Source organism: Ambystoma mexicanum, chromosome 6p (genome assembly GCF_040938575.1).
Source record: "Ambystoma mexicanum isolate Mex_15411 chromosome 6p, UKY_AmexF1_1, whole genome shotgun sequence".
Lineage (NCBI taxonomy): Eukaryota > Metazoa > Chordata > Amphibia > Caudata > Ambystomatidae > Ambystoma > Ambystoma mexicanum.
This window is the reverse complement of record NC_090935.1, coordinates 1,246,037,159-1,246,181,337: the sequence shown is the minus strand read 5'-3', so window position 1 is coordinate 1,246,181,337 and position 144,179 is coordinate 1,246,037,159. Positions and strand designations below refer to the sequence as shown.

At 46.2% G+C, this 144,179-nt stretch overlaps 1 protein-coding gene across 1 annotated transcript; it reads left to right on the top strand.

Annotated features, from left to right (window-relative positions):
* The first annotated feature begins 32,925 nt into the window (after positions 1–32,925).
* On the top strand, positions 32,926–102,985 carry PSAT1 (phosphoserine aminotransferase 1). The gene is made up of 9 exons (XM_069625900.1): positions 32,926–33,132; positions 37,600–37,660; positions 42,122–42,191; positions 42,989–43,194; positions 57,336–57,508; positions 70,275–70,444; positions 82,540–82,668; positions 95,446–95,583; positions 102,277–102,985. The coding sequence occupies exons 1-9, from the start codon at positions 33,073–33,075 to the stop codon at positions 102,374–102,376; spliced, it is 1,107 nt and encodes a 368-aa protein (XP_069482001.1). The 5' UTR covers positions 32,926–33,072; the 3' UTR covers positions 102,377–102,985.
* Positions 102,986–144,179: the final 41,194 nt, after the last annotated feature.

The following is a 144,179-nucleotide window of genomic DNA, read 5'->3' as shown; positions in this document are numbered from 1 at the left end:
AGGAACAGACAGAGACAAAGCTCACAAAACCCCAAATAAAACGCTGGTGCCTGAAAAACTCAATCAACCAGGGCTCTCCAAAGCCCAAAGAGAGAGCACGACAATAGAAAGGCCATCCACAGCAGGCACAGACGATCTAAATCAAGATAATTTTATGAGACCCCAAATCAATCAAAACTTGAATATGGGGGGAAATGACAACCGAAGTTCCCATATCGACAAAAATCGAAAAGGAAGAGCCTCATCAGAAACAACAAGGCCATCTCGAGGCAGCTGGACAAATCAGACAACAATGTTAACTGAATCACCTATAAGAAGAATCTCTCCACATCCACTGACCAGCCCGACGGATTCCTCAAATAAAAAAAAATTGACTTATTGTCAATTATGTCATCAGTGAACATTGCATTGGCACCATTTATGAAGCTTTACGAAACTATTGCTGACTCCTTGAAAGACCATACAAGCATCCAAGCGATGATCCACAGCAAAGTTATCTTCCTAGAAGCATATGTCATGGCTTTGGAAGCCAGAAAATCAAGCACAGTCATAACAAACGACGAGGGCTCGTCTTCCCGACAAAAAGAGCAGTATGGAGAAAAAGAACAAAGACTGGTGAGCAAAACAACGGGGACTCAAACTATAGCTACAATAGACCTCACAACAAATAACTTACCAACAGAGGGTGCAAATAAAGAGGCAAAGTTAATACCGACCGGGAGCCAACCAACAAAGAGACCATCACCTAGACAACCCACTATTGGAAACCAAACTGCAGAAGGTATTTTTCAATTTTTTACACGACCAGTAAATCAAAAGGAAATATCACTAATGAAAGCCAAAGAACCAGAGTCGAGGCAAATAAAAAACCTAGAAGTATCAGAAAAAAGAACCTCCAGCCTATCACCATCAATAATTGAACGTATTGAAAATGAAGAATTGATGAACCTGAGCCAATACCTGCCAGAAAACTCTCCTATGAGCCTAAAGGCACATAGCCCCAGCGAAGCTTTAATTTCACAATCACACAAAGAAAAAGAAAATACAGAAATCGCAGGGAGACATGAAGAAGCGACTGGAGAAAAAGCAGCAAAAAATTCTAGGGAAAACGTGAAAAACACAAAGAACAAGGGCGTTAGATCAATTGAAACAGATAGACAGACAAAGCTAAAAAGGATGATGAAAGAAACAAAAAAAGAAAACGAAAGGACGAAATCGAGACCCAGAGACAATCAGACCCCAAGAAATCGGAAAAAAGAACAAAGACATAACTCCTTCAAACAGAAAGATGGTGAACGTGGTAAATCAAGAAGGAGATCAGAAGATAGATGGGACGAACAAAAACATAAAAGAAAACCGTACAGAAATACATCACCAGGCAGACCTCGTTCTCATTCCAGGAACGCCCACAACAAAACCAATGCTGAAAAGCGACTCAGCCCATCAGAAGATAAAGGAGAAGCGATCTTTCGGTACAGATCCGGAACACAGAAATACAACTTAAAACCGAGAAAAGTGGACAAAGCTAAATGGCGCATAAAGCTGACACAAGTGAAAGAAAACAGAGATGAAATAACCTTGAACCGAAATTCGGTGTTAAAACTTTTTAAACACATTCAAAAGCTGAATCAAATAAAATCAGAAGACCTGCTTGTGGTAGAGCCCAGCCATGTAAACGCAAAAGCAAAAACAGTACTCTACGTAACATCAACAACGTTGAAAAACCTGATTCTCGATTGCAGTGAACAGCTGGACGAAATGGGCTATGATGTCGAAGTGCAATCAGCCACAAGCGAAGAAGATAACAAAAGGGAGGCTGAAAACAAAGGGCGCAATACGCCCAGCAGAAAGCAAGTAGGCAGACACCTAAAAAGCGCCATAGGAACAACCGGTCGTAAGAAATCTCCTGCAAAAAACAAGGAAAGAGCAAGAGCCCTGGAACCTGAAGAGAAACTGAGGGAAAACCAACAAGCCTCCAAAGAAAACAAAAACTATGAAAGTTCCACAAAAACCAAAGATACAAAAAAACTTAACAATGCCAGGACAATCCCAGAAACAGCGGCCAAACTTTCAACAGAAAAAGTCCCACAAAAAAGATGTGAACCCATGAAAGGCATATGGTCCTGGTTGCCTAAAACTCTGAGGGAAAAAAAGCAAATATAGCAACCCGCGAGAGACGAGCACATTCTTCAAGATAGACATTGCTCGACCCCCCAAAAGTGCGAACTAAAAATGTGCTCGTGGAACACGAGAGGACACACCCACCTACTGTCTCCAAGTGACATGGTCCTGGGGTCATATGACCTATTATGCCTCCAAGAGACCTGGCTGACCGAACCCCCTGCAATAAGGGGGTTCGAAGTCATCCTTGCACCAGCCAAACAAGGACGTCGAGGAAGACCTTCATCGGGTTTACTGATTGCGTCTAAAAAAGACTCCGGGATCAAATTAGATGAAACATTGATCAGCAACCAATTGATTCTGATGGTCAAGGCGTCATGGACCCGACGGAATACCGACAAAAATGCCTATGAGAAAGTCACCTTAATCGTAGCAAACACCTACTGGAACCCAGCAAGCATAGATCCTACCACCTACATAGAAAAAATTGAGGACGCGATAGACGAGGCACTATCTGAACATCTGGTAAAATACTTCCTCATTTGTTGAGACTTGAACGCTACGTGCAAGAGCTCAGACGAAAGGGAGGCGGACCAAGGACACAACTCAACAGGCAAACAACGTGGCAATCTATGGGTCAAATTGATGAATTCAAGAAACCTTCACAATTTGCACGAAGCATTCCCAGACTCAGATTGCCCGCCATCATGGGAAAGAAATGAATCGACAGGTACCATAGACTACATCTTCGTCACCGAACCAATACTGGCAATAACGAAAGACTTTGAAATTACACGAGTAACAGTAAGTGACCACAACCCCCTGTCAACAACTTGGATTGAACAACAAGGCCCCGGAATGATTACGCTGAGCACCAAGTCATAGTCAACACGAAGGGAAACCGCTTACATCTTACAACAGATTCCATTGTGGAAATAGAAAAAGTATTCAGCTCAATGTCAAACCATTTGGGCAAAAATAAAACAGACTATACGCCACTTGTGACGAAGTTCAAGAAGAACCGTAAAATAAAAACAAACAGTGGAAATCCCCCAAGACATGCGTACGACCTAACACTGGTGGAGAAACGCCGGGCACTGCGTAAAATACAACGCAAAGCAAAATCTTCCGGATCTCCAGGGGCTGTGAGAGCGGCGGAAGTGGAAACCAAACTCTACAAAGCTTGGGTAAAAGGTCATAGACTGTCCCTCTACCAACAAGACGCTGAAAATATCCTAAAAGCAATAAGCGGCAAAAACACAAAAGAATTTTGGAAAATCTTGAGAGCGGTTAATGAAACGCAAGAAAATACTATCATAACCGAGATTGGAGAAACTACGTGGACAAAATACTATACTACTATTTACCTGGCACCAACTACCAACTTAAAATTACAGGGCGAAATGTCTTCGGAGCCATGGGTAAACATAGATGACCCACAGGAAATCCGATTAAAGATCAGAGGCTTAAAAAACTCTCATGCCCCAGGACCCGATGGGATTACGAACATTGATTTAAAAACAAATCAAAATGAGTGGGCCAGTCTGCTAAGTAAAATCTTTGGCAGATGCTGCAGCTTGAAAACGATACCACCCTCATGGAAACAAGCAACAATGGTACCAATATTCAAGAAAGGAGACAAAATTATAGACCCATTGCGCTCCTGGATGTGATAGGTAAAGTGTTTGGCTCAATGCTTCTTGACCGCTTTAAGATCTGGGCGGAGGAATCACCTTGCAACGACCCACTCCAAACTGGATTTTAAAAAAATCTGGGCATGACAGCTAACATTCTAATGCTAAACGTGCTGAAAAACAGAGTACTGGAAGGGGGAACGAGAATTTTCGTGGCGTTCATCGACCTGACCCAAGCATTCAACCGGATTGACAGGGTCTGCCTATGGTCCAAACTTGAAGCCTGGGACTGTCCACCTTCTATACTAAACCCGATTAAGGCACTGTACACTGTACACTGATACTTCAATACGCATTCGACTCGACCAAAACGGTCTCTTATCACCCATTCCAACAGCGCGGGGAGTGAAGCAGGGGTGCCCTTTGGCCCCGGCCTTATTTCTGGCATTTATCGGCGACATCCAAGATGAGGATCCAGAAATTCGAGCATTTCCTCCAAAAATCTGCAAAACCCCGATAACGCGATTGCTCTACGCAGACGATTTGGTCCTAATGGATCACACACCAATAGGTCTGCAGCGCCAATTGACAAAGCTCCAAGGGTATATGCAAGAAAATAAACTGGAAATAAATGCAAAGAAAACAAAATTCCTAGTACTAGAAAAATCGACCAGGAAAACAGAAAAACTGAAACTAAAACTGGAAGGATCACTGATCGAGCGAGTGTTCGATTTCAAATACCCTGGAGTAATCCTGGACTCCTCTTCACAAGACAAAGCTATGCAATTAGCCCTGATGACCAAAGTCAATAAATTGGCAGCTCAAGCTAGGGCCATAGATAAAAAGTTCGGGAGATTCTCGCTGATCCCAGTGCTAGAACACTACAAGAAAAAGGTGATGCCGACATTAACATATGGGGGAGACGCAATGATGAACCTACCACCATCCATCTGGACAAAAATTGAGGCAAAGTTTTGGCGAAAAGTACTTAGGCTCCCAAACTCGACCCCAATAGCCTCAATTCAACGAGAGCTCAGCTTACCATCTCTTAGAAGTTCAGTCTCACAATCGTCTCTAAGGCTGTTCAGGAAATGCCGGACCGAGCCACCGTCAATATATTTTCTCATCAACCTCTAAATAGAAAGGAACACAAGCAAATCCCTTAATAAATGGAAAGAAGAAAACATCAGTTTGCTAGAACAGGTACAGGCAGATGAAGAACAACTAACAAAGTACCCAAAGAGAACCTTCACCAAAATCAAAGAACTTGACTGGATAAACACCCTGGAGACAGCAGGAAAAAATAAACTAACCTTACACCTGCCTCCAAATACGAAAAAACTCAATGAACTCCAGGAGTATATAAAGAAGTTCCCATCCAGGAAGGGGAGAGATATGCTGATGAGGGCCCGTTTAAACTTACTGCAGACAAACGAGATCTTGTCAATCAGAGGCCAGTCGGAAAATAATTGCTGTCGATTTTGTGCGACACAAGAAAAGGAAACAATCCGCCATTTCCTCCTAAAATGTGCCTCAAACCAACATATAAGAAGCCGATACTTAAAATCAACCTTCACAGACTTCATCATAGAGGACGAAGAAATATGTTGGTCTCGTCTGATTGGAGGCGACAAAACACAATGGCAAATAGCCACTTACAAAATCTTGGAAGCCATAAACTGGCCGACGAAGGCACATTTTTAGAGAGCTGTTCTCTTTTTCTTTTCTTTTTCACGAACGCAGACAAAAGACAGAAACCTCAAATTTTGTAAAAATCTTTTGATTAAACACAAATAAAAAAATAAAATAAAAAAACAAAAAAAAACATACCTATAAATGAAATCTTCCAGATTTCATACATGTGGAAACATACATGCACTCTCTGCAACAATGTGATCCAGGAACAAATCCCCAATGAGCGCTTTGTGTATGTATCCATACCCAATTGTGAATCCGTTCCATTTCAGCAACTTGTACAAAATGCAAACCATGGTAGATTATGTACTACCTGGAATTTGGATAATTGCTCAACTTTACTAATACAAACACATAGTAAATATGTAATACTAATGCTTCTACGCTACAATGCAGATGGTACCAAAAACAACTGCAAGCTGACTGGATTCACACATGGTCAAGTATCACTTGGTAAGAAAACCTTCACAACAATAGGTATAATCTAAAACACAGGAGCCACAACCAATGCAGGTCACTATACTGCATATATAAAAAATAAATGTGGATGGTTCGAATGTAATGATAGTACCATTACTCTAAAGCAGAGATTACCAGCAAATCTTACAAACGCTTATTTAATCTTCTTAAACCCTAAATGTATTAACTAATCTGTACTTAAACATTAACAAAACTTCAATTAAAAAACTATAAACTGTTAGAATATGCCAACAAGTATCTAACTGCCCCAAGATTTTAAATATCCAAACAGATAAATCAATACCACTTTATTATAACAGAAAATAGACAGTTAGAATATGCCAACAGGTATCTAACTGGGCCAAGATTCTACAACAACTAAACAGATAAATGAATACAACTAAATTATATAAAAAAATAAACAATTAGAATATGCCAACTGGTATCTAACTGCCCCAAGATTTTCAATAACCAAACAGATAAATCAATACCACTTTATTATAACAAAGAATAGACAGTTAGAATATGCCAACAGGTATCTAACTGGCCCAAGATTCAACAACAACTAAACAGATAAATGAATACAATTAAATTATATAAAAAAATAAACAATTAGAATACGCCAACTGGTATCTAACTGCCCCAAGATTTTCAATAACCAAACAGATAAATCAATACCACTTTATCATAACAAAGAATAGACAGTTAGAATATGCCAACAGGTATCTAACTGGCCCAAGATTCTACAACAACTAAACAGATAAATGAATACAACTAAATTATATAAAAAAATAAACAGTTAGAATATGCCAACTGGTATCTAACTTCCCCAAGAATTTCAATAACCAAACAGATAAATCAACACCACTACATTATAACAAAAAATAGACAGTTAGAATACGCCAACTGGTATCTAACCGCCCCAAGATTTTCAATAACCAAACAGATAAATCAATACCACTTCATTATAACAAAAAATACACAGTTAAAATATGCCAACAGTAATCTAACTGCTCCAAAAATCTGCAACAGCCAACATATAGAACATTAGCCAGAAACAACAAGTGAACACGGAAAACAAACAAACAAATAGACTGTAGCATAACAAAAAAAGGTTTCTTTTTTAATCCAACATGGATTTTTTTTCCCACAGACCCAATGATTTTAGCAACAAACACAGAAACTGAGCAAATTGCACAGTACACTGGTTTGTAATCTACTAAATATGAGGGTAAAAAAAAGTTGATTATTCAAAGTTATAAGTCGTTACAAACTACCAATACTAACATGATCTTTTCTTTTATCACATAAATTAACAAGGAATATATGTACTCCAGTTACCAAACCAAACAGTAAGTATATTATAATAAGTACAACCACCACAGCAAATCACACCCATAGTGGCTTATAATTTCGGTGCTTATAAATTTGGTCTTGTCCATGCACCCAAGACTATAGGCCCTGCCCAAAACCACCACAGCATATCACACCCATACTATCTTATAACTTTGTTGCTTATAAATTTGTTCTTGGGTGCCAAACGTATAAGCCACTATGGGTGTGATATGCTGCGGTGGTTGTGGACAGGGCCTAGAGTCTTGGGTGCATGGCTATAGGGCCTGGCCACAACCACTGCAGCATATCACACCCATAGACCACACCCATAGAATCAAACATTTTAACTATGCCATATGGGCACTTTTAATGTCTGTGAACAATATGAGTGTTCTTAGAACAATTTCAACTTGCCTACGAACAGTACGGACAGCGTCCTCAGGACACCCCCATTTCGTTTATTTATGAACATTTCAGGACACTGCGTGTGTTCTTAGAACAGTTTCAACTTGCCTACGGACAATACGGACAGGTATAGCGTCCTCAGGACACCCCCATTTTGTTCATTTATGAACATCCCAGGACACCGCGTCTTTCTTAGAACCTCAGGACACCCCCATTTCGTTTATTTACTAACATTTCAGGACACCGCGTGTGTTCTTAGGACAGTTTCAACTTGCTTGCAAACAATACGGACAGGCATAGCGTCCTCAGAACACCCCCATTTTGTTTATTTCCGAACATCCCAGGACACTTGATGTGTTCTTAGAACAGTTTCAACTTGCCCACCAACAATACGGACAGCGTCCTCAGGACACCCCCATTTTGTTTATTTATGAACATTTCAGGACACTGCGTGTTTCTTAGAACCTCAGGACACCCCCATTTTGTTTATTTACTAACATTTCAGGACACCGCGTGTGTTCTTAGGACAGTTTCAACTTGCTTGCAAACAATACGGACAGGCATAGTGTCCTCAGAACACCCCCATTTTGTTTATTCATGAACATCCCAGGACACTTGATGTGTTCTTAGAACAATTTCGACTTGTCTACAGACAATACGGACAGGCATAGTGTCCTCAGGACACCCCCATTTTGTTTATTGACGAACATCCCAGGACACTTGATGTGTTCTTAGAACAGTTTCAACTTGCCTATGAACCATACGGACAGGCGTAGTGTCCTCAGGACACCCCCATTTCGTTTATTTATGAACATTTCAGGACACCCGTATTGTCCGCGGTCAGAACAAACACAACAGGGGTGCCTGCCACCTAAATAAATACAACATTTAACCCATCTCTTACTCCCCCACCCTCCCCAAACAGTCTTACACGTCAACACACTTCACTAAATAGTATTTTTCCACCAAGTTTCACCGCGCTGTCCGCGGATGTCCACAAATACAAGATGGCGGGCGTGCCCAGAAAATCTGACGCACCACATGCTCTAACCACCCAATCAGCAAACACGTCCAACGTCCGCGGACACGCCGCGCATCGCCCAGCAAATCGGGACCCTGTCCGCGGAGCGAACAGGGAAGTGTGTCCGCAGACAGAACATAGATATCACTAATTTTTTGTGACCTACTTTTTGGTCATTTTAAAAAAAACTAATGGACGGATTTTCACCAAATTTGCAAAAGCACGCTTTCGGCACCAAGCCGCTGCTCCTGGTCCAAATTTGGTGAAAATCCGTCCAGCGGTTTGGGCTGTAGGCGTGAGCAAAGGTTATTCCCCATTCAGTCTATGGGAAAAAAAGAAGTTTTGGGACCCCCCCGTATAACTTTGCCCCCCCTGGACCAAACCTCACCAAACGTTGCAAAAAAATTCAGAGTGATCCATATATTTTTTTGCAAAGTCTGGTGAGGATTCATCCAGGGAGAGTGAAGTTATAAGCCACCCAAAAAGGGCTCTTCCTATGGAAACAGCAAATTAACCATAACTACACAGCCACTACTGTATATATATATATATGTTGGTGCATGCCGCAATCTGTTCACTACATAGCTAGCCTTAAGAATACTTTGTCTACTTGCCTTTCTTTGCATCTGTAGACGTGTAAAATGACTTAATGTCTTCATCTTTTCATTAGCATAAGAATCGTCATCTCAAGCCCAATATGTTGCTTATCTTTGATACTTTCTTGATGCCTATAGAATATCTATGTTCTCTTGTCTCTGCATCTCTTCTGAGTGCGTCAGCTCTGTTTCATGAGACGTCACCATTCTTCCCTTTCGCTCACTTTTCCCACTTCTTCTGGGATTTCATTCAAACGGCCATCATATTGTCGAGTATGCAGGTATGGTTTTTGCAATGGGGAACTTGCTTCCAGGATCCTCCTTGGTATTAGTATCTTCACTGGCACTGCATGTATTTCACATTCCGGTTCCCAGCATATAGGCAACATGGGCGCGATGCTTGAGGTGGGGATACTTGGCTCCTTCTCTACAATAGCATATAGGAAATGATAGCGACATTGAAATAAGAATAAGGAAGCAGACTTGTGAGCTGGTTTCAAACCTCTCCACCAGTGCAGTGCTCTCCTACTTTTCAAAATTCTGATGTTAACTGTTGTATCTAAAAATGGCCTACAATTGAAACACAGTAATTAAACAGATAAAACAAAAATATATATCACACGGTTTTATTTTGCATTATGTCAATCTGTTAGCAACGGTCTAAAGTGGTCTAAAGTAAGGGCTGCGTTTCAAAAAGGAAGCAGGTTCCAAACCTATCAAAAAGTGCTGCATTGTGGTTGGTTTTTATTTTCTTGAAAGATAAACGACCACCTAACAAGTGTTGAACACTCACAGCAACACCCCCCCAACTGCTTTGGCTAGTCCACACAAAGCTCTCTCCTAAAGTAATGCCACCAAGTTCTAGTTGCTCGCTTGAACAGGGATGTGAGTAAAATATGTTTCCAGCGGTTGTAGTGAGTGTCAGGATTCAATTCCCTCTAGACAACCAATGGCAGTTTCCTTTTGTGTTACATTGAAAAGAACCAAAAGTTGAAAACAACAGGCAGAGTTTTGATAGTCATGGGAAGCTCCGAACATTGGCACTGTGAAAGATTGTTGGGCTACTTCCAGCACACCCTGCATCAATCCCCCCTCAGATAACAAAGGCATTCAGAATATTTTTTGTATTTTTGCGGAATAACCTTTTATATATGAACAGAATAATGTTTACAATACTTTGGGTCTCAAAAATAATCAAAGGACAAGGGAAACATTATTTTAAAAAAATAATTCACTTTCACAAATCGAATTGGGGATGTGATGGTAACATCTCGTGCTGGCATACTGTGCCCTTTTCCTAGGTTCATATACTACTATACCTACATCAGAGCCAGGACACGAATACCTCAAAAGGCATTTCTTTCGGGTACCAAGGGATATGATGTAAAACCTGGTTAAGCAGGAGTTGACATAAGGGAAATGCTAGTGGTGAGGGCTGGCTAAGCTCTGCCATTTCCTCCTAAAAGCAGCCTATTGGCTGCACACAAAGTTGGACAGTGCCTCCAATGGTGGGGATTTTTAGGACGCAAACAGGCAAAGTTGTCAACAAATGTCTAAGATGCCCATCGGCCTTGAAGATTCTAAGTCATTCCATGTAATCAAAGCACCAGCAGTGAAGGTACTCCTTTCAGACCCTGTGCTGCCAGAGAACTCAGTGTGCATGTACTGTAGCAGGGATTAATGCTGTCGTGGTAATCTAGTGGAATTAGAGGGCAGGTGATGGCGTAAAGAAAATAATTTTCAAAAATGATTGGAGTTACTGTACCGGAGCCAGTAGAAACAACCTCCCATCACAACATGTGACATTTCATTCGGGAGGCTTGTCCAGCAACAAGGCTTAGTCCTGATTTGCCCATTATAAATCCCAGTCGCAAAATATAAAGAAAGCTATTGGGCAATCAGGCTCCCAAAATAATAATTAGGGCATACTGAAGAGGCCAATGGTAGGCACCAAGCCTGAATGTGGATATTGCTCATATAATGCAGTATTGAGTGGGGGGAGAGGAGCCACTACTGTTCATTATGCCCTCTACTCTAAAGAGCTCTTAAGCTGATGGTGAGTCTGAAGCTTCGGGTTTAAATATTTACTGTGGAATATTTCCACTCAAATATGCTTTAAATGTGTGTCACTTCCCTGTAATAATGCACGCTCCATTGAATACCTTACTCTGGAGATCTATTGCATTGCAAAAAAGAATTACTGTATAATAAACAACATTAGTAATGGGTGGAGTATAATTAATTAGATTAGTGGAAAATATTACACCCATGGCTTCTGTGACTGCTCACTTCCAAAGTGAGTAATCCGACCTCTGATCCAGTGATGATCTGGCAATGACACTTTCCTGAGGCTACATTGAGCGCCAAACACCATCACAATGGAACAGAGTATGCATGGGCCCGCATTTGCGAACATTGTTTAACAGCGAGGAGAAACCTAGTGGCAAAACGATCACCATTTCCTTGCAAGGCTGTATCAGCCACATCTCAGAGAGATTTCTCACTAATCTTCTCAGAGGGCGAACCAACGTGTGTCAGCCACATCTCGGAGAGATTTCTCACTAATCTTCTCAGAGGGAGAACCAACGTGTGTCAGCCACATCTCGGAGAGATTTCTCACTAATCTTCTCAGCGGGAGAGCCAACGTGTGTCCGCCACATCTCGGAGAGATTTCACACTAATCTTGTCAGAGGAAGAACCAAGGATCACCAGGTCTTTGCAAGGCTGTGTCAGCCACATCTCAGAGAGATTTCTCACTAATGTTCTCAGAGGGAGAACCAACGGGAGACAGGACTAACGTCAGGATATGAGGTTATTATTTAGAAACCTGAAATTAAAATTGTTTGATGTAGAATAGTGAACCCAGCAACATTCACAGCAGAACCTGTAGGAAAGGATGACTATGTACACGATTGTACAACGTATACTGAGTTTTATGATGACATTCCCTGTGTTAGTGAAATTGCTCTGGAGGGGGGAATCCCTTTATTGACGGTTCTTCAGAAATTGACCAAACAACTGGCGAAATGCATACTGGATCAGCATTAGTGAAGCTGAACAGTGAGGGTGAATTTGAAGTAGTAACAAGTGCGAGATTGCCTTTACATTGTTCAGCACAGGCTGCAGAATTAGTGGTGCTTATTGCCACACTTTAAGATATGTGGATGAGGAAGTGACGGTGTACTCTGACTCTGCCTATGTGACGTCAACTGTACACGCAGGTTTGTCACGCTGGAAAAGGAGGGGCTTTCTCCAAGCAGACGACACACCAGTGCAACATGCGTCCCTATTGGATAAGCTTATTGAGGCACTTACACTCCCATTGGCTTTCAAAGTCGTGAAATGCGCAGCTAAAGAAGCTGCAGATTTAGAAGCCAGAAAGGCAATATATTTCCCAAACATTTCCAATTTTGAAGTAAAAAGTGTTAAACAGATGTCAGGACGGTATATGATGGTAAAGGAGGGTTTTTACATGTTGTTTATTGTTCAGTTAATTGTGTTGCAAGGTCGAGCCCCACAAGAAGAGCAAGATTTATAAAGCAAGCAGGGTGTTCTTTATCCCCCACTGAGGCAATACGGGGGCAGGATAGCACTGGAAAGCCTCTAGCATTAGTCAGGGTAGCGTTGGAGCAGCTTCACTACCCCACACAGATGGCTCAAGAGGGTCTAGCTGCTATAATTCAGAAGATTGGTTTTCACCAAATTTATTAGAACATGTGGTACAGTTTATTCTAAATTTCATCGTGTGCCAGGAATGTACAGCAGGATACACTTTGCGGACAGTGAAAGGAACAATCCCTAGACCCAATGGCCCATTTCAACATTGATATATAGATTATTTATTTATTTTGAAATGTATATAGTGCATCCAACCTGGAGGTATCTAGGGGCTGTTCTTGACAGTAAAACACACAAAAGTTACATAGTTAAGCAACTGTTCCTGACAGTAAAATCATCCGGCTCAGATCACCACCTAACTCCTCATGAGTTGGTGACTGGACGCCATATGAGAATACCTCTTGCTTCTTCTACTAGGTTAGAAATTGATGCCCACATTGTAGCGAAGACATTAGGTGATGTGATGCATTATTATTTGGCAACTATGACTGATAGTGTCTCTTTTATTTCTCAACAGATCAAGAACCAGAGGGAGGGGTCAAAGAGGATTGAAGACAGCCAACCAATTGATCCCGACAATCTATTGAAGCAACCTGGTTTATATACAGGGGACCAGGTGCTGGTATGAAAATGTGTTTGCACTTGGAATAAACCATGTTTCGAAGGAGTGGAAGAAGTTACTCCCGCAGCTGTCAAGCTACAAGGAAGACCAGCCTGACTGCACCCGCACAACATCAAACCGTACAAAGGAGAGACCTTGACTCCTCCTGCATCTGCTGACAGTGAAGCAACAGAAGAAGTTCTGTGCATGCATACCAGATCGGTTACCAAGGACAAGGATAAAGAATCAATGGAGTACAAAAATACTTTGGAAAAAAAGATATTTCTTAAATGTAATAAGGAATGAATGGAGTTGAAGCTATCGTACAACTATTTTATATAGGTGCAAGAGACAATCAATTGACGTACTGGATCCAAAGAAAAAGAGCACACTGAATATTCTATGCTGCCAATCATAATAACATTGCACACATTCTTGTATGCTGTTTTTATCTATGTATTGCAGTCTTACACAGCTCTGATAAGACAACACCTGGACATTGTGAAATTTATTGGCAATCCTAAAAACAGTCTTATTATTTTCAGAATCATTATTGCGATTATCATGCAGTTTTTGATATAAAAGTGTGATTTACAAAGAATAGCCAAATGACATATTGAAATAAATCAAGATCGGAAGGTTCCAAAATATAAGAGACTTACCACCATCAGGAAAGTCGATTCGTTTTTCTGGAATGGTAATTGCAATTTCATTCTGCCTTATGATTTGTCTTCCTTATTATTATGGCATTTAGACACATAATAAAAAAAAATGCAAATACAGTCGACAATGAAAAATGTCTAACAAAAGCATGAGTAGCACCTTCCCTGATTTTATCAAACACATTGTTCGACTTAAAATGGATGCTGGTGAAGATTTGGCCCATTTAAAGAATAACATGTGGTATCAGCACATGAAGGAGGTGGGAGAGAGAGAGAGACGGTTAGATGAAAGCTTCTATGTATGTTCTCTCATCTCCTATGCAATGAACACTGATAGAACATTAATCGCAAGAGAAATACCTGCACACGACGCAAAGTCCCTCAGCCATCTAACAGCTTGCACACCAGAGGACAATTCAAAGGAAGATGGGCAACCCTACGATAGCGATCAAGAGGACCATTTCCATATAAAGATGCTTATGTGAAAACATAGAAGGTGGAAAAAGAGGTAGGCTGGACAAACCAGATGCTTCTATATTCATCCATGGCTGCAGAACAAATAAAGGTTGTTGAAATGAAGAGGATGGAATGTTCAGACATGCAGGATTCTGGGTGAGACCTCAGCTATTGGTATTTGGACGAGTTGCCACCAACACAGGATGGGAAGAAGGAATGTTATCTTACACCGCACACTTATTGAAGAAGGAAACAGCAAGCATAGTGCAAATAGTAAATGACATATGCCTAAAGTCATGGGCCAAGTATTCTAAGCTACTAACATGGGTTGACAATGAAGCAGGACCGGTGTCCATAATTCCAATAAATAATGCAACAACATGCTTCTCGAACAAAGGCCTGTTCTAGTTGGAGAAAATAAAGGCTGCAAGCAGATACTTGAAGTACCAGGAATGAATGGAGGAACTGCTGTGTTAATGGATCGATATTGGGCCTGCGGATCCAGAGTTTATATAAAGTGGCCCAAGAATGGGGGAGGAATATGTTCTATCGTGGTCATACATGTTCCTGCATTAGTGATTCCCCAAAGTGCAAATGAATGAATGCCAGGAAAGGAAGAGGTCGCTCAACCTCCGTCGGCTGAAGAGGGTGAACTATTTGTCATCAAAGTCAATAGCAGCCTATGATGATATTCCAGCGGAGCATAGATTATTCAGCATGACAGCAATGATATTTACATCTATATTTATGCCAGGACTCCAGACTGCAGTGAATGCCAAGTGGTACCAAATCACCAGGAGGGAGCTGTTACAAATGATCAACGCGACAATAAAAGGATTTCATGCAATCAAGGAGGAACTGAGGACAATCAGGCTTAGGACCCTCCATAACAGGTATGTCTTGGAATTATTTACAACAATGGAAGGAAGTGTGTGCGCCAAGATCGGGCCTTATTGCTGTACATTCATATCTGCCCAAAAATGGAACCCTAACAGAAGCAATATCTATGCTGGCAACCCTGCATACGAGGATGGAGGATGAAGCTGATGAGCCGGAAGATGATGAATGGTTTACATCTTTGTTTTCATAGATTCCAACTTGGCTGGCGAATGCCTTTAAATCACTTGGAGCAATACTAGTGTTAGTATTGCTAGGATTCTGTCTTACAAGGATTGGTTTAGGACAATGCAAGAAGATAGCAAAGAAAGCTATTGGGATGAAGATAATGATCAATGTGGATGCTGAGACTGGCGAGCACATACAGACTGAAGACACCACCTGCGAGAACATAAAAAAGAGTTAGTTGGCACACCCAGGGATGAAGTTGTACTACCGAAAGGATCATAAGAACTATATTGGACATTGGGTATTCTGTCAACCGACTGGAGAATGCTGTCAGATGTCCTGGAGTGTGGACAAGCATATAAAGAATACAGGTGACCTTAGGGGCGGTGACAAAGGTATGGATTCCAAAGAAACCAAAGTATGAAGGGAAGATGAAGAAGATTGAAGAGGAGGAGGCGATCGAGGACTCAACAACAGGGGGAACGTAGAGGAGCAGATGGATATGTCATCCCTAGCTCCTGCCCCCTCACCTCCATCATATAGGGACAGCATGAGAAGAGCCCTATGTGGGACAACAGGTATCTTCCCAATACCGCATTGAGTGTGTGAGAGATGATGTGCATTCAGACAACCGTATCGAATGTGCCCCCGCACTGAAAGGTGGAAGGATGTCTGCACACACCATTGGACAATGAAGAACTAGAAGTGAAATCTGACGAGAGCAGAGTGACGTCATGAGGGAAAGATACAAAGACACACTGAAATGATATGCAAATACTTAAAGGATTAAGATGTAACTGGAAGTGATAAGAGAACATGTAATCGAAGAGAATGAAATCATATGCATCAAAGAAATAAGTGAGGAGAGATTAAGTGAATGTACATACGCAGAAACGCAAGGAAGCTGAGCTATATAGAAGCTTGTTGTAGAAGAAAATATAACATGGCTAAGGCAGCCATGAGAAAAAGATGGACACTGGACTTGTGTTGAAACCAATCAAGCTGCCTCAGATACATACCAGGACTGCAGAGTTGGGAGACTCTGGAAAAACAGCTTTGTGTGAGGAACCAAGAGGAGTCTATTGGCATGCGATCAAGAATGTCACATCAAGGAATAATTGCAAGGCACAAAGGGAGTCAAGAGGATAGGCCATGTATGTAAGAAATATTTTGCTTTGATTAAGCAAAGAACAAATCATTTGCAAGCGGCAAGTATTGGACAATCAAAGAAGCGAAAAGCCTATGCAAGGTGGAGTGAGCAAGTCTCCAGAGGCCAAGAGGACTAATGAAACCCAGCACAAAGATATCAAATAGCAGTAAATAAAAGGTTGAAATGGACAAAATCGTGGTCTCCTCACATGTGATTCAGAGGTCGAAAACAAGGGCTATTCATTAAGCTCCAGACAAAGATAATGGTGTACCTACACTCCCTTGAAAGTCCCAGAACAGAGAACAGGCTGCAAGGTCAACTATAAAGAAGAAGCCTTGGCTTCGGTCCTGACCGATGAGAGATGATGCACTAATTGGGCAAGTGGATAGTAGTCTGACATTGCTCTCTGCACATGAGTTCCCTTTTTTCTTATGTGCTGCTAATGAGCTAAAAGTCCAAGGTTGGGAGAGAAGGCCAACGAACCAGACGGTCTATGTAGCAACATGCTATACAATGTTGCTTATGCCAACCTGCTGCTGTTATTCTGCTATAATGTTTAATGTACATATTTAGAGGTGGTTCAAGGTGTGCCTATTAGATAAGGGGCATCCAGTGAAATTACTAATATTCTTTTTTTTTAAATAGTTTTTATTGTTTTTTACAACAAACAAATCATAACTTTCACTCCCGACATTTTCAGTTACAGGTGTCATAGCATACAATACATGTTTCTCCTTTATGTCTTCCCCCCTCCCGTCCCCTAAAATCCGAGGTCTCCCCTCTTATGCCACTGGCTCACATTGCTCTGGGTAATTCTCTTCCTCATTCTCGGGCGTGTCGTCATCACTGGGATCACCATGGGTGGGCCCATACAACAAGGCTATCATTTGTCCCCATTCTGTCAGTGGTCCCACATCTTCTCCTTCCCCTCTGTTAGCCGCCTCATACCATGCCACTGTCTCAGCGTCTGAACATTTTAGGAGGTCCTTCCACCAAATCTCTAGTCTGGGTCTATGGGTGGCTTTCCAGCTCATGGCAATTCTCCATTTGGCCAGGATGTATGTTAGGTCCTTGAGTTTATATACATGTCTCAAGTTACGTGGCCCGGTAAATACCCCCAGCATGCATGCCCATATGGATTCCACGTCTAGTTTAATTCCCTTTTCAGATAGCTTGTGCTTAATTTCCCCCCAGAATTTCCCTACCTCCTGGCATGCCCAGAACATGTGGATCAAATTACTAATACTTAAATGGTATATAGGTACATATGTTCCCTTAACCAATCCCTACCTTCAATAGGTTTTACAGTTTGCCACGTATGAGGATCTCATAGCAGACGTACATTGAGGTATAAAACCTTTGTGTAATCAAAATTGAAGCGTGAGTGTGTGGACTACAGTTTGTTGTTCGCCAGATTGCCCTACTTTATTTGAGCTAACAATAAAGTAGTACTTTGCCATATTCTTTGAGTCTGTCCAGTTATTTGGGTCTGAGATCATTATTGGTAATTCCATCTAGCACATGAGACACTTCAAGTTGCTAGAGCACATGTGCTTAAAATGGACAGGTACTTCATGATCCCCCGAGTACCTGGACTTCTTTTATTTGAAAGACATAGTACCGGTACTTCTCAACAGTAAGCAGGTACTCTGGGATAGTGATGACTTGCACTTCTGCGTTTCCATTTCAAGTACTGACCAAGATGAATGCACATGAGGGCAGGAGCCTCCAGCATTAAGGCCGAATAGTGAGGCAACATGCTACGCGCCAACCTGACAATGTACAATTTCATGGGCATTACTAGTTTTGTATGACTGGTTGCCCCTGTAACTGCATTTCATTTGCTACTTTTAACCTAAATTTGGGGCTGCAAACGTTTATCATCCAGGGGTGATTAGGACATCATTACGTCATTATGACTAAACCTGTAGGCCAGTCGACTACCCAATCTTTGCATGCACTGCCGTAACTTGAATAATTTACAAGCAAAGATGGGCAACCAGACATAGCCAGGGCAGGAATAGAATTTACCAGGGATGCTAATGCTGATCCCTCTGTAGTCCACCAATTCCTTCTGTGCTTCAAGTAATACCTGTGGGATTACACAAAACAGCTTCAGAGAGGAAACAATTAAGCCACAGTCAATTACATACAATGCTATCAGGGTACATGAGCAGGCGCCGCTTCCAGAGAAGGGAGAACTATTACTACGGAGAACTCAGCTCCCAAAGGAGACACTAACAAAACTTGTTGTCCAATGTATCGAAGTTCCTGGGAGCTGTTCCTTGCAGCCTAGGAGAGCCTGGTTGCGTGACACCAACTGCTAAATATGGCTCCACATGCCAAATGCAACCATACAAACATATCCGTATGACATTAACTGTGTGTATTTAGGAATCTATATAAATGAGCATTGGGACACATCCAGAATGGGTTATACGTAATTGATAACATTAGTCTGCATCTCATGTGGGGTTTAAAATTGTAGCACGCTATATCGGCTGGGTCCGAGGGGTGGCTCCTACTTACAGGGTGATGCTGGATACCCAGGAACTGCTTTTTTCGATCCTTCTAATAAAATCATTATTTTGATCTCCTGTTGCATGTACTTAAATAAGAATGCAACACCGGTTGCGTATGGAGACCTTCCCTTTATTCTCCTTCCCCTCTCGCATACAGACAGGAACTGCCAAACCCTTGCAAAACCCTGACTCCTCCTTTTTTCCCCTGCTTCCCGCCTGATGCCTCGAGATGCCTTAAAGGCACAGAGGCTCATAACATCACCCCAGGACAAATGTTCTGAGGTCGGTTTAGCATTCCTCCACTAGGCGGATGAGCTTTCTTATGTGGCGTTGCAGGCGGATCCATTCTTCACTCGGGCCGGCAGCCTCAGGGATGTGGGGCGCCTTGGGTGGTATTCTCCTCGCCTCCTCTGCAGGTATGGGGTGAGGATTGCACCCAGTCCCACCGGGCTGGCATCAACAATGAATTTGCTGTGCCATAGCGGGTCGAAGTAAGCAAGTTGTCGTGCCTCTGCGAGCAATCTTTTGATGTCCTCAAACGCTTCCTGGCACTCTTCAAACCAGTTGAACTCAGTGTCTTTCTGGAGTAGTCTCCTCAGGGGCTCGGTGAGCGTTGCGTAGTGCGGGATGTATCTCGCACAGTACCCCACCATGCCGAGGAAAGATCACACGTCTGCCACTTGTGCCGGGCCTGGAGGTTATTGATGGTGTTCACTTTTTCAGGGTCCTGCGGGATCTTTTTGTCCGAGAAAATGTGCCCAAAGAATCTGAGTTTTTTCTTGCTGAATCTGCATTTTTCTATGTTCAAAGTCAAACTTGCGCTTTCAAGGGTGGTGCAGGTCTCTAGTAGGGCCGTGTTGTGCTTTTCTTGTGATGTGCCAAAAACTAGGATTTCATCGCTGTAATTTTGCACCATCTTGACAGATCGGATGACTTACCTGATCGCCTCCTGAAAGATTTCCGCTGCAGAGGAAATGCCAAAGTTCAGTCAGCGGTAGCGGTTAAAGCTCTTGTGCGTGGTGAATGTGGTAATGCTTCTGGACTTTGGGTGTAGCTCGAGCTGGTGGTATCCTTGCACGAGGTCCAACTTGGAGAAAGTGGTTGCTCTGTTCAGTTGGACTATCATGTCCTTTATACATGGTCCTGGGTGTCGTTCCCGCTGAATGGTGGTGTTGGCCATCTTCATGTCGACACAGAGTCTGATGAAACCCTCACCTTTGGGGACGATCACTAGTGGTGACACCCACGGGGTCGGTCAGGTGGCAGGTTCTATGATCTCTTTTTGGAGAAGTTGGTCCAGCTCTTGTGAGACTGCGTTCTGGAGGTGGAACCCTACTCTTCTCGGGTGTTGACGGACTGGACGGATGTTCCCGTCGACATGCAGTTTGACAAGTATTCCTTTGCATTTTCCAAGCCCAGCGCATATGCTCAGAAATCTGGACTGTATGAGCTCCTTCGTGATGGTGACACCTCTTTCTCTGAGTTTGCTAAATGCGCATAAAGATTCCCCAGTGGTCGTGGGTGTCGTGGATGACTGAATTACTTCTCCTTCCTGAAATCGGATGTGGATGAGTCGAAGGCTGTTCGACGTGCTGGTACTAGGTAGACAGCGGCTTTTTGTGAGGCTGCCTATGACGTGGATGGTGGTGTCAAGAGTCCGCCCATTGTGTGACAGCTTGCATCGGAACTGCCCGATTGAGTTTAGTGGGGTTGCTGCGCCCCATTTGTATATTCTTGTGTTATTTCTCGAGAGCGCAGGTTTCTCTGGAATGTGTAGAAATTCCTGTTCACCCATGATGTTTACTGTTGTGCCAGAAGCGACCAGAATGCAGTAGAGTTTGTTATCTATGTTGACAGGGATCCTGGGTGCTTCTCTCGCTTCCCGATCATCTTGGATCAGATTGACGTATTCGTCCAGCTGACTCAGGTCGTATTCCGCGCTGTAGTCATATTGGTACTGGTAATGTTGGTCCCTGTATGGCCAGTGAGGGTATGGGGGTTCCTCATATTCATCCTGTAGCTGGCGTATTGGTCCTGCATGTCATATTCTTGGTTTGAGTCTTGGATTGGGACCTCTTCCACTGCCCTGACGTATCTTCTCTGGCCCTGGTATTGTGATGGGTTGAATCTTGGCGGGTATCCTGGAGGTGGGGGTTGATGGTGGTATGGCCTCCTTTGTGGTTGTGGTTGGGGTTGAGGTGTGGGGAATGGTCTCCCCTCCCTGCAGACAAATTGAAAGTACCCTTCCCTCCCGCAGTTGGAACACTTCTGAGTCAGAACCAGGCATGTCCCTGAATGTGGAAAATTCATGCCGCATCAGTAGCATTTTGCGTGGCCTGGGTGGCTGCTGGCTGCTTGGCATACCTATCGGTATCCCCCTCTCTTCTGGCCTATGTGCATATAGTTGTATCACTGCAATGGTCTCATGACGGTCCTGTTTGGGTCCTGGGTTGTTTTCAATGGAGGCAGCCTGGGCATCTGCCCTTTCAAATATTCTGGCCAGTTTGCTCACCTTGTCTATGGTCAAAGGCTTTTTAAGGATCTGTTTCCGGAAAGCGGGTGATATGCAGCCCTCAATCACGCGTAGTATTATGGCCTTGTCCTTGGAGAACAAGTGAAATTGGCAGTGGGCACTTTTCACGCATAGGTGTGTGATGAATTCATCAATAGATTCTTCCAGTTTTTGTTTACATTGATTGAACCAGTAACGGTCGTAGTCACGGTTGGGCTCAATTATGAGTTTCCTGTTGAGGGCATTGATCAATGCGGCAAAATCGGTCTTCTCTTCTGGGGGTATGGTTTTCACAATCGTTTTGATTCCTCCCCCATTAGGATGATAAACTTTTCGCCTAGCGCAGGAGATTTGTCCTCGCCTGCCACCTTGATGAAGTGTTTGAAGTCTTCTACACACTCAATCCACTGTGGCCCTTTGTTACTCTGGGGCATGAGTGTGAACAGGAGTGGTTTCCTCAACAGGGCTGCTTTGGATACAATTTGTATGGTGGGGATCTGAGCTCCGGGGTGAACAGGAGAGCCTGAGCTGCTCATTTTGGCTGTGGCGCAGGTGTGGCTGCAGGAGAAATGGCACTGGCACTGCAGGGTGAGTTGTAGGGTATGTACAGTACCTTTATGGGTGTCTGCCTTGTGGTGTCACTGTTCCCTGCTGTAATGTCCTCCCTGGTGGCTTGGGTGTAGATGGGAGGCACTGTCTGTCGCTTGGTCTTTTACTGGACCAGTGGTTTGTCCCTTGTTGTGAGGCTGCTGCATGGAAATGTCTGCTGGCAGCGTGCTGTATTCTGGGCTGTTGTTTGTCCTTCACTGAGGCACTGCTTCAGGAGACGTAAGTGGGTGCAGGGCGGGATCGTCATGCTTTTTTCCTGGAGTCTTTGCTGGGTGGGAACGTGCTGGAGCGGTCACCAGCTGGGCAGGATCACCCTGGTGCCAGTGTTGGGTGGGATCGCCCTTGAGCGGTTTCTTTTTTCGTTTTTTATTTTCCGTTGGGCGGGGTTGCTGGAGGGCCGCGGGAGGGATCACCATGTGGTGGCCGGATGTTGGAGCTTGGGCGGGATCGCTGTGGAGAAAGAGGTCTCAGTGGGATCACCGACCCACAGCAGGGGGAGGAGCAGATGCCGGTGTGCAGGTAAAAACCTTGTTGCCAGTTCTTGCACGTACTTAAATAAGGACGCAACACCATTTGCATTTAGGAGACCTTCCCTTTATTCTCCTTCCCCTCTCACATACAGACAGGAACTGCCAAACCCTTGCGAAACCCTGACTCCTCCCTTTCCTCCCGCTTCCCGCCTGATGTCTTAAAGGCACAGAGGCTCATAACATCTCCAGGTATATCAGCTATTATGACTTAAATATCCTCTAAATGTGCCCAACTGCTCTTTCATACACAATTGAGCGTAGGGTCCTTTGGGTAACGTGCATGCAATGGATGGGATGCAGAGTAACTCCGACACCAAATAATCAAACCAACTCAGGAAGATGGGTTTCTGTTTTATAAACAATTATCTAAAACAGGGAGTTACAACGGACATCAACGGATGTTCGCTTGAGCTCTCGGTGCATCTTACAAAAAATCACAGTTATATAGTAAACATTAATCATACATGACGTCATACTACGTGGCAAATAAGAAAACCCTATGAGGGGTTGTGATAGACTCAAGGGGAACATCTAAGTATACTTTCTATAAGGGGTTGGGCTGTGATTGGATATCTACTGTCAGGTGGACAACTTATGCCCACCTCTAGTGCAAGTCATCTTCATCACTATTAGGTACATGGTATATCATTGGCTTTCAAACTATAAGGCCCTTCGTTATATGACCCTCTCCAATTGGATGGCATGCTCGTGCCATGTCTGGAACATTTGGCTCACTTAGCAACACCTAAGCTCAAACCCAGGTGCCAGGTGGGGGACTTGACTGTACCGCCACACCCAATTAGCCGAAAATCTCTCATTACCCATGCCTTCTGCCATGATGATTGTCTTTGAACTTGGCCTGGCAAAGTATCCTTGTCTGTGAAAATATAAGGGAGTGCGAGCTCGCACTTTCGTTGTTCTAGAACTCCTCGCCCAACCCTATTTCCATCCTTGGCTCATGTGACAGGAGACCACGATTTGGTCAATTTTGCAGCTTTTAATTGTCTTAAATGAATAAAACTTGGAAAACTTGGTGTTCTTTCTTAGCCCCTTAATAAGGGATGATTCAGCAGCTCACGTTCACAGCCTTTAAGAATAGATAACGGGCCTTGGCTGCTTCAGCTTTGGTACCACGCCAGACAACCCTTCCAGACTCTTCCACGATCTCAGCTAATTCTTGCAGCGACACAGCTCTCGGCTCTTCTCTCCATGGGCCTGGGCTTACTAAATTCATGACACTGATGTCCAGCTTCTATACAATGGCGGCTTCACCTGCAGTCTATTCACTACTTATAGCCAGCGTCTAAGATTACTTGATCTACTTGTGTTACAGCATCTGTACAGTTATTGAACGGCTTGCATTTTCTGCAGTGCTTCTCACACATGCAATTTCTTTACGCATATGAAAGTTTACTCGATTCTTAACTTCGTTATCAGTTTCTATAAGGTCCATACATTTTCTTCTTCAGCCAGTCTTCTCAGTGCATCAAACTCATCTTTCGTGATGTCGGAACTTCTCTTTAACTCTGTTTCATATTCCTTCAGGGAGCTCCTCCCTCAAATTGTCATCTCTTCGGGGATACATTTGATAGTATTTTCTCAGTGGATACCTTTTCTCGAATATTCGCTGTGGAATGGTCACAACTGCTGGTGTCATGCATGGCACAATTTCAGGCTTCCAGCATGCAGGTGGTAGGGGGTGGGACTTCCTTCAGAGGCATGCAACTGCTCCTCTACACCCCCCCTCTGGTCGAGCCATCAACCACACCTTCACTAGTTTCCACATCTTGGTACTTCTTCTTGAAGAAGTGCTTCTTCGGAGTCCAGATCTTCATCACCCCCTTCAGGGTACTGGCTAATGTTTCATGTTCATCCACGCTCCAGGTCATGTAACTGCACTGTCCATTCAGATTACAATAGACCCATCGTCCTACGTACTAGGATAGAGGAACTTTGTTCCTTCAGGTGCTATGGTGCTGGCCTCTATATATTTTCTGACATCTTCATCTGTCAATTCCTTGGGTCCAAACCCTGATTCGACATGGATCATGATCTTCATCCCTACTGCTTTCTTTGCTCTTTTTACACTGTGCAATTATCCTGATCACACATAATCCAAACATCACCATCACCAATACTGCTCCAAGAAACTTGAAGATGTTAGCCATCCACTGTGGAATCCATGAGAATATGGACGCAAACCAACTGTCATCTGCAATGTCCTCTGTCTCGTCTTCCATCTGGTTATGAAGGTTTGTCAGCAACGTTATGGCCTCTGTCAAGGTCCCATTCTCGTCATTGTGAGAAGGTGTGAATGTGCAACATGATGGCCCGATTCTAGCACAAACGTCTCCTTCCATTGCTGTGATCATGTCAAGGACATATCTGTTTTGCATGGTCATCAATCATATGGCCCTCAACTCTTCTTTAATAGCATTGAATCCCGTTATGGTGGTGTTAATTGTCTGCAAAAGCTCCCATCTGGTAATCTGCAACCATTTGGCATTAGCCATCGTCTGGATACCAGACATGAAGATAGTGGTGAAGATTGAAGCAGTTTTGCTGAACAACCTGTGCTCATATGGAAGGGCCTCATATGCGTCTATTGATTTGGCTTAGAAGCAATTCTCTCTTCTGGTTCGATTGAGAAATTCAAGCGATCTTCTCCTTCTCAAATGTGCATCCACCTTTGGAAATTCTCCAATGTTCAGGTCACTCTGAGGAATTACTAACGCTGGAACATGGATGTGCACTAAGGAACACGTCTCTCCCCAATCCTTGGGCAGCTTCATGTAGGCCATAGGCCCACAAGCCCAATATCGTTCCATCAGGACGGCTGTCCCTGCTCTTATTCTGGTAAAGTCATCTGTAGTTTTGCAGCCTATGTTTATCTCCCACATGTTTCCTTCCTTCTCTTTGGAAGCACAATGTTGCATTTGCCAACGGAACCACAACCATTGGACCTGATTCATCTGCTACCCATGTCAGCAGTTTGGCATGTTTGGCCCACAACTTCAAACACCCATCATTCACTCTCTGCACCTCTTGCTTAAGTAGATGAGCTGAACAGGACATCAGTCCTGCTTCCAATCCTGCCTTGGACTTCACTCGCCCATAGACTCAGACTTGAGTTTGTTCCCAACATCCAGGCGATCCAGTTATTTCTGTTAAATCAGGGCAATCCAACCTCTTCATGACTACCTCCTCCTGTCAGTGGTCAAAGTGTATGAAAAGAAGTAGTGGAACTAAGTTCCCCTACTGGCCTGCACCGCTCCCCACAAACCCCATTGCCATGCCCTCTCCCATGCACAATACAAACCCCAAAACACAGATGCCTGCTGTTTAAGGGAACGTCCAGTGCAGTGCACTGAAAGTGCAAGTTTCAACTGCTTCCTACACTTTTATTTTAAAACGAAACCATTCCGGAAGGGTTTCTTTTTAAAATAAAAGTATAGGAACGGTAAAACTTAATTAAAAGAAGTATAGGAGCCCCGCTCCCGACCGCTCCCGCTCCCGCCCACTTGGACCACTGCCTCCTGTCCATCTGCAGGATACACAAGCATCTTCTTCTCCCATCCAGGTTGCTTTTCCATCTGTGACATCTTGATATAATCATCCTGGAATGGAAACAACCATTTCGATCTCCATCGCAAAGTGGCCCAACTGCCCTGAAATTGTCCTCTGGTCATGCATGCTGCAAGATGAATGAGGCACCTGACATCATGTTCTGGAACTTCTCTAGAGATTAAAGTTTTCACTGTATTCATGGCATAGGGTATGAGGGCACAGACATAGCAACTCTCCTTAGATTTTCTCTCTCCCACCTTTCTCATGTGTTGATACCACAGGTTATAACCCAAGTGTGCTGCATTGTCTAGATAAGTATTTATCCCCTCACTGTCTTCCTCTGCATTTCTCCTATACCTCCCCTTCACAAAGTCTGTGTAATGACTGTTGGGGGTCACCTGCCATGGTCATCCGGCAGGCGCCCCTGGGTGCTATCTCTGTTAGCACCAGACAGTCCCACTATGTGTGGGGGTTGGGGCCTGCCCTGGACATCCGGCAGGGCCCCCGGTGCTATCGGGCATCAGCACCATGAAGTGGGGTCACAGCCTGCCAGGCCTCTGACCGTGCGGACATCATCGGCTGCCATCCTGGCATGCGGGTCCCACGGCATCAGGGCGTGCAGGCCTGTGCCTCCACGTGTAGGCCTGCGGCCTACATCGATAATGAGACACGGACTCAGTCGTTCCTCTGTGGGAGTCTGCAGCCGCTCTGTCTCACGTGCCTGCAGGAGCTCCTTTTATTAGCTTGGGCCATGACACAGTCATGGCCCATCTTAAAGGGGCAATACACGTGGGAGGGACACATCCCCTTAAAGGGGCAGTACACATGGGAGGGTAACCCACAACACTCCTCCTTTTTTCATAACAAACAAACAAACATAGCTAACACATATATGCGTCCCACCTATTCCAGAACGACAAACTAGTTCTCACTTCAAGTCTTGCAAGATAACCAAATACCAAAACATAGCACTGACACAATACCTAGCTAACTGAAAATAGTTACAACCATAACACATGCTAAGCCAATCTAAACCCACTCCGCAGGTGACAGTCGCGGTGGGTGAGCTGGCGATGGAATGTGGGCAGTTCTCCCAGTTTACAGGACCCTTTATTAACCTGGGGTTCAGAACTACAACTGCTGACAACACGCCAAGGTCGGCGGCTGGACCTACTCACACCCCACAGCTTTGGGGCCACCGTTTCCTTTATAGTTCTTTCCTGAGACCACTCTAGGCATGCGACTACTATGCAGGTTCACATCAGCAAACACACAGGATTACAGAGTCCTCTTAGAGCAACTGCAGGACCGCAGGATCACAGTCCGTCTTCCAACAGCGTCTGTTCAGGAGTCACTTCCCGGGTCCAGTGATGGTGCAGTTCACAGCCGGCAAAGCCGCACCTGGCGGGTACCAGGGGCCACATCGGCCTGACCCTTGATGTTCAGAGCCGAGCAGTGAGACGCCGGTCATGGGGCATCCAGGCTGCTCCATGTGCTGTCAATGGGGCACTGTGTTGTTGATAGGATACGGGTGACAGGACATCACTCACCCCCTCCGTCGGCGATGTTCTCCCGATCTGGCACATCTCTTTCCTCCAGGAGCACAAAAGGGCGCACAAGCACTCAGGATGAGCTGCAACCCATTTCGCGACGGATGCACTGATTCTTGGTGTTGGGGCCCACGGCTGCCTGGTTACTTGGTCAGACACAAGTTGTCGACTGAACTCAGGGGGGTCCGGCAGGTATCTCCCCCAAGCCCTGTCAAACCCGGTCCTTCGAAGGCATAACGTACAGGGTGTCATTAATGACAGGCGGCCAGGGTGTCCTCAGTGGCAGGCAGTCAGGGCCACTAATATGGTAGGCAGGGTGGCTTGTGTTCCGACGGCGCTGTTCCGGGAGATGATCACTTCTATGCTGTCGGGCCTTCCTTCCGATCGCTGTAACGGGGTACCGGATTTTGTCCGGTTGCCAACGCTGGGCTGGATTGGCGTCACTGGTACGTGGTGAGAGCAAACCCCTCGAATCACCTAATAGCGCATCGCGCCTCTTCCCCGGTGCTGAAGGGCCTTTACCTCGTCCTGCTTTGCCAATGCTGCATCCCTTGCTGGACAGTGCCGTCACAGCAGGTGCTCAATGAGACCCGGTCTCTCGGAGTGCCCAGCAGTGCAGAATGTCCCCTATCCCATGCAGCACCTCATGGATGGCGCCGTTAGTGCGGTGTACAGTGCGCAGATCGTTCCAACGTCCTGGCTTGGAGCCTTAATAAACATGAGGGTGGAAGCCCCACTGTCGAGGTGTTGTGGACCCTGTGGGTGCTGGTGCTGTTGCTCTGCTTTGTGTCTCGTGCACTCACCAGGGGTTTCACCTTGGGACCGGCTGCTGGGGCGCCTCTGGCCGGCAGTTGCCATCTCCATTACCACCGGCATCCTAGAAACTCGCTGGGACTCTTTTGATTCTTGCTGCGACCATGAGGCCTGGGATCTTTCAATGGGGCCCCTTTTCGATGCCAGGAGCTCCGACGGGGAGCATGCATTTTCTTCTCTCCTGCTCCTTCCAGAGCACAGTGGCTTCTCCCCAGCAGCAGCCTGGGATCTTCATTGAGGTGCGTTGGGCAACGTGGCCCTCTCCGGGTGCTGCCTCTCGTGTGGGTCTGGTAGCAGACACAGGCACGGAGGCCGCTGTCGATTATCTTTGTATGTGTGCTCCGACCATAGGGGAGACGCATTCCACTGCCATGGCAGCCCGGGAACATTGCAGAAGTGCAGACAGCAGGGCGACCTCCTTCCCATGTTACAAATGGCTATTGTGCAGCCTCGGGTGCTATTGTTACTGTGCAGGGAGGGACTCCAGCCCATGAGGCCCACCGCATGCAGCATCCCAGGCCCTGATGACACCAACGCCAACGTGCATTGCACTTCAAATTTTTGATTGGAAAACTCTGGGCTCGTAGTTTCACATTGTTTCACTGCTTCCTGGCCCGGGATCTTACTGAGGCCTCTATCAGCACAGCTCCAACACAGGATTGCTTAATTGTTCTCCTCGCCAAATCACTGCGGGGGCCATGTTTACACTTTCGCTTCTCCGACCCTGTGGGGCTGCTGGGATTTGCATCTATCTGCGGCCCAGGATCTCGAAGGGGAGAGGGTTCTTTCTTCTGCCACTCGGACACCAAGCTTTACTGCTTTCTCACCTCCAGCCTGACCCGGGCTTACATGGAGCATCAGGCACTTTCCAGCACTGACATAGAGCGCCTTCATAACACTCTGCTCTGTCTTGGAGCTCTTCACCATTCACCGCCACAGGAAGGGTAGGGGGGGGGCAGGATCACCGTTGGGGTTGCCTGCACTGAGTGGTTTCAGGCATCTGGGCTGTCTCAACAATGATTTTCGTTTCCCCGACATGGAGCATAGTACTCTTCACCGCCATTGGCCCGGGCCTTATACAGGGGCCTCTCTCCCTCACCAGTTCGACCTTGGATCAATTTTAATATCCACGATCGCGGCCCAGGATCTCAAACGGCCGCTTTTGTTTATTTCTCTTGTTGCGGTGGACACCGAAGAGGTGTGCAGGTTGGTACCCGCTCTGGCCGCACGAGCACCCTCATTGCAGAGGGCCGCGGCCAGGGAGACCACCGACAGGGCTTCTCTGCCCCTTGCCTTTGGCTGCGCAGGGGCTTCTTCACCCTGCCTTCAGTCGCAGCAGCGGCCATTTCACCTCTCTGCAGGGAAGGGGCGGGGCCAGTACAGCTTCCCCCAACGCGGCGAATGCCGCTCGTTACTTCTTTATCTCCCGGCGGGAGGTAACGCCGGGGATCGCAGCATGGTTCACCCAGGAGGGGTGCCACATTGCTGCGGTTGCGGCAGCACCTCCGCCGCCTCCTCTTTTGTTCGCTCCCGATCGGAGCTGTTGCCGGGGCTCGAATTATCACAGGGCCCCGGCACGACACCTCTCTGCCGCGGCAGACACGCCGGCGTGACACGGCGGCCCCGCACAGCGGATGCCGTCAGGAATCACTGACCGCCTCCTTCGCGGCAGCGGCTGCTTGCATCTCCATCCCTGCAGCAGACACCGCAGGGGGGGCACCATGCTCCGATCCCGGCCACACGAGCACCCCCATTACTGAGGGCCGCGGCTGGGGCGATGCACGTCACGGCTCCCCCGCACCTCTCCACAAGAGCGCTGAGCAGCCGCTCCTCCTCCTTCATCTTGCTTGCGGTGGAACGCCGCGGGGTGTGCGCCCCACCGCAGGGGAGCCCGGGCACGCACCGCCCACGCTGTGGCAGTGAGGCGCAGGCCACGCTGGACCCGCGGTGGGGTCGAACGTTCCTCTTTCCCCCCCACCACTCACTGTCAGCAGAGGGGAAACACGTGGACTCGCCCTCGTCGCCATTATTGGGGGTCGCCTGCCATGATCATCCGGCAGGCGCCCCTGGGTGCTATCTCTGTTAGCACCAGACAGTCCCACTATGTGTGGGGGTTGGGGCCTGCCCTGGACATCCGGCATGGGGCATCAGCACCATGAAGTGGGGTCACAGCCTGCCAGGCCTCTGACCGTGCGGACATCGGCTGCCATCCTGGCATGCGGGTCCCACGGCATCAGGGCGTGTAGGCCTGTGCCTCCACGTGTAGGCCTGCGGCCTACATCGATAATGAGGCACAGACTCAGTCGTTCCTCTTTGGGAGTCTGCAGCCGCTCTGTCTCACGTGCCTGCAGGAGCTCCTTTTATTAGCTTGGGCCATGACAGAGCCATGGCCCATCTTAAAGGGGCAATACACGTGGGAGGGACACATCCCCTTAAAGGGGCAGTACACATGGGAGGATCACCCACAACAATGACCACGAAGTGAATCAAAAGTAGTTCTCATAGCGGGGACAACCATAGGGGCCTTTGTCTTAACAGGAGTACCAACATAATAGAGAGTGTGAAACAAGAGGAACAGAAAGACAAAAAGAGTAATTGTATAGGCACATACTATGCACAAGACATGGACATCTGCCTTTCGTGCCATCCTGGCACTGGCTGCACTTGTCCATTCTATAGAACCGTGACAGCTTCTACATGTCTCATTTTTAGTACGATCATTAGAAAATGATTTTACATTTGCAATTGCAATCCATAAGCACGCAGAGTTAATGCCACATGGGTGTTTGTTGACAAATGAACCAAGTATCTGCTTCTTTGAACTAAATGGGGGTCACTGAATTACATTAAAGTAGTTATTTTTCAAATATGAATAGTTTGAGGGAAATTCTGAGACCATACAAATCGTGACCAAAAAAAAGGATATTGAACGTTTTAACAGAGGTAGAAGACAGGGTCGGACTAGGGCATAAAATTGTCTCGTGCACCAATGAAAAAGTGACCCACAGTTGCAAATGGCACTTCATTCCTTTTGTGACAGACTGACCCTAAGGGGGTGTTTTTTTTAAATATAAAATATGATGCAAATGGTGCAATTTAATTAATATGTATTCATCAACAATGCTCAAAACTACTACTAGCCGCGCAGTGAAGTAACTCCTCGAACTGGCCCACTTCACACTAGCATTTTGCGTTTTTGGTTCTGGCATTGCCATGTTGTCCGATAGGCCAGTCCGAGCCTGTTTGTAAATTCCTAGGGTTCATTATTTTTTACTATTAACCTTTCACAGCCCATCTACATTAAAAAACGGTCCTGTCCATGCAAGATTATTTTCCGCATAAACTAGGACACGACAATGTCGGGAGATGGGAAACAGCAGTAAGCAATGCATGGACCCAAAAATGAATCAGAGTGGCAAAGAAAGAGGAGAAAACACTGTACAGTCTGGGATGCCGATTTGAGACACGCCCCCTAGAGCATAATGGCTGCGGGATGCAGCTGATGCAATTTCACAGATGGTTGTCTCTGCTTTTCTGCCATCCTCTGTGCAGCTGCTTCTGGCACAGGCGAGCAAGGCCATACAAGTAACAATCGTGCACGATGCCTTGCTCACTCAGCTCGCGCAGGCCGTGTGTCCCATGTCGTGCATATTACTTGAAACCCAGGTGACCTGGAGGAAGAACGCAGTCTTTACGAGCGCGGGGCCAGGCCCGAAATGCACAACCTGTTTCTTGCTCTGCACGGTCGGTGTGATTTATGTGGGCTGCAGGGCAGCTCACGCTTCACTTCCCTGGGCTCACGCGTAGAGAGAGGTGTGTTGCTGGATGGTGCAATTGCCACTCAGCCTTGCACAGCACGGTGGTGATCACGCGGCCCGCGCGTGTACACTTCGGTGGAGAGGGGGCGGGCCGGCCTGAGCGACCAATGCTAGCTCGGCAATGACAGTCTGCATGTGAAACGGACCAATTGCGGGCGAGCCGGCGTCTGGTTATTATTGGGCGGGTGTAGCGGGCGCAGGCATTGCAGAGGGAAACGCAAGAGAGGGACAGTTGGAACAGCCTCTGCTGCATATATTCGGGCTCCATCTCCCCTGCGTTGACACCTCCTCCCCGTGCAGACCCTCTTGCAGCCCACATACATCACGCCGACCATGGAGTGCAAGAAGCAGGTTGTGAATTTCGGGGCTGGACCTGCCAAGCTGCCGCAGTCCGTAAGTTGTGTCCTCTCCCCGCGCTTGCCTCGACTGTGTTGGGCTCTCTCGAGGACGGGCGCAGTTGCCTTTTGCAGTCTAATGTTGCCTGCGAGGGTTAATGCCCGCGAGAGGGGAAGCAAGCAATGTTACCGAGTGGTGCAGGCTGCGTCAGCCTAGAACCGGCCCTCATCCAGCCAACCCACGGTGCACCCGTCTCTTCTTCCTCGCGAGCCCACACCACACCGGCTGAGTGCCTATCTATCTATCTATCTATCCATTCATTCACTGGTGGATGCGATTTCACCCTAGAGTGGTAAGGTAGGAGGACCGTGTGCTCTACTGGCGGGGAGGGGGTAGCTGTTGTCTGTGCGCCAAAACATTAATGACCGATGTCTGTTCGCAAGCAGTCCACTTACGTGATGATGCTAAACTGCATTTACACAGACCGTATCCGTGTGGTAGGTAACTCCTGTGGTTCCAACACCAAACGACTTATGTACACACGGCTTCTACTCCTAGCCAAACACCGATCATTGCAGCGCTTAGAAGGTGCTAAATCTATCAAGGGGCGCTTTAAAAACAAAAAAACAAATGACCTGTAGGCGAGCCAATCGTTCACAGGTGATTGCAGGAAGTGTCCTGTCCAAACTGCATGCGAAAGGTGAACTCGCTTGTTGCGAGTGGGCAGGCTACGCTGTCAGTGTGGGCATCGGTGTTCCAGTCACTGGCATTCAAGACTAGTGCATTGTAGTCGGTTTGTTTGAGGTAGCTACTCCCCCTGCACGTGCAAGCTTTAACGGGCGTGGGGGCTGCGTGTTTGGGTGAGGGTGTAGTTAGTTTGTTGGCAGTCTGGATTGATCACTTTTCAGTGAGTGAGAATGGCTCTCTGCCAAGGGTGCTAACTTTGACGAACATCGTTATAATTGAAAGGTTTACATCGTGTGATTAACCTCAGCATTGTGTTCTGTTTCCCAGGCTGGGCGTTCTTAGTCGACTGCCGATGTAGGTCAAGTTCACTAAAAGTTGGGAAACTCTATTCATTTCAAGTAATGTGCACAGGAATAGAACACACGGCCTTCGCAAGATGATCACAATTGTTACTTTTCTGGCCTGCTCATCTGTGCGAGGCGCAGCTGCCCAGTGGATGGCCGAAAAGCAGAGCCAATGATCTGTGAAATTGCATCAGCAGCATCCCCGCAGCCAATAGGCTCGAGGGGGGCGTGTCTTAAACTGGCATGCCAGACTGTTGTGTTGCCAGCTCTTTCTTTGCCACTCTGATTCTGCCGTTTCCCATCTGCAGGCTGTCTAACATTCTCGTGTCCTAGTTTATACGGAAAATAATCTTGCATGGACAGGTCCCATTTTTTTTATGTAGATGGGCTGTGAACGTCAATAGTAAAAATAACAAACCCTAGGAATTTTCGTCTGTACTACCATTGTCAAAATGTTAAAAAAAAAAAAGTTGTTTTTTTTTGTTGTCAAGATTTGTATTGTCTCGGAATTTTCCTCAAACTATTAATAATTGAAATGTAACTACTGTAATTTAGTGACCCCAATTGGTTCAAAGAAGCAGCTGCTTCGTTCATTTGCCAACGAACAACTATGTTGAAACTGGGGGGGTCAGGGGGTTGTCCTACCGTCTAAAATTAAATATATGCAATGATTTGATGCAAGTAGGTTCAAACCCTAGTGAACACACATCTAAATTAAGGTTAAGGCATTTTTTCATTTAGCAAGCTACTTGTGACAACACATATATTTTCAAGTGAATAGACGCAGCTTTTTATTATTTAGCTGGGTACTTGACTTTTCTTTTCAACAAAACAATTGAAGTTTTTACAAGAAATCGACATATAAACGGTAGTGCCCAAAGTGCAAAATTCAAACATAATTATTTCAAGTCTTTATGAGTAAACATAAGCATATAGACAGCATGACTACTTCATAGGTGAAAACATCCTATGAAACAATTCAATGAACTCGAGAGTCTAAATGAGTTTTGTGGGTGGGAGATTTGGGTTCAAATCTCCTGTGGCCGGCTGAAATATGACCTCGTGCTTGGTCGACTATGACCTCGTAATAGGTCTACATCTAGCTCATATTTTAGAGATGTAGATGCAGCTGTTTGTAAAGGCCCGGATTGGTGGGTTTCAACGCTGCAGACGTTTTGGCTAAGATGTGAGCCTTCTTCTGGGGCCATGAGTCAGGTCACTCTAAAGCTGGGGAGACCGCTGTATGCTGGCATGAATGGGGATGCGGCATAGTGGGTGGTAAAACAGAAGTGCGAAGGGCGGACCGCAGGATGAGTACTGGGCCACAGCTGGAATTGCAGGGGAAACCCTGGGAGATGAGCAGGGGTCCAGGAGGATAAACTCAGAAAACTGTGAGTGTTAGGATTCAGGCAGGAACCCTTCTGACCCAAAATGAATTGGGGACAGCATCTGGTGTCTAGAATCAATGTTTTAGGCTTCCCTTGTGGAGTCCATCCAGCTGGTAACGAGAAGGAGAGGTGTGCAGGCGCCTCCTGTACAATCGAAGCGCAGAGAGTAGAGGCGAGTGTTCTCTGTGGGAGCCTGTGCTATGTGGCATTAAGTCCGTGTGCTTATGAGTTGTGTATGAAAGCATTTGGGCACCTTTCGTGGACATTTAAGGCATAATGGCTCATATACTTGGAGGTAAGTATTTAATTAGAAGGATCTAAAAGCAGTTCCTGGGTATTCCTAGTCACCCTTTTAAGCAGGTGCCACCTGTTGGGGGGGCCTGCCCTGATCACCGGGCAGGCCCCATACGCATGTTGGGATCACCCGATGGGCTTCCTCAGGGTGGCGCTCATGCTGTGGATGCATGGGTGGGGGTCACTCCACCCGCTCCGGATCACCGGAACGCACACGTAGCTGGGATCACCCAGCACTCGGCAGCCCTGGCTCAGGGGGCGGCGTTGCCCAGCAGGGGCGCGGACCTCGTGGAGGGCCCCGTCCCTGGGCCTCCTCCACGCGGTGCTGCACCAGCAGGGTGCTCTCCAAAAGAACGACACCAAAGTCAGGATCACTCGGACTGACGAGCCGAAAGTGGCTCGTTTCTTTTATTAGCATGGTCACATGGTTATTCCATGTGACCATGACATCAACAGTGGAAGGTACCATCTCCCGGGGAAGGGTGACATGCAACACCACCCCGGGACCCAGTCACGTTATATAGCGTGCCACAATTTTAACCCCCACATGCAATGCATACTCATTTTATTGATTATGTATGACCCGTTCTTGTAATGTTAATCGCATTTGTAAAGTGCACGTACGCCGAAGCATGTTGGTGCTGAGAAGGAAAAAAGTAATCCAGGAATTGAGTAGGTGATATAACTGTTAAAACAAATATATTTTTAATTGACGCCAAAAGGCAAGGAAATTGTTTATTGCGCGGAGTGTCAAAGGTAGAGAATTCCACAGCTTAACTGCTGCGACTGAAAAAGAGCAACCACCTACCCGCTCAAAGTGGTAGCAGGGAATCAAGAGGAAAACGGCTTCCTTCGAGCGCAGCGCACGTGATGGCTCATGGAGCCGGAATTTATCCTGAAGATATTGTGCTCCTGAGCCATAGAAAGCACGATTAACTATTACCCATGACTTAAATTGGACCGGTTGGAGGACGGGAAATCGATGAAGTGAACGGAGAATGGGTGAGATGAGTGTCTGTACAAATGCGTGCTGCAGACGATGAAGTAAGTACAGGGGTTGGGCCAAAAAGAGGGAATTACAATAATCTAATTGACTCAGAATCAGAGAGGCCATTATGATGGGCCTAAGCTGGATTGGGAGGAACAGCAGAACTTTACGTAGGACTCTGAGTTGAAAGAATCCAGCCCACAAATGGGCCCCAACCTGACCATCGATAGACAGGGAGGCCGATAATATAAACCCCAGGTCTTTTTTATTTTTACCTCAGACTGGCGTGCGGCATTGGTCTAGCTCTTTCGGCCAAAAGGCTGGAGACCAGATCGGAATGGAGGAGGAAGAAGCAGAGTCGGGACCATGAGGGAAGTACACCACCAGGTCCTCTGTCTTATCCCCATTAAGTTTCAGCCAATTGTCACACATTCACTCCCCCACGGCTAACGGGCAACCCCTATCCTGAGACGCTATGCTGAGTAGAGTCCAAATGCTCCTTCATACAGATTTATAATGCACACAGATGGATATAGATATGTTTGTATGGCCCCAGTTGGCATGTGTAGCCATATTTAGCTGTTGGTGTCATGCCAACCAGGTTATCCTAGGCTAAAAGCAGAAACTAAATAGCTCTCAGCAATTTAGAACCCTGTATACATTGGACAAGTTCTAGTTTGTGTCTCTTTTTGGGAGTTGAATTCTTTGTAATAGTGCTTTGTTCTCTAGAAGCAGCGCATGCTCATGAACCCTGAAAGCATTGTGTGTTATTGCCTGTGGATTAATTGTTTCCTCACTGAAGTTGTTTTGTGTAATCCTACAGGTATTACTTGAAGCACAGAAGGAATTGGTGGACTACAGAGGGCTCGGCATTAGCATCCTGGGTAAGTTTGATTCCTGCCCTGGCTTTGTCTGGGTGCCCATCTTTTCTAGTAACCTATTCAAGTTAAGGAAGTGCATACTAAGTTTGGGTGGCCGACTGGCCCACGGGTTTAGTATTTGTCACATTTCTTATCAGCAACAGCTAGTTCTAGTCACAACGATATCCTAATCGCCCCTGGATGATAAACCTTCTCAGTCACAAATTAAGGTTAAAAGTAGCAAAAGAAATGCAGTTAAATGGGCAACCAGTCGTACAAAACAAGTAGTGCCCATGGAAAATGTACCTTCTCTATTTGGAGAGTACCATGTTACTTCACGCTTCGGCCTTAATGCAGAGGCTCCTGCCCTCATGTGCATTCATCTCGGGCAGTACTTGAAATGGCAAGGCAAAAGTGCAGGTCATTATCCAAGAGTAATATTTATTTTTTGCATTAATAGCATGCAATATCCTTTTTTCCAAACATTAATTCACAAACTGATAGTTTTTTTGCCTCTCAACACGTGTTTCCGCACGTCTTATGCTCGTGGTTCATCAGCAGAGATGCTAAAGAAAGAATATGAAAGAAAGTAAGAAAAAAATGAATGAGTTATTTTAAAAATTGTTTTAATAATTAAGTAGTGGTGCTGTGTTGGGTGAGCACCTCTGATTATATTAGCCTAATAGTTGTACTCACCTAAGTTCCTTATTGAGTAAACATACCTCTGATTAATAATTCATCTTTCATTTTGTCTCTCTCAGTTATGAGTTCTTTTATTAGTAAATTTCTGTAAACAATGAGAGAGGGTAACATCAGTTTAACCTGTATCATTTTTCAAATTTCATTCAAATGCCCTCTTTAGAGTAGTCACATTTATTGTAAAGGTAGAGCTACTGTGAAGCTCTCCCCCAAAGTTCCAGGATACTAAAGGTTTAAAATGCTGTTCACACCCAAAATTATCTCAAAGAAATTAAATTAAATTGAATTACCTTTTATTTTTACTAGGTACGATTGCCTTCAGTTCGCCATAGTCCGCGCTACCTTTCAGTGCTATTTTCTATCCTTTATAAAAGCCGCGATCGCGTAACGTCACCGCGTCATGTTACGCGATGACGTCACACGTCACGCTTTTACTTCCGGCGGCCATTTTGTTTCTCTATTTCTGCCATGAAACCATAGTGATTCCTTTTTATAACGTTTGTCTAGTTCGAATGTATCCTTCCTATGGACCCTTTTTTCGAGTAATATGAAACGGATCCATTATTTCAGATCAAAGTGAAAAAACAAGGGAAAGCCAGGAAAGAAAAGGATCAATAGAGCAAATTTGAGAAGAGACTTATTTCAAATTACAACCATAAAGGTAAAAGGCATTTTTTTTTTTTTTAGGAAAAAATAAAAAGTAAGCAATTTTACTGCAATTCAACAAATTTTCATAAAACATGAGGATGAAGATAGAGAAGATTTGCAGGATTGGGAGACACTACTTACAAAAACTTCTAAAGATATGATGATCAGAATTATCAGTAGCACATGAGAAAGCATTAGAAGAAACAGTTTTAAAAGAAACAATTGAAAAATTAAATCTTCCTGAAATAACATTAAATAACTATCAGATATTGGATGATTATCTGAATAAATTTACAGAAGAACTGAAATCCAAAAAACAAAAAGCATTCTTAAGGGATGAAATTGACTATAAGATTGGAAGAGTCTACACGTATCAGAGAAAATATGATAATGAAGTTTGAAAAATGATACAGGTTAAACATGACACGGTGACGTTACGCGATCGCGGCTTTTATAAAGGATAGAAAATAGCACTGAAAGGTAGCGCGGACTATGGCGAACTGAAGGCAATCGTACCTAGTAAAAATAAAAGGTAATTCAATTTAATTTCTTTGAGATAATTTTGGGTGTGAACAGCATTTTAAAACTTTAGTATCCTGGAACTTTGGGGGAGAGCTTCACAGTAGCTCTACCTTTACAATAAATGTGACTGCTCTAAAGAGGGCATTTGAATGAAGTTTGAAAAATGATACAGGTTAAACTGATGTTACCCTCTCTTATTGTTTACAGAAATGTACTAATAAAAGAACTCATAAAACTGAGAGAGACAAAATGAAAGATGAATTATTAATCAGAGATATGTTTACTCAATAAGGAACTTGGGTGAGTACAACTATTAGGCTAATATAATCCGAGTTGCTCACCCAACACACCACCACTACTTAATTATTAAAACAATTTTAAAAATAACTCATTCACTTTTTTTCTTACTTTCTTTCATATTCTTTCTTTAGCATCTCTCCTGATGAACCACGAGCATAAGACGTGGGGAAACACGTGTTGAGAGGCAAAAAAACTATCAGTTTGTGAATTAATGTTTGGAAAAAAGGATATTGCATGCTATTAATGCAAAAAATAAATATTACTTAAAAAGTGAACTTGCTGGTGTGACGGATATATTATTTTGCCTGAAGCGCAATCCACATAAGTGTTTTCCAAAAAGAAAATTTGAATACATATTGCAGCAGCCGCAATACTCACTTAAGGGTGCAGCATCCAGGCAAACAACAGTTTACTATTTGCACTTAGAAATCGCCCAAAGAGGAAGTAAAAGCCGAAAAGGACTGCAAACAGTTAAACAAAACATTATCCCAGAGTACCTGCTTACTGTTGAAAAGTACCAGTACTATGTCTTTCAAATGAAAGAAGTGCAGGTACTCGGGTGAACTTCAAGTACCTGTCCATTGTAAGCACAGATATTGCTTAAATAATAATAATACGTTTGCATTTATATAGCGCTATGAACCCTCGGGCATCTGAACGCTGCTTATTACCCAGTGTGTGGTGCTCATTTATCGACCTCCGAAAGATGAAAGGCTGAGTTTGGCACTGCCGGGATTCAAACGTGTGCGGCAGGCTCTGCATGGATGTCCAAGGAGTGCTCTGTTCACCTTTTTTATTTTTAAATGTCTTTTTTGGGGAGTTATGCCATCATTACTATAAATTTACAGGATTCAGCTAAACTTTATGATCTCCTTATTGCTCTGACCCTTAAACTCGTCACTACAAACTGGAAAAGTTAGAAAAATGTCTCTGTGAGGGGATGGTGGAACAACGTTTGTCAGTGCAAAGCGTGGAACATTGTATGGCCATCTACCTTGATGCTATTCCAAAATATAACGCAAAATGGGCTCATTTCATTGGACCTTGGATCATTTTTGCTCGACGTCTCATGGCTCTTAAGCAATCCTATTTTGTGCTTTCTTGCGTTGTTGTACCCCCCTTTCTCCTTCAAATGTATTTATGCATGGCTTTTATATGCTTGAGTAGCATTGCAATTCAAGACCTAAGCTTACCTCACTCCACTATTATATGCTTCTTTCCCTTTCTTCCTTCCTCTTGTGTCCGTCCCCTTATTTGTCCACGTTGTATCCAGTTATCCTGCCGATACGGAATTTGTTCTGTTACCTGGTTGGGCCTACATATTGTTATCACCTCCATTTTCCAGACTTTTCTTTCCCAGCTTCTTATTGGATAGTTTAGCTATACTGTTGCTCATGTTGACTTGGATGATGTTCTGTCTACTTGGCCTTCTGTATGGTCTTGATTATACTGTTTTTATCTTTCGTTCTAAGCCTTTTAAAGATTAGTAAACTAAAAGAGTGCTCTACTTGCTGTGCTAGATTGACACAAGTCATTTAGGAGGCACTTGCACATGCCAGGGGCCCTTCTTTTTCATGAAAACATATAGGCTGGCTTCTGGAGGAGAATGAAGGATTGGGGCAGACATGAAGTGGGAGATTTACACCGCATAACCCCCACCCTAGGGATACTAATAGGTGGGGGTTTTCCTTTTCCTCTCCACAGGAGTTTGTGTGGCAGGTTTTCAGCTTAAAAATGTTTGTTTTAAGCTGCCGACTTTGTGTCCACAGCTGTTGAACTCATTTTTCTACAGCGTATGTGGAACAACTTTCCAGACCCCCTGTGGGAACTGTAGCTCTACCATAGGTGTTGGAGAGGGCTTCTGAACCAAGATTGAACAGTTGGGCTGGAAATGGAGAATGGTGTGGGCAACGGTGCAGGGAAAAGTGTTGTAATGGCTGTCTTTCCCCTGAGTGGAATTCTACCTGTAGAATTCCACTCTTGCTCTGATGTCATGTTTACATCCATGCATGCTTCTACATTCTAGGGGTGGCGGTTGAGAACTTGTAGTGAAGAAGTGTTGTGTGGGTTAAGCACTGCTGGGCTCAGGCTGGTTACCATTAAAGGATCTTCACTTACCTGCCGTGTGTGGCCCCTTATTACAAAGTGCACCAAGACGGCCTGGTATTTGTATCAAGGGACCTTCTTTGACATTCAGAGTTATGGAGAAGCATTAAGCCGAGTCAGATAACACTAATGAGAAAGGCGTAGATTGCAGGCTTGTGGATATTGGTGTTGTGTACAATCACTAAACTGCTTATTTTACTTTAAACCCAGAAATGAGCCACAGATCATCAGACTTCACGAAGATTCTCAACACAAGTGAAAACCTATTACGTGAATTACTGTGAGTTTCTGTATTTTTAAATTTCTTTTAAGCAACATCATAATTGCATGCGTAAATGGTCTTGTTAGCCCACATCCTGTTGTTTTTGGTTTCTTTTTTTGCATGTGTCTCTGCTAGAAAGGAGTGGGTTGGGTTGGGGTTTATTGGGGGAGTCTGATCTGATGTGAAACCCAAAGTATTGATGAGTGTGGGCTGGGAGTATGAGATCCTGAGTGCCGGCATGTTCTGTGTTTTTTGGTGCAACATTAAAGTACGTGGTTTATCTGGATGGAAGAACTAGAGGTTTGTTACCTGGACAGCCACTGGCGTAAAGGATATCTTTGGACGAAAGAAAGATGTGCAAAATGTTGTGCCAGGAGCTCTGGACTGCTCCTCCAGGGTTTAATGTGTGTGCTTCTAATGTGCCTAATCTCCAGTCTGCCGCTGGGCGGGGCTGTGTCTGTGTGAAGATGCTAACAGATGGAAGCAAGTTAATTAGAAGGGGGAAAGAAGAGTTGGTTTTGGTATCTTGGGCATGTTGCATCTGGGGTTGGGAGCTAAGCTAAATAGATTGCCTTGCAGTTGAACTGATAGTGTGCTTAGTTGTGGTGTTAATCGTAAGAAGGAAGGGGTTCTTACATATTTGGGGGCAGTGTAGGTGGAAGTATGCATCCTCTGAAACTTTGAATGCTGGGTAATCTTCCTGCAGAACTGTATTCATTTAGTGGCTAATAATTGACTGCTAATCTCTGGTTTTCTTACGATGCACTTTCATGGGTACACAAGAAAACAACAATGTTCTTCTTTCTCGTACGCAGAAATATTCCTGAAAACTACAAGGTTCTTTTTCTTCAGGGAGGCGGGTCTGGCCAGTTTTGTTCAGTCCCTCTTAACCTAATTGGTTTGAAAGAAGGCAGGTGTGCAGACTATGTGGTCACCGGCTCCTGGTCTGCCAAGGCTGCTCTCGAGGCAGAGAAATATGGCAAAGTGAACATTGTTCACCCAAAGCTTGGAAGTTACACAGGTATGCGCTTGAACATTCCCTCTGTGGTTTGTGTGATGGTATCGGCACGTTTGTAGCTTTTTGTCTTTTTATTGCATACGTGCATTTGTATAATTTCAAAAGCTATTCGATCCCTTGATAGATAGGTCTTTGAATCGTGCCACCGAGTGTAGGTACCCAGGATGCTTAGAGCACCTACTCCAGTACTATGTGTACCTGCGCGCTGGCCAGCAAGCGGTGTTCTGCCATTCCATACACACCAGCCGCAGTCCCGTTTTATACTTCTCTGCTCTGAACTTTGTATTAAATAAGGCTTTCCGCAGTTGGTGGTGAGTATATTGGTTTAACAGAATTGTTTTACCTCCTATGAGGATTGCATCACTTTTACAATACACTGGCACTGTGTCCAGTGCGAAAGGAAGTTATGTAATGTTTTACAGTGGTGTATTTATAAGTTGTGAACCTTGATGAGGTTATATTGTGCTATTGCGCAATTATTAACACGAAAGAATGGGCCGACAAACCCAGCATCCGATAGTAAACTTAGCAACTTTACTGTATTTTTAGCAATCTAGAGGAGCGAAATTTAACAGCTGCATATGGGGCCCTGGAGTCCCCATTCTATTTTCTTCAGCTTCCCAAAGTGCTTATATCTTAATCCAGACAGAGCTTGACATTCCAGCAATAAATGTTTGGTGTTTTCCCTCACTTCCAGAACTTTACAAAATCTCCAACTGATTTCGCCAGCTGCTGTTTCCTTCTAAACAATACCTCTCGAGTTGGTAACAAGTTCCATCTTAAAGGTAGCACCAATTGCCTATAACCTTGATTAGGCAATTGCAGAAGGTAACGGGCCACACTACCTCGTGTTTTGTGCTTGTGTACTAACAGTGGATATCCATGGAACCGATAGACTGTGGCTATCCAATCAGTGTGGTGCATGGCCTCCTTTACTTTTAACGGATTCGTTTTTAGGGTTTTGAGATCAAGGTTCAATTCATTCAATATATTATTGCAATAACGGACAATCTACCCAATAAACTAGCATTATTGTTTGACTAGGTCAACCTTTCCCTATAGACATTGAAAAGGAACCCGCTTCCCTCCCCTAGCCAAACTGAAAAGCGCAGTTAATAATTTCCATTGGACACGTACTTTCAGAGCCAATAATCACAACCAAAACCGAATAGCGGTTAGGGGCAAGGCAGTTCGGAACCTTTAACGTGTGTCTCCAAATGAAGGCCTCGGATTTATCTAACAGCCCAAACGATTCCGTAATCCAAGGTTCCAAGCCATATGCCAGTGTTGGGACTATCATCCCTTCGTAAAGGTGATGGCAGGCGTCGGTGTAAATCGACCAAAATTGCCATCCACTCTAACATTTGATTGGTCAATGCAGCCGCCTTTTGCTTTAAGACAGTATCCATGTTTCAGACACTTTTTTGCTGATATTGGGGAAACCCAGATAAATGTAACTATTGGCGCAGGATCTTAGAACTTTTTCTACTGCTCCTCTAAAAGTACAAGCTTTTTTTTTTCTTGTTTGGAAACTGTAGATCTTCGTTTTTTCCGGATTAATCTCCAGACCGTTCAAGTGGGCACAGTCCTTAAACGCCACTAAAAGGCGCTGGCGGCTAATTTTAATCGAAAAATAAGAAATTCTCGGCATAACATATCCACAGGATTTTTAAAACGACAAGTCTGGTAGGAGCCAACCAATTACCCTCCATAAATTCCCCAACGTCAGACACATGAAATTAAAAAGGACAGGGAGCCAACACACATCCCTGTTGCTGTTTCAATATTGCTCTACAAATCCCCTTCTTTATTAAGACCAACATTTATCCCAAAATTCTCGTGCAACTTCATTACCAGTTTCAGCCGACCTCCCGGCAAGCCCCAACCAGGAAGTTGAGCCCAAAGTCTCCTCCAATCCACTTGGTCAAAGGCCACAGAGAGGTCTATGGAGCCCACAAAAGTACACCTCCTCCTGTAGTGCCCACACCACAAAACCATTCAGGCTAGTTGAACAACAGCCCATTTGCAGCTTAGTTGGTCTTCACACAGTCCTGTAAGTGTTTCAAAATCAACGCAGTAAAACGTTACTGTCTACCCCATATAATGTAATTAGCTTATAATTCTTAGGGTTTACATGTGTGCCTTTCTTGAATATGGGTACCACCAAGCCAATATTCCAAGAGTCTGGTACACACCCCCTTGCCACTACACATCTTTAAAAAGAAAGGTAAGCAACACAGCCCACTGTTTTGGGTTTGCCTTTAATATCACGTTTGTCAGGCCGTTAGGTCCCGGTGCCCTAGATGATTTACTTTTGCCTATCAGCCCATCCATGATATTGCCCTAGATGGCCATAGCAAAATCATCCTTTGTGCACTGGTGCCCACCCTTGAGATCTTGATTCGTTGTTCCCTGCAATTAATACATACTGTCTAAATGGGCATGCCAGGCAGCTTCTGAAACGGCGTTCAATTGCGCCATTGCTATAATCCCATCTTGTGAATTGGCGACTTCCCAAAAAGCCCTAGAATCTATTGATCAAGATGTTCAACTTTAATTCTGCATCTCTCTGTAATAGCTTAGCTCGGTGACCTTTACTAAATCTACAATGTCTGTATCACTTTTTTGATACCTTCATTATTCGATGTCATAGTTATTAGTGAGCTTAATGTTCCTGATCGTTCGTTGCATTTCAGACTTTATAATCGCAAGGGTTTCATATTTATGTTGGTATACCCTTTTTGTCCTCGTTCTTTCCCCCTTGGTGCTTCAATCAACGGTTCTGAAATAACAACTTTAAATGCACTCATTTTCCAATCATATATTGTTCCCTTAAGTACTTTGGCCACAATGCCATTCAATTTGAAAATCAAAAAAGGAGGCCAGCGTATTCTAGTTCCAGCCACGTTGATCGTCAAATTCCTACATACACTGGGTGGAACGTTACACAACAAAACATCAAAGTCAGCCCTCGGAATTGAGTGCTCGCTCATCATTTTTTAAGATGTCTGAACCGTCGCATAAGTAAAATAACTGAGCGTCCACAAAAGCATAATCCAGGGTGGACTCACTGTTCCCATGGTACCAAGTGGGCTGAATTTCAGGGTCCCCACCCCTCCACATTGCCGTTCAGCTTCCGTAAGGCCGTCTAGGTCAACACAACCATCCATTCTCTTCCTGCTTGGCATTTGTGGCCAACAGTGGTCGCGTCCATGGTCACATCCCATTCCTCACCCTCGATTTACACCACTTAGCAATTAGCGTTAAGGTCGCCAGCCAAGAAAATGTAACCTCCAGGTTTTTCGCTTTGCCAAGCTGAAATCGCCTCCATCAGCACCTTCAAGAATGTCTGAAGAAATGCAATACCCCTGTGCCAGTACACATTGATGATCAGATCTACCTTCCCATACTCTATACCTGACAATTCCATTGCCAGTGTGCGACTAATCCATGGCGCGATCATAAAACCGAGATCAACCTCGCGGTCCCTGAGTGGCAACACCCCCCCAGCCCCCCACCCCCACTCTAGGTCTTGCACTTTGGAGAAAAAAAAAACAGTATCTATTTAGGTGAGCCAGGTTTCCTGCAAGAGTATACATCTGCTTTATTTTGAGCGCTCGATTGTCGGGTTCGTCAGAAGGTGCATACTTCTTATTGAATTCCACAATGTCACATTCAGTCCAACCCTTTTGCTGAAAACATTCTGGGTCACCTCCCCCTTTTGCTGAAAACATTCTGGATCACCTCCCCACTTCGGGGCCCCTTTCCTGTGCAATGCCAACAAAACCCCTGACCAGTGTACCAACAACCTACTTCCTTCCTCGCACACCTCCCTAGCCACCCCTTCTGCTGGATTCAACAATACACAGAGGTTAGTCTGTGCCCCCACCCCAGCACATTTGGATGTGCCCTCTGGGCCCTCTAACTGAAACCCTAAACGTAGTAAGTCCCCCTCCCCCCCTTCCACTTGTCCCAAATCCCACCAATCTGGATATATGTGTAGTATACATTTCACATTATTTGCCTTATCAGGGAATTTCACCCTATCCATATCACCTGAGGATATAGCTGCCAACTTCGGTGCCTCTGCAAATATTGATGAAACATTTGAGCGATTTAGGCAAACAAAAATATCATCCCCCGAGGTGCTTGAATGGGAGAGCCTGAACCCAGCATTTTCTGGGGCCTTTTTCGCTCCCTTTTTCCTGAAATGACCTTCAATCTTTCTCCCTGTCCTAACCACCCCCATGGGACCCAGTTCAACACTCCAAGGATTCTTCAATATACTAAATGGGCATCTCTCTAGCTGGTCCCTCTGTGCTGTTGCCCCTGGGTGCCCGACCGGTCTACTCATGGTTTCTGTCTCCCTCACGTTCAACTTGGGATTGTTGGGATCCTTTAGGACCGTTGTTAAATGATGTAGGCGGCTGATATAGCCTCCCCAAAAGCCCCCTAACCTCTTGATCAATATCACTTCGTTCCATCAGTGATGAAGCCCTCGTAGCCGTGGTGACAAACTAACCCAGTACCCCAACGATTCTGGCCTAGTGTTGCCAGTATTGTCTTTTAGATTCTCTGTCCTCTCAGTAGTGAATAGATCTTTACCATCCTCCCATGGGTCTCCGTCTGTACTGCTGAGCCCATCTTGCCCATAGACTGAATTCCTCCCCACCCCCCCCCCCAGACATCACTCACACTCTCGGTATCTCCAGTGACAATGGGCCCCTCCCCTCCCGGGCAACTACCTCTTCAACTACTCCTTCGCTTTCATTATCAACTAAACTCTCATCAACAACTGTAGTTCTTTCCCCATTCCCCTCTTTATTTTATTTGAAGATTATTTCTCCTCTTCTTTTTTTCGTTGTTGAGGAAGAGTTAAATCTTCCATGATCGTTATTGCGCAAATACTTGAGCAAGGGCGCGTTATTACCTTTTCTTAAGTTTCTTTCCCATTCCTCTGACAGGGTGCATTACAATACCCTGGACGTCCCTAGACGGTCCGTCATACTGTTTCCCACCCTTACCCAGGCCATCTAGCTGACTAGTGGGTGAATTGTCTTTCCCCCTGCCCAATATTCCAGTGGACTGCCAATATTTCCACACCACACATTCCCGGTTCATCCTTCTACCATGTACCCATGGGGCTCTCGGTCAAAGCCATATTGTTGCTTCCTTCGTCCTGGATTACAATTGGCAAGTCACCAACCTCTGACTGTTACTTTATGACTGTGACGTCTTCTCAGACATTCAAGACATCTGTGCGACTGCAGATCCCAGCATACTGATTTAATTTAACCTTACTCTAAACTAAAAGTAGACGCCCTGACTTCATTCCATATCGTATAGATCGACACATGATCGCAGGACAGCATTCAAGGCTGATATAGAAGGAGATGTTAATCTTATACACTCATCTGATTCTCGAAGTGTCATGCAGTAAGCCCTGGGACCCCTGCCCTCTCCACCCACCCTGTTCGCTCATGAAATCTGTCAATTCTGATGGAGAACCCCTCACTGAAGTATCACATTTGAATCTGGCTCCCCCACTACCACTTATCACCTCTCAGTCCATGGTCTTGTCATTCACACGAATAGGGTAATTATCGAAAAAAGCATTCCTGCTGATATCATTCACGTGCGAGTGATCAACAGCCGTGGCTCGTGTTGAAGACACCACTCTTGGGGCCTCATCACGAGTCTGGCGGTAACCCTTAAATGCGGCAGTAGCGCTATTACCGCTGCATTTAAGGGTCTGCCAGATCATGGCTTTGGCGGATTTCCTCCCAGCTCTGAGCTGGGGGGAAATCCGCGGCAAAAACGCTGATTTTCGGCGCTATTACTGCCGGCGGGAAATCCGGCAGTAATAGCGAAAATTTTCCCCATGGGGAATGAGGAATTCCTGAATGGGCCCAATGAGGGATGGGCAATAACCCTTCCGCCAAACCCGTGATCCGGCGCTAATAGCGCCGGGGGGTTTGGCGGTAGGGCTATTAGCGCCGGCGCTAATAGCGCTGGCGTTACTGCCCAACTCGTGATGAGGCCCTTAGTTTGGTGCTGGCCCGCATATTGGGATAAAAATCTTTCGGCCAGCTACTGGGGGAAGCTTGCGGGCCCTAGAGTACTGCGCATAACAAACTCCTGCATGCGTGCCACCCGGGAGCTTCTCTCCACAAGTCTATGCCCCTGTTTTGATGATGTTAACAATGTGGTGATAGGTGTCTCTGTAACATTTTTGCTGCAAAGTCCCCTTCGGTGAGACTCAACAGGGTCACTTCCTCCACAGAATGTGAGTGTTTTCAACGTTGGCCACAAACAAGTTGGCCAAGGACCGAGGAAATGTAGCCCCTATTGCGGTCCCTGATAGTAGTTATGCATGAAGAAATTGTTTGTCAAAGTTCTCTGTAAATTGTAAGAGGAATAGCTGTGGAATATTTAGGGTTTGGATTATGTTAATTACTAGTAAAGTCGTATGCAAGGACTCTGTCCAGTGCCACTAATTTGTGTAGTCAGATCGTAAAGTAAGATGGAATTGATCGCTGCAACAATGGGGCAGCCGGGTGGTGGCAACACCCCTTTATGTACTTCTGGAAGGGCATAGAAGACCAGGATGCATGGAAAAGTGGGCATAACCATTCTGCCTATTTTGAGCTGATCTGGCCGCCACCTCTATTAATGATGTTATCATTATTTGGATGTTCTCTGTTAGGTTTCATGGGAGCCTTTGATAATGCTGTTTATTGCCAAGCAAAGATGTTACCATATCATCATAGTCACTGCTGTTCATCTCAATTCCTATCCCCCTCCCCCTGCCATCTGCTGGTTTTGTGGTTATTGTGATGATTTTACTCTGGTTGCTCTCAGGGCTTCCTGTTCTTCTTTTATAGTCCTAGTTGTCGGATTCAATTTCTTCTAACTTTTTGATCAGAAATCGACTGCTCTGATATTAGTTGGGTAGAATCAGAGCGAGCAATCCGATAAATTAATTAGTAATAACTTTAAGGGGTGGGGGAGGGAAGGGGAACCTCCCTCTCCCCTGGCACCTGGGGTTCCTGGGGGAGTTCTGGTTTTGTCCTCTGCCGTGACCCCTTGTGCAATTGACCAGGTTCTGGTGGTGGTGTGTGTTTTTATTTTGGCTTGATAGTCTTCTGAAAGAAGTAGGCATAGAGTTGCTGAGCTTGGAGGCCAAGACAACAAACTGCCACAGACTCTTTTGTTTTTGTTAGTAAGGAATTCTTCATTGTTGGGAGCCGAGTTGTCTTGCTGGATAATGGCCGTGCAGGCTCCTTGTTATTGATGTGGGATTGAGAAAAAGGGCTGTGGATCCAAAAGTAATTTGACTTGTTCAACTACCGACAGACCAACAAAAGGCTCTGGACTAACTCAGTTCTCTAATTGCTTTATTCTCCTGCAAGAGTGAAGCAATGGAAGCGGTATAAAAGTCATTTCGCGTTTGCTTGTTGTTTGATGTCTTCAACTACAATTCTAGACAGGAACAACTCAGTGGATCATTCGGCAGGAATCCTTTGTATTCCACGCCCATGTTCCAGAGTGGCTGAGCGGGCAGGCAGCAAGGGAGGAGTCCAAAACTCAGCAGCCCTTTGTCTTTCACCTTGCCTGCAAGGATGCCAGTCTTAGTGGGCTGGCTGTCCTGATTGGACTGCCAGACTGCCCCTTTCTGTAACTGCAGGGAGAGATTGCAGAAGTTGTGCTGTAGTTCCTGATAAATACTCTGAACCTGGAAGCTGCTGACAAATCGACCAGTGGAGCTGAAACTGAACAAAAGCATCTGTGTAACCGGAGCCTGATGCAACCCTTCCTTCCAATCAACCTGTGAGGTCTCAAACGACTCCTATCCAGAGTCTGGTGAGCTCCACTAGTCTCAAGAAGACCTGCATTTTAAGCCATCCCACGACGTGCTTCAACCTTGTTGGGCTGCAAACTGCCAATACCCTGGAACCTCGAGTCTGAGTGCCGTGCATGGTCTGGTATGCTTCCTGTGGGGTTTAGTGGGTGATTTGTGTGGATTGGGGGGGGGGGGGGTGCCCATACCACTTGATATATAATAGTTTATTTATATAGCGCCTATACACAATGTGTTTCAAAGCGCTTCAAGGCAAGGGAGGGAACAAGGAAAATACAATGACCTTCTTACAGGCCATGAACAGTAAGGATGTGAAATTAACTATCGTACTAGGCCTGACGACATTTCAGATAGTGCTGGAGGAGGGCAGGGGAGGAAAAATAAACAGTAAAGGGAGGGGGGAGGAGACAGACGAGGTTGCTATCATAGTAGGTCCAGGGACAATTCTTATAGAGTAAGTGCATAGAAGAAAGTAAGGGGAGCAGATAGAAAAAGGGAGAAGGCAAAGGAGGAGAAAAAGAGCAGCAGGCAGGAAGGCACCAGGTGGGCGGGGCTTGCTAAGTGGTAAAAAAGAGCGGCAGGCAGGAAGGCACCAGGTGGGCGGGGCTTAGGCCAGGTGACCTAGATCCACTTGCACTTGCTCCCCATCTGCAAAGGAAAAGAGGCTGGAGGGCTCCTTAAGTAGGGGAAAAAGAGCGGCAAGCAGGAAGGCACCAGGTGGGCGGGGCTTGCTAAGTGGTGAAAAAGAGCGGCAGGCAGGCACCAGGTGGGCGGGGCTTAGGCCAGATGACTTGCAAAGGCCTAATGCTGAAACACATATAGGGAGTCTTCTGTGAAGTCCCTGAACACTTTAACTAACTCTAAAAGTTAATACTTACTTGTTTTAATAAGATCTCTTATGGCACTTTGACTTTCCTGCAACTGAACCCTATCCTGACCTGCCTACAGCTGGCACCTAGACCACTAGGGTCCCTCTTCTGCCTCTGAGAGAGCTCATGCAATAGACTAGGGAAGGATTGGATGAGAAAACGATTCTGCCTTGAAAGTCTAACCAGTGTAAAAGTACTTGCTAAAGAAGTTAGTTTGGTAACTAACTGCATCTCTGTGAAAGAAGTTGCAACGTGTCATTAAGTTTATGCTTTCTTCAGTTGCATTCTGCCCCCTCTAAAAAGTGTACAAGTTGCTTTACTAACTTTTAATGGTCCGCCTCCCCCGCCCCCACCTCCCTTCTAAATAGTGATAAGTCTGGTACTGGTTTATCCTTGTTTAACTGAATGAGTGTGAACACGTAATGGGGTTTACCTGCCTTGAAATGCATTGTGTCTTTCTAAAGTGTAACATTGGGGTTTTCTTTTCCTGGTCTGCTTCATACAGATTCTAAAACAGTCTTTGAGTTAATACTTGTCTTTGAGTTGCTGGTAGCTCCTCTTAAAAGTATATAAACCTTACTCACCTTGAATAGCTGCTGCTTTTCTGTACTTGTAACCCTGGGTTGTGCTTCCCTGAATTGCTTTGGTACGATTTGAAAATAGTTTAAAGTTCTTACTTACACTTGAAACTGTATTCTACACTTATTAAAATTATACTCGGTATAACTAGCTATTATATAAAAGATAGTCATCGGTCAGTTACTCACCTGTCATGATCACAGGAGTTAGTACCCGGTCGATCCTTCCAAGGCACATGTCACCCACTCCATTAGAACACACCAGGATGTCAAGAATAGGAGCAGTGAGGAGGACTGGACCACACTGGTGTGTGGCTGGTGCAAGCAACAAGCTCAGCCACAATATTATACTAAATAGCCTTTCCAAGATGGCCACCTAAAAAACACTCGCATGGAAACCAACATGGCTCCAGTTTATTCCACAGCTGCCAGAGCAGGCTTCGCTTACTTTTCAACCAGGGAGTGTCCCAGGGCTATCAAAACTAGACCCCGACGTCCCACTCCCTGCTTCGCGTTGCATCTGCTCCTCAGTAAGCAGTTTAGCGCCTACTTTGTCCCGACCCATGCCAGCAAAGAGAAAACATGAGAGAACCTAAAGAGAGCAAGAAGCAGTGCGCACGTGCTACACTAGGGAACCAAGAAGAGAAGACGACAGGAACCAGCACTCCCTCATCGCGCTAGCAGGTCAGCAAGGGAAAACCTGCAGATTAGTGAGTGCGCGCTGTGCAAAGGACGGAAACCGGGACTCGCTTGCTGCATCAAGAGTTAACCGTGGCTACTTACCGGCATTACTCACAATGTTGGTCTCTAGACACTCGGCCTCCTCGCACGCACTGCCGACTGGGGACCTGCAAACAAAAGGAACAAGTTAAGGATAGAAGCGCACTTGTGCCCACACAGCTACAAGAAGACAAACCCACGAAAGACATCCTATGGAAGCAACAAGGCAAGGCAAAACATAGACACTGAAGCCTGAGTAGGAGTGTTCCCATACCCAGCAGCATGTGAGTCGAAGCAGGTCTGGACCTCAAGGAGCAGTGAGGCAACTGGAACCGGTGCAGGGCTCCGGAGAGACACAAGTTACGGTGAGTCCAGTCCCTCCCCAGGGGACAGTGGGAGCGGGAGAGCTGTGGGGGGAGACTACCATCACAATAGTAATTGTCCCTCTTAGTTTTAGATGTCCATAATCAGGGCCAAGACAACCCACCCATCAATGCTCCTGCCCCCCTTACATTACCTTAAAATACGTTGTGTCTTTCTTAAAGCGTAAATGGGTTTTGCTTTCCCTGCTTTGCTTCGTGCATTCTAAAATCGTCATTATGATTTCTAAAATTGTTATTGGGTTTTCATACTTCTCATTGAGTAGCCTGAGGCCTCTCAAAGTACGAGTTGATTTTACTAGCTATGGACCGAGTTCTAAAAAGTAATGTTGGAGGGAATATACTCTTAACACGGTTGGTTTACTATGTGGTTTCATAACTGAGTGTCACTGCATGACTGACTGCGTCAACTACCCTTGAAATACTGATTATATTCTAAAAGAATATATAGCCTGATCTTATTCCCCAATAAAAGTAGATTACTATCCTGAATATGTAACCTTAGGTTTAACTCATCTTGACTTGCCTCTTGCGCCTCTAAATAAGGTTATACCTTGGTTTGCATACCATAAGTATTAAGATGGTTTTTATGATTGTGTTTATATGATGTTGTAGTACTTACCCAAGAATTATCTTGCTCTACTTGTATTTAAATACACCCTTCATTTTTACAATACATAGTTTCTCTTTAGACCAAATGTTCGCTTCAATTTCTTTGGACCAGGTTACAGCCCCCTCTCCCTCGATAAGCCTGGCTGCTCTGTCCATGCTACCACATTCTTAGGTCGTAAAGCCTTATACTAAGAGTGGAGCTTATGTACTGCCTCAGATGTATGGTTTTATGAAACCCTTATTTGGACTAAAACTGTCCTAACACTTAATATCTCTTTGAAGGCATCTGTGTTTTACTTTTGCAGCACACAGCTCCTTATCAGCAGTATTGCTGGGAACACTTTGGGCTCTGCTTTGAGATTCTTTCTTCTCTTTACCCTTCTTAACTGCAGTTCCTAAGGATAAAAGTTACATTATGAGAGATTGGCACACACCACCGTATGTGGAGTGCCAAGGGATACCTAGTATTCCCCCTTCTCTCTGCTCATGTGACTTTTTTTATTCCCCTAGACAACCCTATAGTGATGGCTGGTGGCAGTGTATGTATTCTACCAACTATTGTGCTATTTCCTTTTACCGCAGATTGTGTTCAGCCTCGTTGTGCACAATAGGGTCACCTATTTTCTAACTTGTTGACTCCTTTCTTGGTTAGCCCTTCTACCATTCTGGGAGGGGAGGCGTGTGTGTCCTTTGGCGGGAACCCTTGGGTGCCCCCGTTTAGGCTCCAGTGTGTCTGGGCAGGCAGGAAGTGCGGGAGGAGTTATTCACTCCCCTGCCCTTTGCAGAGGAGAGTGTGCTGAAACTGAATGAAAAGTGAGCTTTCTGAGGTGAAAGGCAAGTCGACCACTGGAAACTGAATTAAGCGAAGCTGAAGACGACCAGAGATGCCTGTAGACCCTCTACCACAACCTGAAGCGACCACTGCTGTCCTGCCTGTTTTCCACTTGACAGAAGAGCTCCTTGAACCGAGAAGTCGCTCCAGAGGGTTGGAGTGTGTGAAGAGGTGTCCACGTCCCTCTGATCCAAGCTGCCGGCTTGTGTCCCTTTTAGTGAGTCCTTTTGCAGGGTCTCCATTGTTGTTCAAGTATCTTTTCCTAGAGACTAAACATATCCTAGAAATATTTGCTGTTCTGCTTCTTAAGACTTTGAATCCATTGTGAACTGACTTTTGCATATAGTTAGGGATTGGACTTTAAAAGATTTAGTTTGCCAAGAAAGTGTCTCTCGAACGTCTGGTACTGTAAGAATAACCAACCGTTTTCCCTCCTAAAATACTTCATCTTATGTGGTTTTGCTAACTGAATACAATTACTGTATATCTTAGTCTTGACGTGATTGCGAGGTCAAACTCTGTAACAATTGTTCTGTGGGCAACTACCACTGAAGCAGTGGCCTTTGAAAAGTATTGTTTTCCTAAGTGTGTTCGTTAATTGAATGAAGTATATTTCTGACTTCCTTGTGTAAATATAATAAATGCAATATTTTAATGTGTTTCTTTGGGCTACTGTACTAAGTGGGTTCAGTGTACTTGCCTTCAGCTCCCATTTTCCTCCTATGATAAGCCTGACTGCTCTGCCACTCTACCCAGGTTCCTTAAGCAGCACATACTTGTACAAAGAATTGGACATGTATGCAAAGGTGTTTTATGAAGTCTTACCTCAAGTGTACTTTAGGAAAACTCCCCTAACGCCCGTCACTGCAGGTTTACCTTATTTCTTTTTTCTCACTCTCTATTCCTGCGATTGAAATCCATTACAATATATGCCGATTCCCACAGTAGTGTAACAGTGTTCCAATTCTCGTGAGATTCCCCAGATAAGCTGACAATGATCACTGTAACTGGAACCCCAGACATCCCCCAACTTCACATGGTGTCCTCTTTCCTCCACCACACTTGTAGCCTGATGCGATTGTGTCCTATTTTTTTCCCCTCCAAATAGCTTTTTGAGCACTTTTCGACTTCTCCTGGTATCGCAAGAATGGCTCACATCGAGCAAAAAGTTACTTTTTTCATTTCTGAAAATCCTCTCTGCTGCAAAGCATCATGGGAGATTTTACGAGCAGGAGGCACTCCAGTCTGTCGAATATTTAAAAAAAACTACTAGACAGATTTATCCCAAACGAGTCAATGAAATTAAGTCAACCCCTTGTGCTCAAGTTGCTTTTATATGGTCCAAATCCGTCCAGGGGTTTTTGTGCTATGGCTGTTCACAAAATGCACATTTTCTCTATGGGGAAAATGAATGGCGGTCTGTTTTCTTACGAATCTCTTATTTTATCTTTCCCAAAAAATGTCCAGTTTGGAGGGCGGGGTGTGTGACGAACATTTGATTTCGGAAATATAATCCAAACTATATTAGCAGTAGGATTTTGAGAAAAGTCTTATGTACAAAGGTTTCACCTTCACTATAGGGCAGCAACATATATTTATGAGCCATGCAGCAGGTATTTAGAATATCTTTTGACTTGTTGGTTTAGTTACTACTTATTGGGTGGAGTGCGAAAGTTGGACAGAAATGCTGGTTCTTGACCCGTTAAGGCAGAATTCCAGATGGGCAGTCCCAGCTCTTTCACAAGATGATACTTAACATGCTGGACCACCATCCACAAGTTTGAGATGTTTCCTGTTGAGAAGGTGTGGAACAGTTGGCTATCCACAACGGGTAGAACAAGGTGTGTGTGTGTGTGTGTTTGTGTGTGTGTGTGTGTGTGTGTGTGTGTTAGTTGCAGAATTAGCCATTTTAGCCAACTCTCACACAGCACCACCCAGTAGTGGTCAATGGAAATTCACCTCTAGTTTAAAGCCAGATGGGCAATGCATTATGGGTATGCACATTGTTTAAAGCCTTTGCTCCAGGAAAGTCTTTCTATATGTCAGTGCTGTTTTATGCATAGTCTCAACCCAAGACAGACAGCTCGGAAGGATTTGGGCCACTGCATACGTTGCACTAGAAGTGATGGCTACCGATTTTTCCTGACACCTACCCTCACCCCCCCACCCCCTATTTATTTTTATTTTCCTTTGGATGAATGCTAGATTTTGCAGTTTGCACAGCATTTTGTCTATTGTATTTCAGATGAACATTTTTTTTAAATTTATTTATTTCTCTCCCCTGTTCTTCAGAAATTCCAGATCAAAGCACCTGGAGTCTGAATCCCGATGCCTCGTATGTCTATTACTGTTCCAATGAAACAATCCATGGTGTGGAGTTTGACTTTGTTCCCGATGTGAAAGGAGCAGTTTTGGTGTGTGACATGTCATCCAATATCTTGTCAAAGCAAGTGGATGTTTCAAAGGTATGGTACAAAATCTGGATATCTATGTGGTTTCATTTGCTTCTATTTTATTGAATATCCTTTGGGGGAACCAAACTGGTCTCGTGACTTATCAAATGGTCTGATCGTAGCTCTTTCAGAATGAGACTGCAGGTAAACCTCAAGTAGAGTGGCTCTATTTAAGATATTTCTCTGACTCACTATAATATCTATGTGCGTCCACCGGCTAAGGTTTTGTGTGGTTGTGAGATTTGCTTACAAATATACGCCAATGACATCCAGCTGTGTTGAATCCTCTCGTTATTCAATTGATTCGCATTTGTCTGGTCAGTTTTCCTGTCCTTGTGCAAATACTTTTTCCTCAGAACTGACCAGATCACACAAGGAGATAACCAGTATAGCATTTTCGTGGCCTACGTTTTGAGTTTAAGATCTTGTGCATCATCTGGAAACTTAATCGCTGCCAGACATCCTCACCTAGTACCACAAATCTGTACATCAACCATAACCATGCTCTGCTTCCCAAAATGTACAACTGTGCTGTCGGCCAAAATTTGTTTTGGGGTAGAAGCCTCCATCACGAAATCTCTTTCCTGTGAAGCGATTTCTAACTGTATGCAGTTTAGAGGGCTCCCGAAGACTCGCCTGTTCCTTTTTCAAATGGTTGCAGAAAATGTTGCGCTGGGACTACATGTTCGTGGTGCTCTGCAAATTTGGGTTCACAGGGTACATCCTCCAGATGGTGGGGCTACTTTACAAAGTAAAAGTGCCTCGGTGGTCACAAACGTCTTGTCCTTCATCCCTTTCCCCTTGCACACCAGCACTTGCCAGGGTTGCCCGCTCTCACCCCTACTGTATGCCCTGGCAATTGAACCGATGGCCGCTAAATTGAGGAACGATGACGGCTGGTCGGACATGATTAAGGGCCCAGATGAACATAGAATTTCGTTATATGCAGATGATATATTATTCTATATCAGCCAGTGCTCCAGATCCCTCCCACACATCTCTGACATACTGTGCGAATATGGGCTTGTGGCCCGACTACAGCGTCAATTGGGACACAGCAAGGCCCCCTTCTTGAGATGCTTTGATGTGGCTGTCACATTCCAGCTGAATGATAGGGGAAGATGGTGCCTGTAGGCTGTGTCTTCCCGAGTACATGTGACTATGCGTTTCGTGCGGTGAGCAGATAAAATGGGTGCGGAATGGCTGCGCACATTTTGGAGGCTTATCTTCCATCATTCATTTATCAAAAAGCCCAGGTGACCGCACTTTCCCAGTGCGGATGGTTGAATTCCACAGTCTTTCACCTCCCGCCACCCCCAAACTGTCCACTCCTTAGCACACTTCTCATCAGAACCTCAGTCCTTCCAACCCCCAATTCCCATTCAGATTGCCCCACACTCCTGTTTCAACACTGGCAACTATGATCTCTTCACCCTCACTCCTGGTTCCATCGCCTCCACTGGCATCTGCCGCTGCCTTTTTTATGCCTCGCAAATAACAAACTTGAAAGTCATAACATTGCAAACCCAACCACCACCTGCTGACCCTTGGTGAGCCAGAACCCCAGCTTCCACACGCAACCATTAAGACAATAGATTTATGGCCCGACCTCATGATTAACTGCTGGCCCCCAAGAAAAACTTAGTGTAATATAGCCCCGTAATCTGCAAGGGCTCCCTACTCGACTACCAAATCGTTTTTTTTCCAGCTCCCTGTAAGGGCCACGAGGCAAACGCCATGATGCGTTAATCGTTATCCCCATTACTCTGAATGTCTAGATGACCAGTGGTATCATAAGTCGGACAGGGTATCTGTCTCTAGTAAAAAAAAATTAAAAAAAAAGGCAGGGGTGCAGACCAGAGCTAGAAGCATGGTATTTGGCTCCCCTTAATGGCAGTGTGCAGGGAGATGTTCCCCTAAAATTCTCTATACCTAACAATCCGTGGAGTTCTACACTGGACTATATTTTTGTTTCCTTGAATCTGCAACTTGGGGGAGGATTATTAGAAATATTACTATCAACTTCAAGTGATCACTGTATGCTGGTATATTCAGCCCAAATAAACAGACCGGTAACGCATGCATTAGTGGACTTAAAATGGAGATCAACCCAAGGAATCCTAGTGTAAGATGGTGCCAAAAGATTGCAACTCTATTTAATGGGGCAGTTAGGGCTGAGTACAACGCTGGAGATACAGTTCTATGTAACCCTATGGAATTTGAACCTACTATTTAATCTATCCTGGATAGATTAACAACCCCAAAGATGCTGAGGAAAAGGATTACTGGTCAAACTCAGAAACGTGCCTTTGTTTATGAGGTCCAAAAGCATAAGAAAGAGCTATGCTTTAACCTAAGAGTATTAAAAAGAAAGGGGCTACTACCAATGACAGAGGTACAAACTTTGACGACTAAATTTAAAAATTGGAAACCATGGCACGAGTTCTTGATGCTCATCAGTGATGCAGAAAGGATGTTGAACTGTTTTATTTGGGAAAGCATATTGACACATTTTGGTACTTGATTAAATCCGTGGCATTGATGCCTTTCTCCAAGCTCCAATAACAGATGAGGTTTGGATGGCCCACTTTAAGTATCTATACATGGTAGACGAAGCTGAAGAGCCAGTGGGATGTAGTTGTCATAGCTGGACGGGTGCTATTACCTGGACAATGATATTGTAAATCTAATTAAACGGAGCAAAAAATCAAATGCGCCTGACCCAGACGGTTTGTCAACCATGACATTAAAATCGGATGAGCTTTTTTGATGCAGCGTCCTTTGTGCATTGTATGGTAGCTGTTAAGATGGATTTCTGAACTCTGACCTGGTGGGCAGAGGTTAAGAAGGCCAGCCTAGTTTCTTGGAACAGGGTAACCTTCTGGACAAGCCAGACCAATCAAGGTAGCATTGGCGGCGGTCAAGACTAGGTCTCAGGAGGGGTGAGGCTGATCGAAAGTCCACAATGACCACACACAGTGAAGGACACTACAATTTACTCTATGTATTTTTGCTATAAACCTGACATTTATTGAAGGCCTTTTAAATCAAACACAAGCAAAGATCAGAAGTAATACTTAAACCAACACAACACTACTATAAAACATATATACAAAACCAATGGCCTAAAGGAATTGTACACAGTAAGGGTCCACAACCTTTTAGGGAAAAGAGCAAACTGTGAGAATATACTTTAGGCAGTCCTTCACTTTATCAACCCTGTTAGGCAGAACTCTCAGAAATGTGCTAATTCCCTTTTACCTTAGAGACCCCCAGCTCTTTTGCTGGACTTCAGGACTTTTAATTTTTAACCTGGAGAGAGTGAGCCCTTTTTCTCACTCTCATGTATTTTTATTGTGATTTGGCCCTGTTTCTTTTGACTTTGGAGTCTGACAAACTCCATAGGCATCATCATTACATTGTGACACACAGCACCATCAGTGCAGTGGCACAGGGAAGTCTCTTAGATTTCCCAAAGGTTTAAATACCTTCTCTTGGTGAAACTAAGAGCAGTGAAGTGAAATTAACTTTAATTGCATTTTGTAACTTTCTAGACCCAGTACACACTATCTTACCATAGGGTACTGGAGGGCTTACTTAGTATCCCCTTTTTGTCTAGTTTCTCAGGCAAAATTTTTATGTAAAAATGGCCCAGGTCTTCTTTTTTCGCCCTTTCTTTTTGGAAAGGTCCTTGAGATTTACTCTGCGCGCCAAACCAGGTTTGGTTCCTATATTTATTTTGCCTTTGGCAGGATTCACGAGTGAAATCTGCCTTTGGCTCCAGTATGTCTGGCAGGGGCAGGAAGTGAGGGAGGTGCCCGAAACTCCCTGTGGTTAATCCCCTTGGTTACAGGAATGCACCCAAAGATGATTGTCCGGCAAGGATAGCCCCCCTGCTGTGTGATTGACAGCTAGGCTGGAATGAATGGGAGAACCCTGCATAAAAGGTGAAGCTTTTTGGCTTGGAAGGCAGTCGACCACTAGACGAAGGAATCTGAAGAAGAACTTGGAAGAGATGCCTGCTGCAACTCCTGGACCGTTGGTTTGCCCAGTGAAGCCCTGCTGCTGTGCTGAAGCTCTGAACTCGCCTCAACTAGAGAAGCCCTGCAAGGATGACTTCTCCCTTTGAGTTGGTGGGACCAATCAATTCCAAAGTAAGCCCGTTTGGACATCCCCCTCAGAGCTGGCTGTACTTCCACTGCGCTGCTGCTGGAACCGGAGTGCCAGGGAGAGGAACACCAGATTGTGTGCATTGCTTTTAAGTTGGACCCGAGCGCTAGAAAGACCCTCCGGATTTCCCTGAGGCAGGACTGACCACGCCTGAGCAACCTCAACAGAGTGCTGGACCCCAGAAGCAAGCAAAGTGTAAAGTGGTATCTGAGAACTGCAGTGTTGCTATTTGCTGTCGGCAAAGCTTGCCCATTGCTTCCGCTGACCTTCCCATTGTAGAGCAGGAGTACCCAGAAGTCCTCTCTTGTCCCCATGATTGAGGCTCTGGAACAACAGGATCTGCAGAGCTGTACAGGAACGGAAGCCAGCTGGAACCATTTCTTCTAACCAGAGGTGCTGTAAAGTCTAGGAGAACTTGCCTCTTGTTGTTTAGCCTTGCTTGCTTTCAGTTGAGACCTGTCTTGGTTACCTTGCAGAGTTGCTAAAGCTTTGCCCCGCACAAGCCTCCCAGCTTGTGGCCCTTCAGGTTTTATATTTTCAACACACATTTCTGTAAACTTTGCAATACCTTTTTACCTACCTGCAAAGAAGCTCTTTAGCTCCCCTTGACATTGTGCAATTAACATTGGCAGTCCTGGCTTCCTGAGAGACTCCTCTTTACCTCTGACTTTGTGCTTTGGCCTTTCCCCTAGGAAAGGGTTAATTTACTCTGCATTTGAAGGTTTGAAAAGTACTTACCTGTTTGCGAATTATTTGTTAACCTTTGTTTTATACCTCTATTCTATCTTTTACACCAAACTCGGTATTGCTCTAAATGTACCAGTGATAAATCAATGTCCTAGCTATTTAACTCACCTGAAGGTGTAGGAAGTGTCTGTGTGCTATCACCAATGGGTATTATCTGATTTAGAGAAACCAAGTGTATTATAATTGTTACATATATGGCTCCCTTCCGAAGAAGGCTTATACAACTGACTGTGAAATAAATTCATAATAATTTTATCAAGAAACCTTGAGTGTAAGTGTTTATTTGAATAACTGCTACTGTGAAACTCTGTCACAACATTACTGCTCACATTGACCCCTCTTGTGATAAGCCTGGCTGCTCAGCCACACTACCAACCTGTGTAGTTCAGACTTGTACCAAAGGTTGGGTCCCTATTGGCAGGAGGTCAAGGTTATTGTAGTGCACCTAAAGGGTACTGCATACAATCTTGCCTAACAAACCCTAACTGAAAGGCAGTCCAGTCCCCAAAAAGATTGGACCCTTCTGCTCAAATGTACTTTCGGATGCAGTAGCACGCAAACATGCGGTTGGGCAAAAAACAGGGTCTCTTGCAGGGGCTGTAGCAGCTCAGGAAGGCAGTGAAGAATAAGTTCCCACTATTCGAGGAAGGTCTCCCAAGAGGGCAGAACAGACTCCCAAGAGTTGGGAATAGCTCGATAGCACAGGATAACTCGATAAAGGTGAGTGGCCCTCAGGGGACACTTGTGCATAAAAATAGATGGATGCGCCAGGGGCCACCGGTAAGGTTTGCAAGTACTCACCTACACAAGGCTCACTCCGGACCAAGCATCGCTTGAGTCCACCTCGGTTGTGGGTTAAAATGCTGCAAAAGTGCGGCTGTGCGGCTTTCAGCGTTTGAGTTCCAGGAATGATTCTGTGTGCAGTACAGTGGCGATTTCTCCTCTCCTCTCCTCTCCTGATGAAGGGATCAACTCTATTTCACTGCAGCTCGTCTCAGGGCAGAGGGGGCACAGCAGCAGCGCACCCACAAAGTTCATCACCACTACTAGGCGACACGGTGACCGCGTGTACTCTGGTTCAGGCGTACTCTCATAATTCCAGGTATAGGGCGCGTAGTTGTACGAAACCTGGGAGAGTGTCTTGGACCCGGTACTTACGATTTCAAGAGTTCACTCGCGACAATGGCGGTTTCAGAGCAAAGGTCCTGTGCAAGCTGGTCAGTTCACTGGTTGGTGCAGGAACACTTCCGAAAAAGTCTCACTTGCAGGTTAAGGTGGAGGTGCCGTAAATATAGTGGTTCTCCCTATTCAAATTGGGCAAAGCGCCTTTGCAGACCTTCTAGTTGGATCAGAAGCAGGGGGGGGGTTCTGTAGAGCAAGAACGTGCCCGGGGTGACAAACCTTCCAGCGGGTCACCAGCGGTTCCTCAACTCCAGTTTCTTAGTTTCAGGATGCTTGGATCCTATCCCAGGTTCAGTGAGAACTCAAGAGATCGACCTGGTATGGGTGTTCGGGCCCTTCTCTTATTCAGAATCTCATTTTGCGGAAGAATGCATGACCGAATAAGGACTGACCCGAGTTTGCTCATCCTGGACAAGACAGTCCGACATAGAGGAATTACAGCTCCATCCTGTTAGTGCTTTTATGTTCCATGTTGCATCCCGTCACCTGTAAATTATGGTCCACAACTGACTTTGTGTTGGCGTCCATATGCCTTCGGGCTATTTCGCGCGGTACAAGCAAATACAAAAAAAAAAGAAAAGATGTCAAAAGGACAGAATAAAGGATCTCGTGTAATGGCCATTTTGGGGCCAAGCCACTGTCCAGGGCCAAACGCGATATGGACCGAAAGAAAGAGTTAAAAATATGTGAAAAATAACAGCTGGTACCACCTCTGTCCAACACACATCTGTACTTCTACCGAAAAATCCTTTGAGGGTGTCTAGGTCCTTTAAAAATGACAGGACGACGCCAGCACACTATACTGTAAGGTTCTTTGTGCACTGGTAAAAATATTGCAAAGGACTTCCAACAAAGTGAAAGACTAAGGGAAACAAGTCTCCCAGTACTGACTATCTTTAAGGGCATGTCAGTTTCCCCATAACAAAGGGAAAGAAAAGCCAGCGGAGTGCAGCAGAAGGCTGTGCTCCAATGGCAAAAGTCAGGCTAGGATGGTCAGACAACAGCAAAAAGTTGGGAGGGTTCACAACTGGATGGAAAATTACACATGAATGGAAAATCTTTCCTAACAGTAGCATGTTGGTGACCCAAGTGATCCCATCGTCTTGAAAGTCAGTTTAATTTTGGTATTCAAGGGTAAAGTTCAGATTCTCCCCATTGAACTACAGACCAATCTCCTTACTGGATGCAACTAACAAAATATTCGATAAAATGTTACAAAGGAACTGCAAATTTGGGCTTTAAATGCAAGTAATTTGGACATTTATCAAGCAGGTTTCAAGCAGGGAGTTAGCACAGCACTAAATAACTTCCGTCTCTTTGTTGGACAGTCAGGCGAGGGGACGGGAAAGACCAGTGTACATCGCCCTCTTCGACATAAGTAAGGCCTTTGACTGTGTGAATCGCCCAATCCTTTGGAATGAAATGTAGACATGTGGTTGCCCAATTGCATTGCTTAGTAGGTCAGTCGCCCTGTATAAAGATACAAAAAATAAGTGAGGCTCGATACCCAGGGAACAAACACCAAGAGGATAAACATGAACAGCGGCCTCTGCCAGGGCTGTGTCCTGGCCCCCTTTTTGCTTAACTTTTATATCAAGAATATGGGCTCATGCAGGGACTTAATTCGAATTAACCGTCCGACTCCACATCCCTGTCTGTAGGGCACACTAATAATCAATTTGTGACTATAAATTTATATCTTTTGTATAGAACTCAATTTAAATATTGCAAAATCCAAAATGCTGATATTGAATGCAGAGTAATCAAAGGGGAAAAAGCGCTGTTGGTGTGTATCGCAGCAGATCTTGGAACAACACATAACAGCCTAAAAGAAGCATGGGTCCGCCCTCTCCTCATAAAACACTCCCTAGACCCATCTTCCCACAATAACTACTGCCCTATCACCACTGTCCCATTTCTCTTTAAAATCCTAGATAAAGTTGCCCACAACCAGATCCAACACTTCTTTGAGTCCAACGCCATCCTAGGGAAAAGGCAGTCAGGATTCCGTAAAGGCCATGACACTGAAACCGCCTACTGGATCTTAAAAATCAGATAACCGAGATAATGGACAAAGGCAAACCAGCCTTCTTATTGCTTCTGGACCGGTCAGCCGCATTTGATCACAAAATCCTTACCGCCCCCCTCACCAATGAAGCCCACTTCTCCAAACAGGCCTCCTCCTGGATAACCTCCTTAGAAGGCAGACCAATGAAGGTCTTCTCTGTCAGGCAAACGCAGCCCTGCCACCATCCACGGCGGAGTTCCCCAGGGCTCCTGCACAGCGCCAACCCTTTACAATCTTTTTACTAAGCCCCTTTTCGACTAACTGGACTCCCTCGGCCTAGCTTACACCTACTATGCCGATGATACTCAAGTACTCCTCTCTCTCACTGGATCGTACAACCTAGATTCTGCAGCCCTTCTCCAAACATACTCCACCATCCAAGCTTGGATGGCAGACAACGCGCTATGCCTCAATGGAGACAAACCAGAGATCATCATCATAGGCCCCAAAGAAATACTGTCCATACTCAACCATAATACAGCCATTTCACCATTGCCAATCATCCCTGTCTCCTCCTGAGTGAAGACCCTTGGGGTCACCTTGACTCCGCCCTGTCTATGACCCGGCAGGTAAGTGCCATTGCTTCCGCCTCTGCCCACACCACCAAACTAATAAATGCTATAAAACCATTCCTTTCCAACCAAAATTGTCTAGCCATCACCCGAGCCACCATTGGAGCTAAACTAGACTATTGCAATGCTCTTCTTGCAGGCACCTTAGCTAAAAACCTAAATCGGCTCCAAATAGTCAAGAATAACGCGCTCAGAGCAGCTCTCAATATCCCTAAAAGAAACAATATCACACAGGCTAGACGGGATGCCCACTGGCTACCGGTAAAGGAGAGAATCACATTTAAGCCACTCACATTAAAACAAATGCTTAATACTTTCGGCCCCTCCCTACTTAGCTGAAACCATCATCAGAGGTCCCTCTTAGCGTCCCAAGAGAACTCACTACGCCAACCAACTGTGCATTCTGCCCATGAAAAGGGCCAAAGCAGGGGGATCGGCTTTCCTCATTTAGCACTAAAACTTTGGAACGCCTTACCCGATGCACTCCGAGCTGAGACCTCCATCGCAGCTTTCCTCAAAGGCCTCGAAACAACACTATTCAACTAAAACACTCCACCTCACGCCTGTTGTAACTCTGCATGTCTTATGTTATGCCTGTAACTAAGTATGCTTTTTTTCTGTAACCAGTTATGATTATATGTAATAATGCCACGATGCTTCAGGGCTGCTGTGCATTTATATACATGTAAATAAATAAGGACAAAAAAGAAGCAGTATTCCTAGCGTCTGCCTCTGTTGTCCCAATTTGATTATAAGGTTGACAGATTTTCAATTCTACCTATGCTCGGCTATATAGGCAAAATATACTTCCTAGACTGATTTTTGGAGCAGAACATGATACTTCTCGGTCCAAACTGGAAGCTTTATTATGGAAAAAGGTGTTGGGTCTTCCCAGTTCTGTACCAATGGCCGGAATTGGGAATGAACTGGGCTTACTTCCCCTGCAAATGTTTGTAGAGTAGAGGGTGTTACAAATCTACGCTTTGATTTTAGTCCCCCCCGAAGCGCCTTTATATGTCAAATTGAAGGAAGCACTGAATGCAGGAACAAGTAGGACACTTTTGAAAAGGCAAGGTAACTGCACTGACCTGCTGACGAGGATAGTCATGCTGACCATCTTGTTGCTAATCCAAATAAAGTAATTTTAATGTCTGTACACCCTAGTTAAGTAAACATCCTTCAAGAGAGTATAGATTTAGGATATTAAGACTGAAATTGAATCTGCTTCTGACATTAGATGTCTTAGGTATGCGTCTGAAGCTCCCAACGGAAAAATGGTTATGTCTTCGCTGTTCCTTGACACATGAGACCCTAAGACTAGTATGCATGGGGTGCCTGGCTCTGTCGATTAATACTGAATGAGAAATTGGGCAGGTTTACAAACTATTGGGAGGGTGCCTTCTTAGGACAGTTATGGATATGTGTTTTAAACACGAATGACTTATCGCTATTGCAATTTTAGAAGTTGTGAGTTAAATATTGGTTGAATAATCATGATGAGTTAGACTTTTATAATGTGTTATTAAATCAAACAATCAAACAATAACAAATACTTTTATAACTAATTTAAAATAATGTTTCGATTTTTTTTTTTTTTTTTTTTTTTTTTTTTTTTTTTTGGGGGGGGGGGGGGGGCAAACCTCTTGTTTTCCCCAGCACCCACCCCACCCATTTGAATCCCTTACCCAACCCCATATATTTATTTTTAACAAAACATTTGAAATGTTTGTTATTTTTTTCCGTTATAAATGTTATTCGCTCTTCTAAATTCGTTAATCACTGTATACCGTTTCATTCTCCATTTGTACTGTAACTGATTCTTCATTTGTATTTTGAATGTATTCATTATATTAATGGTTGTGTGACTCCCTGTCAATTTTCTTCTCAGAAAAAATCGTAAAAATCACGACTATCGCATTATCCCATTTGTGAACTGAGGGAGACTGCATGGCGCCACATGACTGACCCTCTCTGGGGACTTGGTCCACCTTTCCTGTGTTCTCAGTGGAGGACATCTTAACGGCTGCTTCTCGACTTCAATTTTCACCAGCCTTGGATGTTATTCCATTAGTGGTGTGTAAGGATATAATGCTAGCCATTGCCCGTGGGTAGCCCAGGCCATTAATCACTCTTGTCAGTCCGGGACTATTCCCCCGCAGCTGAAACATGCATTGGTGACACCACTTCTAAAAAAAACCTTCACTAGATCTTGCATGTACTTCTAATTTCCGTCCTATTTCTCTGCTCCCCTTCTTTATGCAACTCCTGGAGTCTTTAATTACCCCTCTTATCTCTTTCATGGATTCCTCTGTTTTCTTTGATCCTTTTCAGTCCGGGTTCCGTCCCGGTCGGGATACAAGAGCATACGGGTTTCAGTTGTGGATGACCTTGCACGTCTCTCCGATTGGGGGAGTGGGAGTGTTGGTCTTATTAGATTTATGGGCAGCATTTGATACTGCTGATCAACCTGTCCTGCTTACTTGCCTGGCAGTGGACAGGAATATCCGGACAAGTACTCTCCTGGTTCTCTGCTTTTCGTGCAGATCACACACAAACTTTCTCTTCCACCTTTTTTACTTGGTGTTTGTTCCTTTTAACCGGTGGGGTCCCCCAGGGCTTGGCTCTGTCCTCTGCGTTATTCAATGTTTACATCCAGCAGTTGGTTAGGCTCATCCACTCCCACGGCCTCCAGTGTTACTCCTATGTTGATGACACACAGATATTCTGCAGCTTGACCATGCCCATTCTGATCCGGTGTCTCAGTTACATGGTTGCCTAGAGGACGTTGGGCGGTGGATGACCTGCAATTAGCTTAAATTGAATGAGGACAAGACTGAGATCCTGGTGGTGGACCCCATGTCTACACCCTCTCTGTAGACTCCTGCTTTTTGGCCTTCTTCTCTGGGTCCCTGTCCCACTCCCATCTCTCTGGTGAAGAGTCTGGGGGTGAAAATATCAGCTTCGCTCTCCTTGGAGGCTCAGGTGGCCTCTGTCTGCCAGTCGGGTCACTACAAATTGCGAGTCTTGCCTAGGGTGTTGGGATTTCTCCCTTTACAGTTTCATGAGCCAGTGGTGGCTGCACTGGTGCTGAGCATCTTGGATTATTGTAGCTCGCTATATCTAGCTCGGCCTTTATATCTGATCCACCGTCTGGAAGTATTGCAGAATGCGGCAGCCAGACTGGTGGTAGGTACTCCCTATGGTTCTGTGGTTCAGAGAGTTAAATGTAAATCTGTGTTTTGTGTATCGAGCCTTTTATGGCCAAGGGACAGAATATTTGCAGAGTAAGTTTCGTCCTTATGTCCTTGCGTCCCCAATCGGCTGCTCCATTCCCTTGAGTCATGCACCATCTCTGTTCCTCGTGTAAGTCTCTTTCGAGTTGGTGGTGGGAGGGTGTGCTTTTTCTGTTGCTGCAGCCAGGTGTTGGGATTCTCTCCCACTCGGCCTTCGGGCGACGGGGGGTCATTTCGTTTTCTGCTGATCTTTGAAGACATTCTTGTTCGTATAAAGGCCAACTAAGGGTATGAGCTGTTGAGTGGACTTTGCATAGCGCCAAAATGCTTTTGGGTGGACGTGCGCTTTATACATTCATTTTAAAAAAAAAATAATAATAATAAATGCGGTGTATGTGTGAAAGGTTCTGTTTAGATACCAAAACGCACAATAAATAATGATCCTGAAATCCAAAGTATAGTTTTTTTAAATTATTGAATATAAATTGAAGCATGTTCTGAAGTTCTGCAACTCTGCTTTGCTTTTAAAAATTAAACTGTATAGAGCGTACTATGGAGACAAATTGCACTCTATACTCTTAAACATTTTATTACACATTTTTGTTTAATTTTGTTTGTGCATGGGGTTATCTCCTGTTCCAAAGGCGATTGTGCACCCATTCAATTGTCAACTTGACCATTAGATCAGTGGTAAGGTTACAGTAAATTCTATGTAGCCCAGTTTGCTAAGTTATTCCAAACCTGTAATACTTTACTGTATTGGGTGTTTCGTGAAGCCTGACTAATTTTTTTTTTATTTTTTATAGTTTGGGCTCATTTTTGCTGGAGCTCAGAAGAACATTGGCTGTGCCGGAGTCACTGTGGTGATTGTGCGTGAGGATTTGCTGGGCTTTGCATTGAAAGAGTGCCCTACGGTCTTTGATTACAAGATTCAAGTGGGAAACAATTCCTTGTACAACACTCCTCCATGTTTCAGGTAAATTAACAGAACTATATGTGAGCAACAACTTGGACGAGCCTGGTCTGTTCTGCATTCCTATTGCACTGATGAGTGGGAAGAACAATCTGAACTTTTTTGTTTCTTTTTTAACTAATTTGTATGGTTTCTGCTATGTACTCAGTAGCTGCAAGTCTGTTTAGCAGTGGAAACCTACTTTCATGTACTATTTTGAGGCTTGAAAAGCTGTTTGTCTTGATGTCCAAATTTAGCTCAAATGTTCAAATTGGTAAAAAGAGAATGTGTAGGTGTCTATACATACAGTGGAAACATCTAGTATACATAGTGCTTGTTAGGTATGTTTTTCTAAAGTCCAACTGGTGTGGGACTTCATAAGACTTCTCTTTGGGTAATAGGGACCCAACTCTTAATGTAGGCCTGTACAACACAAGTCGTAGAGTGGCAGAGCAGCTAGGCTTATCTTGGAAGGAGTTATGTAAGCTGTAAAGCAGTCCAATGAAATCAGTTGACACAGTTATCCAAGTAAACACTTACTCACTTAAAGTTATATTGAAATATGTTTATTAATAAACCAGGCACACAAGCAAATCTAAAATGCAGCAACTACTAATAACATTCAATGTGAAATGGAATCAATTAATATTAGAAATGGGCGTCGACACAGGGCGTGCCAGTAATACTATCCCTAGTGTGACGTCCACTGTACCCAAGATCCCTCACGCGTCTAGGATCCTCAGATTGTTTTTTTTCCGCCATACTGGTCGGAAGCATCTTGCGGAGTCCCCCGGCCTTAGCCATACTTTTGCTAAAATTTTTAAATATGAATCTATTGACATCCTTCCCCCACCCCAACGTCGAACTTTGACACTCGACGCCGGCTGGAGAAGAAATCGACCGTCGGCTGCTGCACGACGGATTTGGGCCTCGGAAGGCCGCTGGCCTCGGCCCTGCAAGTAGGGAGAGTGGGTAGTGGTACATACTCTACACTCTTGGTATATAGGTACACCTTATACATTTCCTACACTTAACAGCCCGCTGCCTCAAGGTGCGTATGGAGGGTACCCCTTTTCAATTCTGCCCCAAGTGCAACCGCAAATTCCCTCGGGTCGACAGGCACGCCACATGCAATCTCTGCTTGCCGAGGGACCACCCCGAAGCGAACTGCAGAGCGTGTAGTAGGTTTAAACCTAAGACACTTAAGGACCGTTCGACGAAGCGTTGGGCCCACCACGCCAGGCAGGCGGCCATGGCAGCGGAGGGCGCCTTCAGCGATGGCAGCGACGCCGTACTTTCGGACGGCGAGGGCATTACGGCGTCGAAAGACAGCCGAGCGCAGGTCCCTGACCTCGGAAGGTCGTCCGGCAGGGCGGCTATGGGGAAGACCCCCGGCGACGCAAGCGCTTCACATACTACACACACAAAGTCCAACCGAGACTCGACAACGTCGAGTTCTCGGAAAGAGGCACAGACAGAACGGTCCGATTCGGTGTCCTCTGGGCGCTCTCGATCAAGATCGCCGCATGACTCCAGGCAATCATCCACTCTTGCCAAGAGTGCCTCGCTCCCTAGGCTAACAGAAGTTCGATCGTCCGAAGACGACTTCCACCCCCAGGCCGCGCTCCAGGAGGCGGAGCCCGCAATTAAAGCCAGCGAGGCCCAGCGCTCGAAGGACAGGGACACCTCTCCCGATCCTCGACGCCAGGCGTCGAAAAACTCCGGAGCCACTAAGGGACAGGGAAAACATTTTTCTACGCACGGGGAGGGGGGGAAAACAGCCGAAGAAACTACCTGTACATTCTTCCACACCTGTGAAACACTCCACCCCCCCTAAACAGACAAACAAGCCCAGGTCTGCTGATAGGTCCACAACCAGCAAAGCTACTCAAGATAAATCCCATAGACTTGCTGAGAGAGTCATTCCCAGTTCCAAAAAATGGTCCAGTGAAGACATAGATAGGGTCATGTCAAGAATGTCTTCTTTGGCTGATTTTTATGATAAAAATCCAGAACTTTTCCTCTCGTATGATCCACAAGGGGCCACACCCTCAGGCTCTACTGGTCCTATCCCCCCGAGTAAGAAGGCCCGGTTTGAAACCCCGATGAGGTCTGAACCCTTCGAGGTACAACCTTACGCAACACCATACTCGCGGTATCAAGGAGAGGCTTCCTTTTGTGGAGACCAAGAATTTGGTATGATAGAAGAGCAAACCGGGACGGGCTACTATGGGGATGATGAGGACCAGGAAGAAGAAGAAGAGGATGACCCGGAAGCATACAGAGTAGATTCCCCGGTAGAGAACGAAGCCCCGGTTACCGACTCCCCGGTCGATAACCAGCCCCTCCTAAATGAGGTTCTCGCTCGCGCAGCAGAACATTTCCACATTGACACCCACGGTGTACAGAAGGAAAGGGACTTCGCAGAAGATTTAGTGGGAGAAAGGAGGCCGGTTGCCCAGACCATCCCTATCCTTAAATCCATTCAGCAGAGAATAGATCCGTCCCTGGTGAACCCAAACCTCACCAGAGCATTCAATCCCAGGGTTGAAAAACTTTTCAGGGCAGCTCAGTCTGACCCTCTCTATATAAGAGGACATCTGAAGCCAGACTCCCTAGTTGTTACCAACACTCGTAAGAGGGCTGGAACACCCTTGTCTTCATCAGAAGCTCCTCCCGACAAGGAGAGCAAAAAACTATACAGTTTTGGCAGGAAGGTAGCCTCAACGTCTGCCTATCAAGCAAGGATTGCTAACTCCACCACCCTGTTGGCCAGCTACAACTGCCATCAGTGGGAAGAAGTCGCGGCTCTCATAGCCTCTGCTCCTGAACCGTTAAAGGGCCAATTAGCTCGGATTTCCGCAGAGGGTAGAGCCGTGTCTGGTTGCATTTTGAAAGCAACCTTCGACGCCGCGGATAACTCAGGCAGATTGATAGCAGAAGGTACTGTTATCAAGAGACATGCGTGGTTACGGCAGTCTGGTTTTAAGGCAGAAACTCAGGCATCATTGTTAGACAAACCGGTGGAAGCCGATCTGTTGTTTGGTAAGGCGGTCGAAGACGCACTGAAAAATGCCAAGGACGAATACGAGACACTCAAATCCCATGGCCAGTTAACCAATAAACCCCCCTAACCAGAGAGGGAATAGTAATTTTCGTCGCCCACGCGGCCAAAATTCCCAGAGAGGATCTAACTATTCCCAGGGGCAGGGTACACAGTGGAACAACAACCAACAGTCTTCCCAGGGTTACGGCAGAGGTAATAGGAGAGGTTGTGGTAAAGGCAGAGGCAGCCCCAGCAAGGGAGGCGGCACGCCTCCACCAAAGCAGTGACGCTCAGTTCAGGGTCCCTTCTCACGCAACCCCAGTAGGGGGACGCATTTCAAACTTCACCCAGGCTTGGGAAGGGATCACATCAGACAGATGGGTGCTGTCAACAGTATCCACGGGATATTGTATAGAGCTACTGCAGCATCCCTGGAACCATCCTCCACGACAGAGTGCACTCCTTAGAGCATCAGAAGATTCTCCTTGAGGAGATCGCCATTCTTCTACAAAAGGACGCGATAGAACTCGTCCCGGGACACCAGGTAAACAAGGGTATTTATTCAACTTACTTCCTTGTGCCAAAGAAAGACTTGACAATGCGCCCAGTATTGGACTTACGGCCTGCCAACAAGTATGTCAAGCCCCAAAAATTTCGTATGACCACGCTACAAGAGGTAATCCCCCTCTTAAAAAAGGGGGATTACATGGCAACCTTGGATATGAAAGATGCTTATTTTCATATTTCCATTTTCCCAGCGCACAGAAAGTACTTGCGCTTCAAGGTGGACAGTCGCCACTACCAATTCAAGGTACTGCCCTTCGGGATAGCTTCAGCACCAAGGGTATTCACCAAGGTACTGGCGGTGGCGGCTGCACACCTACGCAGGGAGGCAATCCCAGTGTACCCTTATCTGGACGACTGGCTCATAATGGGGGAAACCCCAGGAATTTGCAGGACAAACATTCAAAGGAAAATCGACCTCCTCCACGAATTAGGCTTCTCAATCAACGAGAAGAAGTCAAGCCTGGTGCCAAGCACCTCAAAACAATTGCTAGGAGCAATCCTGGATACCCAGGAGGGGTTGACCTTTCCGTCAGAAGAAAGAATTCGGAATATACTACGGCAAATTCCGCATTATCAGTCCGGTCAACAAATAACGGTACGCAAAGCAATGCGTTTACTGGGCATGATGGCGTCATGCATTTACCTGGTCCCCCACGCGCGCCTGCGCATGCGCCCCATGCAGGAATGGTTGGCGAAACAGTGGTCTCAGGCAAGTGGTCAGTGGGACGATCTAGTGGTCGTTTCGCCAACACTGGTACAAAGCCTTCACTGGTGGACAAGAGAATCTCGCAAAGGGGAAACCCTATCCCGATCTCGAAGTACAGGCAGTAGTCACTACAGATGCATGTCTGACGGGGTGGGGAGCTCACCATCTCCACCACACAGCTCAGGGTCTCTGGTCTCACTCAGTGGCCAAGAACCACATCAACCTGCTAGAGCTTCTGGCAGTATTCAGAGCGCTTCAGGCGTTCGAGCCCCATCTACAAAACCTGTCAGTGCAAATCCGGACTGACAGCACTACAGCCATGTTCTACCTGAACAAGCAAGGAGGGACTCGCTCGCCAAATCTGTCCAAGCTTGCCCAGAAAATCTGGATATGGGCACTCAGACGGAACATCTTCCTGTCATCACAACATGTTCCAGGGGAGCTCAATTCCCTAGCGGATGCTCTGAGCAGAGACTCCCTCCCAGAGGAACATGAATGGGTTCTTCACAGAGAGGTCGTAGAAGATCTCTTCTCTCAGTGGGGTTTCCCCACTATAGACTTATTCGCCACAAGCGAAAACAGACAATGCCCAGGATTTGCTTCCAGGTTCCCCCAACCAGACTCCCAGGGGAACGCCCTGTGGATGAACTGGTCGGGATGTTTGCGTACGCTTTTCCACCAACTCCTCTCATCAGGAAAGTGGTGAACAAGATGAACAGGGAATCGATGACGCTCGTCCTAGTTGCTCCCATGTGGGCAAGACAACCGTGGTTCCCACACCTACGCAGGATGGCGGTGTGCGAGCCCATCTAACTTCCAGCCTGGTACAACCTACTGTCCCAGCACCAAGGTCAAACGGTGCACCAGCAACCCAACTCGATGAACCTGGCAGCATGGCTCCTGAGGTCATAGAGTTTGGACACCTCAATTTGCCACAGAGGTGTATGGACATCCTAAAGGAATCTAGGAAGCCAAACACAAGGCACTGTTACTTTGACAAGTGGAAGAGGTTCGTTATCTGGTGCCAGAGAAGACAAATCAACCCAGTTGATTGCACTCCTTCCACTATTGTTACGTACATGCTCCACCTGCTAGATGAAGGATTGGTTTTTAACTCACTGAAAGTACACCTGGCAGCCCTCTCGGCTTACACCACTTCCCCTAGCAAGGTGTCGTGGTGGAAAGTACCAGTAGTTAAAGCCTTCATGGAAGGAGTAAAGAGACTTCACCCTCCTATTTCAAACCCAGCGCCAGGGTGGGACTTTAATGTGGTGCTAGCCAAGCTCATGGGCCCCCCTTTCGAACCCATGCATAAAAGCAGTCTCAAACACCTGACTTATAAAACGGCCTTCTTAGTAGCTATTACTTCTATAAGAAGGGTCAGTGAAATTCAGGCTCTGTCAGTGCAGGATCCCTTCTTTACTATCCATAAAGACAAACTGGTTTTACGCACACACCCTAGGTTCTCACCTAAATTTATATCAAAATTCCATGTAAACCAGTCCATCGAGCTTCCGGCTTTCTTCCAGAACCGCAAAGCTCGGCTGAGGTGAAACTACACACCCTAGATGTGCGTGGGGCGGTCCTCTACTATGTAAATAAAACAAGACCGCTAAGGAAAACAGATCAACTGTTTTTCTCCGTAGCTACAGGCAGAGAGGGGGATCGCGTCTCTAAAGGTGCCATCTCGAAGTGGATTATTAACTGTATCCAGCTGTGTTACTCGCTCTCTGAAAAGACTCTGCCTTTTACGCCAAGGGCCCACTCTACTAGAGGCATTGGGGCCACTCTGGCTTTCATTGCAAATGTTCCCCTTGACACCATTTGCAAAGCAGCTACTTGGAGCTCTATTCACACTTGTACTCAGCATTACTGCATTGACACCCATTCCAAGGCAGATACACAAGTGGGACAAGCGGTTCTAAGACACTTATTTGCTCATGACCCTTCTCACATCCCACCTCCTTCTTCTGGTACTGCTCGCTAATCTATGCACAGCATGTGATCTAAGCAGATTCCACAAGCCTCAGAAGGGATACATTACTCACCGTAATCGTATTTCTGATGCATGTATCTGCTTGGATTCACATGCGACCCACCCTTCCTCCCCTCCGAGAGAAGGCGCATGATTGCTTGTAGTCTTACCTTTCTGTCTATCTGCTTGGATTATCTGTACTCACGCTACTCCTCATGCTGCTTCATGTCAGAAAAAATACAATCTGAGGATCCTAGACGCGTGAGGGATCTTGGGTACAGTGGACGTCACACTAGGGATAGTATTACTGGCACTCCCTGTGTCGATGCCCATTTTCGAGTTTCGAAAAACAAACTGTAATACTCCGCAGCTTCCACTAGATGTCGGCCTATGCACAGCATGTGAATCTAAGCAGATACAAGCATCAGAAATACGATTACGGTGAGTAATGTATCCCATATCACCTTTGGAAAATGGAGATGGGAGGAAAAGTTTCAAAGTAACTGCAAATAAGAAACACACTCTCCCAGAGGGGTATAAGGAGTGTGTTTCCTAGCAATAAAAGTGTTCACAATTTAAACCTATGGAGGAACCAGCATTTCCGAAGCCAATGGGATCAGAAGATGGACCTTCGGGAAACCAGGACAGCCAAAGTCAAATGGGACAGTTCCAGTTCTGATGAAGATCTTCAGGTGAAAAGTTAGTTAACCGGTCAGTAGTTCTGGAAGAACCACAGGAGCTCAAGGGGAGCTTACCTGATGGTGTACAAGCTGCAAGGCCTGCACAAAGGAGTTGCGGTCCACTCTCACTTGAAGAAAACAACACTTCCCAAGCAGGGAAGCACCGAAAATGGCATAAGGTAATTGCAACCCAAGCCCCACAGTACCTTGAAAGTGAAGAATAAGTTGTAGCTGGCTTCCTTTTAGGTGCAGCGTGGCAGACCCTGCACCTTGGTCAGAGTGACGAAAGGGGGGCCCCTCTGGTGGGCTTCTGCGGCAGCACTTCGGAGAAGGGGTTGGCGGCAATAGATTCAGCTCACTTTATTATGGCTCTTTGTGGTGTTGATGCCTTTTTTCTTGGCGACAAGGAGAAACTAATATTACTGGTTGGATTATCTTCGTTTACTCTGTCCAGAACTCTGGTGAGGGGACTTTTGCTGATGAGTTCCTGCCTCTGGAGGTACACACGGATGCCCGCAAAGTTTCAGCCTGATTTGATCTTCAGAAGAGTATTCACTCGATAATGGTCCAGCTACCCCTGGGTATTGGGATTCTGCAGCTCAGGAAAGTCGCAGCAAGTCAGGGATGGCCCAAAATGAAAAAGGTCTTGAGGCTAGTTGGTCCTACCAGCCTAAGGGAGGAAGTCGTCCTTGGCAGGTCCTCCCTGCTAATGTGAAAATGGGGTCAGCACAGCTGCAAGACTTCAATGGTGCTGCTGGCGTCTCTGCTAGTCTTCTGCTTCAGTTTCCTTGTGCTGAACTCGGTCTGTAGTCCAAAAGTCCTCGCCTTTTATGCTGGATCCCAGTCATTCACACAAGGACATTGAAATGTTGGGCTCCTCCCTCACTTCCTGCCTTCCCAGACACTCTGGAGCCTAGGCGGGCTTCAGGGCTAATGCCCGCCAAAGGCAAAACTCGCAAAGGACTCAAATCTAGACGGGAGGGAGGGGGGGATTTTGGGAAATGTGTCACCCATGGGTGCTGTACTGCAGCTGAGAAATCACCCTGCTAGTAACATGCACAAAAGGCAGTAAAAAGTAACCACTGCTGCCAGCCATTGAAGTTAGTCAGTTGTAACAAAAAGTTACATGAGGAGTGGGAAAAGAACTTGCAATGTAACCCCCCAGCACACCACATAGGGTGGTGTGTGCTGAATCCACATAAGTAAGATACTTTTATCTTACTATTCTAAGAAGTCCAAGGGACCTTTAAGTGACACTGCACATTGGGTGATGGGTGTCACAAAGCAACAAGCAGACTCCATAAAACAGTGAAAATAAAAATCCCAGTAAAAGAATGAGTGGTAAGAAGTACCACTCGCCCAGGAGATAAAAATCAAACAAATCCAGAGTTCAGTGAAGTGCTGGGGGTCTCTAAGGTTAAAGGGAATTAGCACAGAAACTGAACATTCTCCCACAGTGTTGATGTGGGAAGTTTAGGTAATTGTGTTTTTCAAATATTTTTTAAACAATTATTGTGGGTTTATAGTTGGACTTTCCTAGTGGTCTTTTTGAAAGTGCGTGCTCGGCCCAACTTCAGGAAGGAAGGATGCGAGTGTCTTCCCTTAATGGCCAAGGCTACATGGTGGCCGCCTCGTTGGTTGGTGACATAATAGGATTAAAACAGTTGTTTGTTAGGACAGCTTTTCTGAAGGCTTAGTACCATTCAACTGAGGAAATACAAGACTCCACTCTTAGTATAAGGCTATACCACCTGAGTTCAGGGTAGCGTAGACAGAGCAGCCAGTCTTATCTTAGGAGGGAGAGAGGGCTGTAGAATCGGTACAAAGAAATTGTAGTACAAATGGTCCCAAGAAACACTATATGTATTGTAAAAAATACATTGTTTTTTAAATACAAGTAGGCCCAGATAAATCCTGGGGGCAAATCCCATTATAACCACAATTATAAAAACATACAATGCTTGAAAGTTCATAGACCTAATTTGGAACACCTAACAGGAGTTCTAGAGAAGTCAAACCAATAGTTACATTTTTAGATTACTTTCAGTAATATAAGGGTAGTAGACCCTAGCAGTTGTACTGTGACGCTCAGCAAGAAATCACTTAGTAAACCAACTCGACAATACACTTTTTGCAAATAGTGGAACACTTATTCTACGTAGAGTAAAAACCTACAACCTATTTTGTGAAAATGCAGCTATACTAGGTGAGTAAGACCTAAAGGATGTAATATTCTATTACAGGTGCATTTGAGATCAGTAAAACAACGATTGAGATGAGCAATAACTCTTGTAACTTATTCTAGGATAGCAAACAGCTACCTCAAGGTAAGTAAGTAAAACCAATACACTTTTTAAAGGAGCTTTCAGCAACCTAAAGGCAGGTATAACCTCAAACTGTTTTTGTGCCTGTCTAAAACAGACCAGGGAAAGCAAACCCCAGTGTTACACTTAATGAATGACGCAGTTATTCTAGATGGGTAAAAACCAAATGCAGTCTTATTCTGGACAGGCTAACCGCAAGTCAGGGGAAGCGAGACCCAGTTGGGAAATGTGTACACCTATTCTCTGAAAGAAATAGTTGGTGAAGCTAACAGCGTTACTTTTGGGAAAGAGGCATAGCCAGTTCACGGGTGAGTAATATAACCTTATCTACTTTCTGTTAGAATGACAAAACAGTTTCTAAGGAAAGGTAGACTTTACATATACTTTTCAGAATGGCAGAACATACCTAAGGTAAGTAATAACTTTTGTAACTGTTAACTCTCAGAGTTACAGTTACCAACCAACCTCTTTTGCAAGTAAGTAACTTTTAAACCCTTTTCTTTTCTAGGCAAAAGGCCCAATCCTTAAAGTATGTATTTTTATTCTTGGAACATGAGTGTTCCCAGTGGCAGGAAGGGGTAGGAGGGGGAAATCACTAGGGTCTAGTGCCCCACAGGCAGGTCAGGATAGGTTCTAAAGTAGCAAAAGTCGGAGTTCTTAAGGAAGACTGTTAGAAAGTAAGTACTTTACTTTAGAGTTAGTTGAGGGTGCAGGGGCTTCAGAGAAGACACCCTAGTAGGATTCTGCAGGGGCCTGGGTGAAATGGATGACGGACCTCTCAATCGCAGCAAACCCCCCCCAAAACTACACAGGAATCACAAAAGACTTAAGGTAAGTAAATACCCAAGCCAGCACAGTACCTCAGCACAGAAGATTTTGCAGCAGGAGGACTTCAGGATCTGCAGTCAAAAACTTCCTTCAACCAGAAGACGGGACACTGGACGGACTTTTGCAGCAAGGATCACAGGGAAGGCTCTAGGCAAGGTTTTCCTTGCGGCTGGATGCAGCTCTGTAGATTTGGTGTCTTTTTTCAGGAGCACGGAAGACCGAATATTGCTGGTCGGTTCTTGTCGTTTGCAAGGTCCAGCACTCTGGTGAGGGGATGTTTTGGACTGGAATCGTGCCTCTGTAGATCCAGCAGGATGCCAGCGAAGTTTCAGTGAGATTTGGAATTCAGAAGACCGTGCATCGCACAATGGCTTGAGGTGCCATGGTATTGCAGCCCGCAAGCTCACAGCACGGCGTGGGATGGCTCAAAATGCAAGTCTTCTTGAGACCAGTGGGTCTCACCAGGCTATAGGTCATGGGTGTCATTTTTGGAGTCCCCAGGTCGATTGGAAGGAAGGGCTACATCAGGATCCGTTTACACAGCAGGTTCTCCGAGTGCTGAAAATTGTTTCGGCTGCAAATTCTTCATCTTCATTTTCCTCTTCGGTTTTAGTTCCAGTGGTCGACTACGTCTTCAGCTTTCAGGCTCTGACTTTAATGCAGGAACCCAGCCAATCAAACGGCCATGCTACATTCAAAATTGGGAAGTTCACAATCCTTTCAGTACAGCCAGCCTTCTAGTTTGAACTGGATTCTCGCAATCAGGCTGGAAGACAAAGGGCTGCAGAGTTTTGGACTCCTCTCTCTCACTTCCTGCCTTCACAGACACTGTTGCCTGGGCGGGGAGTCCAAGGGACTCCCGCTGAAGATGCAAATCGCACAAAGGAATTTCCTGCCCGAAAGGTCAGGGGAAGGAACCAGAAAGGACAAGGCAAAACAAAGACTGGGGACATTTTCGTAAAACGGGCACCCATGGGTGCCTTTAAGGGGCTGTGCAAACAGCCCACAGTAAAGGTGCACCAAATTAATAAAAAGGTTTACTTCCACCAGCCATTAAAGGTAAGTTTGTCCTTGTAACATACATGTTACATTTGAAAATGAGAAACGGGATACTCCGTATCTCCCCAGCACTCCACATAAGGTGTGGGCCGGGAGGGTTGGTCTCATCTAATCAAATGTAAAAGAGATCCTTTCTACCCTTGGGAACTGTAGTTCTCACAATGTTAGCCAGAGAAAGTTAAATGGGGATCTCCTAGGGCAGCCCTGCAACAATAGGGACTTATCCTCTGACAACATGTTGGCAATATCTTTTGAAAGGAAGAGTAAAAGATTCTGTGAGTGTGCAAAAAGGTTCCCACTCAGAGGTATATGGAAATCCATCAGTAAAAGCAAAAAAGTTCTGGGGTTCAGACCAGTCAGGAAGATTTATCATTACTATGAAATTCTTACCTAACAGCGTTCCCCGGTACATGGACTCTGTTCTGGATTTTAAGAAAACATATAAAGCAGTTGGCTCCATTCTGAACTGCTTCAGTTCAGCACTCAAATCATCCCCTGTATCATGGGTGAACTGCAGTCTAGAGGTTTTGGTGAACTAGCAGACTTCTCCCGTTTGTAGAATTAGGAAGTCCCTTGAATGGCAGAGCACTTTGCAAGGGAGCAAAGGTGACGGCTCACTGCAGAGCTTCCAGGCAGTGGTGACTTGCTTGTGAGCTTTATAGCCCTTTCCTTCCTTCCGGCGTGTATCCAGCACTAAAACCTGAGGGGTTGCAATATCTTTAGAATGCTTGGTTGGTAACATGCAAGTGTGCATGGTGACTGTGATCTCCACAGCATCTAAAGACGTATAAGGAGTCTGATTAGTGCATCGTGCTCACCAAATGCCAACACACCAAAGTTTCTTTTTTCTGTTAAACTGCACCCATATTTGTTTTTAGTAAAACTTAATTAGTTCCTGTTGACCGTACTGACCTCTTGTGCTTTCTTTTCACAGCATATACATTACGGGCCTGGTTCTGGAATGGATTAAGAACAATGGTGGCGCTGCAGCTATGGAGAAACTTAATCTCCTCAAATCAAACATGATTTATGAAATTATTGATGAATCCCATGGATTTTATGTGTAAGTTCTTATTTTCTATATGCGATGCGATCGAAATTACAACTGTGTTAATGCTTTATAAGAGATTTTTCAAAACTGTTTTTGAACAGGTCAGATATGCTTGAACATATTTTATTTTTATTCTAGACCAGTTCCTACTAGTGTAGGGTATATTTGAGAGGGAAGCTAAGAAGGCTGGCGCCCCATAATGCATGATAACTGGGCTTCTTCAAGCCCTTTCTGAACATCAGTCAGAATCTGGCATACTGCCCTGTTATTGCAGGCGTTTGTTTAGATGTTCCCTAATTCGGCATTAATCCATGTTTCTGGATGTCCTTTACTACAATGTTTCCTTGTTTGCCATCCTGAATAAGCCGAATGCCCCAAGAAGAGGACTCCATGTGCGAGGCCTACGACTGGTGGAGCAAAAAGTGTTGGAATGAACATTACATTTGTATTGTGTGGTGTCATTTAATATCCCTAGCCCTTATACGATGGGAATGAGCAGCTCCTTGGCACGGCGGTTCCTTGGAATAGTACATTTCTGCACATTCTAAAAACTGACTGGCTAACCAGCTGACCGTTTTAGTTGGGAATTCATGGCATCCTATATTTTGGCCGTCCAAGGCAAGCTAAGACTTTGAGGCGCAAGTCACTTCCTGTTCTTTGGTGCTTCTAGGCTTTTGAATGGAGGAACAGTGTGCCTCATTAGCTCCACAGGAAGCGAAAGAGAGGGCGAGTGTTTGAGAGAGACAGGAAGTTGTTTGTATTAATTTTTAGTACAATTCCTTTTTGTAAGTATGCTTTATATGCATCCCGTTCCTACCCTTGTAGTTCATCCTTTAATGTGCTTAGTTACATTTGTTGGCAGATGGAAAGGAGTTGCACGAGCACTTGGATTTAAGAGCTGGATGCAGTGTCTGTGTAACTACCACCACTTCTGTGGCTGCATGGTCTTCACCCTGGGCCTTGTGTCCACGCGTATCTTATAAGGGTTGGCACACGCTGTCAACCCTTCAGGAGTGTGGCTCGTTCGTTTTTATGACGCGTGGCTTTCAGTCTGATGCCACGAGATTCGTAGCACTGGCACCACTGAATACTCATTTGGGACTGAACACTGGCAGAGTGGGAAGTCAAGGTTTTAACTGACTCTTGGGCTTGTGCTGCTGGCTACGCTGATCACTTTCTTAAACTAGTGGCTCATCGCGCTTTCCCTGCAAGTGTGCTATGCTGGCTCTGGAGGAGAGGGTGTACCGCAGAGCTGTCTGCATCATGTACGAAGGCTGCAGTGCCTGAACCTTGGTCGGGTGTAGACTAGAAGCGGGAGGGCTGTCCTGCTGGGGGGGTACCATTCTTGGTAAATGTGGGGGATGTCCTTGCTACCTCAGAGCTTCTTTCAAGCACATCAACTGTGCATCTTGGAGCATTGTGTGCATCCCTTGTTCTGTGGATTACTGCCATCATACTGCTGGAAGACGGCAACTTTGCATCCGAACACTTTCAGTGCTCTAAGGGTGTGTACATATTTCTGAGGCTTGTGAATCGTAACTTTCACTTGATATGTCTATTCTTTCATTTAGTGAGTCGGTCCAGACTTGCTACCGTAGGTGTGCAAATACGCCTGGCTCTTTGAATCTTAACATCATCAGATTGTGTTTTTTGACAATGATGTGGTTGTGAGTAAAGGCGAAGTGACGTCTAAGGTAGATGCCCACATCTGACCAATAACTGCACTGAGACAGCCCACAGACTGCTGCTACTCACTGGGATGCAACTTCGTCTGGACGCAGCCAGTTCCATTCAACACCTGGCATGCAGTATGGCAAGGGGGGGGCGGAGTGGCGTGGTGTGTGCCCCACCCATGTCATGAATGCCTTTCATGCCCCTAGTGATTTAATTCAACTTTTGCCCACGGTGGAACGCTAAGATCCCTTTGCAATACTGTGCATGTAACCATTGTTTTTGGCAGGACCATGTTGCAGTTTCTTAATTGCTTGGCGTACACATTTCCTTTTTACCCGAGACCCTAAAGCCCTGGGTTAAAAGCTGGCCTGCTTATGCCATGTAGGCTATGGCACTGGATTGTGGTGAACCCCTCCCAACCCCTTTTTCCGTAGTGGTAGATATTGACGAACCCGAGAATGGGGTCCCTTCAGTCACCATCAGTCATTGCAAGAGCGGTCATTGCGGTCCCCCTTGCAGTCGGGCTTTGGGGGCAGAGGGTCCACCAAATGGAAGGTCCAGGACCTCTCATGATAAACGTGAGACTGCTACAGACATCACGAACACACAGAACACTTGGCACGTGCAAAATCTGCTAAGGTTTCCACGAGCACCAGGGTGGCAGAGTTTCGGGAGTGATTGCTATGTCTGGTGATGAATGGGCCAAATTCCCTTACAAATGACGTCTGTAGCCCCCACACCTCTTGCAGAAATGCTGTGGTGCTGAGTGGCAGACCTTGCGGGTGACGTTGGGAGAAAACGGTATGGAAGGTGCCTCTCAAGCCTGCCACCCTCCTGGGCACCTTTAAAAGCACGCACACTCCGCTGAGAGCCTCTACATCCATGCTTAGCAGACTTGACCTAAAAGAAGGTCATGTCACTGTAAAGACCTAAGTGGAGGAAGCCGAGGATGATTGAGGAGATAAGTTGTCATGTTGGACACTGTATCCCGAGTTGTGTTGAATGCCAAACCCACCCTCTACGCACACTCTTAATGTTCCTTCTCTGTCTAAACATTTACTGACTGGTTAGATAAGTCCTCACCCTCCAATACAGGGTATGTTCGCGGTCCGCTGCTGGCGGAATCCCCAGGAGTTCGATAGCCAGGAAGTTTTTGGCGTACCACTATTTTCGAGTCCGAGGGGCCACCTTACAAGGAGAGTTACACATTGCAGAAATGTGGCATACAGATCGGACACTGCTAAGGCTACTGCCCTTCTCTCTGGCATAGCCAGGCACAATGGTGATATGCAAACCCTTATCAATGAAATGCCTGTCTCCTTGCTCTCCAGAGCTCAGGCTATTATTACTGGGATTCAGCATCCGACAGTTAATAGCTTGGATGCTGCAGAAGCGCCGGGTGAGGGGAGCATCAGTACTCAAGAGACTTTCTTGGCTACAATGCGCAGGTTTCCATCTGGAAACGCAGACTACCATCCGCAGCAAGCCACTAGAAGACCACAGTTTATTTGGGAAACCAGTGGATGAGTACAGAAATTCAAAAAGGCGTTTGAAACCATGAAAACATTGGGACACATGTTCAGACTCTCTTTTCCGTGATAAAGCAATTCACAAACCCTGAGGCCTTACTGTCTACAGCAACACCAATCCTACCACTGTGTGGAAACAGCCGACAGAGGTATGGTGTATGTCGAAGCGGCACAATGTTCCTGGACGGCATTGTCACAGACCTGAAGACTTTGCAAGCAGAAGCCAAAGTCCTAAAGAGGTGGCCATTGAAAGTAGCCGTTCACTAGAGTAATGCAGGAATTCCCTCAGTATTTTTCCTTGTACCAAAAGAAACCATGAGGCCAGTGCTAGACTTAGTGTAGAAAACGCCAAAAATGGTGCATTGCTGCGCTTCAAGTGGACCCCACTGTTCAAAAAAAAAGGCAACTGCAGTAGACCCTGGATATGAACAGTGCAATCTTTCATATTTCAATGTACCATGGCACCACTGTTCCCTCCGATTCTAAGGTCCTTGCCAGTTCAAAGTGCTTCCTTTTAGGATTGCAACAGCACCATGTGTGTTTACAAAAAGTAGTATCTGTGCATGTACAAAAACATACGACCCACATGTATCCCTACCTGGGTGATTGGCTCATAGCAGGGTGCAGCTTCATCAGTGTTATCTCAACACGTGGGTAATCATCGCACTGTTTCAACAGCGAGGCTTCTCCATCACAAATCTTGGCCAAATTTAGTTTCTGTGAGCAGAGCCAAACTGATTTCAAGCCCAATCCTTTCTGCAAACGGAAAGTGTACAATCTCTACAGGCACATGTCTCTATCACCCATTGCAGTCCATATTGGTGTGCAAAGTAAGGAAGCTCTTGTGTTTCCTTATGTATGTCAGCACATGTAACCATGGCTCGCAACTGGAAGGATCCAGTGGTGATAACATTAATTCTCATGGGAGTCCTACAATTATCGCCACCAACAAATATGTTAAGGGGCCATCAATGTGTACATCCACCAATTCAAGTGCCCATTTGCAGAGGTGCATTAGGACTGGGCTCTGGAGCTCACTGCATGCCCTTCACAGTCCAGGGGAAGTGGGCGCCTCACCAGAGAACGCTTCATGTTAATGTGTTAGAACTGATGGCAGTAAAACTAGCTGTTTGCAGTTTTCAATCTGTCCATTCTGACAAGGAGACGCTTGGTATTTGCCGTCAAGCAGGGAGCCAAGCTTCAACATTGTCACCGATTGTACATAAGATCTGACATGGTGCATACAGAGACAAATATTCCAACACCTACAAGGGATGCACACCTGTCTTTCGGACAGCTTAACCAGACGAGTGGTTCACAAATAAGTGGGAGCTAAAAACAAACCAGACACACTAAAACACATTTATCAGGTGGGGCTATTTAGACACAGATATTGCCAATAAGTATAAACACAAAATGCCCCACATTTACATCCAGGTGCCAGAACCAAAATCTCTGGGTAACATGTGGTTGGGAGATATGGGTTGGCTTCTCCCAACGTCCCTCCTTCGTGAGCAAATGCAGAAATGACTCCTAAGATGACCTCTGTTTCCTCTTTAGCCCCACAAGGGCAAGGCGCGTGTGGCATCTCCCTCTCCTGCACATGCCACGGGAAGCACCAATCAAGTTGCCACCAGTTCACAATCAAGTAACACTGATTTTCGCAATATGGCACCTGAGTGAGTTGGGGCCATTTCATAGCTGTATGGGCATGCTCCGTGAGACAAGGAAGCCAAATACAAGCTAAAGCAACATGTCCATGTATTCATCTGGTGCATTAAATATGATAACAGCCCAGTTGAATGTTCCCCACACACTGTTAGTTGCTTCTTTTATTTCTAGACTATGGATTAGCCTGCGTTTCACTCCAGGTTCATCCAGGTTCATTGTACAGCACTGTTGGGGATACACCAACTTCTCAACACGTCTGTTAAGGCATTTATGGAAAGGCTAAAACCACATCTCCTCTAGTGGCACACCCAGCTGTTGAGTAGACCCTCAACAAAGTGCTGTATAAACTCATGGGACCCGCTTAAACCTCTCGCCCATGCACTTGCGGGTTCTCAATGTCACTGGGCCTAGTAAGATCGCTGTTTTGTTATCCCCTATTCCCCTCCCTTGCCGCGCTCTGAAACACTTGTGTATGAGCGCGATAGAAATAAAATATCAATAAGCGCCACATATCTGGTGGCACACACTCTTTGCGCAGAAAAATCGACCAACTGGCTCAAATCATAATTAGTCCACAAAGATCAAACAATCCTTTTCTTGTCACACACCCATCCTCTGGAAACCGATGGCAGTAGCGACTCGGAATACCCCCCACAATTCTCCAATTTCCTAACACTCTCAAAACATGTTTATTTTCGACACCGACTGAGGACCAACTCCAACGGACAGCACTGCGCTACTCTTAAAATATGCCAGCCCAATCACTGGCTACCCAAATCTTGTACAGCGCTCCACTCCTCTTGAATTAGGTCTGCGCTTTAAACAATAACAAATATAAAATGGTGATTTAAGTTTGAAAAAAAAGGGATGAATTTTAACAATGCTTCAGGGGAGGGGAAAAGTGCATGGAAGGGGGAGAAGTGGAAAGTACAAAGCAGAGGAGAAACAGATAAATAACAATAAATAATAAAGGCAACAAACAGTGGTAGTGCAGCCAGCAATTTGCAAGTGCTAGGTTTAAGGCAGCAGACAGGGTAGGTCTGATAAGTGCAGGAAGAAAAAGGGGGGGCTGTATGGGTACAGATACAGACCCCAGTGCAAGGGGTGCAGGAGGGTGGCAGGGTGAGCACGGGCCTGGACCCGGAGGACAGAGGGTGGCCAGGTGCACGGTGCCAAGAGAGAACAGATCAGCAGGGGAGAGCGGGAGCGAAGGCAGAAGAAAAAAGGAAGGTCTTGAGGTGCTTCTGGAACCAGAGATGGTTCTCCTCAAGTTTTAAAGTGGCAGGGAGGCTGTTACAGAGGGAGGCCCCTGCCAAAGGCCCAGCCGAAGACAGATCTACCTCCAGCTCGTTTCTTTGAAAAACGACTGACCCTGAGGGAGTTGGAGGTAGAGGAGCGAAGAGCTCGAGAGGGGATGTATTTGCAGAGGGATAGCTGAAGGTATTTTGAACCTAGGCCCCAGAAAGCGTTGTGGACAATGCAGAGGGATTTGAATTTAATCCTTGCATCCACTGGGAGCCAATGGAGAAATTTCAGAGCTGGAGAGATAAAATCCCAGGGCTTGAGGCCAAGGACCAGTCTCGCAGTCCTGTTCTGGATTAGTTGCAGAGGGCGGAGAGTAGAGGCAGGTAGATTTAGAAAGAGGCTGTTACAATAGTCCAAGCTAGAGAGAACCAGAGCTTGGGATACCATGAGCTTCTGGGGGAAGGAGAGGAAAGGCAGAGTACCTCTGAGGAGGTGCAGTAGGAAATGTGACTTTAGAGACCTCAGAGATGTGGGAGGAGAAGGAAAGGGTGGAGTCAAAGATGACCCCCAAGGTTCTTAGCCTAGGAGGGGGGGGGCTAAGGGAGGCCGGCCAGAGAGTGAGGGGAAAGGATGGTGAAGATGTGCCAATGAGGAGGATCTTCGTCTTGCTGGCATTCAGACAAGGATCATTGGCGGCACACCAATCTTGAATGGCAGTTAGGCAATCGGAGATGAGAGAGGGAGAGGAGGTGGCAGAGGGCAGCCTGAAAATTAGTTGAGTGTCGTCAGCGTAGCACTGGAAATTTGAGCAGAAAGTGGCAATGCAGTGGGCAAGAGTTTCCAGATATTGGTTGAAAAGCCAGGGCAAGAGGTTAGACCCCTTGGGAACACCACAGGTAGAGAGGAAGATGGAGGAAAGGAAGGACCCAAGTTGGACCTGGGAGGGTCGATCTGAGAGGAAAGAGGTCAGCCAGGCAAGAGCCTGATCCGCGATACCCAGGCTTTCACAGAGACGGTTGAGCAGGATGGTATGGTTGACCGTGTCGAAGGCAGAAGAGAGATAGAGGAGGATGAGGACAGAGGGAATGTTAGAGTCAAGGTTGGAGAGCAGAGCTTCACGTATGTTCAGGAGAGCAGTTTCCGTGCTTCTGGCAGCTCTGAAGCCAAACTGGTGGTCATGGAGACAGCCAACAGAATTGGAATGAAGGTTAAGCTGAGAGATGGCCAACTTTTCCAGGAGTATGCCCAGAAAGGGAGCAATGGAAATTGGGCGATAGTTAGCTGGACAAGAAGGATCAGCTGTGGGTTTCTTGAGAAGTGGATGCACAAAGGAGTGCTTCAGAGTGGAGGGGAAGGATCCCAAGGCAAAGGAGTGGTTGCAAAAATCAGCAAGGGCCGGAGCGAAGGTGTCAATGTGGTCCTTGATGGTTTTAGAGGAACAGGGATGAACCTGTTTTAACGAGGCTTTCATAGATCGTACTTGTCTAGCGACCTCATCAGGGGAAAAAAGAGGAAAGGGCGAGAAGGATGGTGGGGGGTGGCTAAAGGAGGGTCAGCAAGCACAGAAGGTGAGAGAAGAGGAGGGGTCTGGGTGGAGAGGGTGTACAGGATGTCCTGGGTTTTTGAAATTAAGTGAGGGGGAATGGCATTGCAAAGAGCCTGGGAGGCAACAGAAGGGGTAGAGACTGCAGCAGCGTTGGCCAGCTCCTTGCAGATTTTAAAGAGTTTGGCCGAGTAGTTAGATGCCGCAGAGACACAAGCTTGAATGTGGGCTCTCTGCTTGGTAAGGACAGAGAGTCCATATTGCCTTTGTAGCAGGCGACAGGCCAGTTTGTCAGAGGATGAACAGGAAGTCCTCCATTCCTCTCAGCCGTCCTACACTTACGTTTAAGTGTAGCTAGGTCAGTTATACCTCGAATTGCACTTGGCTTTGGCTGCCAAGTACGCTGGGGTGATACTTGTAGATAATCTATGTAGACTTGAACATTATCCTGGGCCGGAGAGGACGACAATGTAGTTTGTATATGATGTGGGGGTTGGGGGTGGGGTAGGTGATTAAGTAACATTTCCATGCACCTGTCATAAGATTGGCTGCCGAATGGTGGACTGCTTTTAGTGGAGCCCAGTTAACGGATGGGAGCCCTGACAGTGGGGCATTTCCCCCATCGATGTGCGATATCACAAGGCCTGCACTACGGTCGCAGTCCTGTGGCGGCATGAAGGGTTAGATTTTTGGTAAGGGAGGAAATCTTGGCTATCGATGATGAAGCCTAAGTCTTTAGCTGAATCCGAGAGTTGAAGGCTCAATCCTTCTAGCTGCATAACATGGAGCCTTTTCTATGCCGAGGCTCGGTGAACTCCAAGCTCTAGCAATAATGAGCCTTTTTGTTGTTCTACACAAAAACAAAGTGATTCTTGGCACACATGCTGGTTTTCACCAAAGTTTATCCATCGGCTTCATGACAATTTCTTTTTTTTTTTCTCCAAAATTCACAAACTAAGGGGCTGCATTCACTTGATGTGTGCAGAGTGTTATGAAGTCTTGTTGTGGTAATAAAGCCGAGACTCGAGACACAGACCTGCTGTAGAGTCATTGGGTTTGTTCCAGGTAGCTTTATTTACATATGTACATCAATCCAGTTTCTCTTGTAGGTATATACAGTGGCACAGGAGACAGGACATAGTTACAGAGAAGACCCACCAGCCATCCTTACATCACCAGCACAGGCCCCAACTGCACTCACAGAACATTCACTCTCAGACCCACTCAACATTCTCCTGAGCTGCAGCATTCATACATCAACATTCTACAAGCATGCACTCCTGGCCAGTGACATAACATGACAAGACTACATCACAACATCTCCCTTTCATACCAGACTCAACCTCACACAGAGGCGCTATGTTTTATAAGACAAGTCGGTGATTTGTTTCTTTTGCACCAGGTCAAGAGGGAAACTTGGCCACCAAAGCCTAGCATTATAGATTTGGTTTGTATTTAGAAATGCTGCAAGTTGGCACACAAGATGCCTCCTTTCATGGTGGGGGGGATAGCTCGGGGGCAACCCGTTGGTCTTGGAAGAAAGACATTGCAGCGCAACACGGGTTTGAATCCCCATCCCGCGTTTAGAAATCAATCTCTGGTATGAAGCGCGTCATAAAAGAACAATTATAATTATCCCTGAAGTCTACTTAACAGGAGGTACTGGGTTACCCTAGCAGTCATTGCAAATGTTTCCATAGATGCCATATACAAGGCTGCCACATGTATTTCTGTTTACGCAACTACCTAGACACACAAGCCGGATCACAAGCTCCTTTTTCAGATGGTTGTAAAACGGTTATTAGATGTTTCTTCGTCTACCCACTACCAACCTAAGTGTACTACTTGCACATAGGGCATGTAAATATAAATGGATTCACAAACATCAGAAGACCGCTGTTACTTAACCACTTCTGTGTCTTGTATCTGTTTTAGAATTGCATGCGCTCACCCAGCTTCCTCCCACATGTAAGCGCTAAAGCATTAATTTATTTTCACTGAACATACACCATACCATTTTTATTTTTCTTGCTTATTCTTTTGCTCCTTGTGGAAGAAAAATAATTAGAGGTAGTTGACATGCAGAACACCATGGGCAGTTGCACACATAGGCCCTCATTACAACACGGGCGCTAAACCATGGCGCTATTAGCACCATGGTTGGTGCCGGTGTTGTAACGAGTCCGTCATCGTGAAATACCCCCCGATTCCAAGGTTGGCGGGGCGGTATTTCCCCATTTCCCAATGGCCCTTGCCTATTCCCATTTTTGCCCCATAGGGCTCAATGGGAATGGGGAAGGCGGCAATTACGGTACTGCAAATTGCGGTACCGTAATTGCCTGCGAGGTCTCTTTGCGGGTCCCTACTTTAACGGCTGGTCCAGACCAGCCGTTCAGGTCGGGTCCCGCAAAGGGACCTCGTAGTAAGGCGCGAAGTGGTTAACGGTGCCGCAGCCTTTTACGGTGCCGTTAACCACTTAGCGCCTGGGTCGTAATGAGGCCCATAGAGTAGGTATAGTATGTTGGAAAGGTCCTTTAACTTTGGCAGTAAAAAGCATGCCATACTCCGGACCAACCCCTATCCGGCAGTACTTGCATAGCATGTGACTCTAAACCAATACCCACAGAGAGACTAACTTGGTAAGTAACAGCTGTTGATATATTTTCATACACAAATGTCGGCACCTATACCTATGCCCTGTATCTGGGGGAACAGGATGCAAGAATGTCTTTTGCATCATTGGGGATACATGTTTTTTACTCTTGGCATTGGCATATACCCCGGCAGTCAAAAGGTTGACGCATGGGCCAAGGAGTGCTGGCAAGATAGCCAGTAGAGCATTTTAGTGTCACTGTTTGTACATACCAACACATGTTTGCTATCTACACTGCATCCACCTCGCCATCCAATGCCCATTCCCTCACATTTTGGACTGGTTCACTTCCAGCAAGTACACTGGTGTTGGCACTGGATGATGGTGTTCTTTCTGGATTGCTCGCTTGGTGACCTCCTCAACCCTTTTAATGCAGAATAGACTTTGGAAAGCTGCTGCCACTGACTCGAGTTAAGAATCCCCATGTAGTACTTGGCTAGGACTACTCCAATACTCCAGTACCAAATTGGATTGCTAATGTCGGCAATCCAGAATCTCCAGTGTGGTATTCCAGTTGGTCAGCCCTCCTTGCAATGAGGCAAGCTCTGGTGCTCTCCAATTAGTTTAGCAAGTATCTGGCAAAGTATGGCTGACAGATATGCAAGCACAGGTTAGCATTTCCTAAAAATGTGCCTCCACAATGAGGCAGCAAGGTGGTTTGTTGGGGTATGTGGAGTGACAGATGTACATGTTTAGGATAGAGCCCGAGGTTAGCAACGGGTTCATGACCATGTTGCCGCCTCATATGGCACTTTTGGAGATTTAGTACCCAAGTGTCATAGCCTTCCCTTGGAGCATCAACTTGGACCGGTTACTTAGCAAACGTGTGTAATTTAGTCATGCTGGGCTTGTTTTGTGGGCTGAGATGTGGCCACTGCTCATCAGGACGCAAAGGTATTTGATGTACTCTGCAAAGATTTTGGCAACATGGCCTTTGCAGGTTGCTGTCTTGCACAAACACTTTTTGATCTGTATTTGAGGGCTTAAGTGCTCCCTACAATTTGGATGTCTTCAGTGCATATACTTGTTGGTTTGGAATGTGCATGTTCAAGTGTGAAGATGTGTTCACGCTTCTTTCCCAATTGACTGCGATCACCTCACCCCCTCCTCAACAAAATAATAAACTAGTGTGCGCATCACTAACAGTTATTCAGTTCACGCTCCTCCCCTTACAAAGAAATTGTGCGCTCCTCGCCCTTCCATACCAGAAAATGCAGCTTATTTATTACGCTTGCATTTTAATCCCATTCCTTGCACACGCCTCTCTGAACGCTTTACCCAGACTAAGAAGGCTTCTCCTTATTCCTTCCCGGGTGAGCGCTCTACCCGTGTTCTCCGAACAGTGAATGGAGTTCTAGTTTTCTAGTGGTTTGGTATTTGAACAATTGTTTGCTTAGCACTCGGTGTAGAGTGCACATTAGGCATTGCAATTGCTACTGCTTCTTGTATATTTTCAACCTATATGGGGCAACACATTCTCAGCTAATTGAATGCTTGTTTCTCATGTAAGCTGTTCATATTGGTAGAACCAAGAGCCATATACTGCCAATCGTCCAGACTTGTGATTAGGAACTCTGGTGTTCATTTTGTGCAGCCAATGTCTTTTATGCCAGTTTATGGGATATGATGATTTCATTTGTTTTTAGTTTTGTTTTGGCCTTTCCTTTCTCTATGGTATTTGGGAGGTGGTTCAACAAAAGTCAAAATGTGTTTGTGGCGGAACGTTCCACACCGTTTCACCAATCTGCACCACATTTTGCATAGTTACCTGCTGGGACCCACCAGACATTACTGGCTACTTGACATTTGGACACCCTACACCATTCCCCAGATTGCAGCACCTTCACACATGAGACGGTTGCCTGAAATCGGTGTAACATCAATGTGGTCGTAGAAGGACCGGTCCTGACACAAGGACCAAAACTCGAGGTCCGGGCTGTAAGATGCACGGTTTCCAAGATATTTGCACTGCGTTCCACCATGCCACAGTGAGGCGATGGGTGGGGAGAGAGCAAAGAAGGTCCCAGTAGGCAGCACCACACCATCTCTCGCCTCCAACCGAGACCCCAGGCCCTGCTCCCCCAATGTCTGCTCCGGGGAATGCCAGCCAGCCACACGCGCCCATTCTCAGTGCAGTTTATTGAGGGTGTAAAGCACATCAAGCGATAAGCCAATCAGAACAGTGACCTACAGGATCAGTGTTCTGTCTGTCTATAGAACCCGTTCGGGGAACGGGTACTTGGGCTAGTAGTATGATATAATCATAGCACATATGGAAGGACCCGGAAAAGAAAACTGAACTAGTGAGAGACGGCACTCCTCTCCCATCAGCGATCATTTGGAAAGCATGCAGAGGGGAAGGTTTAACACACTGCCCTTTTCACTGCAATGGTCTGGATTTCTGAAGTGATTTGATTTTCAATGGTGGTGGTGGTTGTGTTGGGTGTTTATTTTAATGTATTTTTCTCCCATAGATGCCCTGTTGAAAAAAAGAGCAGGAGCAAAATGAACATTCCATTCCGAATTGGAAATGCAAAGGGTGACGAGGGCCTGGAAAAGAAGTTCCTTGAGAAGGCTGCAGAGCTTGGCATGATGTCCTTGAAAGGTCACAGGTAAAACAGCATGCAGCAGTACTGGTATCAGTTATGTGTTTTGTGTGATTTGCACAATGCAGGACATTAACAGTGTGCATGCATAACGATCACTGTGCCCCAAGATAAAACTGAGCAGTAAACATTAGATCATCTTTAGAAAGGTTCAAAATGAGTTTGTTCTTTTACCACAATGTAGGCATCCGTGATAGAACGAGCTACATAAGTGCATTCAGCCCTTCAAATGTGTGCATTCCATCCACCTTTACTCTCTGAACCCGGCAGATCCGAAAAATAAAATGGGGACTAAAAATACCTCAACAAAAAAAGGAATCTGACATATAGGACCATGGTTCCTGCTTCCACTGATGGCTTTGGGTCAGTGGTAGCAGCAAGCAGTTCCACAGGAAGGCGCACTAAGAACCATATTTTAATTTGAATAAACTTCTAGGTGCAAACAAGCATGGGTTACAAATACATTTGTTTTTGTCTCAAAATGACCCCTATTGGCAATGGGAATTATTTGTTTCCGTCTGATTATGCCTCCAACTTGATGAATACAAAAAGACAAAATGGGGTTTAAAATGCTCCCTCTTCAAACCAAATCCGATCTGGATCGCTGACTGCATTTTTGGTAGTTTGGTTTTGAAAGACCCTCTTATTGAGCTATTGGGATTCCTCTGTTCACCTGTAATACCCTACTTTGGAATAGACACAGAAGCTTCTGACCACTGTTTGATGGCTTAAGGCCTAATGAATTGACCCAAACAACTGGTTTGGATTAATGATTGCAATATTGTACATTGTTCGTGTCAATTTGCCCAGGTCTGCGACCTTTGGCTCTAATGTATTGGCCAACAACTGCCGTCAGCCAGGAAAACGCAGAAATATTATAGATTGAAACTAGTTAATCTAATTTAAAATGCTTACCTGCAACCTCGTATGCCAAGGTCCACTTACCCCTTAAATCCGTGCTGAAAAATCATCTTGTACCCTTAATGTGCTCGACAAAGCTGGCCGCTAAAAATGAAGTGAAATTTGGTATCCCTGAAAGCTTTTAAACTTGCCAGCATACAGTTTGCTAATGGCTGCACCACTTGATAATGTTTGTTCTCTATCATGGGATTTTCATTATTATTCATAAACTGTATCCACCTGGGTGCAGGATGTAGTGAAGTTTCCCACGATAAAGTAGAATTTCAAGTACATTTTACATCCTAGGCAACTCTTCAAACCAGACTCTGCTCATCTTCCTTCTCCATAATGAGTATCTCTTGGATGTGGGTTCTGTTTAGTGCGCCCTATAGAAAGAAGCCTAACCCCAATGACTCAGTAGCCTAAATGGCTTTCCAGCGGTGGTGGTGATCAAAACTGAATTTAATCCCGGCTCATGGCAACACCACTTGTGGATTAAGACCCATTCCTTACTCCAAAAATGAAATCCATGATCTAGCATTTCTAGAGTAGCCCCTCATCAGTCACACCAGAAAAAAAAAAAAAAACCCACTTTGGGGGGGTAAAAAGGCCCAGCACACCTCTTGCAAGGAGAACAAGGTTTAATCTCACAAAAATAAAAGTATGTGCCAGCAAAGAACTCTCCCGCCACAGAGCGCTCTGCCAGAACCCGCATAAGCACTGGGTTTTAAAGATTCACAATGTCACAAATGACGTACGTCACATGGTTTTCAAATCCATGTAGCTGGGTGCTGCAACCCTATACACATATAGCCTGCCCCCTATGGGATGCCAGGCGATTGGGCCCCAGCATCTTCTGCCCATCTCCTTCTACGTGGGGATCTTTTTCCGTCATCGGGCGCAAAGGCCCTAATTGGCAATTTTGGTTGCACAATTCATTATTTCATAGCTCTACAGTGTGCCTGGTACCAAGAACATACGCAAGGGGAATACTTTTGAGGTCGAGAACTTCTCAGAACTACGTGAATTCCCCCCCCCCCCCACCCCCACTCTATCCCAGGCACGCCGGTGCGGCCACAACTTTGTCACTCGCAGCTTAAATTTGTTACCTTCTCTCCTGGCTCCTCGCAGCCCAAATCACATGAACCGATGGTGGGGGGGGGGGGGCAGTCCGTTACTGCTCTCTGATCTACCTGATAAATTGGCCAATGCACAGTTTTATGGCCGGGGTCTTGGGCTGGTCAGTGACTGAAATGCTTGTATCCTGGGTTTGGGGTCTGTCTCTGGCTTGCTGTAGCTTAAAGATATGGGCTGACAAAGGCCTAAATCCCTCACCCCCCCTTCTCGTGGGATAACTCTTCAAAGATCAACTCTGGACCTCTCTTGGCCTTACAGGGCACATTCTTTCTGGGTTACATGCACTAATGATAAGACACAATGGAGAACTGTGTACCTCCAATGATTTAACCTTATGCAGGGCTGTGATGCAGAAGACGCACGCATACCCTTCTAACCCTCGGGACGGGATTTAGCGTACTAGAATAGCTAGAACACTAGGCCTCAATTTCAAGATTGCGTCTAACTTCTAAAATTGAGTCTCATTCCACACATTAGTACCAGGATACATTTCTGCTACAATCCAACTTCTATGGGTGACCCTCCCTCTAGACCCTATATTCTACCAGCTCCCCTACATCTCCTACGATCTCCTCGTCCTAAATCACAGCGGGGCCTTGAACATCCGCCCCGGCTCCTCAACACATACTGTGAGTGGCAGCTATGCATGCGTTTGTGTTGATTGAGTGCAAACCTTACTGGAAGGCAGCAGAGTGCTGTACAGAGACGAAGGGATGATGCAACGTTATTCTCAAGCTGCGGGGAGAGGGGAAGTTGCGAGATGTGCATGCATGCGAAGTAAATTATAGCTCACAGGCACCAGGTGAGCTGCATGTTCGCCCCCATGACAATATGATTCTTTCATAAACATACTCTTGATTATGCCATGTTAGAAATGGCAGATTTATTAGAAGTTTGTTACTGATCCCGACATCTCTCTAGATTCACTGTGGAGTCCAGGTGCCACTCCTCCCATGTGACTCACAATGTCTCAGGATTCTGGTAAGAGCCTCCTGACTGGAGCCCCGTTGCTCCACGTCTGTGGCAAGTACACCACTGCCTCTGCTTAGTTCATGACTGCAGGTGTATGCCATTTCCCGTCTGTGCATGGGAGCCAGCAATGTCTTGGTCCCTGTATGTCTCTGTATCACATGTTCAGCACCTTTTTACCCCCTGGGACTTCAGCACAGCAAATTAAACATTGCTGGGGGCATGTCCTTCGGCAGTGAGCAAGCCCCTGAACCCTGCATGCAGACTGAATTTCATGTCACTGGGGAGGGGATAGTGGGGGTGGGGGGATGAACATTTTGGTGCTATTCTGCAGGTTGGGGGTAAAGGAAATTGCCACAAAATCATGGAGTATTGTGACCAGGTGTATGTACCCCCTGTAAAGAATCTTCATGCTTGTACCTGAGTGATAGAACTGGTGTGATTGTGGGTGCCTGGTGCCACATGTGCTCTGTGATGCAGGGTACATGAGGCGCGGGGGAATCCCTTTGCTCCCCAGCCCATTATCAGCCTAAGGGTTTCAAAGAAGCACAATACCCCCTAATCACCACAAGGGCAACACTGTCAGAGACCCAAGTAGACAGACTCCAAAACTATGGTCCCCTTTATGGGAAAGATAAAGCCGTGGGGTATCGTGAGGTGGGTGATGGGGGCAGGGGGGTATTGGGGATGGAGTACTGCACTTATTACCTGTTGGTAGTTGGAGAAATCTTTTGCAAGAATAACCCAGCAGTCATAGAGGATTCTTCTCCGCTGTATGAGAAATGTCTGAACGCCCCCCTCCCACAACCCCCAAAATATAACCAATAAGGCAGACACCTGTGAGCTAGTAGCGGAGGAGACCTGGAACACTCGCTGCAACTGCGTGTTCTAAGAGGCTGAAGAGGCAGATGTGATGGTTCCATGCAGCAACAAATGGCCAAGACGGCAGGCCACCCTGGCCAGTGCCATGACCATGGGGCCTCATTTGAGCTTGGGTCTTTTGGCATATGCTGATGAAGCAGTACTTTCAACCATTATTGTCTTCATGCTTGGTTGGTTCTAATGAACTGAACTTGATACCTCCATTTTTCTCCTGTGGTGGAACTGCCCACCCCTCCAAACCCACTAGCACATACAGATGGGATGGGATGGGATGGGATGGGATAGGGTGGAGGTGAGGGGAGATTTGAGGTGTAGAGAGAGTTGAAGATTATGGTTTGGTGTTGCAATTTTAAGAGATGGCAGAGGAGCAGGAAGTTGTGCACCCGAGGTGGTTAAGCATTATACGGAAGAGATGGCCAGGCTGTTGTGACCAGGATGCAAAAGACCAAGGCTGTTTATCTCCCAAATGCTAAGGAACAAGTGCTGGGGCTGTGAAACCCCAAGAACCGTTAGTGGCTTATCTTGACTGTTGCCTGTTGGAGCCCAATAGAGAGGGGGAATGATTAACTGACTGTAGTTCTCGTGAAAAGTTGGATTTGCTTCTTGTTTCCCCTATAACCAGTTTCCAGTCTGCCATAATCCTTTGGCACATTTACGTTGTAAAAACAAAACCCTTAAAATTACGAAACCTAAGCTCCAAGTGGTCTTGATTATCGTGAACTTGCTGCCCCACTCCCCTCGCTCCCCCACTCCCCCCAGTTCACAACCAGGTTGATCCAAAGGACTATAGAATAAAACTGCTATTGTGTCTCTGCTTTCAGAAGTGATCCCATGAACCTAATGATCATGTGCAGAATCACTGGACTTTGATCGGATGCCTTGCCTGTTTCTGACCGCACTCTTTTGACACTTTGTTTCGGCAGTTAATTTACCTGTACGATATTGTAATTTTAGTATATGATAAAAATGTTATCCATATTTGGATGTTGTGTTGAAGATTTGTTCTTGTAAAAAAATGCTACTTTCTACTGATTCCTTTTTATTTTATGGAAATCAAATATTTAAGCAATGTCTCGGTAATGCCCCCGCGGCTCGGATCTTATTGCTTTTAGTACCCTGGCCCGCAAGACTGGGGTACTACTAGCATTCTTTTTCTGTTCCGAAACGATGCAGCGTTTCTGAACAGAAAACCAAATGTGAAAAAAAAAAAATGCCCGCCCTGAAAGGGAAAACTGAGTCTGTTTTTCCCTTTCTATGGTGGCCACCGGGAGCGGACCCGCAGGGGACAAGTATTCCCAGCGCGTTCGATCCCAAAAAAATAAGCTAAGTGGGGTTGGGTGGGCAGGGAGGGGATTGTTTGCAGGGGGGGGCGAGGAAGAAGGAAAACACTTATAATCCCCAGCGGGGGAGGATGGCAGCCTCCAGCCGTGTGGAGGCTTGGAGCGTGGATTGCCCCGTTTCAAGCCTCCTCATTGGCTGAGGGGCAGCCACACCCCCCCCCCTGCCGGGGATGAAGATTCGAGAGATTCTGCGTGGGGTATGTACCGGGCGAGAGCCAATCAGTTTGCGTCTAACAATCTGTCTCTCACCGGGTCCTAATTCCCAATATTGATTCATAGCATGGAGAGTATTGGTTTAGTTAGATGGTGCCATCTGTTTTCTGGCCACATTCCCCCTCTCCCCGTTATAGGAAGGATCCAAACAAGGAATTCGGACCGGAACACATTAAGGTCCAGGTGAGCAGAAGACCAGTAGAGTACAGGCGGGTGTATCGTGTTTTAAGCTTGAAGATCGGATCCAAAAGTTACTTTATCTTAAGTGACATTTGTAAAGTGCTCAACTGCCACTGTTATGGCCTTAAAGTGCTGTTTTTCTGGGACTTTGTTATGCTGTAGTCTGAGCATTCCATGATAAACTGTACAGTACATTGCACGAAATGACAATTGCTTTAGCAGAGAGGACTGATGTAGCAGGGAACGAAATAAAGCTGTGATGTGGGACCAGCTACTGGATATCTGGCTTCACCCAGTAAGCAGATGCTACATCCGAGGAACTAGAACATAGCGTGACACATTTCACCCCCTCTCGCAGTGCAAACTATATTTGTATGTAGATCCATTATGCTTCAAATGGCTTATAGGTTTGTCCAAATGGGCCTTTTAAAAATGTTCTCGAACACATTGTTAATGTCGCATATAAACATGGGTCACCGGGTACGCGAGTGCTCCGGGTGCCACAATCCTTCATGTCATACCCTTTCAATGCCACTACCCTAAAATCTAGGCAGCACACCGCCCAGGCAATCGTTAGTTGGCTCCTCTTTCCATAGTTCTGTTTGTATGCCCAGTTGGCCTGGGGAATCGAGAGTTGCTCTTGGTACTTGTTGGCGTCCAGCTAACCAGGCTCTTCTAGGCTTCAAGCAGAAGCTTAATGGCTCCCAGCAATTTCGATCCCTGTGTAACCTCTTTGACAGCTGGTATGTGTTGAGTGTGGTGTACTATGTTTGACTGTCTGTGGATTGGGCGAGTCCTCCCCTGAGAAGCGAATTTAGGTAACGTGCCTGGTAATATGGGTACACTGGGCAAAAAAGTGGAGTGAGCAAAGATGGTTGAGACATGATTATCTAAGTGAATTTAACTAACCGAATGTGGAAGCGTTGTTAGTTTTTTTAAATGTTTTTATTCTTTCATGGCATTGTACTTGCAAGCATTCACTTAATAGCTTTTGGTTCTTTCTTTTTATTGTTCGTCTTTGAGACAAGCTCTTGCGCTAGGATGTTATATGACCTTACCCTCTCCCATTCTGTTACAGGTCGGTTGGTGGTATCCGGGCCTCTCTCTACAATGCTGTTACTGTGGAAGAAGTGCAGAAGCTTGCAACGTTCATGCGAAATTTCATTCAGATGCACTAGCCCATCTGAGCAGGACTGCCTTGTACACGATTGTGTACCCTTCTCCCCTGGTCTTTGAGAAACAAGCTATCTTTCCAAGTTTAAAGTTTACATGTTACCAGATACAATCTCAAACATTTCCAGCTTGCAAAATACCCTACTATTTTGGGGTTGATTTTTGCATGTTTGTAGTGTTTCTCAAATTACTGTTCCGTTGTTGCCATCGACTGTTGTATTTTAAAATGTAGTGAACACTAAAGGGATGCTGTACTGTATTATTTGTATGGCATGCTCACGATGCACTCAGTTGCCAAAATTCACTAGTGACGGCTGCTATACCCATACGCACTTACCAACTTTCTCTTGGACATGACCTGCTTAAGTCATGCATGTATATTTGTAAAATACTTGTTATACATTTTTACATGTGTATGTATCATGATCAGTTGTGAATTCTTTTTTAAAAAATGTGTAGCTCTTTACATGGCTAAATGTAAATGTAACATACTGTCCTATTTAATAGGTCTGCTACTAAGCAATAACCTTTTTAGAGCACCAGTTTGAACATTTGACAACTTTGTAGAGACTATCTGGAATCCCCATCGAATGTGGAATAAATAGTTAACAGAGGAGTGTCTTGAAATAATTTTCCTTTCAACTCTTGTTCAATCGAATTATTTACATTTGGTTTATGGAAACTCCAGATAGTTGAATAATGGCGAGTATTCCTGCATGACAGTTGCATGGGGCGAAAGTGTGTAGTTTTGTGATTCAACATGAGCCTTACATTTTTAGATGTACGGATAAACAGGATTTTGAAAGCAACTCGGGTGCCTGAAAATTACAACAAAGGCACAATATATGTATATGTTGTAATACAGGAGCAGATGGGATTATTCTGCAAGCTTTGAGATCTTCAAAGTCTTGTCGCAGGACCTGCTTCTCTGTTCCTTTTAGAATGGTATTTTTCTTTTCCTTGCATTGACCACTTGTTATGTTAACCGGAGTACCATCTGCCATTGTAACAGATTTCCCTGGATGTTAGCATGGAGTGTACGGAGCAGTTTGCCAAGTGGATCCAGGGCTGTGCATTGTTGCTAATTTATTGAGTGCATGTCTGCTGTGAGGAGCCAGGAAGGAGACGCGGACATAGAGGACTCATGGTTTTGGTTTATAGACTTTTATTAAGCGAAAAAGGGGTTGGAAAATGCCTCCCTATCCATATGCTAAGAGGGATTTTCCCTAACTCAACCACAACTATGGATTCTATCCCTTTACAAGATGTCAAAATCAAAACGTACGTCTTATGTCCCAAATCCTATTCTAGCTATCGCAATCTAAAAACGAACTCTGTGCTATGTAGATTATCTCTGATTCTCAAAGTGTTCAGCTCCAATAAAAGTTACGAAGCCAACAAAGTTCTACATGAACAATATTCACGGTTCCAGGTAATAACTCTCCTTCCCAGGTGTCTCTTCTCCATCTAATGAAATAAAGCAAGAAGTTCCAACAAAGAATAACCAAGATCCTCCTGGTGCATTCAAAGTTCCAGGGAACGATTCCCTTTTTCAGATTCTTCCTTTGATGCAAAACAATTTAAATCCCAAAGGCTTATTTCCTTTTTGGGGTTTCTTTTCTACTACTTGAAGTTTGGGCGCGGTTGCGACTCGCAGGTTACCTAGTATACTCCCCTGCATGGTTTTCCCTTCACTTTAGGAAAGTAACTCGCAAGGGCATGGGCCCTCCTTGAGATTTCCTTCCACAGTTGTTCATCACCCACCTTTTCACTGTCCTGGGTATACTCCCAGGGTTTCAACACTTGAGCTTGCCTGGTGTACGTTCCTGCCAGGTCTTGGATACATCCTTTCAATCACTTGATGTGCAGTCTCTTTCAATTGTTTTACTTTGCCCTGTATGCTTTTCTGCCAGGATTTATAGGCAGTTCTCCAGCCTGGGTTCTCGCATGGATTCACATGCTCATGAATATTCCCTGTCGTCAGGCCGGGAATCCTTGGTAAAAGAAAGAACAGTTTCACTTTCGCTTACAAGCTGTATTTCTCCTCTTAACCAATCAGTGAGCTCTGTGTCATACTCCCCAGCCCCCCCACCCCAGCCAATGACTGCCCTGTCCCTAAACCTCTCCTCTGTCAGCCATCTTCAGATTTTTTTACCACCCGTTCAAGTGTTGGAGTCCTTGTGTTTTGCTCTGTGAGCTGATCTACGTTTTTCATGCTTTTTTGGTAAAAAAGTTTCATTTTTGTCAAACAGAGCCGTGTGCTCTTTTTCTACATTGGCCAACAACCGGGGACCCTTTCTCTGTACATTTAAATGCCCCTCAAGGGCAAGAATCATCGAAGTTTCATCGAAGGTTACAGAAGGCCACCGGGCGTACTCTGGACCATGTCGGAGGAGAAGGAGGGAAGTTCCCTTTTCCAGCTCTGCTCCAGCTGCGGACTGTGGAATGTGTTTGTGGAGGACAAACCCTTCCAGTGCCTCTACTGTCTCGATCCGTATCACAAGGAAGCGAATTGCGAAATCTGCCTCGGGTTCTCCAAGCAAACTGTGAAGGATCACCACAGTAGGCTGGCGGCGTGGCTCAACACTAAGGCCTCTGCCCCGTGCGGGAAGCCGGGGCATGCCTCCCCTTGGACCGGCCGGTCCGAAGAGCGGGATTCTAAGACCTTTGAGGGCCCTCCATCCACGAGGGCCCAAAGCTAAGCAATGCAAGTCTGTTGCCGTCATGGGCACCAGGCTGGCTGGTCCCTCAACAGGCGGGGCGCACTCATCTTCACCCTCTGCCTCCATCTCCAGCCATCGCTCCAGCTCCTCCGCAAAGAGGAAATCAGCTAACCTGGCGAAGCTGCCGGAAAAGCCTGAGATGACGAAGGCACAGGAAAAGATGACCGACCTACCCCAGAAGGCCCAGGCGGCACCGGTGAAATCGTTGTTGGCAATCGAGTTGGTGGCGGCTGCCTTCTCGAAGGCCACGGGTGCTGACACAGGCAAGATAGCCCCGGCAGTGCCCAGAGTATCCCTGCCCCTGAGACGGGAGGCATCGGCCAAGCCGGTGGAGAGGACACCGGAGAAGAGGATACCATCCCTGAGCCTGAACCCGACTCTCCAGGATGCGAAAAAGGGTGGGGGTGGGGGAGAGGCATGGATATTTCTTCCTCGGATGAAAAGGCATCCGTCCACGTGTTCCGGGAGGACGTGGTAGACCACGCCGATGGTGACAATCCTGATGGGGACGACGGGGGTGACACCGGCGGACCTGTCAACGCTGGTGCAGGCCTGGTATGTCTACCGCCTGACCCCTTGGAGGGATCTACCACTGGACATCTTTTCGACCCTGCACACCCTGGTGACGGAGATTCAGAAACGGATGCCGATGGCCCCGGACCAACTTCCAGCAAAAAGAGAAACTGGCACCCTACGTCGCCGCATCAACTTCCACACGTGCCCCCTCCCGGCCCCTAAAGGGGCACGGGGATGGACATGGACGACGACATGGGCATGGCAGGCGGTTCACCACAGCCAAGGGCCACTCTCCCAGACGCGGTGGTGGTGTTCCATGCCATGGTCGCCAGAGCGTAGGAACTCTTCTTACTCCTATGTCCCATCCCCTTTCCTCCATACTTTTGGGACAAATTCCGTCCTGTGGGACGGGACCAGAGGACTTTTGTAAAAAAGCATCAAGTTGAAAAATGTGTCCTTCTCTTTTTACGTGGGGTACCACACGCGGCCGTAACCCCGCCCTCCTTAGCTCCGCATCGCCCTCCAGTCCTTTTCTTCGCGCGGTCGGGGCTGGGCACACACTTGCATCACCGGGAAGACCTTTTTTCCTTCCCGTTGTCCTTCTCTCCTGCTCTGGTTCTGCGGTTGCGTAGTCCTCCGTCTATGCATGATCGTTTGCGATTTGCTACTTGTTCCTCTTGTGAACGTCGCTTCGCTAGGGCGGATCCCCATTCTCTCTGCTCGGAGTGTCTGGGATCGGATCACTGTTGGGACTCGTGCTTCTTCTGTGACTCCCCTTCAGTCTGGGCACTTTAGCGCTGTCTTCGTCGGTGGGAGGAGATCTTCCAGAATGTTCCTCCATCGCATTTCCAACTCTTCATCGATGGAAATGAGAAATGCCCGGTAAGTTCCTTACTTTTCAGGGCACCCCGGCCGGAGGACTCCTTCCCGGGGTCCTGCAGGTCTGGGAGGGGCTTCAAAAACTCTGCTACCAGGGTTTTCCCTGAGGTGCCTCGCAGGCCTAATAGGCATACCAGGGTTTTCTCCGAAGGTTTCCGCGAGGGGCCTGCCTATACCGGATCACAATGCGAGGTTCAATGCCTCAGCATTGTCGTGCTGAGGCATTGGGTACCGGAGTTTGCTCTGAGGTCTCCTGGTCAGGAGCTTCCCACACAGACACCGGGGTGCGCTCCGAGGCCACCGTTGAGGCTTTCTGTACTGAACCACGGTTCGAGGCCCCTCTCGGGGGAGCTATTAAGACCTCACTCTGTTCCGAGGTTCCTCTTAACGAGGCTAAGATGTGTACCAACAGAACTGAGAGGCCTGTTAAGACCTTGTCTATGAGGTGGATTCCTCAACTTTCTTGCGCTTGCGGAGTCACCGGTTCTGTTGAGGGGGGCACAGGGAGAGTTTGTCGACTGTAACTCCTCTGTATTGCCGAGGTTCCTCCTTTGGAGGCTAATTCAAGGGACAGGATGTCCAGTAAACATCCAAGGCCCCATAGTACCGGCTCTGCCGAGGATCCTTGTGTCAAGGCTAACATTTCAGTCCAGTCACTTGACCAGTCTGTGGAGTCAACTGCCTCATCTACACACGTGACGCAAGTTCTCCTCAGATGTTCACAAAATGGCGGGCCTTCCTCACGCTATCGACGCGGGTGCTGGGAATCTTCTCTTCGGTGGACAATCTTTTCCACGCGACAGTGTGAATCCGTTCCGCCCTTCCTATGACTGCCGTGCTCGGATGCCACTACTGCATACAGTCTCGCTTCCTGGCAGCCTCTTTGTCAGAGGATGCCTTTTTCGGGATGTTTCCGAGACTTATGCACTCTGACCCCATGAGGGAGTATTCTAAGAGCCTTTCTTGTAGCTCTGTCACCAGGGTTTCCCTTGAGGTAGCCCAGGGGCCTAACGGGCGTACCGGAGATTTCTGAGGATTCTGACGGACCTGCCAGTACCTGACATTGTTCCGAGGTTCACCATCACAGTGCTAAAGTTCAGCCCAGTTTGACGTGGTGCTGGGATACCAGGGTTCACCCTGGGGTCTCTGTTTCTGGAACTTTCCCTGCTGTAACCAGGTTGAAACCGGAGGTTCCTCTTTTGGAGGCTTAAGTCTATATCGACAGATCTGAGCAGCCTTCTCTGAGGGTCTTGTCGGTGAGGTATTGTCCTCAAACGTCTCACGCTCGGGGTCGTGGTGGTACAGGTTCTGTCAGGGGGCAAAGAGGGGGGTCATGGACCGCATTCCCTCTGGTACCGGCTTGTCCAAGGTTCCCCCATTGGAGGCTAATTTTGAGACTAGTTCAAAGATGTCGACTAAGCATCCAAGACCACCCAGTACCGGCTCTGCCGAGGTTCCTTGTAAGGCTAAAGTGTTACTTAAGCCCCCTGACTCCTGAGGAGGCAATTGCCTCAGCTACGCATGTGACGCAATTCTCTTCAGGTGGTGACAAAATGGCGGCCCAACCTGCGTGGCCTACGGCAGCCATTTTGGATACCTCACTTAACCTACGTTCGCAACGTCTGGTGCTGGGAGCATTCCTTTCGGCAATAGTAACCCGTTCTGCCCTTCTTCGACTGCCGTGCATGGGCTCCGCTGCCTCATGGTCTCTCGCTCCCTCCTGGTTTTGTTCCTCTGATCTATGTGGACCCGGCCAGGGGTAGACCCTCCTGGCAACCATCCTCCTAAGGCCTCGGCTGAGGATGTGTTTTTTATTTTTTGTGAAATTTCAGATGCTCATGCACTCTGACCCTATGAGGATGTATTTCAAGCGTCTTTTCACTCCTGTTCCACCCCGTCCCCGCGGCTCCAATTTTGGTTTTCCTTTTAAAACCTGAGGCGGTAGGCGTGGAGGACCAGTCTTCTGTTTCCGCCTCGTTGGGATGAGCCTTAAGCAGATGAGGACGGCGATGTGCAGTCCCGCTCCGTAAGAGTATTCCATGACCGGGGGGGCTTGTGTAGCTCTGTTACCAGGGATTCCCCTGAGGTTCCTCAAGGGCCTAACAGGCGCACCAGAGTGTTCTCTGAGGGTCCCTCAGAGGACCTGCCAAAACCAGACGTGGTTCCGAGGTTCACCATTTGGGTGCTACGGTTCAGCTCAGTTCGTCTTTTGCTCTGGATACCACAGTACGCCCTGAGGTTTCTGCTTCTGGTGCTTGTCACACCGAGCCGCGGCTCGAGGCCCCTCTTGAGGGAGCTATATGTCCCGGGTTAAAACCCAAGGTTCCTCTAAATACAGTACCGACGGAGTTGAGGGATCCTCTAAGGGTCTTGTCGGTAGGATACATTCCTCAACTGTCCCACGCTCGTGGTGTGGTGATACTGATTCTGTCAAGGGGGCGGGGGGGTAAAGGTGATCAGCAGCAGGCCTTCCAGTACTGCTCTGCCAAGGTTCCTCCATTGGAGGCTAATTTTGGGTCAGTTCCTAGGATGTCCACTAAACACCTAGATCTGCCAGCACCGGTTAGGCCGAGGATCCTTGTTTCAAGGCTAATTGTTTATTAAGTCCCCTGACTCCCCTGAGGGGACAGTTGCTTCATTTCTCCTATGACGCAGTTCTCGTCAGGTGTTGACTCAATGGTGGCCCCAGCCTGCTTGGTCCACGGCAGCCATTTTGAATACCTCACTTACACCACCTTTCATATCGACTGGTCCTGGGAGCTTTTCCTTTGGGGCCGAGCAGTTTTTTTCCACGCTATGTGGACAACAGGGACCCGTTTGTCGGTCCTGGCGAGAGCTTAAGCTAAGGCCCCTTGTACACAGAGGTTAGGGTCTCAGACTCGGTCCTTCTCTGGGATCAGGGTGTTTCAGGGTCGCTGTGCACACCGATCTGAAACTCCTGTTGGTAGCCGTGCCTTAAACGGCAGCGGCAAGTTGGTAGGTCTTTCTCTCGGACGTCAGCCTCCTCTACAGGGACAGGTAATCTCCCTGCCGACAAATCACCAAATGATATTTTTTTTTGTTGGGCACACTACACTTCGGTGGGAGGACAAATCTCGTCTCATCTGGAGGTGTGGCAAACCATTATCAAAGACTGGTGGGGTTTGTCCAACATTTAGGTGTGTTTTCGCTTGCCCTTTCCTCCTACCCCCTCCCCCCCACCCCCCAACCCTTCAAACCTCTCTTCCGACAGACTGTTCCCTTCATGGAGCAAGGGAGGTGCTACTACTGCTGTCTTTTCACAGTGCTCAACCAGGCTGCCCTGCGCACTAGCTTCAATCTTTCTGAGAGAAATTCAAGTTGACCTTGTCAAATAAAATCCTCTCTTTGGAAGGCCGATTGAGTCCGTGTGGTAGTCTTCCAGGATGCGTAAAGGCACATTCTGACTTGGAGCCTGCATATGAAATATCTGCGGTTCACTGGAGCCCGCATATGAAAGAAATATCTGCGGTTCTCTGTGGGAGCAGAACACTTCGGATCCGGGTGCTCTTTTTGATCTCAGCTCAGCGATACGCACCGGAAACTACTCTGAGGGGCCCCGCAGCGGTCTTCCAAGGTTCCTCATTTGGGGCTAAGGCTGACCCCAGTTTTGCTGTGGCTTTGGATAGCAGGGTTCGCCCTGAGGCTTCTCCATCTGGAGATAACTGTACCGAGTCTTTGCTCGAGGCCCCTCTCGAGGTGGCTATAAAACCAGGGTTAAACCTGAGGTTCGCCTGCTTGGGGCTAATTCGGTTACCAACAGAATGGAGAGTCCCTCATCGAGGTTCCTGGTTGTAAGGTATATCCCTAAGCCTTTCCTAGTGTGCAGCCATGGTGATACAAGTTCTGTTGAGGGGGTGAAGGAAGGCGTCGCGTACCACGGACCTTGCAGTACCGGCTCTGCTGAGGATCCTCCACTAGAGGCTAATTCTGGGGAAGCCCCTGACGTGTCTAGTAAACACCCTAGATCTGCCAGTACTGGCTCTGCCGAGGTTCCTTGTTCCAAGGCTAGGATGGCACGCAAGGCCCCTGACTCCCCTGGGGAGACTATTGCTTCACTTGCTCCTGTGACGCAGTTCGCCCCTGGTGTGTGATAATGGTGGCTCAACCTCTGCGGGCCCCAGCTGCCTTTCTGAATACCTCCCTTAAAGTGATGTTTTACATCAACAAGCAGGCCGACACATGATCCTCTCCTTGTGGATCTTGTCATGCAAATTTGGGCTGGGCCAGTATATTGTCTGTCTCCAGGCTCCACACATCCCGGGTCACCTCAATGTGACTGCAGATTAATTCAGGCACCAGTCTGCATCGGTTACGAGTGTGAGATGAACGGCAATATCATCTCCAACTTTTCCAGCAATGGGGCACGCCAGATGTGGTCCTCCTTTGCAGCTCATGGATCAACATGAAATCTTATGCTTCCCCCAATTGCCTCCTAAGTGTTGGTCGCTCTAAACACATTGAACCGTTAACAAAGCAGCTATGTGGGCTTTCCCACCAGCTTTTGTGAAACGCTACTGCTTAGACCTGAGCTCCAGGGCTGATACTCAGTTCGGGCAAGCTGTTCTGAAAACCTCTTTCGGTAAGGAAGTTCCATCCACCCGTTATTCAGTAAGGAACGCTTGGTAATCTCCAAAAAGTATAGAGGAAAGGGGACAGGACGTAGAAGTATAACAAAGTTACTCACTGTAGTGACTACCTTACTCCTAGTCCTCTTTCCTCCATACGCCCGCCTGCGGTCCCCTCTAACAAGTATCCTCTTATTATTGCTAAAATGGTCTCAGACCTGGCGATAGAAAAGGATTGAAGGGCGATGCGCGGGGCAGAGCCAAGGAGGGTGGGGTTAGGGACACATTTTTCAATTTAATGCTTTTTTACAAAAGTTCTCTGGTCCCGTCCCACAGGACAGAATGTTCCAAAAGTATGGAGGAAAGGGGACTATGGATTAGGAGTAAGGTAGTCACTACTGTGAGTAACTGTGTTAAACTGACACCGTAGGAGACCTGGAAGGAAGGTATCTTATATCGACGACACAAGGCCAAGAGTAAGACCATCTTGACCGTGCCTCTCCTGGGCGACATTTGGGAGAAAGGCCTGGCTTTGATGAGGAACCCGACCCTGGCAAAGAGGGATCGAATGGAGAATAAATGCCAGGTGCCTGAGTCGGCACCCAAGTGCCTACGTTCACAGCCTTCCCCAGACTCCGTGGTCTCAGCGGCGGCAAGGAAAAAGTCGTCTAACCCCTAGTCTTCATCCTCCGTTCCTCCAGATAGCGAGGGGAAGAAGTTGGATGCCATGTGAAGAAAAGTAATCTACTGGGTGGCGTCAACATTCAATGTGGTCAACGCCCTTGCTATCTTGGCCAGATACGACAGGAAGCTATGGTATAAGATGGTCCGACTGCTGGAGTTCCTATCCGACAAGCAGGTCGAAGCACTTTTCATCCTCCAGCAGAGGGAGGTGGCCTCGGACCATGCCGTCACGGTGGCCCTGTACATCGTGGACACAGGGTTCTGACATATAGGGAATGGTGTCTGCCTCCGTCGTCATGGCTGGCTGAAGGCCACCAACTTTCCAAGTCAAGACCAGGGTTCTGGACATGCCCTTCGGGGATGACCTTTTTGGGAAGGCAGTTCATAAGTCGTTGAAGGCCATTAAAACTGACATTGAGACCGCCTGTGCCTTGGGCTCTCCAACACCGCCCGTCCTTTTGTGGCTCTGGTGGAAAATCTGGCAGATTGTATGAAGGGAGGTCCTCTTCATACCGTCAACCCTCTTGATCCACGACCCTGGAGGCCTATAGAGGCCGTTCCAAGGCTTTTGGTGGAAGTGGGCGACCTCGCTCCAAAGGCGGCATGCAGGCCCTGAAGCAGGATTGAACTGGCCAGGACATCTGGCCCCCACCCATGCACCTCAGTGGGAGGCTGGCTGGTGGGTTTAGGTAGCGAGTGAAAGAAGATCCCCACCGTCCGATGGGTGCTGGACACTCTCGCCCATGGGCACACTCTAGAGTTCCATCAGAATTATCAGCAGATACCTCTGATGGCCCAACGGGAGCAGCACATCCCTGAGCTCCTGCAGGAAGTACGACCCGTGATAAGAAAAGGGGCGATAGAGCTGGTTCCAGAGAAACTCCGGGGCTCGAGTCTACTCCAGATGCTTCTTGGTAAAGAAGACTGGGGGCTGGAGACCCATTTTAGATCTGCTGCGTCTCCAAAAATACCTCAAGTCCCAAAAATTCAGGATGGTCCCGTTGAAGCAGGTGCTCGGCCAACTGGAGAAAGGAGATTTCTTGACGTCACTGGATCTGGAGGATGCATATTTCCACATCCCCATTCACGTAAAGCATCGGAAGTTCCTGCACTTCGTAGTACAGGGAAGGCACTACCAATTCAAGGCCCTCCCTTTCGGACGGAAGTCAGCGTCCATGGTGTTTACAAAGTGCCTGGCACCAGTGGCAGCCCATCTACATTTATGGAGGAAACGTGTGTACCCGTACCTCGGCCACTGGCTCATCCAGGCCAAGTCGAGAGAAGTAGCCGTCAAACACATGGAGAGAACTTACTGGCTACTGACAGAGCTGGGGTTCTCCGTCAACTATCCGAAGTCCTGCAGAATGCATTGTTCCTGGGGGCCAGGCTCAACATGGTCTCCTACCTGGTGGCCCCCTCGGAAGAGAGGATAGCGGCCATGCTGGGCAAAGTGCAATGGCTGTCGGCACTGAAGTCCGCTACGGTGTGGACCATCTAGTTGCTGCTTGGCATAATGGCATCGTGAATTTACTTGATATGGCTCTGTAGGTTGTGGATGCGAGCCCCTCAGGAATTCCTGGACCCTCGGTGGATCCAGGTGTTCGGAAGTTTTGCAGACAAGAATGCTCTCAATGAGGAATTCCGTCGAGTGATAAGGTGGTGGGGCGTGTGCACCAACATTGCCGGGGGCATAGGTTTCCAGAGCCCCCTCGTACCAGGAGATGGTCACCACAGGCGCTTCCCTGGAGAGCTGGGGAGCCCACACCAGACGTTTCCACGCCAGAGGCCTGTGGCTGCCAGAGGAGAGGGATCTCCACATCAATATCCTGGAGCTCCGGGCAGTGTTTTGTGCCCTCAAGTCATTCCTTCCTTCCCTCAAGAGCAAAGTGGTGAGGGTCTTCACGGACAACACCACCACAATGCTCTACATCAGGAAGCAGGAGGGCACCAGATCCCCAGTGCTCTCCAGAGAGGCGCAGGACATGCGGCACTTGGCTGTCACCCAAGAGTTATTCCTCATCTCCTTTCACCTGGCGGGAGTCAAGAACACCATCCCCAACTCACTCAGCAGAGAGCTGTGCTCCTGCCACTAGTTGAAAATTCTCAGCAGAGAGCTGTGCTCCTGCCACTAGTGGGAAATTCGACAGGATCAAGTGGACCGCCTTTTCCTCAAGTGGGGCAGGCACCAGATCAATTTGTTTGCGACGGTGACGAACTCCAAATGCCAGAAATTCTCCAGCAGGTTCCACCAGCCGAGGAGCATGGGGGGCGTATTTCCGTCCCATGGGAAGGACTGTTCCTGTACGCGTTCACCCACGTTGCTGCTCCTGCTGCAAATCAATCAACTCAAACAGTGCCTATGCAGGATGTTCCTCGTCGCCCTGGCGTGGCCGAGGCAGATTTGGTACCCAGACCTTTTCAACCTGTCAATGTCACCTCCGGTCAAGCTGCCAGTGGTTGTGGATCTGCTCACCAGAAAAGGAGGCGCAATCCCGCATCATGACCCAGGATCGCTGAACCTGAAGGCTTGGCTCCTGCAGCCTTCGGAGGGTACGAGTTGCCAGCAGACTGCAGGGATGTCTTTGCCAGGGTTAGAGTGTCGTTGACTCTTAAGTGCTACGGGCACAAGTGGAAGTTTTTCTCTACGTGGTACCGGTCGCAGAAGATCAACCCTCTGAGGGTCAAGGGCCCAGCAGATTTGTCTGTACTTGTTGTCCTTGGCGAAGGTGGGGCTGGCGCATGCCTCTATCAAGGTGCATCTGGCGGCTATTTCCCACTACACCAGATCTCCAGGACGGTCTACTCTTTGGTCTCATCGCCCTGTTAAGGAGTTCCTCAAAAGACCGTTTTGATTGTTCCCGCTGATAGATGCCTGCCCTGACGTGGGAAGTTAACGTGGTACTGACGAGGCTCATGGGGGGCGTCGAGCCTATGCATCAGGTTCCTCAAGTTCCTATCATGGAAAATGGCTTTCCTCGTGCCCATCACATCTGCCAGGAGGATGGGTGAGATCCAGGCCCTATCCTGCAAACTGCTGTATCTGACTTTTGATGACTAGAGGGTGGTGCTTCGGACGCACCCCTCTTTCATGCCAAAGGTTCTGTCGTAATTCCACCTCAACAAGCCTTTGGTGAAGCATGTGTTCTTTCAGAAACCTTCATCACCGGCTGAAAGGGCTTTTCACTCGCTGGATGTGGCTCATGCTCTGAAGTTCTATGTGCCATGCACAAAGAGTTTCTGGAAGAAGTCTCGACTATTTGTGAACTATGGTCCTGTGAACCATGGGAAATCATTTGGCAAACCGACTGATGCCCGACCGTCCCGAGAGCCCATTACACCAGAGCGATTGCTGCGACGACAGCGTTCCTGTCTGGTGTGTCCCTGCTGGACATCTGCAGGGCTGCTACATGGAGGTCTACGCACACCTTCACAAGATTCTACTGTGTCGATAGGGATTCCAGGGAGGAGTCCAGGGTCGGCCAAGCAATGCTACGCTACCCCATGTGGTTGTGTATTGTTGTACTGCTATGTATTCTTTATTTTTTTTTATTTATTTGTATATGGTTATCAAGTAACCTTTACAAAAATTCACCATGTTAAAAATACAAATAACGTTTTTAAAGAAAGAACAAATGTCAAACTATGTATTCTTTATTCATGAGCATGTGAATCCATGCCAGACCCCATGCTGGAGAAGGAACAAGTTACTTATTGTTCTCCAGCATGGGTCTGGCTGTAATGCTGGAAATGCATTGGAGGCACAGGGCCTCTATGTCCTTGTCCTGTAGTCCTTTTATCATGTATATACTGTGTTATTTTCTGCACAGGAGTCCATGTCTCTTCCTCTTTTTGGTTTGGTGTACAGACTCCATGCTGAACTTGACAGGTGCTTTGAGTATCCTCCATTTTGGGATACCCAGGCCCTGTCATTGGAATCAGTTGATTCCTGATAGGAGACAAGATGGCCCCTGTTACCTTGTTTTCCCCAAAGTTCTGGGTAGCCCTGACTCTGTCCCTTCTCCCTGACTGGCTGTTGGGTGGAAGTTCCATATATGGTATTGTGGAGAAGTCCAGGCCAGACTGGCTGCAGGCTACCCAGTGACTGTATGTTGTGGGTACACCCTTGGGGTAGGACCTGGGTGAATGGAGTGTGTTATCAATATGCACCTCTTGTTATGGGTATCTGGTTTCTGGTATGTGACACAAAGACTGAGACAGCCCTACCGAAACTGGTATGAATGCATTGTGGAGTGCTGAATGGCTGGGTGCTTGTCCCAATACACGTTCCTTGTTGTGAACGTCGGGAGGGAGGAGAATGGCCTGAATGCACTGTGAGCCTGATTGGCTGCTTGACTGCATGAATGCCCTTTTGGATGATTGGTTGCCCGGGTGTGACCCAGCAGAGTGAATGAGAGACCAAACAGTATATCTGGGCACCTCTCACTGATGGAAATCATTCAGAAGCTGAAGTTGATACTTGATGCTTAACCTTGAAGCCCGCTGGAAGAAGAAGAATTGCTGCTTTTGTCCTTCGCCAATCTGAAAGCTGCTGTTCCTTCAAGGAACTGATTCAAGAGAGGACCTGGCTAGGAGACATCTTCCTGAGCTACGAGGGAACATCGTGCACCAGCTGATTTTTGCCAAAGCTCCTTGGACGTCAGACCCTTGAAAGGCATCCGACCGGAGACTGGGACCGCTGTGGAATCGCAAAGCAAAGCACCTGGACATTGAAGTCCATCACCGTTGACGATCGCCGTCGCCAACCGGAGCCGCAGTGCTCCTTTGCCTAAAAAAACTTTGAACGAAGGATTCCCTCACTCATCACCAAAGACTGTGTTGTCCAGCTGGAGAAAGTCAAGGCCGTTGACACGCCGAAGAGAGTCCACCGGTGGGTTTCCCGCCACCCGAAGACTACAGAGATGCTGACGACTCAGTAACTCTTTGCAGCAACGAACTATAGTCGTCTAGGTGCACTGCATGCCTCCTCTTCGCAGGATGTCCACGACTGATCGTCGACGAGCACCGCCAGACCGAAGCTGCGGCCTCGACACCTTTGTTCACCATTTCCTCCTGGGATCTCAACGATCCGTGGTTCTTGCCTTTAAAGGGAGCCGCTTAAGAAGGATCCGTCAACGACCTGACGTCGAACTCTTCTATGCCAGGTACATTGGGGTGGTAGAACATTTTTATAGGGGAAATAAGACTCATATAAACAATATATGGACTGGGCTTGTATTATATCTTTATTTACAGGTTGCCCAGGTGGTGGGATCCTCATACAGAACTGTGCCTCGTGGTAGGGGCCCAGTATTCTGCCTATTGTTTTAGCCAAACTGCTTTCTTACTATGTCTATTGTTCACTTTATTAACTGATTTGTATGACATTTGAACTGAGTACAGATGATGCATTTTTATGGAATCAAGAGTAATTGTGGTACCACATTGAGACTGTACATATTTACCATTTTAGAATTGTCGGAGCACAAAGTGTGTTATTGTATGTGTACATTATCAAAGCCTTATTTATATAAAGACTGTTTTCACTAATATAGTGTGTGGACATTCCTTTGTGGGTGCTTGGGGACTACACTGTACTTAAGAAACAACCTGCATCACCTTCTGAGAGCTTAAGCCTTGATTGCTCATTCATGTCTACCAAATAGAAAATCTTGGGTGGGGTGCTCTGTGTCGCTACTCTGCCATATAGAGAGGAGTACAGAAACCCCCCTCCAGTCTTTACACTGGCATGAATTCAAATGCGAACCCTCCCGATGTCCCCCCTGCAGCTCTTCTTGGTCATACTGCCACTTTACGTGCTAACCAAATCTGAAGATGGCTGCCAGAGGAGGGGCCTAGGGAGAGGGCAGTCTGGGGGCAGTATGACCCAGAGCTCAGTGATTGGTTTAGAGGAGAAATACAGTATGTAAGTGAAACTGCTTTTTCTTTTACTGAGGATTCCCGGCCCGACAACAGGGAATATTCATGAGCATGTGAATCCTTGCTAGACCCATGCTGGAGAACAATAGTTACAGGTAAGTAACTTGTTCCTTCTCTTCTGCCCAAAAAGAGATATTTGCCCATTGTTGGCTTCTCACTTTCGGTTTCTTAAAGTTTTGTTTCCTCATTCGTACGGTTATTTGTTTTATTTCTTCTTTTCAAGTATGGGTCCAGTGACCCGTTCGCGGTATGGTTCACGAGGCCTTTTTCATTCTCTTGCCTGGGTTTACCAGGTGATTTGAACATCTTACGCACCTCTTTGTTACTTCTCTTGTCCGCCTGCTGACTCGGTGTGCATCCTATTAGCCGCTGTAGCTTTGCCGCATTCAGTTTCCGTCTGTGCGGCTCACACTGCCTCGACATGGGAGGCGGGTCCTCTGCCACTCGGCTTCCCTTCACACGGTACGGTCCGATTCGGTTTTGCTTTCCCTGGCCATCTCTGCTATAGCTTGCTGTCTGGGCTCCACCCAGCTTCCGTGGGTCTCTCTCACTGTGTCTTGTCAGCTGTCAGCAATTTCAACTTCCCGAAGCAACTTCCAAAGACTAGACGGCTCAGTTCGCTTATTGGCTCTTGTCATGTTTGTGGCTCTGTTCTTCTTTCTCGTCTCAGTGGTGGATACAGTATCATGTTATGGAAGCTGACAATGGATCTCACTGGGAGTAATCAGCACTGCTGCCTGCTTCTTGTCTCAGTTATCAAGATATCACTCACTGTTGGGGATTGTATGAAGCAGACCTAACGGAGGTTTGAGAGAGAGGGTTACAATATGCCATTAAGGCATGGGGAAGGGAAGGGAAGGAGTATCCCTGAAAGGAAAAGGGGATATGTGTCTACTTCAAAGGATATCTTGTCATCCTCCTAAGGGTTGTCCCCTCCCCTCTGGTCCTCCCTCATACCCACACCCACGGTCAGGATCAGGCAGTGGCTGCTGTCCTCTTCTGGCAACATGGGAAGACGTCACCCCCCGTAAAGCAGTGATGGCATCTTTGATTCATCACAGTGCCCTAATGGCTTTTTGGTGCTAAGCTGCCCAAGCCTGGTGTAACCAATGTCGCATGTAAAGTGATTATGGCAGTGGAGGTGGTCTTGCTTGTTTCTGATAAAGATGGGAAGCGGCATATTCCAAAGGGGAGCCTCCATTGAGGAGCAGGCTTCCCCCCCCCCCCCCACTCTGCTCTTTTGGAAACTCAGGGTGATGAGTAATCCCCTGTTAGATGAACTGAGTTCACTACCTGGGTAGTATTTCTTGAGACATTTGCTTAAGAATTTCAAGTTGATCATTCAAGTCACCGATTTTGCTACACCCACCTTGACTTGTGCTAGAAAGCTTTGTGTATTTCGCCAAGATTTGCCTCCAAATAAACCTAAGGTTAACCTTATTTTTCTATATATACACAAACCTCATTAGCTTATTCTCTTCCCTCTCTCTTTTCCTACCCATCTGTCACTCATGGGTGGGGGCACGAAGCACATGACTGCAGTGAAACATGGTATTAATGCCTGAGAGCTTGTATGGCACAATGGAGGCCCTCCACACATTTTCAGGGTTCTGGCTTCCTTTTTCAGTGTCATTTCGTTCCCTGAATTTAGTGTAGTGTTCCTTAACACTTGCAAACCTTTCAGGGGGTTGGAGCTGCGGGGGGAGGGGTGCAGACCTAGAGGTGGGGTGAATTGTGTTCCCTCATTTGGGTTTCTGAGTTTTTCCTTTGGTGGCTAGAGTACCATATCCAGCACTGTTCAGGTGTCTTCAATGATACATTTTTGGTTTTAACCCTCGTCCAATGTCTGATGCTTGAGGACACATCACTCGTCTGGCATGACCGCCGCGGGAGCTGCATGTAGGAATGCAATCAAATAATAACTTAACACATTGACAGTTTGGTTCAAAAGATCCCCCTAGCACCTCCCTGTCCCCACAAAGCATAGCATCCCGGTGGTTGAGGGTGTGCAGGATTTAAAAATTGGTGGATAACCAAAGAAACCAAAGGAGCAATTCTAGCTTGCGTAATCATATTCTGGCCCCTCTTTCCTTGGGTGGTAATTCTGTAGGGTTTCAAGTGTTCCCGTGAACTTTGTCCCTCTCATCGCCTGGTGAGTATTTGGGTCTCCCAGGTGGAGATGTCCCCCCTTTAATGCTTGAGTGTTACTGGGCTAGTAGTTTCTCCAAGTTCTGAGTGAAGCTGTACATGATCGTCATCAGGTCTGGGGTTGGTGGACACAGATGCCACTGCCTGTAGATTCTACCACAGTATCTGTAAGCACTGGCTTAGAATGCATCTTCTTATGTGGGTAATGGGATAGTTATTTGTTTTGAAAAAAATGTTTAATTGATTTTTTAACATGTAGCAACTTTCAATTCACGTTTTTCCAAAACTGATTTTTCCCACCAGAAATGTACAGTTTCCCGTCCAGTGTCGCAGTTGGCAATATCAGTATCACTACGATTCCTGTAGCCCAAAGTCTTACATTGCTCAAACTGTTTTATAGCCTGCTGGCGAACTATATCCCATAATCTTAAACACCCGTTCCCCTCCCACTGTCTGACTGCTCCGGACTCTACCTTGGGAGAGAACTTCCGGTTCTGAAACAGCAGGGTAAAGGGAGACGGATATGTAGTTATTCCTTTAAGCCTGACCTGTTCATCCCAGGGTGTCTCTACCAGGGCTGTGATAACGCTGTTGTGCATATTTTCTGCCAGTCTGCGTGTGGTGGCCATAGGACTTCATCTAGCGGCTTCCCCAATACTGCCCTATGCATTCTGCACCATATTTTATTTTTGCTGTTCCCTAACCATTCCTAAATCACCCTGAGATGGGCCGCCACATAGTAAGTGTGGTTGGCCAAACCCCCTTTTATCCCTGGCCGCCATCAGTACCTTCGCGGAGACCCTTGGTTTTTGTTTCCTCCATATGACTGACAATATTAATTTCTGGAGCGGCTTAAAGAAAGACTGCGGGAGCTTGACCGGTAGTGTCTGAAAAAAGTATTGTATTTTTGGAAGAATCACCATCTTTATGGTTTTAACCCTACCCAAACAAGAGACTGTCCGGGGGTGCCATTTGCCCAATAGTTGCTTCACCCTCTTCAGGAGGGGAATGTAATTTGCTGTGTACACCGCCCGTATGGTTGTAGTGATCTAGATGCCTAAGTTTATTAGCCTGCCATCAACCATTGTGAATGGGACGTTACTTTGTAGTGCGGTTACTTAGCATTTGTGATTTCTTAATGTTTATTTTCAGGCCCACCACTTACCGTACCCGTCTAGTTCCTGGGATATCCCTGGCAAGGATGTGTCTGTTAACTGTAAGAATCAAGTTGTCTGCAAATGCCACGGTCTTGTGCATCATGGTCAGACACTCCCCAAGGGAGTCGTTTAATTTGGTCTGCGATTCGAATTTTGATCAGCAGGAGTTCTAAATATATAGCATAAAGCGACAGGGACAAAGGACAGCCCTGTTTTGTCTTTCTTCTCTTATATAAATATGTAGGTTGTGAAAGGGACCCATTAATATGCAGCCTAATCGTTAGGTTAACATAATTCGTCTTAATCATTTGCATAAAACCAGACCCGAAGCACATGCGTTCCGTCATTTGATAGAGGAATGACCATTCCACACGATTGAACGCTTTCTCTGCGTCGAGTGCTAGTAGAATTGCTGGCCAATGTTTCTTGGTGACTTTGTCTACCAGGTGGCAGACTCTCCTAATGTCAAAGGTCTATTGTATTTTATAAATCCTGATTGATCGGGCTCTATCAGATCTGGGACTATGGAGTTTAATTTATTCACTAATACCTTGGTGTATATTTTGGAGTCTAAATTAATCGGTGCGATTGGTCTGTATGACCCACACTGTTGGATTTTTGTTTGGATTTGGAAATTGCACCATTTTTGCCTCCTCCATTGTAAATGATATTTTGCCTTGTGCCCCTAATTGGTGGAATAGGGCTGTCAGTTTAGGAGCAAGCATCAAGCTTAAAGTCTTGTAGAAGACTGCAGAGTACCCGTCCGGTGCTGGCGCCTTATTTTGCCAGGTTCAGCTTGCCCATGAGTACTATCTCCCCTGTTGGAAAGATCTCCAGCTTGGCCAGTGTTGATCTGAGGAAACTATCTTGGCCTGAGTTTGGCGCATATATCAATGCTATGGTCATAATTTGTGTCCAAAACGTACATTTAACGAATAAATATCTACCTCCCTTATCACCTTTTACTTCTAAGAGCCAACCATTTCCTCCCTCTGCATTGGATTGATGCATACAGGGGTAACCCCTCATTTGTTACCTAAGTTTGTCTTTCTAACAAACATGCGTTTCTTGGAAGGCTATTATGTCCAGGGGTTCCTTAGCCAGATATTGTTATATTTTCTTCCTTTTGGGGAAATTTGAATCCCTGCACATTATATATTAAAAGCTTATGGTGTGGTCCCATTGGTCATTAGTTCTGTTAAGATCGTGCCTAACTGGCCCTTTTGTGTAAAGCTATGTCCATACTGGGTTTGAAGGGGTCTATCACCCCCTCCCCCCCATCACATGAAATATATGGTATACGTCCTCATAAATGCGGATCCTGGTCTCCCCTGTGTAGACCCACCCTACTCCCTTGCCCTCCTAAATTACCTCCCACCCCTAAGCTTTCCCCTCTGGTGCGAACCGAAGTCTCCATTGAGCCCAGGGGTTGAATCCGCCTAGATTTGGTTTGCCTGGTATATCCAGAGATGTTGTGTAGCGATACCACTACTCCCTACAGAGATCCAAGTGACCCCTGTGCCTTTCCTCCTGTGGGCCATATGCTTTTATAGACTCGTTCACAGCACAAGCTCACAAAAGGGGCACTTGCCCAGGGCCCCCACCTTGGAGGGGGCCCCCACAAGGCTGCCTGATCTAAAGTAAGATTCCATTGTTCACCAAACTTAAATAGCACACGCCAGGAGATTATATGGCATGCTCCTGAGGCGCTAAACCTATTGTTTGTCTGTTTTGACAAGTACATTCTTCCTTGATCAATTAATCATGTAATGCTTTCTGTGTTCACTGTGGAATACATAGTTTGTGTGTTCCGTACTGCACAACTTCTGTAGCATTCTTTCCTTCTTGTGGGAATTCTGTTCATGCAATGGTTCAGACGTTAGTGCAGTGTGTTAAGCACGCATTGCAGAGATGTGTGTTCATATGAAAGATTAGAAGAGCACATGTGTGTAACCTAAGCTCAAGTAATCTTATGACTGCTGCGCCCGGCTACCCCTGGGTTTTGTGCGCATTATAAAATAAATAAACATAAAACATAAACACATTGCAGCAAGGCTGGCTGAACCTTTCCTATGTCTGAAGTTTATAAACCTACCTGCCTATGTACTTGGTTTTGCAGCATAAGAGGTGCTATTACAAGCAATGTTCCTGCACCAGATAGGGGCTGCTATAAAAATGCACATGTCATTCGTATGGTGAAGGTTTAGAAATTGGTTTGTTCAGATGGGGCGTTCTAAAACCTAGGCAATCCCCTCCAAAGATTAGCATAAACGATTAGTCCAAAAGGTGAACAAAAGACTGTGGAACCAAAGTGTTCATGCTTTTATCCTGGCTTTGCCAGCAGATGATACAGTGATCCTGGTCAAATCATATATATCTTGCATTACTGTGCTGTCTTCTGTGAGGTTTGCCTTCTTGCATGCTGATTTCATCGTTTAGCTCATTACTTGATCTTTCTTCTTATGTAGGCCATTTGAGAGGAAGGGGTGGTAGACAGGAGAGAGCAGACCAGAAGGTGTAGGCATTGGGCAAGCATATTTTAAGGTCTGTTTGACACAAACAACTTTTTGCTTTGTGTATAAAAGTCCAAGATTTTTCTGCACGTTTATGAATGACCATTTCACAAGCCATTGTTTTGGAAGTATTTAAAGCTTAAAAGTACAAAAGACATACCTAGATTAAATCTGTTAAATCACATTGATTGGTATGCTGGTACTTATATACTTCCCTTGATGATGGAGAGAATGAATCTAGAATCATTCCCATTCTGCGTAACGCCCTTCTGTAATATTTTGGTTTTAAAAATGGCCAGGTTTGGAAATGTGATTTGTGTACTTTGCAAGTGAGTTTTATAAAATGAGATTGTTTTAGTACATGGTAAGAGCTGGAAAAGAAAGAGTTCAAATGCAGAAATTGCAGTTGGCACAAATCCCAGCTTCACCCCTTAATATGTGATCCTGGGCATCTCATTTAATCTTGTATTGCCTAACCTCTCAGTGTTGCCAGTCCCTAAACCTTTCAAAATTGTCAGCCCCTCAGTGTGATTTCCTTCTCAGGGTATGATCTTCATAAAAGCCTCACTCATGGTTTCACTGGCTATAGGGTTGCTTCCACTATAATAGTGAGCTTTTTTTTATACTGCACACCACAGGCAATTGTTCCCTTGATCTCTAATGGTAACGCTATTTGAAAACCATGTCCCACTTCTAATCTCAGTCTGTCCGGATAGAGGCACCTTCCTGGTAGCTTCTAATCTGCCTCCACTATCCATGCTATGCTATGCTATGCTATGCTATGCTATGTGTAGCTTTCTCCTTCCTTACAATTGGTCTACTCTATCCCTGCTTCAACACTTTTGCATTCTCTAGGGCAGCTAAATTGAGTTCTCTGCCTATTCCGGGTTACATGTACCGTTTAAGTACAGTCCTGCAATAATACTACGGGATGCATTCCTTCCCGGATGCTATTGATAAAAAGTATCCTGTTTCTATACTAGAACAGAAGTAACCTCTTGTAGATTGCTAAGGTTGGCCTTCAAATGCTACTTGTTTATCAAAATGATTAGAGCAAGAATGAAGAGGGTAAGGGGGACTTAAAGGGAGTAAACATGCTTATTTTGAATGCTGCAAGGCGGGGTTTTGCTCACGGTGGGGGGGGGGGAGTGCCACTTGATCACTTAATTCCTTTGGTTTGATTGAGGGGGGCAAAGATGTCCATGCCCAGGGCCCCAAAAAAGCTTAAGATGGCCCTGCTGCCGATATATGCACCGCCTGCCAATCAACGTGTGCAGCGTCTCTCCATGGGCCTACAGGTGATGCATTTGCACAGCAGCGCAGTTAACACACGTGCCATCACCATTTTACATCTGGGGGTGGGCGATACGGCGCACTAGTAGCCAGGATTCTATTCACGGTGCATATTGGAATAATGTGTTTAACTAACGAAAAGCTAGATGAAAATTGGTAGATCTAGAAATGTTGTGTGCAGTTTACACAGAAAACCAAAATTCAATTCATTTTGAGAAGAAAGTTTAAAAGTAGTCTATCGCCCAGGGTGAGGTCGGGAAATACAGAATTGAAATTTTTGGTAGTTATTGAGGGACCAAGGGCCCCTTTACCGGGAACGTGCATTTTTAGTTTAGAGGCAGCGGCAGTCGCACAAGACGTCTAACAGTAATGGTCCTTAAGTACGGAGTCTTGACCTGTTGACGTGGTGCCAAAGGTTATCGGTGTCTGTTTGCCATGTGTGTTACTGGAATGATGCAGTTGCCTAATGTGATGCAGATAGCTTACTGTGTTCAGTGCGGCCGGTGAGCATCATACTCACAATACAGTTTGCAAACTGAATTTGTTGCGGGCCAAAGCAGTTTTACTGGTAAATGCCTAGGGGATGTTGGTGAGTAGCCCACATAGTGTAGCCAAGCAAATTAGTTGCCAGAAAGGGTTGAATTGTGAGTAGGGTGAACAGTGAATATGAGGGCTATAATTTTAGATGGCTGGTTTCGAGGCATCAAAAGGGACACTTTTATATCATTGGAGTACGAATTCCCACAAGCCCCCGTAATGTAATGGATGAAACCTTTGTTCCATTGTGCCCATTTGACTTTTGCCAGGTCTGGAAATGCCTTGAAAACAGGAGGACCAGGAACCCCCATCATTGCCATTCTGGTCTGTGTTTTGTTGTACTAGCTACTGGTAGTGTTCCTTTGTTGTCCTAGAACAAACTTGCAAGGAGTATCCCACCCTGAGCTCCTTATTGTATCTAGACGTGAAAGCACTATCCCAGTGCGCAAGCTTGTGTACACACAAGGAATGTGACTACACGGAAATAGAACGTTTTTCTTAAATTTATTTTTTTAATTTCTTTATTGGCATTTTGCTAAACAACACAAACATTCAACCAGACAATCAACCCTCCCTCTCCCCTCCCCCTCCGGGTACACACATGAGGGTAATACAAGAAAACCAGAAGCAGTCAAGGCGACAGGAACGGTACTCTTCCAGAGATACTTCCTGTTCAATCTCCAGGCCGGGGGCGCCTCATAGTACAAAATGCCCAATCCCTGGATGCAGTTCTAAGAAGTAGGTGGAGACCGCCCCTCAGGGCCCGACTGGACAGAAGATCCCGGCCCATCTGGAGATCCAAGACATTTCCCCCCCCCCCCCCCGCCCGGCTGGCCAAGGAGGTATATTGTGTATGCATCCCACATCCAACTTTCACCCCGACATTTCCCCTCAGCACATCCCATCTAGATTCCATGTCATTGCAGTATAACACATCTTTTGACCATTGGGCAACAGTCGGACTCCGACTTCTTCCCCACCCCATAGCCACAAAGCATTTTGCCAGAATTAAGAGATTTACCAATTTCCTAGTCCTTTTGGGTATCTGCTCCGTGTACCTTAATAAGGCCATCACTGGATCTGGCACCAGCTGTTGCCCTGTAATATCCCCAATCACCACAAACACCTGCCGCCAGAAATGCACCAACTCCACACATTCCCAGGCCACATGGAGAAATCCTGCCACCTCTTGTCCGCATCAGAGACAGGCTCCCGTCCTATGGGGGGAAGTAATCTTTTAGCTGGGCCAGGGAGTAGTAACACTGGTGCAGAAACTTAAAATGGATCAGTTTGAAGTTCGAGATAACAGCCCCCTTCCTGGTCATCTCACAGCAGTACCTCCATGTATTTGCCAGTATTTCCCTTCCCAGCGACCTCTCCCACAACTCTTTTTTGATGACCTCCCCACAACTGGCCTTGCCTTCAGAGTTAATCCGTACAAACCGGAGAGCACCCGCCGTCCAATGTCACCCCCCTAGCACCTTACTAAGCAGCTCAGCCACTGCGGGTGGCCTCGGGAAGGAAGGGAACAACCGCTGCAATGTCACCCTCAATCTGTAATACAGAAACACATCTAATGCCAACAGGGCTCCTCTGTCCCTCAGCTGATCTATAGAGATAAATTCCCCGTTCGGAAACGGGTCCCCCAACTGAGTGACTCCCAACCGTTTCATAGTAGCTACATAACGTGCCTCGCTAGTCAGGGGAATACCAGGAATGTATATTAGCGGAATATCCGGCGAGTAGGGTACATCCCCCACGGATGCGAGCCCCAAAAAGGACCAGGCCCAACAAGTAAGCTCCACCAAATTACGAGGAGACCACAAACGGCTGGGAGCCATCAGGATAACCAACCGCAACAACGGTGATGCAATTGACCTCTCTATCTCTACAGGTCTGTGCTCTGCTTCCATCCCATACCAGTACCTAAGGTAGCTAGCTTGCACCACAATATAGTATGACTCGAAGTCGGAAAGTGCCAAACCCCCCTCCTGAACTGTCGCCGTGAGTTGCCCCCAAGATACTCGAGCCTTTTTACCCGCCCATATGAAGTGCGTTATCGCTGAGCGAAGGTCCCGGAAGTATTTCTGAGGGACCTTTATAGGCACATTTAAAAACACATATAGAATTTTAGGAAGGATAGACATCTTAACTACCGAAATCCTGCCATATAAATTGAGAGGGAGTGAGGCCCAACCTACTATTGCCTTTTTGGCCGATTCTAAAACCTCCACATAGTTTGCAATGTACACCACCTCCTTCTTTCCTGCTACAGTGACCCCCAGATATCGTGTACTCTGTAGATCCCACCGGAATCCCCAGATATCCCGAAACTAAGAAGCCCCACCCGTCGATGGGAAGATGACAGATTTACTGGCATTTATTTTAAGCCCCGAGAGGTCACCAAAACGCTGAAGGTCCAGCATAACTGGGTCTAGGTTGACCTCGGGGTGGCGGATGAACAGAACCATATCATCTGCGTATAGCGAAACTATGACTTTATTGGTATGCAGTTGGACTCCCCGGTGTAGATGAAACTCCCTGACCCATTCTGCCCAAGGCTCTATCGCCAAGGCGAATAGCAGGGGGGACAGCGGGCAGCCCTGACGGGTCCCCCACGCAAGTGGTAGTGCCCCGGTAGTCTGCCCGTTCACCCTCACTCTAGCCACTAGGTCGGTGTATAGAAGCAATACCAAGGAAACAGAAATTGCCCAAGCCCATCCTATGCAAAACGATGAATAAAAACAACCATTCCACGGAATCAAATGCCTTGGTGGCGTCCAATAGGACCGCCACCACTGGGTCATCCGCCAGCAACGCCGCCATCAAACCAAACATTCTCTACAACCCGAACGAGATAGAGCGACCCGGGATAAACCCTGCCTGATCGGCCCTCACCATGGCTGGCATTAGCGGCGCCAATCGCATTGCCACAATTTTCGCTAAGATCTAATTATCAAGATTGATAAGTGAAATCGGGCGGTACGACGAACAATCACCTTCCGGCTTACCTGGCTTCAGCAGTACAACCACTATGGCTTCTCTAAGGGAGTCAGGTAATAGGCCCCGGGACACCGCCTCCTGGTACACCCGTAAAAGATATGGCGCTAATCTTTCCGCGTAGCACTTATAAAATTTGTCTGTAAAGCCGTCAGGGCCCGGGGATTTCCCACCTGGCAGTGATTTAATGGCATCCATCACCTCAACCAGCGACACCGGTCTGTTCAACCATTCCCTCTGCTCTTCCGAGCACCAATACAGCCTCACACCGTCAAGAAAGGCCTCTATATCCGTCTGTGCCGCCTTCAGTTGGGACGAATACAACTGGCCATAATATTCCTGAAACTCATGAACAATCCCCTTGTCTTCACAATGGGCAACTCCCCTCTCATTCGTGATCATTGTCACCCTGGTCTCCTGGCCTCCCAGCCGAATAGTTCCCGCAAGGGACCACCCAGGAACCTGCCCTTCTCCATACTGCCGAGGAGCCACCCTGTCCCACATATACTTAACTTCCCGTTGAGCTAGGGCATGAAACTCTTGCAATTTCTGTTTAATTTCCCCCTGCAAAAACTGCAGCTCTTCCTCAGTGTCTGCCAGATCTTTCCGTAGCTTCCTCAGAATCCCCAACTCCTTGGCTATGCTCTCCCCCCGGATCACACACTTAAATCCCTCCCACAGGGTGCCAGCAGACGCCACCAACCCATCGTTAGTCTCAAAATACACATCTATAGCCTTCGCCAGCTCCTCCCTAAATACCTCATCCGTGAGTGCCTCACTTTTAAACCTCCAGGGCGGTCTCGCTCTGTCCCAGCCGTCTAAATGGGTTGATAACAGGACGGGAGCATGAATAGATAACGTACGAGCCAGAATACCCACCCCCACAGACTGACCTATAACTGCACGAGACACCAGGAAATAGTCCAGCCGTGCCGCTGAGCCATGCAGAGCAGAGTAATGCGTAAATTGACTCGCCCCAGGGTGTCTCACCCTCCAAACATCTTCAATATCCCGCACTGGGAACATACCCCAAATCCTAGAGGAAGTCCTACTAGAAGAACGCATTGCATTGCCCACTCTGTCCAAAGTGGCATCCAAAACCGAGTTAAAATCTCCTGCCCAGATGATTTCCCCCTCAGGGAGTACCCCCAGCTGTCTTTCTACCCAGTCAAGTGACTCCACCGTATCCTGATTGAGACCATAATAGCATATTAGTGTACACATCCTCCCCTGAATAACCCCCTGCACCACCAAAGCCCTGCCTTCTTGATCCTGCACAGCCTTGACTAGGCGGAAGCCCATCGAGCTATGCACCAAAATACACACTCCCCTGGAGTAAGAAGAGTAGGAAGAAAAATATCTATGGCATCCCCAGCTCTTACCAAACTTAAGATTCAGTGGCCGCAGTTAAGTGGTCTCCTGAAGAAAAGCCACCCCCACCCTGTGACGTTCCAAATAGCGCTAAACTTTCCGACACTTAGGCCAGCTGCTAAGGCCCCTGACGTTCCAGGTCATATAATTCACGGTCGCCATTTGAGAGCAATTGAATACTCACCCGCTCGCCCCCACCCAACTTCACAGGCTTCCAAGCCCTCCGTGTGTACCACCCAACCCCCCACTGTCACCCTCCCACCCCCATCCTACCGACAATCCCACAACCCGTCGGCGAAGACCCCCCCACCGAGCCCCCCCCTATAAACCTCAACGCTAACACCCCCCCTCTGCTGGAGACCCCAACATTCCAGCACCCCAATCCCTCTGTTTAAACGCACACAGCTTTCGCACAAAGGGCAACTAGGAGCCCAACCCTCCCTGCACCACTCCAGGATAGTTGTCTCCTTACATAGTAATAGCACCAACTACCAAAGACATTTGCAACAGGAGTTCCTTCCCTGCCTGAGCGGGTTCAGTCACCATTTACCCGTGGTCTAGGAGACCGCGGCAACATATCGAGGAAAGAGGAGGCCTCCTCCGGGTTTGGAAAAAAATCGACTTTCCATCATGTACCACATGCAACCTGGCCGGGAACAACATTGCATATTTCAAACCTTTTTCTCTCAATCTCTTCTTAACTTCCAAACATGTTCTCCTGGCTGCTTGCACCCTATCTGAAAAGTCTGGGAATAGTTTGATTACATCCCCCTTATAAGACAAGGTGCCCTTCTCTCTAGCCTTCTTGAGTACCGTGTCTCTATCCCGATAATTCAGTAACCGGGCTATCAACGGACGAGGCGGGGCCCCCGGAATCGGCTTCCGGCCACTCGGGATCCTGTGTGCTCTCTCAACCACACAGATTTGGGAGAAGCCCTCAGGACCCAATGTTTCTCGTAGTATGTCCTCCACCAGAGACTCCATGTTCCCCTGGTTCTCCGACTCCGACAAGCCGACGATTCGAATGTTATTTCGGTGGGACCTCGATTCTAAATCCTCCTGCTTCTCTCTGAGTTCTTTCAAGGCTTTTCTGACCACAGACATTTCTCCCGAAACAGATGCCGCCGTTCCCTCCACTCCTGCAAGGCGCCCCTCTGCCTCATCCAATCTCTCCCCATGTCTGTCCAAACGGACATGCATGTGGTCCACCTTGCAAGTCAGGGTATCTAGCTTATCATCCTAGGACTGAATTCCTGATTGTAGTTGCATGAGCATAACCTTAATATCATGAAAGCCAGTGGCTGAATCCGGCTCTGGACCTGCGGCATGCAACGCCGCAGCTTCATTTACTGTTCCGCAGTCTTTAGGTCTTGTGGGCATCTCAAAGTTAAGCTTTGACTGTTGTTTGCCCCCCTTTCCTGACTTAGACATGGCCAATATGGTGAGTGGGTCCCTGGATATAGTGTTGGATGTGGTGACCAAAGCCGACAGTGCCCCTGCGCCCCGCTCCCCCGTCCCCGAAGGAGGACAGGTTCGAGCCCCGCCTCAATCACCAGGGCGAGTTACACCCGGCACAGGCGCCACGGATAAACCCCCCCACAGAGGCCACTGTACAACCAAATCGATTGGCTCCGGATGTGTCTTGTCCTCCAGGAGGTGAGTGTTGCACCAGGGATCAACCACTAGAAGTCTCTAAAAAATTCAGGGGCAGCCAGTCCTCAATTACGCGGGATAGAGCACCGCAGTACAGCCGCAGCTCCCTCTGTCCATGCCACCAACAACAAACTCGGGAGTGCAGCACCGAGTGCCCCCATCCGCCGGGGTAGGGACAACCAGGGGACCACAGTAAATCCCGGCCTGAGCGTCCAATGCCCCCCCGGTGGATAGCAGAGCCGGCAGTCCCCAGCAGGCAGCAACATAGCAAATCCAAAGGGGAGCGACACAGGTCCTGCACCTTCTCCACCCGCCCTGACATCCTCACACACGCCGGAGTACCTGCGGGTCCACTCCTCAGGTCACCAGCTGCTGTAAGGCACCGGGTCAGTCGCCACCCCCAGGGTTGGTGCGCTGCAGCAATCGCTCTGGGGATATGCAAGGCGCCGATGTTCTTCGCCGCTCAATCCACTCAGCTGGGTGGGCCGCCAGCCTGCACCACGCCGTCCCTCTGAGCTGGCTAAAAGTCCTTGGTTCCGGCCCCCCTATTACCGGTTCCCAGCAAGGGGCCAAGTGCCACGCCGTCCCCAGCACACTTGTCTGCAGACCTTGCCAGGGTGCCCCTCTCCTTCACTGGTGCTGTTCCTCCGATGAGTCAGGCAAGCACTGCTGGTCTGACAAGGGGAACCCACGACCCGGGCAGCCCGCCAAAGCCAGGATCCGCGGCCTCCAGTATCCAAAGGCATGCACCGACACCACCACACCAACGTCGCGTCACTCCGGCGGCCTGACCGGCTCACCCATCCAGACTCCGCACCTCCGTGGGTTGGCTGTCCTCCTCCGCCCCACTGGACACCTGTGGGCCGCCAGTCACTGCTGTCTCCAGTCGGAGTTCTGTACGGTGCCGGGGCCCCTCAACTTCACAGACCCGACGCAGGAGACGGGGTCGGAGCACTGCCCCTCCCCCTCTTCGCCCCACCAGGCCGATGGCAACCGCCTCGCCTCGGCGATTCACTCCAACCCCGGCACGGTTTCCTACCGGAGACACTTCCCTCAGGGCACGATGCAGTCAGGTAGAGAACCGCACATTGGGCTTGCTCCTTGCAGCACAGAGACCGCCAGATAACAGACAGGATATACAGGGTGCTGCAGAGCTTCACGGGCCCGCGGCCATCTTGGTCGGGCTTTCGAGCGCCCCCCACGGACATAGAACGTTTCACCTTAAACAGTTTTCCCTTTGATGAGCTGCGGTCTTGATGCACGACTTTGTGCATGCGTTGAACGCCACTGTCCCAGCTTTAAGGTGAGGCGGTTGATGCTCTCTGTACATGTGTGGGATTGATGGCCTGGGGAAAATGTTCGTAGGATGAAGAGGAGGTTTAGAAAGGTAAGGCTTTCTTTCTTTTCTTGATAAACGTTGGCCGCATCAACACCCGCTAGGGCGTAGCGTCTTCGGGAGAACGGGGCAGCAGTGAGCTTTCCTTGCTCGCTCACTGGCCGCCTACGTTGCGGAGCATCAACAAGCCCTCTTCTTGGGGAAGACTGGGCTGGCCTTCAGGTGCTCCCTTGCTGGCCGATGCAACGCCGAAGAGTTGGAGCGGCTCCCTCGTTGACCGCTGCGATGCCAGGAAGGCAGAGCGGCTTGCTGTTTTCCATTCGGCTGAATGGAGCTCCGTAAACCATGAAGTACCGGGGGTCTGTGTTTGTAGAATTTTCGTTGTCAATGTAGGAAAGAGACCACAGACGCTGGATGTAGTCTTTATCTGTTTATTTTACAGTTCGCTAGCACAAACCCCCAGCACAGCTTCTCCCTCCAACACTGACAATAACCGCTGTGCCTTGAATCTTTTCATCCAATAACATTCTGTATGGAGTGTTGGGTACATGGTATTCCCAACTCCTCATGCCACATCAAGATACAACATAACACAAAGGCATGGTGACCTCATAGCCTGCTTAAATGCAGACCCCACCTGTATCCCACACACTAATGTGGCGGCCCAGTCTGTACATAGCACACAACCTGAAGAAGATAAAATGTGTAGTTTAGTCATGTTTAGTAAGCATGTAGCCTGCTAAAATCACTCCTTCTCTTGTGCACTGCCAATCACCTAGTTTTATATTCTAGAGCACCCCAAGAATGTATTTCTCAACCCTAGACCGAACCCCCACCCCATCTTTCAACAGACAGAACTCGACTGTGGCACCATGGTGAGAAAGAGCCACAATTGTATGTTAGTCTGCTCAGACTAACTCCTTTCACACCCTCATCCCAGCATCAACGGCTCAAAAGTCATCCAGTCCTGTGGTTTGGATCGGTGCTTGCTACTCACTCGAGCATACTTCATAGAAGGAATTTTCAGGACACCCACACCCTATCCTAGGTGTCCATAGAGGCGGGGAAAAGGAGCAAATTGCTCCACCATTTGCTACTCCCTCCCCCCCCTAATTTGTGGTCTGCACCCCACCTGGCAAAGAACTTTTTCCAAGAGTCTTTAAGGTGCTCCTTTGCCCAGCTGTTATTCTCGGGTTTGCATGCTCTTTGTTTGCTCAATCTTTCTTTCTTCTGTTCTGAATGGGACACCACAGGAATTAATGGGCCATAAATATCACAGGCTTGATATTACACCCTAGTGCCTAAAAATGCAAACAGTACACAGCAAAACTATTGACATTGCCAATGCTTGTTTAAGCTCTGATCTCGCTCTGATCCCACCTCAGCCTTTTTGGCATTGCTTCCTCCTGTTTCTGCACCCGTTATTGTGTGATATCCTTCCTCTTTCGGTTCTGCTGTTCTCCTCTTCCTTTTGCTCCCACAATTATCTTCACATATCCTCCACTCATGCTGATCTCTCACCGCCCTTAACTCCTGTCTACCCTTGCTTTCTTTCCTCATTTCACTTCACTTCTTTCTCCCTACTTCCCCCTTAGTTCCTTCCTCATCACTCACCTGGTCCTGACGTTTCTTTTCTCTTCTCCTGCTCCTTTTCAGCCCTCTCTTCAGATGTTATACCGAAAAATTAACACATAGCCGAATGATATGTATAATATGTTGGCCAGAAGCGAATCCCATCATGTGACAAACATCACAATCCGAGAAACCTGAATGTAACCATAGGGAGTCCATTTTGTGAAATGCCGACCATTCTCTTTTTTGTAACGCTTTGCAAATGTGTTCTATGCTTTAGATCTGCACACGGTGCGAGGCCACGGCTTGAACTCTGAAATGCTAACGCAGACAGGAATGCAGAACTGCACAGAAATTCATTATTTTCCCTCTCACTAAGTCCTTGAAGCCGTGCAGAAGCCACGCCTAATCGGTAGTCCAGGTGCTGGTTTGTCTTGCAAGCACTGTTGTAAAAGGCAGTTAAACAGGAATTATATTCTTCTAGTGGTACTCCTTCACGGAGTATGGTATTTTCTGCTTCAGAACTGTCTGACCGTTAGCTCCTGAGCCCTAGCAAATAGATAACGTAGTATGGAATTTTTCTCTGCTAAGAACAAGATATCCTTACCGAGCCAGAGCTCCATGTTCCTCATAACAGAAATCTGTCTCTGAAGCCTTTGCTAGAATAACTAATGTTTAGACTGAATGAAGACTTTTCATAATTGTCAATCACTGAACCCCAGTCTGTATGACATGCATGAGGGCGGGTCGAATAGCATTAGCTATCTGATGGGAGTGTCCCAAATAGGGACACTCCCATTAATGCTCCATCGCATATGTTGAAGTTGAAGGAAGGCAAGAACGAGTCAAGGACGAAGCCGTCGGACCGGGATCGGAAGGTGTTCAGAAGTGATTAGACTCCTCTGCAGATCTGTACACAGCCGATCCCTGATCGATGAGCAGCGCCCAGCGAGCATCAAGGTGAGGGTCCTGGAAACTAGGCAAATTGAGCCAAACACGCGGTCATAACGATTCTTGGTTGCATCTGTATAGGGGCAAATTGCGTCCTGAGTGACAAATTGGTTGATCAGGTGAGTCGTGCCCCCATTCTTAAAAGTCCTATTTTTTCACTGCGGTAGACAATCTTTGGAAGCTGGCCAGGTCGCCGGCACATGAGATGTAGATAAAGTATGGAATAGGGGCAATAGTGTTCAAAGCGTTTTGGCATAGACAGACCAGACGTGTATCAGACCTTCGGTGGCCTAATAATGGGAGCTTTGAATTAGAGTGTATAAAACATTTAGAATCAGTCTTGCTATGAAAAAAGGGCAGACCTGCAGCGTTCAACGTTGTAAGAGACTGGAGAAAGGAAGCTAATATCCGTTTGAAAAGTAGGGAGAAACACGCACATAGACGCAAAACAAACACAGAGAAAGCGCTAGAGCATGATCAGCAGCAGCAGATAGAAGCCATTAGGAACATGGATAGGGCCTTCCAATTAGACATACAGAAAATATATCCTTCACAAGATTTGCATACATCAGATGAGCTGATAAATAAGATATTGAATGAGCAAAGGAATGAACATTTAAGCACTGACCTAGTTGCACCGCCTCCTTATGTGCCCCCTCTTGTTGCTATTGCTATTCCCACGGTCCCATCCGCACCTGCAGTAGCCATCCCATCTGCACCTGTGACATAATTTCCTCCACCTCCTTCAGAGCATGAGTTATACGCTTTAGCTGGCAGTTCTGCAGCAATGGGGCCTGAAAGAGGAAGTATTAGACAGACTCGTATTAGCAAGGGAGGGAAAGATGAACTGAAAGAATGGGCCAAAATGTATATTGATGATGACGATGAAGCGGCTTTGCAAAGTTCCATATCTGATCACAGAGGCCTTGGTGAACAACAACAACAACAGGTATTGTTAGAATGTATGTGGGATTATCTTGTTAAAATATGGAGTGATTTGACTAATACAGTGGTACCACAAGAGTTGCGTGATTTGGTTGTCCTTTTGAATTTGCGAGATAATGCGGCGAAAGTACGAGAACACGTAGGGTGAATATTTATGTTTAAGCGAGAACTTGATCGGTTGCATAAAGAAATAATGAAAAAAGATAAACCGCATATGTCGTACATTCAGAAATGGTTTTTACCGCCGTTGAAACCTGTTAGTAAAGAGATGCGAATTTGTACGCAAGACGCGCTTAGATAGATTACGGATGCCGCCATTTCCCTTATTGAAGTGCATGATACGTTTAGTCAGTATATACCAGAAATGCAGAGAAAGGTGTTACAAGTTATGGTGGAGTATTTACAGGATGAATGTATAAAGAATAAGATGTGTTGTCCTGCTGATTTAATGATAATTTATAAAAGAGCATTTTCACCTGATACTGGAACGACTGCTTTTTCTCTTGATCTAGCTTTGTTGCTTAATAGACTAACAAATGTAGAAACCCCTATTTTGCAATTACCTATGAGGGAGGTGCCTCCCACGTTTGTCCCGAAAGTAGAGGTTGCCACTGATGGAGCGATCCCAGTGCGAAAGATAGAAGCCCATTATATCCCACAGTTTGTACATGTTCCCTTTTCTAGGCAAGTAGTCAATACGATAAAACGGACTGTTCCTGGCATTAGAAAAAATCTGGCGGGAATAAGGAAATTTAATCAGTTTTAAATGTGTCTGTTTATACGCTGAGTGACATTGATTTATTGTTCCCTGTGATTCTTCCTGCAGACATATGGAAATAGATTAGAAGTATAAATGATGCACATCGGTGATACATGGGAGAACATGATTAGAATTGATAGTGAAAGAAAGGTGGGGGAGAAGCCCCTCCGCAAGTAATTTTGACTTTGCCTTTACGGATAGTAGAGAAATTGAAAACTTTAGTGCCTGAGAAGAGAATAGTTTGGGATAAATTGACTGCTTGCTTACATGGCAAATCAGAAGGAGCAACAGATTATTTTAACTGATTTGAAGATGTATTTGCAGACTTTAGTGGTCCAGATCCAAGTACTGAAACTGGTAAGAGATTGTTTGTTGATAAGTTTGTGCGAGGATTGTTGCAGAAAATTCAAACATTAATAATGACATCTGAACGTGCATGGCAAGCAAAATCACAAAGCGAAGTATTATATATGGCCCAATATTATGAGAATCGAGTAAATTCAGAGAAGGATAAGGAAATAAGGGAAAAAGCAGATTTGAAAACCAGAGTGTTATTGCAACAGGTAGCAAACAATAATAGAGGTGGTGGAAACGCACCATCTAGAGTTTCATTTGCCTTAACATCCAACATGCAAGGGGGTCCAATAGGTATAAATCAATGTGCCTATTGTAGACAAGAAAGCCATTGGCGAGCACAGTGCCCGTATATACAGAATAGAAATGGGACTATTCCAAGAAGACAGAATAGAGGTTGTCCAGGAATACTAGGTCAGAATAGAAATCAAATGAAGCCACAATTTCAGGATAATCGGGGTAATCAAAATCAGCAATGGAATACCATGAAGGGTGGAAATGTTTTTGATAACCGGTCCAATGAATATTACTCTGGAGACTTTACATCTGACGATGTACTGTTCCACTAGGACAGCCCGAAACAGGGGTTGGAACCAGTGCCTATTCCCATTGACCAGAAAGGGCCCTACATAGAAATGAAGGTTGGGAATAGGGAGCACATTTTTTTTGTGGATACAGGTGCACAAAAATGTTCAATTGATTATCAGCGGGTTCCAAACATACCACTGTCGGGGCAAAAGAATGTCTGAGTGGGGTAATTAGTCCAGTTTCACAACCTGTGCCAATTACACTAGCTCCATTTACTGAATCATGCCCGTTTCTCTTGACGACAAATTGCGGCGAAAATTTGTTGGGATTGAATCTATTGAAAAAGTTGAATGCAGTAATTCATTGTTCTCCTGATAGTGAACTTGACGATTTTGCCACAAAAGACTCCTGTATCGCAATTTGTATCCATGCCGTTGCCGACTGAATTGTGTGAAGTACCAGTTTGTATATAGGCAGTGAACGATAATGATGTTGGATGTTTGAAAGTAGAACCAGTAAACATTATTTTGAAGGAAGGAATTGCATTACCACGTATTCCGCAATACAAAATTTCGAGTGAAGGTGAAAAGGCATTGAAACCTATTGTGTCCGGTTTGATTGCTGGAAATGTAATTGAAGAAATTTCTGGTAGTGTTTGTTATAGCCCGATTCTTCCAGTTTACAAGAAAGGAGGCAATGATATTCCTTACCGTTTTCTAATTGATTTACGCGCCATTAACAAAGTAGGTGATCCCCCAATTCTCGTTAGTCCCCGATGTAACCACGAGATTGACTACGATTCCTGTTTCGGCATCACACTTCAGTGTGATTGATCTGAAGAATGCGTTCTTCAGTATTCCCGTACATCAGGACAGCAGATATTTGTTTGCCTTTATGTACGTTAGGAGGGCGCTCCTTTACATTTACATGTATTCCACAAGGCTACACAGAAAGTCAGAATATTTATAGTAGGGCATTAAAAGAACAACTGGATATGCTTGAATTACCATCAGGATGTATATTGTTACAATATATAGTTGACCTACTCATAGCAGCAGACTCAGAGCAAATTTGTAAAAAAAAGAACTGTCACACTATTGACACATTTGGCTGCACATGGTCACAAGGCTTCATTGAAGAAATTTCAGTTTTGTCGAGAGGAGGTGGCCTATCTCGGCTACCTCCTATCGAAGGAGGGAAGAAGATTGACACCAGAAAGAATAGAAAGCATTGCTGATATGCCTATTCCAAACATGCAGAAAGAAGTTAGGGCTTTAATTGGCATGGCTTCATATTGTAGGCAGTGGATAGTGAATTTCTCGATGATTGTGAAACCAATAGTGACATTGACAAGGAGTATGTTACCTTACCTTTGCCAATGATCATGGAATTTCAAGGAGTATTTGACCTGCTCAGAGCTGCGTTATGTTCAGCTCTGGTTTTGGGCATGCCAAATTACGACAAGAGTTTTAAGTTATTTGTGCATGAAAATGATGGATGTGCTTTGGCTGTTTAGACTCAGGAGCACGGGGGCAGAAATAGACCATGCGGTTATTTCTCTTCCACATTGGATCTTGTTGCATGTGCTTTGCTGCGTTGCTTGCGAGCTGCTGCTGCAGCCGCCGTGCCAGTAAAACAAACTGAGGGAATGGTTTTAGGTCACTCTTTAACCGTGATCGTACCTCATTCAGTATACATTCTTTTAAATAGAACACAGACACAACATTTCACATCCGCCAGACTAACAAGGTATGAAATTATCCTATTTGCCCCGCATATTCAAATTATGAGATGTTGCGCTTTAAATCTGGCCGAGTTAATGCCCCCTCCCAATGAAAATGGAGGTGAGAAGCAATTCTCACATGCTTGCTTAATGATTACTGAGCAAGAGACAAAAGGAAGAATTGATTTAACTGATACTCCACAGAAAGAGCCAGATGGAGAACTGTTTTGTGATGATTCTTGTTTTAAATTAGCGAATGGCACAGCAACTGCTGCTTATGCCATTACGACACTGAAATCTATTGTAGAAAGCAAACAAATCCCACATAACTCAGCACAAGCTGCAGAAATAATAGCGTTTAACAGAGCATGTGAAATTTCTGCATACCTCAGTGTAAACATTTATACTGACAGTCAGTATGCATTTGGGGTGGTCCACAATTTTGGTTGATTATGGGTTGAAAGGGGTTTCTTGACGTCACCTGGAACAAAAATTCAACATGGCACTTTGATAGTGAAACAGTTATCAGCACTTGCACTTCCCAAACGATTAGCAATAATGAAATGTGAAGCACATAAAAAGATAACGTGTAATGTCGGAAAGCGAAACGCATTTGCAGACCGAATCGCGAAACAAACTGCCATTCATTTGCACACAGAGCTGTATGTTGAAACAACAGAAGGAGTGTCCTGCATGATAGAGGATGGAATTGAAACAGTTAAAGAGATACAAGCAGAAGCCACTCCAGATGAAATAAAACAATGGTCTGAGGGTACAGCAGAATTAGATTCTGAGGCTTGTTGGTTGGACAAAGAGAATAACAGATTGATGTTGCCGAATGCCTATTTCATGGCAATAGCTACTATGGCTCACAGTCCAACACACATATGTGCGAAAAAAATGTCTCGGCACCTTGATTCTGTATGGTATAATACGAACATTAGGAAAACTGCTGAAAGATTGGTTCAGAATTGCATGACTTGTTTCCAACATAACATTGGGAAGGAAACAGTGACACCAGTAGGAAGTTTTGGTCCACCCTCTATGCCGTTCAAAGTCAACCATTTTGATTTCATAGAAATGGAGGGATGCCAAAATTATAAATATGTCCTCGTAGTGGTCTGTGCATTTAGCAAATGGGTGGAGGCATATCTCCTGAAAGATTGTACAGCTATGTCCACAGCAAGATCTAAAAGAATACTTCCCCAGATTCAGACTACCCTGTGTCATCTGGTCAGATAATGGACCGCATTTTATAGCGGCCGTGATATTGCAAATGTGTGCAGGCCTCCAAATTGATAAGTGATTCCATTCAGCTAGACACCTGATGAGTGCCGGTTTGGTAGAACGCCAAAACGGTATCTTGAAAAATAAACTGTCCAAGATTTGCATAGGGAGCAATTTGAAATGGCCCAATGCATTGCCACTAGCTTTACTGTGCATGCGCACAGCTGTGCAGGCAAGGACTGTCCTCTCCCCATATGAGATAGTTATGGGGAGACCAGCCAATGTCTGGAATGTGCCACGTCTGAAAAAATTGAGGGATGTTGAGTATCCATTGCTTATTGACTACTGTAAACAGTTGACTCAAAACTTGCATTTGATTTATCAGCAGGTCCAGGAGGCTCTTCCTGTCAGATATAGAGGCCCAGGACATTGTCTGCAACCAGGAGACTGGACCTTGGTAAAGAATTTTGAAAGAAAATCTCTGCTTGCACCACACTGGAATGGGCCTTTCCAGGTGTTGCTGGCCACGCAGACTGCGATCCGAGTGAATGGTCAAAAGCATTGGATCTACGCAACCCACACGAAAAGAATTCTGTTTCCTTTGTCACGTGAGAAAGAGATCGATATTCCTGACGTCGAAAGCAAGACAGCCATGCCTGATCACAAAGACATCACCTATGAATTCCAGCCAGAATTCCTTCCTGAGCCCGAGAAAGGGCCTGGGGTGATTGCAACGAAAATCGAAAGACCAGTGTTGCCTCAACATTGTTTGACTGCTGCCTCATCATCACTTATTGCATCACGAATTGGCACTGATTCTGCATCTGGAGATGACCGTGCATTGTTCATCGATCATACTGTACCTGGAGCTGTAAGGTACAATCTACGTTCACGAAATCGGAAGTGATCAGCTTTTGTTTCGTCTTTGTTTCTAGCTCACAGATAGAGCTGGCAACGGAGGCCTACGGAAAAGGAGCATATGAGCTGTATCGGTTGAGAGCTCTGACACGTGGTTTCCTGGTGCTCTCATTGAAAGTGAAGGCCTTTGCAACCTGGTGTGAACAAGCGGGGGCAAATGGTACCGACACTATAAAATTGATACTTGTTTCTGCCTTTTTGAAGCTCTGTGGAGTTAAACATCAGCTTGCTGTCATCTGAAGCAGGTTGACTTGAATTCGCTTGAACTTTTGCTGCTAACGTGTCTTGCTTTGGAGAACTTTTCCGACGGACGCTGAGAAACTTTTCCTGAAATAAACTTCATAGACCATGCCTGTATTCGCTCCTGCTGCCGCCTGCACCAATGCTGTCGTTGATATAGGCATTGACATTAAGTCTGCCCCAAGAAAGACTTGGTGTAGAAAGACTAACCTGCTTTTGATTATAATACCGTTTTGCATTTTAATGCAATTGATCCCAATGTTTTGGTACTTGGAAACTATGCATCCCTTAAACACTCTATTGTCAGCTACCAATGCTCCCACTATGAGTACCCCAGCTCATGTGCTCTCTTATACACTTCCGTCTCGAGAGGTGAAACACCGAAAAGGTTATGATAATAACACTTTACTACTGATTATGAATATGACCCATGCTATTTTGAATAGGTCCAATTGATGGGTTTGTTCTCATTTACCCCAGCACAGGGAAAGAGGAATGGGTTGGTATATACATCCTTTACCACTTAATACTGCCTGTTATGCATCATTAAGAGCGCTGTTTTTTGGAAAATGGAATGATATTGTCACTGGAAACTTTGATGGAACAAACATAAATTAATTTGAAAGATTGGTATTAGAACCGTTGGGTTGTTCCGTGTTTACAAACAGAAGCAAAATAAACACTGCAACAACAAGGCCAGTAGATAGGCTCACTAGGCCTTACCAGTCCCTAATTACTTTTAAAATGGCTCCAGTTGGAAACAAAGATGCCGTGCCTCCCTCCTATACTATTAATCATAGTCCACATTCTGTCCCATTTTGCTTACAGAATAAGGGTTCCCACCCAGAGGGGAACATTTACTAGATGTATGAATACTGCTGTGTTTGAACAAGAAGAGAAACCATTATATACAGGAGGTTCTGTCTATTTTGTGCGTGGCGATCCGGCTTATCCATGGTTACCTAGGAACTGGGAAGGTACCTGTTATTTAGGGATACTTTTACCTGGTTTGTTCCATGCCAAAACTTCTGAAATAGCAAAAATATCTAAATCTCGGCCACAACAAGATGATACTGCTGGCCAAATTGTTGGGGACATAGCAAAATCGTTTATACCATTTTGGGGACAAGCAATACACTCATGGAATATAAGAAAACTGTCCAGGGTGTTAGAGAAGACAATAAATGGAACCACTGATGTACTTTACAATATGACACTGGAACAAAAAAAGCAATTAGACTAGTTGCACTTCAAAATAAAATGGTGCTTGATATTATTTTGGCTGATCGTGGAGGTGTATGCAAATTAGTGGGATCAGCGTGCTGTTTATTTGTAAGTGACTTGCGCCCTGCGATATTTGAAGCATTTAAGAAATTGCATGGGCCAAACTCTGAAATTCATGTCCCCACTGGTGGTTGGAATCTAAGTTCATGGTTCTGGGAACTGTTATGATCCTGGGGATGGAAGCTAATTTCAATCTTGGTTATGATATTTGGGATCCTCATATTCTGCTGTTGTTGCAAACAATGCCTGCCAGCCATTTGATCCCAAATTACAAATGAATGTATACATGCAATCAGTACGAAGCCTCCTCCTCGTATGATAAATGATGGTGCAAAACACGAAAATTTAATAATTAAAGAAATTGTGGCAATCGGGTAGTTCAGAATTGGACACCTGGTCCGATGAAGACGCAATGTTTGGATGATGCTATTGGCTTAAGGCCAAAAGGAGGGTGTGTTATACCGAAAAAGTAATCACATAGCCGAATGATATGTATAAATATGTTGGCCAGCGAATTGCGCCATGTGACAAACATCGCAATCCAAATGTAACAATAGGGAGTCAATTTTGTGAAATGCCAGCCATTTTCTTTTTTGTAACGCTTTGCAAATATATTCTATGCTTTAGATCTGCACACGGTGCGAGGCCACAGCTTGAACTCCGAAATGCTAACGCAGACAGGAATGCAGAACTGTGCAGATATCCATTGTTTTCTCTCTCACTAAGTCCTTGAAGCCGTGCAGAAGCCGCGCCTAAACAGTAGTCCAGGTGCTGGTTTTTCTTGCAAGCACTGTTGTAAAAGGCAGTTAAACATGAATTATATTCTTCTAGCGATGCTCCTTCATGGAGGATGGTATCTTCTGCTTCAGAACTGTCTGTCCCTTAGCTCCTGAGCCGTAGCAAACAGATAACGTAGTAATGTTTCTCTGTTAAGAACAAGATATCCTTACCGAGCCAGAGCTCATAACAGAAA

Coding starts and splice junctions, on each gene's coding strand:
- PSAT1 (XM_069625900.1), top strand. CDS start 33,073: ATGGAGTGCAAGAAGCAGGTTGTGAATTTCGGGGCTGGACCTGCCAAG. Junction 43,195..57,335: donor AAAGCTTGGAAGTTACACAG/GTATGCGCTTGA, acceptor CCTGTTCTTCAG/AAATTCCAGATCAAAGCACC. Junction 57,509..70,274: donor AGCAAGTGGATGTTTCAAAG/GTATGGTACAAA, acceptor TATTTTTTATAG/TTTGGGCTCATTTTTGCTGG.